Source organism: Asterias rubens, chromosome 22 (assembly GCF_902459465.1).
Source record: "Asterias rubens chromosome 22, eAstRub1.3, whole genome shotgun sequence".
In the NCBI taxonomy this organism is placed as follows: Eukaryota; Metazoa; Echinodermata; class Asteroidea; order Forcipulatida; family Asteriidae; genus Asterias; species Asterias rubens.
In genome coordinates, this window is record NC_047083.1 from 2,858,073 (window position 1) to 3,002,251 (window position 144,179).

The window sequence follows — 144,179 nt, forward strand, 5'->3', positions numbered from 1 at the left end:
TAGTGTAGATTTGTCAAATAATAGTAAACACTTCCATCAATGTTATGAAGTCACAGAAATATTTGAAAAGAATAGATTTAAACCCTTTTTGTTTTTTAAGAATTACAAAATCCAGTTTCTTTACCTAAAAAAAAAAAAGCCTGGGGATATGATCGAGTCAAGATGACCATGCTGTTATCAACCCTTAGTTGAGCCATTAATTTACCAACAACCCCGGTAAATAATCATTCCATTTTGGAGTTGATTAAATTATGGTATACTTAAGTTATTAAAATCAGTGATTAAACTAAGACAGAAAATCAGTTCTGAGTGGGCGTCTCCATGTGAGCCTAGTTATTATATGATTTCCTTGTTCACCGATTGATGGATTCATGGTAATGTCCTGGGGCCAATTTCATAGAGCTGCTTAAGCAAAAAATTTGCTTAAGCACGAAAATAGCTCGCTTATTTTACACATGTTACTGGCCAAAATTTCATGCCATATACATTGCTTATGACTAGTATTTAGCTGTACTTAGCATAACAATTGAGTGGAGTCTTGGCCGATAATCTGATTTTACCAACCAATGAATTTTTTGCTTAAGCAAAATTTTGTGCTTAAGCAGCTCTGTGAAATTGGGCCCAGTTCTGCAACTACTATGGTTATTTGTTGTATAAACAGACAGTTGTATAACAAACAAAGAAACCATGTTTTTACTTACAGGGTTTTGATTTTGTAGATTAATTTTGTTTTGCAATTTGGCCATGACATGAATCCCTTCTCACTGTAAAAAAAAAGGTGTATGCTATTTTACCTGTAGAAGTTTCGGCTTTACTAGTCAGAAAGTATTTTTGAGAAAAGAAAAACAAAGGAAAAATTACAGAGCATTTTTTTGGGAGAGTCGCGTTAAATAATCTACGTTGAACTGCTAAATTAATTTTCGTCTCTTGAGATTAAAAACAGTCGTCCTGATTTTGTTTTACTAATTTCTCAAAATATTACAGCCCCCAAGCAAGTGATATTTTAAGGGAAGCTTTATAAAATCATTTTCTTTAAACCCTGTAAGTTTAATGTAAATCTGTGGACATTGTATGTTTTGCTACAAAAAGACCGTTAAAAAATATATATATATATAAACAACTTGAACTGCAGAACAAACAACTCTACTCTTGTGATTCGTGGTAATTGTTGTCTGAAAATAGCCGTTCCATAACCGAATCAGTAGTAACTCGAACACACCATTCTACGTAAGATGGCCTTCTGATTGTGCGGGTACCAGGTGGTCAACGACTGCTGCAGTAATCCAATTGATTGAAGCGTTACGTCGTGTGTGTTTGGTTACCAGTGCCCAATTTCATAGCGCTGCTTAAGCACAAAACAAGATAAGCACAACAAAAATGTGCTTACCAATAATTGAGCCCAGACCCTATACCCGAAGTAGCATTAACCTATGTAGCCCAGACACTAAACCTAAATGTAGCCTCCAAAAAACAAATGTAGCCCAAACCAGCATGTGCCCAATGAACTAAGTAATGTTCCAAATATGTACTGTCACCAAGTTTAGACCCTTTTCGAATCTACGGCTTCGGCCCCAGATTTGGCTCAGGTTAGCTTGGCCCCGCGGTTGTTTTGACAATATTGCGCGGGCTTTGCGTATACGTACTCAGGGCTTCAGACAAGAGAACGGAGCCCAAAGCCGAATCCAAAGCTGAAACCGTGGTTTCGAAAAGGGCAATTGTACTTCAGCATGAACCAAGTTCTGCAATTGTTTTTTTTTGTATAGCTCTTTATCAGAGTTTGTGAAGGAAATTTTCTCATTATCAGTATTAATTGTAGATTCCTCCTACTTAATGTTTTCAAAGCCTTAAAGGCAGTGGACACTATTGGTAATTACTCAAAATAATTATCATCATAAAACTTTTCTTGGTGACGAGTAATGGGGAGAGGTTAATGGTATAAAACATTGTGATAAACAGCTCCCTATGAAGTGCCATAGTTTTTGAGAAAGAAGTATTTTTCCATGAATTTGATTTCGAGACCTTAGATTTAGAATTTGAGGTCTCGAAATCAACCATCTAAACGCACGCAACTTTGTGTGACAAGGGTATTTTTTTCTTTTATTAATATCTCGCAACTTCGATGACCGATTGAGCTAAAATTCTCACAGGTTTGTAATTGTATGCACATGTTGAGATACACCAACTGTGAAGGCTAGTCTTTGACAATTACCAATAGTGTCCACTGTCTTTAAAGAAAAAGGTAAAACAGGAAAGTAGTGAGGCAAAATCACGGTGGAAATGAAAGAGAAAATCACGTCTGTATTTGAATCGACGGTTTCAATAATGCATTGATCAGTTTGTATCATATCCTTGAAGACCATTAACGCAGTGATTGAAACGTCGTGTTGTTATAGAAGTGGTTTGCTGTAGAAGACAAACAAAACTTTACTTTGGGTTTTATCTTAACCTCAGTCTAGGATAATTTCTCGCCCAATCTTTCTCGATGTCTTCAAGAAATTTATTCAAGAAAAAAAAACCCAACTGACTATTATTATGATACCACGGTTACCAGTCTCGGGTAATTTCTAGACCAATCTTTATTTGGCATTTAAATCAAGCATATACAGAGGAAATACATTTACTCTGGTTAAAAGCCAAATATATCTCCCCCCAAAGCTGATTAAAATGCATGTTATTTCCATCGGGGTCCTTAAAAAACACAAGACAAACAAATAAATACAACACTAACAAATTCATTCAAACTGACTTTTAAATTATACCACGGTGAATTGTAAGCTAGACACAACGGCAGCGTGGTTTGCCCGGGTTTGAGGGGGGCTTCGGCCCCCACGATCGGTATGCGGGCACATGGGACGTCGACTCCCGGAAACCAAACCAAGCGATTATCGCTGCCACTCTGGACCGGTCGATACCAGCGGATTGACCCACTAAACGGTGCTGGGTCGTCAGTGGGTCATAGTGGGTGATAAACCGAGTGAAACACGGCAGGTTGTGGATCGTCGACGATGGAATGATAGGTCTGCTATAAAAAAAAAAAAAAAAAAAAAAAAAAAAAAAGTTGGTACCTATAGTGACAAGGCAAAATGTAAATATGAAAGTGCCCACAAAAGAAAAAAAAACTTCTGCAGATGGAAATGTATATTTTAAACAAAATATTTATAGAATGAATGAACAGGAAAACAAAACAAAACAAAACATGTAAAACAAAATAAATTATCAATTTTCAAAGAATTTATTGTCTAAAAGTACAGCCAATATTGAGCCCAAAACAAACGTAGATATTGTACTACCAACTCTTAGATAAACCTTGAACACAAAAATGTCCCTAATAAATTTCGTCGAAATGGGCAGTTTGGAAATTAGAATATCGACGGCTCAAATCCTTCAGCAACCGCCGTATAAATTCACCCGTCCCCTCTCACTCCAAACCCTAAGCTCATGTTATTCCGAATAAAAAAAGCCAACAAGACAGTGTTTATTTTGCGAACCCTCCACACAGGTTCCGCTGTTATAGATCAATAGACCACTTTACCTAACACCTCGTCAACCAACCATAAGCCCGAGTGGTTGAACCTCAAAGATGATGCCTCCGAGAGCAGCAATAAAAAAAACTTCCGCATTTAGACGTCTTCGGTAGATTTGGGAGACATTTTGTTATAAACTTGTCCCTTAGCGAGGTGCAGAATTTACCTGTAATCGTATTTGGTTTCCGTTGAGTTGGGAATGCATCAAAACGAGCAGATCTAACATCCTTTACTAAGTACTTAAAGACATTACAAGAGTACAATGGCAGGTGTTTTCTTCTTCTTCGTCTTCTTCTTTTTTCCTTAAAGACACTGGACGCTATTGGTAATAATTATTGTCAAAGACCAGTCTGTCTCACTTGGTGTGTCTCAACATATGCATACAATTACAAACCTGTGAAAGTTTTAGCTCAATTAGTCGTCGAAGTTGCGAGATAATAATGCAAGAAAAAAAACCTTGTCACACGAAGTTGTGTGCTTTCAGATGCCAGATTTCAAGACCTCAAATTCTAAATCTGAGTTCACGAAATCAAATTCGTGGAAAATTACTTCTTTCTCGAAAACTACATTACTTCAGAGGGAGCTGTTCCTCACAATGTTTTTTACTATCAACCTCTCCCCGTTACTCGTTACCAAGTAAGATTTTATGCTTATAATTATTTTAAGTAATTACCAATAGTGTCCACTGCCTTTAAAGACATCACAATAGTACAATGGCAGGTGTTTTCTTCTGCTTCTTCTTCCTTTTTTTCCTTAAGGGAAAACGATTTGTGTAAGACAGTTTATTAACATAAACGGTATGCTGTTAGCTCTTGCCTTGCACTATAGGAGAACATGCGTTAGTAATTGTCGTCTAAAGCCATTATACACTTTCGTAAAACAAAATAAAAGTTCACAGATTTACAAATTACTACAGGGTTTACAGAAGGTAATGGTGAAAGACTTCTCTTGAAATATTATTCCATGAAATGCTTTACTTTTTGAGAAAACATTAAAACAATAATTATCAATTCTTGATATCGAGAATTACGGATTTATTTTAAACACATGTCGTGCCGACACGGCGAAACGTGCGGAAACAAGGGTGGGTTTTCCCGTTATTTTCTTCCGACTCCGATGACCGATTGAGCCTAAATTTTCACAGGTTTGTTATTTTATATATACGTTGTGATACACGAAGTGTGGGCCTTGGACAATACCGTTTACCGAAAGCGTCTAATGGCTTTAAAGGCACTGGACACAATTGGTAAGAATTATTGTCAAAGACACTTGCTGTATCCCAAAATATGCATAATAACAAACCTGTAAATATTTTGGCTTAATTGGTCATCGAAGTTGAAAGAGAATAATGAAAGAAAAATCACCCTTGTTGCAATTGAGCTCAAATTCTTACAGGTTTGTTATTTTATGCAAGTGTTGAGATACACCAAGTGAGAAGACTGGTCTTTGAAAATTACGAGTGTCCAGTGTCTTTAATACACGAAATAAGAAATATGTTAACAATAATTGTGCTAAAAAAAAAAAAAATAGTGAATAACAATGCACAATTTTTTGAAAGTTAAAAACACCGTATCCTTTTGCGTTGCTACAAACAAATTTGGCTGTTGCATTGTTCTAAAGGTTTTCACATTATACAGTTCTCACAGATAAATTAACTTCAGAGGGAAATATTTTGCATACGAAATTTGTTCTATGTATAGCCTTAATCAGAAGGCTTTAAGACTAAAAGCAGACAGATTTTAAAAACCCTACCACTCCTTTATAGCCTTCAGAATGCAACAAAACACAGCTCGATACTCGGAAAATTACGAACACCTTTGTCACTATTTTCTTTCTCAAAAAGAAATTATCATAACTTTTATATATTTCCATGTCATACCACTTGCAAGATTTTAAAATAAGACTTGACGAATGGCTTGGCCTTTACAAGCTTTTTAGCCAACCCCTTTTTTCTTAAGTGATATATTGAGGGGGCGTATGGTCTTACAAGATCCAATCTCACACCATCTTTTCTGGATGGAGTGAGTCCATAAGACGCATTTTACTCGCTCGGTCAAAATTTCATTTCATTCTCTGTCTGGTAAAATGTCATACCTTTTTTAAGTTGGCCCAGTGAGATGCAGTGCTAATGGGTGTTACACCTCTTAAAGGCAGTGGACACTATTGGTAATTACTCAAAGTAATTATTAGCATAAAACCTTTCTTGGTGATGAGCAATGGGGAGAGGTTGATAGTATAAAACATTGTGAGAAACGGCTCCCTCTGAAGTGAAGTAGTTTTCGAGAAAGAAGTAATTTTCCACGAATTTGATTTCGAGACCTCAGATTTAGAACTTGAGGTCTCGAAATCAAGCATCTGAAAGCAGACAACATCGTGTGACAAGGGTGTTTTTTCTTTCATTATTATCTCGCAACTTCGATGACCGATTGAGATGAAATTTTCACAGGTTTGTTATTTTATGAATATGTTAAGATACAGCAAGTGAGAAGACTGGTCTTTGACAATTACCAATAATGTCCACTGTCTTTAAAGGCTCTTGATTCATTCGAAGAAGAAAAGTAGAAAAAATATGTGAAAGAATACATAATTTTCTCCCGAAACATGGACAATAAAGGTGTTATCTGTTATTTTGTGCAATATGTAGAGATACACCAAGTGAAAGACTGGTCTCACTTGGTAACAAGTAATGGGGAGAGGTTGATAGTATAAAACATTGTGAGGAACAACTCCCTCTAAAGTGACGTAGTTTTGAGAAAGAAGTAATTTTCCATGGAATCTGATTTCGAGACCTCAAGTTTAGAACTTGAGGTCTCGAAATCAAGCATCTGAAAGCACACAACATTGTGTGACAAGGGCGTTTTTTTCTTTCATAGTTGTCTCGCAACTCCGGCGACCAATCAAGCTCAAATTTTAACAGGTTTGTTATTCTATGCAAATGTTGAGATACACCAATTGAGAAGACTGGATTTTGACAATTACCAACAGTGTCCAGTGTCTTTACAGTCACAATAGTATGCTGTAGGTTTCAATGTAGGTGATCGAAAAGTGAATAAGTAACTCTTAGTTTACTGACTATGACGAGAGAACAGTGAATGATGCCGTACTGAAGCGCCTTTGAATCAAAATAATAACTTTCAAAATACACAGACACTCAATCAGCTTTTACATCAACATAGCCCCTACATGAAACAAACAGATTGGATTAGAAACCAAGCTATGTATGCCTATCTTTTATCAGCAACTGAAATATCTCAGTGGCAAAATAATCATTTTGTTTTTATCAAAAATATATTTCTTTGTAAGTAGGCTTTTTATCACATTTTAAGTTAAGAAATCGTCTATATTATCGTATATTTATTGTAGTTTTTCCCTGACACTTTCGGCAATTTTGTGGTAAATTTAAATGTCGTGTTACTCTATTTCGTGCAAAATTGAAAGCCCCTTCAAGAAATATATCCTTAAATGTCACTTATATGTGTGAGCAAATATTATTTTTGCGTCTTCGGCGATCGAATAACATAACTCAATTCAACAATCTATTTGAAAAGCATCCATACTTGTAGTAGAAATCCCTAGTACGCCGACTTTGCTGAAACTGAATGCCGATTTTGCTAGCCGAGACTATTAAAGGCATTATACACTATTGGTAGTTATTCAAACTAATTGTTAGCATGACAAAAACTTGGTAACGAGCAATGGAGAGCTGTTGATTAATAACAAATAAACATTGTGAGAAACTGCTCTCTCTCTATGAAGTAACGTAGTTTTTGTGGAAGAGGTTATTTCTCACTCAAATTTGATTATTTTCTTGCAACTTTGAAGAGCAAAATAAAAGCAAAATAAAAGTGTACATAGGCTAAACAAATGCAACCATGATAAACAAAAACAATGGTAATATTGGTTTGTTTCGATTGCTTTATCCGAGCAAACAATAGATTTATAAAGTCACTTTGATCTCTTTTTAATACACGCCCAGTTTATAACAACACGTAAACAAAGCCGACCACTTGAGTGGGAGGCTAGCCAAGTGGAGTTTCGCTATTATCATTTCGCAATGTAAATATTTTCCAATGAAAATATAGCATATCGTTTTCAATATGTATAGTTTGGGTCTTGAAATAATACAAATTTTGTTAGCAACGGAACAATGCATACATACCACGCAACGCTGTGACGTTAAATTACTCCGAACGTATGTAAGGCACGTTGGTGCTTCAAAGCACGGCCAATCTAGTTTTTTTTTACCCGACTCGTTTCTAAATTTACCATCAGTGAAGGTCGGAAAAAGTACAAAACTGTCCTTAATCGGTGAAGCTGTTTAACTGAAGTAAGCATGGCTTAGCAACAACCTCTATAAAGAGCTTAATTGTAAAGAATGTTGTTTTCCCTGCCAGTAAAAACAAAACAGTCTGTGGGGAGGCGAGTCTGCATTATGCTAGAATTCTATTTAAACTTCTCGTACGTTATTCAAAAACAGACATAACAATACGGGGGAAATTACCAATGGCATTATTTTTCAAGTCATACAAAAATATCACAAAATTGTGAGGAAAGTTTCCTTTTTGTTGTTGGAATCGTTCGAGTGTTTTAGTCATAAAACTGTATATGTATACAATACACGTATCAATGAACATGTCATTTCTGACTGAATTCTTTTTATTTGTAGTTTTTTTGTCATATCGCATTTTACTTTTCTTAAACCGCTCGGTGAGATAGGAATAAATGGTAGGTGCTTAAGAGAGAAAAAAAAAGTATGAACTTCTTAACAAGAAAGCTTTCAGACTAAAATTTAAAAACAACATTGTTCTTATCTCACTAATCCTGTATAAACTTGATCATTAATCGTCACGAAAGAAAAGAAAAAAGAAGTTACCTTTGGTGTTGATTTCTTTCTTTTCTCAAATGATGATAAGAAAAGATTTCAAAATGTCCTTGCTTATTCCTATTATTAATCAGTTTTCGCAAACACAAAGCAACGAGCCGCAATCAATAATAACAATAAGTTAAGTTTCTTTGGGTGTTGGTTTCTTTCCATTTTAAATGTGTTTATAAAAGACTTCACATGTTCTTGTTTATTTTTGTATCATATCAACTACCCAATATTATATCAAGTTATCATTATATATCAATTTCCTAGAACCCACAAAGCAACAAGTGTTCCTCTAGCTTATCGTCGCCACAGTCTGTCAGTCAAAAGAGCTATTCGCCTCAAGAAACATCAACAACATAGTACCGGGAATTATTTTTTTACAAAACACAAAAACGAAATGGCGCGAACATGTCAGATTCTATCACGAAAGTGGAAATAATGACATCGTGAATAACAGCCAGCCTCCGGTATACATCCATTAACCCAACAACCCATTGTGGATTCTTGCTTTGAGGTTAAACCACTTTAGTCAAAGCGCTTCCCTCTTGTATGCCTGCGGTGGTAGTCTCTAAATTGAAGATGACAACCTTAAAGACACTGGACGCTTTCGGTAATAATTGTCAAAGACCAGCCGTAGATTTCACAAAGAGTTAGGACTCGTCTTATCTCGAGTTAGGACGAGTAACTCTTCATAACTTAGAACTAATCTTAAGTTATGCATGCTACAGTGCAGGGTTGGGACTCGTCCTAAGTCCTAAGATTAGTCTTAAGTTAAGGAAGAGTTTTGTGAAATCGACGGCAGTATTCTCACTTGGTGTATCTCAACAAGATGCACAAAATGACAAACCTGTGAAAATTTGAGTTCAATCGGTCGTCGAGGATGCGAGATAATAATGAAAGAAAAAAACACCCATGTAACACGAAGTTGTGTGCTTTCAGATGCTTGATTTCGGGACCTCAAAATCTAATTCCGAGGTCTCGAACTCAAATGCCTGGAAAATTACTTCTTTCTCCAAAACTACGTTTACTTCACAGGGAGCCGTTTCTCACAATGTTTTACACTATCAACAGCTCTCTATTACTTGTAACCTAACCAAGTTTGTATGCTAACAATTATTTTAAGTAATTACCAATAGTGTTCAGTGTCTTTAAGCTCAGAAGAAAAGAGAAACAATTGCCTCAGATGGTGCTCAATTCTACCTTGGAATAATTCTTATCTCCTCTTGCCCGACTGTCGAGATTACGATTGCAATGGAAATCCTCCCCGGACATGTATTTCCGAAGTGTAGATTTATCTAATAATGATAGCAAAACAATATATTTCTTTCCAGAAGGATTTCTTTCTTTCAACGATTAATAACAGTGATTTATTTTCTTTGCCCTTATCAAGCTGGAATGAATTTAGTCTTAAAAAAGACTGGACTGGACACTGTTGGTAATTACTCAAAATAATTGTTAGCATAAAAACTTACTTGGTAACGAGTAACGGAGAGCTGTTGATAGTATGACACATTGTGAGAAACGGCTCCCTCTGAAGTAGCATATTTTTTTGAGAAAGAGGTAATTTCTCACTCAAATAATGAAATACTTCAGCTGAAGCCTTTTATTATGAATCTAAAAGCATACAAAGAAATGCAACAAGGGTGTTTTTTTTTTCATTATTCCCTTGCATTTTCGATGACCATTGAGCCCAAATTGTCACATGTTTGTTATTTTATGCATGTGTTGGGATACACCAAGTGAGAATACAGGTTCTTTTTGACAAAATACCAAAGGTGTCCAGTGCCTTTAAAGAACACTCGATTGCACTGAGCCTTCAACATGAAATGAAAACATCAAGAGTGCCCCATGCTCGTCCATCGCAGAGTAGGGGAAATAAATATGTAAAAAGCTAATATGTACACTGCACTATTGACTTAGCACTATAGACTGCAAGTGCCAAACACTTCACAATGCATTTTAATAGCTGGTTGTTGTAAATTGTGTAAAGTATAATATCCTTTGAGGGGTTGTAGGCGTGATTGGCTCTCGTCATGGGGGGGGGGGGGAGGAGTTGGATTCAGTTTTTGATCTCTTGCTTTATTTTTTACAAAGGATTCTAAAACAATACCAATTGAAGAACCTGAATAGTACGCTTGTGGTGTTTTTGTTTTGTACAGGGTTTGGGAAAGTACCGATCTACAGAACGGTGCTTTGCACCTTTAAGGGACAAACACAAACCTGTTACAGTATGGTAAAGGCGCAGGATACTGTTTGTTATTACTCACATTAATTGTTAGCATACAAACTTACTTGGTATTGCTCGTTAAACGAGCAATGGGCAGCTGTTTGTAGTGTAGACCATTTTGAAAAACGGCTCCCTGAAGTGACGTAGTTTTTTGAAAAAGAAATAAAAGTCTTCAGAAGTATTTTATTATGCTTCTGAAATCCCACGAAGGTTTCTTTCTTTCAACTTTTTATTGCAAATTTGATGACCAATTGAACCCAAATGTTCACAGATTAGGTGTTTTTTTGTGCATATGATGGGATACACCAAGTGAGAATACTGGTCTTTGACAGAATTACCAAACTTGTCCAGTGCCGTTAATAAAAAACAAAAAACAAAACACACACAATATTTTTATAGACGACACAAGATGAAAAAAAATGACATAACAAAAAATGAAAACATTCCAAGCGGATTCGATTTAAACTGACATTAACAAATGGTATTCGGGCTTAAGAAGTGTGGCATTTCACAATGTCAACAGATCTCAAGTTAATGAGTCACGCCGAGTTTACAGATTTTCAAAGAAAATGATGAATCACGTCAGAATTTTTACTTCAAGTGTAGATTTTGGAAGACGGTATTTGCTTTTTTTTCTGAAAGCTGAAGACGGAATGGTAGTAGTTTTTTTTTAAAGTATGATTTTAAGGCGAATGGAATTTTATTTCAACATAACTTCCCAATGCACTTTAACATCATAAGTAACATCATATATATTTTGTTCATGTCAGTATAAATCATAAAGGGGATTTTTTAAAATTTCTATGTTTTACAAAAAATCCCAACACTAAGTTTTGCAAATTAACCAAACCACAAAGAAATAATTGTTTATCTCATATTGGAAATAAGCAACGTATGCCTTTTTGTCCCTCATTGCTGACTCCAAATCTGCTGATTACAGACGCATGTCCATTTTGAAGGCAGTGAACACTATTGGTAATTACTCACAATAATTATTAGCACAAAACCTTACTTGATATTGAGTAATGGGGAGAGGTTGATAGTATAAAACATTGCGAGAAACAGCTTCCTCTGGAGTGACGTAGTTTTCGTTAAAGAAGTAATTTTCCACGAGAACTGAATTTGACCATGGAGCCAAGTCTAAATATCCATGAAAAGCGACATCGTGTTGACTGTATAAGACAAGGGGTTTAACATCGCTTGTCAGTGTCCTTATATTCACCCAATGTCATCTGAAATGCTTGAAATAACAATGCATGGCTTGTTAAAACAATGGATTGGTTTGAATTGTTGTTATTTTGTGTAATGTCTAATAGAAATAACCCTTTTGCGGTGGTCTTGGATATTAAATGAAGTCTAAGAAAGGTTAATATTTAAAGGATGTTTATGGCAGAGCAGTAGTTCCTGTTTTGTTTAGTTAACCATTTTACATAAATCAACAAGGCTATGGAAATGTTTGCATAATCTGATTTGGATGTCTTCAAATGCTTTTTCTCGACTTTGAGAGATTAATCCGACTTAAAAGGTAGTTTGGGTTACATAAGAGGCAAATTGCTCTACACCATGGTACCATGGCAATCCAACAAACAACAGTGACTTGGGTTTCTTTAAAGACACTGGACACCTTTAGTAATTGTCAAAGACCGGTCTTTCCACTTGCTCTAATCTCAACATAATATGCACAAAATAACAAACCCGTGAACGTTAATTGAACTCAATTGGTCGTCGACGTTGCGAGATAATAATTGAAGAAAAACACCCTTGTCACACGAAGTTGTATGCTTTCACATGCTTGATTTCGAGACCCCAAAATCTACTTCTGAGGTCTCGAAATCATTTTCAAATATTTTAGTGAGAAATCACTTCTTTCTTGAAAACAACGTTACTTCAGAGGGAGTCGTTTCTCACAATGTTTTGGACTATCAACAGCTCTCCGTTGCTCGTTACCAAGTACGTTTTTATGCTAACAATTATTTTGAGTAATTCCTTTAATTGCTATTTTCTTTAAAAAATCTTTCATATTTATTGTGTTAAGTGTGCTTTCAGAATGAAACTAGTCAAAGTATTTACCGTATTTACGCGACTCACTTTTTACGCGATTGTAATTTTTCCATAAAAACATTTACAACAATGAAGCTGAAACTTCTAAATGTAAATTATATTACAAACATATTCAATAACAGTGTGTTGGGATTCATGTCATTGCAAAAAAAAAAAAACCACAAGATATCAAAACCCTATACAAATAACAACCCTCCACCCACAACCGCAAGGTGTTAGTGCAACTAAACGATACTTTAAAACGTCATTCAGTCTTTAAAACTGTAAACCACATATTTTATCAAAGATCATTTCCGTTTAGCTTCCACGGCTGATAGTTCCATCCTAAATGTCGATTTCTGACTTAATAATCTTAGAATAAGACAGACGAGTCTTGGTCAGCTGACGAAAGCTTGACTCAGTTTATTACCCAACTTAGGAAAACGGCGCCAGTATGTTGGCTTGTGATTGATCAATGAGGGAATCAACTCAATTTCGAGAACGGAGCTAGCATGCCGTCATCACTCACTGAGTCAACCCCCTTCTTCATCTGCCTTTTTTGTGCGCGGTAGTCTAACTGATAGTTAAAGGTACTGCCGTCGATTTCACCAAACTCTTCCAAACTTACGATTAACCTTAGAGCTTTTAGGAAGAGTTAAAGGCAGTGGACACTATTAGTAATTATTCAAAATAATTATTGGCATAAAACCTTACTTGGTAACGAGTAATGGGGAGAGGTTGATGGTATAAAACATTGTGAGAAACGGCTCCCTCTGAAGGGCCATAGTTTTCGAGAAAGAAGTAATTTTCCATGAAGTTGATTTCGAGACCTCAGATTTAGAACTTGAGGTCTCGAAATCAACCATCTAAACGCACAGAACTTCGTGTGACAAGGGTGTTTTTCTCTTTCATTATTATCTCGCAAGTTCGATGACCGATTGAGCTCAAATTTTCACAGGTTTGTTATTTTATGCGTATGTTGAGATACACCAACTGTGAAGGTTATTCTTTGACAATTGCCAATAGTGTCCACTGCCTTTAACTTTCGTAACCATAGACGTTATACCATGCATTGAACCCATCATAAGTTTTAGGACGAGTTACTCGTCCTAACTCCAGTTGTCGAAGACTAGGGCCCAATTTCATAGAGCTGCTTAAGCAGAAAACAAAAAACAAAACCTCTACTTAGTAGTAATCTCTCAACGAATCATCTTCAAGCTGATGCTCATTGTCCACAAAGCTCTAAATGGCAAGGCTCCCCACTATATTTCTGAACTACTTCAAGGTTACACTCCATCAAGGAATCTTCGATCAAGTTCCATGCTTCTCCTCATTGAACCCAAGTCTCGACACTCATGGGGTGACAGGTCTTTTTCTTCAGCCGCGCCACGCATCTGGACCTCTCTACCACTTAATCTTCGATCTTGTGTTTGTACCGCAAAATTCAAGTCTCTTCTCAAAACTTATCTTATGTCACAGGTTTTCAATGACTAATTTTGTTGTGTCTGTTTTTCTTTGTGTTGTGTTTTGTTTTTGTTTTGTTTTTGGTTTTACTGCGCCTTGAACACCCAGCAGGGTGGATATGTGCGCATTACAAGTCTTATTATTATTATTATTATTAGTATGAGCAGGATACCAATCACAAGTTGTGCATGCACGCGACTTGGTATCTTGGCTGGTAACCTTGTTCTGCTTAACAGCACCATTTTGTTGTGCTTAGCTTGTTTTTGTGCTTAAGCAACTTTTTCATTCGTATGCTCACATGGTGTATACCAACATAATCACACAATAACAACCCTGTAAAAAGTTGGGCTCAATTGGTCATCGACTTTGCAAGAGAATAAAAGAAGAAAAAAACATCCTGGTAATACATTACTTTGTGTGCTTTCTGATGCATAATGAAAAGGTTCAGCTAATGTATTTGTTATGAATTTGAGTTATAAATTACCTCTTTCTCAAAAATTATATGTTACTTCAGAGGGAGCTGTTTCTCTCAATGTTTTATCAATTTTTATGTCAACAATTATTTTGAGGAATTACCAATAGTGTTCATTACCTTTAAAGAACGAGGGACGGATCACCAATTCTAAAATCTTTCTTTATTGATACGAGTAGTTTGCCCTGTGCAAAGTTTTACCGTTGAATGATGTTGGGGTGCTTTACAGAGACAAATTCTGTTTTATAGGCAAGTTGATAGATCGAATTAGAAAAATAAAAAATAAATGCATATACATTAAAGGATGGGGAGTGTACATGCAATACGGTTACTTAACATAAGTTATGAAATATCAGTCAAATACGATTGGAAACTGAACTTTACTTTAAAAGCAGTTTTTTACACTGCGTGTTTAAAGCTGGAATTGTATTCATTTTAAATTATTTAAACATGATACTAAAAACAGAAAAATAAGAGAATTACGAAGAAACATTTACTTAAAAATACACAAACGTTCAGAGCAAAAAGATTGTACAGTAAAAATAAATAAAAAAGGATTCAGGTTGCTATTTCTGGTAGCAATAAAATTATTACTAAAAGGTGCCGAGTTGATGAAGCACAAACACTCTAAAGTACTTCAACTCTTTATTGAAGTACGCAAGTGTGTCATAAGCGACCAACTTCGACGAAAAAAGCAAAACCCTAAACCCTGTTTGACAACAAGTTCAATGTCTATTTTTACAGACCTCTATAAATAAACACCTGTCACTCGGAAACTGGTTAAAAATTTGATTTTTAACTCGAACTCTGGATGTTTTTATTGAAAAAGGTTACTAAAATGTTGAAAAAGCACAAGATACTCAAAACTCTTTCAACTTATTGTTGAAGTACATTATGGTGTTATAAGTGACACACTTCAACGAAGACAGCAATACCTGAAATAAGTTCTATGGCTTTTTCTACAGACCTCTGCAGATTATTAAACAACCGTCACTCGAAAACTGGTTAAAAACATGAAATTTAACTCGAATTCCGGTCATTATTTATGAAAAAAAGATTACTAAAACGTTGAAAAAGCACAAAATACTCCAAAGTACTTCAACTTCTTGTTGAAGTACGTAAGGGTTCCATAAGCGACCCACTTCAACGAAATACGGCAATAACCTGAATATCTATTTCTACACAGACCTCTGAAGGATCATAAACACTCATCACTCAAAAAAAAAAAGACAAAGGAAAACAATAAGATACAGCTTAAATACTTGTAATAGGCCGACAGTGAACCAAAATATGAGCCGTCCGCTCCTGTCATATCCGGCCATTCACAAACAACAAAACAACAACTTCTCAGAATATTTCCCAAGAATATTTCCCCCGTCACGGCTGATGTCAATATCAAATCAAGGTGACATCAATTTAAACATTTCCGAACACGTCTCCCCTCGCCCACCGAATTTGTTAAAACCCAACTCGCTCAATCCCATCGTTGAGGGCGTGGACTTGATCCCCACCGCGCAGCCTCACTGCGCATGTTTTAGTTTTAAGTACCGCCCACTCAGAAAACGCATGCCTGTATATAGCCCTCACCTACCTTTATCTGTATTCCGCTTTTCAAACAGAACCCTGAGTACGATCATTGACGAAATGGAGTGGTTTACGAAGTGTTGTCTGCTGGTGATTTTGGCCGTGTGCTTCGGCAGTAGTTTCGTGCTTGGAGACGGTAGGAACCTACAAGGGTACAACGGTAAGACAAAAACACTCCTCGGTCTTTTTTTTTAATAATTATTTGTTTGTGATTATCAGTGAAAAAAAAAAGGATGGTTTGCGGTAAAACCATGTAATGATAATCTATGAATGAGTTGGGGTGGTTCTGAAAAGAACCGTTGGTTTTTAACTCGACGTTTCGATCAGTATGGTCTGATTGTCTTTCTGGAGAAAGATTACCATCGAGTACTGGTTGGTTGTTTTATGGTTTATGTCTTCCGTTTTTAACTTCGGTCAGTAAGTAATTATTTTGTTGTTGGCGCTTTATGGTTAAAGATGGAGCCTATAAAACTCATCTAAATCGAAAGACTTCAAGAAAGTAAAATCACTGAATATTATTTGGTCGTATAATAATTACAATTATTAGGTGTTCGATTTTAACTTCTGTCTAAGTAAGTCAAAACTACTGCTGGTAATTTCTCACTTAAATAAAAAAGAAAAAAGTATAGCAAGAAGTCTTTTATTCCTATCTGAAAGCGCACAAATTCGTCCAATAATGGTGTTTTTTTTTCTCTGATCATTTTCTCGCAACCTCGATGACCAGTTTAGCTGAAATTTTAACAAGGATACACCAAGTGAGACGACTGGTATTTGACAATTACCAAAGGTGTACCTTCCCTTTAAAAGCAATGTCCCCGATTACAAGGTTCCTTGTGAAGCATTAAATACACAAATTGGGAAAAATACACGCGGTAAATTGCAACTACAATATGGAAACGTTTAACTCGCTTGATGTACTGTTTAAAAGAGAATAACGATAAAACTAAGCTTACGAAGAACATATTGAAGACTGACAAACACGCGAGGTACGTGATATTTGTTTCCAATACAAACACATTTGAAAGGTGTCGCACTTTGCTGTAATTATTTTGTTAAGGATAAGTATATTTATTTATGTATTTTTTTTATTCTAAAGACTCAAATTTTATTATTGTGAATGACTTAATTTTCTTGGTTGATGATTATGCAGTCGATCAAGCCCCGGGTTATTGAGATGAAACTGAAACTTGAACTGAAAAGAAATCGGGAACTTTGTTCGGGCCGCTTGATAATTATCCTTTTTTTTTTCGTATTCGCTCTTCGCTCGACAATGGCAAGAAACATTATAATAGTAAATAAGACGCAGCTTTAATGGGAACAACAAAATCAATACAGTTTGCACCCCCCCCCCCCCCACAAAGAAAATTTATTGTGCAAACTTTTGATATCTTATAGTTTGTTTTACTTTTTACTTAACGACTTGTTTCTACTACTCAACAAAGCGCCCTCTTCCGTTAAGCACAAGCAAATTATTGGTTCTCCCATTCAAATATTGAACATTGTCTGCATAGGTCACAACCTGGATTCTACCTGTTTTCTGAACGATCCAGCGGCGTTTTATAATTCCACATTACTAGCGCAACCATGCTACTGTCTGCCCTTTAAAAAAAATTAAAATGAAAAAAATATTTCATGATATTTTGGAACGGGCATGCATCCGTCCCTAATGCACCGAAATGTAACTTTATTATCAAATTAAAAAATTGAAAAATCTGTCCTGAGACACGTTATACTAGAATCGCAGGTGCAATTTCAGCGATTACCCTTTTTAGGTTAAATGGCCGGATCGAAGATTTATTTCTCCCCGAAAATAATGGTCAGAAAAATACAAAAATTACGGTACACTAACTCGCGTTGTACGACTGTGCAAGCAAGAGATTTGTGCCGGGGGCGCTCCGACCTATTTACACACGGGCACTACTTGTTTTTAACTCATGACAATTCTGAAATTGTAGATATAATTGGACTGGAGATGGGCGTCGCACATTCAGATTGATTTTGACGTGACTCAAAGTCTTATAAATAAGGTCAAGGGTGAGATCAAATGAAATAACACAAAATTATTTTCACACTGTTTGCAATGCAACTGAAATATTAAACAATAGGCAGTTTTTTTGGGGGAACCGCTCGATTTTTTTAATCGTCTATTGTAGATGGAAATAATAAAACCAACACAACAAATTGTACACAATTTCATTTCATAATGTTGTCGCGTTTTTAAATGCAGTGACACTATTGGTAATTACTTAAAATAATTGTTAGCAAACCATAAAAACCTTACTTGGTAATGAGTAATGGGGAGAGGTTGATAGTATAAAACATTGTGAGAAACGGCTCCCTCTGAAGTGGAGTAGTTTTCGAGAAATAAGTAATTTTCCACGAATTTGATTTCGAAACCTCAAGTTTAGAATCTTAGGTCTCGAAATCAAGCATCTGAAAGCACACAACTTCGTGTGACAAGGGTGTTTTTTCTTTCATTATTATCTCGCAACTTCGGTGACCAATTGAGCTCAAATTTTCACAGGTTTGTTATTTTATGCATATGTTGAAATACACTAACTGTGAAGACTTGTCTTTGACAATTACCAATAGTGTCCAGTGTCTTTAAGGAATTACCGAAAATCCGGAGCGAATATTTCCACAAAATTAGGAAGAATAGGAGTAATATAAATATACGAAGTGGAATATTTCTCCAGAGTTGTTTAAAGCCATTCTTTCGGAACAGAAACATCACAGATTTACAAATAACTTACAGGGTTTTACAGAAGGTTATGGTAAAAGACTTCTCTTGAAAAAAAAATATTCCATGAAATGCTTTACTTTTTGAGAAAACATTAAAACAATTATCAATTCTCGATAGCGAGAGCGAGAATTACGGATTTGTTTAAAGCACATGTCATGACACGGCGAAACGTGCGGACACAAGGGTGGATTTCCCCGTTATTTTCTCCCGACTCCGATGACCGATTGAGCCTAAATTTCCACAGGTTTGTTATTTTATATATAAGTTGTGATACACGAAGTGTGGGCCTGTGGACAATACTGTTTACCGAAATGTTCAATGGCTTTAATCTATCAAAACGCTCTTGTAGTCGTTGACGTTGATACCAATAATGTTCACCAAGTACAAAGATTAAAACCAAGTCACTAACAAAGCATTTCTTTTTAAACTGCGTAGGAAGGCAACAAAAAAACAATTCGTAGTTTACAAATGGAATAGTATATACGTCACTACACTATTAATGATGACGTCACTACAATATTAATGATGACGGTACTTTGTACACTCAGAACAATGGGCCTCATGTTGAGACAACAGTGTGACGCCATCAATGTATTAGGTCACCAGAGTGACGTCACCAATGGTCTTTTTTTATAGAGACTGCGAAGAATACTTTAGATGCTTTGTACATTAGTTATTTAGTACGGCTTAATTTGGTTGCAACAATCGAAATAAGAGCGAAGACAAAATCATAAAATAATATAGTTTTGATTTTTGAAGGTTATGTTGGGTTGAAACTACAAAAGGTGTTCTGATTTACTTTCTGAAAAAAAAAAAAATAAAAAAAATATTCCTAAACAAACACCAAAGAAACAATCAGGCAGTGACTTTATTATTTATTACCAGCTAAAAAATGACGTGATGATGAGTACTGGTCAAACACGTTCCCCGATTTCCTGATTAGATGTCAACCCATACTTTAGCATCAACTACTTTACAACCCACATTAACGCTCTGGCCCATTTACTGTTTTGTGTCTCAAGCTACAATGAAGTGTTAACACAAAGTGTGCTTCGGCTTTCCCCTGAAGATCACCAACTGGTTCTAATAGAAACGTCAGGTAGTAACACCTCCTGCCCGTATTTTCGCAGGTCCGCTCACATAATCAACCCCAACGCACATAACCAACATGATAATTCATTCGGTAACCCCCCCCCCCCCGCCTGATTGCGTACCATAAACACGTTCGGCTTTCTCATGAAGATCACTAGCGCTTCTAATGGAAACGTCAAGTTGTAGACCACCTGCCTGTTTTTTTCTCAGGTCTACTGACACAATCAACCCAACCTTAACAACACATGATTATTCCTTCGGGTAACCTCCCCTGCTTGCGGACCAAAAATACATTAAGCTTTCTCCCGAAGATCACTACTGCTTCTGATCGAAACGTCAAGTAGTTTACACCACCCGCCTGTATTTTCACAGGTCTGCTCACGAAATCAACTCCAACGCATTACACATGATTTGTTATTCGGTACACCCCTGATTGCGGACCATACACACATTCGGCTTCCTCCTGAAGACCACTACTGCTTCTGATCGAAACGTCAAGTAGTTACACCACCTGCCTGTATTTTCACAGGTCTACTAACATAATCAACCCAACGCATTACACATGATTTTTCATTCGGTGTCCCCCCTGATTGCGGACCATACAAACATTCCGCTTTCTCCTGAAGTTCACTCCCGCTTCTAATCGAAACGTCGGGTAGTTTACACCACCCGCCTGTATTTTCACAGGTCTACTCACATAATCAACCCAAACGCACAACTCCTTCGGTAACCTCCTCTCTGATTGCAGAGCCACCATACAAATTCTAATTAAATTAAGAGCCCCGAATAATATTATCCACGGCAAATTTCATGCACTGAACTGTTAATTTTGCGCTTCGTTTAAGTTGATTAAAGATTTTTGAGTTGTCACTATTTGAGCCGGGTCGATGCAAGCATTCACTATGTGGATAGGCAGGAAATTAGCGCTGCCAGACGCCACGTGTATTCCAAACACCTTCAAATTTCGTATCCTTTATCATACGATATTTGATGGTGGTTCCGTCTTTAAAGTGACAATACACAGCTACTTTTTCATTATTTTTAGTTTCTTTTAAAGATTCGTTTTAACTATAGCGTATCCACCTGATTTAAAGGCAGTGGACACTATTGGTAATTGTCAAAGACTAGCCTTCACAGTTGGTGTATAAAACATGTGCATAAAATAAAAAAACTTTGAAAATTTGAGCTCAATCGGTCACCGAACTTGCGAGATAATAATGAAAGAAAAAAAACACCCGTGTCACACGAAGTTGTGTGCGTTTAGATGGTTGATTTCGAGACCTCAAGTTCTAAATCTGAGGTCTCGAAATCAAATTCATGGAAAGTTACTTCTTTCTCGAAAACTATGGCACTTCGGAGGGAGCCGTTTCGCACAATGTTTTATACCATCAACCTCTCCCCATTACTCGTCACCAAGAAAGGTTTTATGCTAATAAATATTTTGAGTAACTACCAATAGTGTCCACTGCCTTTAAAAACACTTGACACAGTTGGTAATTGCCAAAGACATGTATTCTCACTTGTTGTATCTCAACATGCATATACAATGACACAGTATGTTGACATCTTGACTCAATCGGTTATCCTTGCGGATAAACAAGGGACTGATAAAATTCAAAGTGTGCTTAAATCATTCTGCCAATACTGAACTCTTTGTAAACTTTCTTGATACACTAAGATAATGGTCTACCTCGTTGTTAAAAGAACTGTATTGTAAGATAAAAATAAATAAAACGAAAGGCCAAACGCGACACAGTGCATTAGAACAAATCCTATCCGGAAATCGGTGATCACTGTATACTTTTCAATCGATTCTGCCTTTGGCGCCGAGACCACATTAACTCGTACTGTACCCTATCGGCCCGACCGATCAAACGTGCCTTGTAAAGGAGACTATACTATATGATGGTTTTACGTTACATTGACCCAGGCCGGACACTTCACTACCAAGTTTAAAGGCACTGGACACTATTGGCAAATGCTTGGAATAATTGTTAGTATTATTTGTTTTGTGGTAACGAGCAACGGAGAGCTGTCGATAGCATTATACATTTTTTTTGAGAAACGGCTCACAAAGTTTGAAGGCATAGCTGTACACTACTGTCAATTACTTACAATTATTGTTAGCATAAAAACTTACTTGGTAACGAGCAACGGAGAGCTGTTGATAGTATAAAACACTGTGAGAAAAGGGGTAATTTCTCACTCAAATAATAAACGACTTCAGACATGATGCCTTTTCATTAAGCACACAAAGTTGTGCAAAAATGGTGTTTTTGTATTTTCGTTCACTATTCTTTTTGCGACTTCGAAGATCAACAACGAGCCACAAAAATCACATTTGTTAGTGCATAGATTCAAATGTTGAGATGCACCAAGTGAGAGGACCGGTCTTTGACAATTACTAAAAGGCGTCCCAGTGCCTTTAAGGGAAGGGATAACTTGATATCAGCGGTCATTCGTGTACGACATTATAATGTAGTCTTTGAAGTTAAATTTAAGCATTGGAAAAGTGGTGTTACTGTAAGCTTTGAATCAAGATTATGTACAACATTGGTAATAATGGCAAAACTGCTGTAGTGGTTTGCTTACTATCTTTGAATCAAGATAAGGTACAACATTTGTAATGTTGGCAACACTGCTGCTACTGGTATGCTTACTGTCTTTGAATCAAGATATGGTACAACATTTGTAATGTTGGCAACACTGCTGCTACTGGTATGCTTACTGTCTTTGAATCAAGATAAGGTACAACATTTGTAATGTTGGCAAAACTGCTGCTACTGGTATGCTTACTGTCTTTGAATCAATATAAGGTACAACATTGTTAATGTTGGCAAAACTGCTACTACTGGTATGCTTACTGTCTTTGAGTCAATATAAGGTACAACATTTGTAATGTTGGCAAAACCCCGGCTACTGGTATGCTTACTGTCTTTGAATCAAGATAAGGTACAACATTGGTAATGTTGGCAAAACTGCTGCTACTGGTATGCTTACTGTCTTTGAATCAATATAAGGTACAACATTGGTAATGTTGGCAAAATTGCTGCTACTGGTATGCTTACTGTCTTTGAGTCAAGATAAGGTACAACATTTGTAATGTTGGCAAAACTCCGGCTACTGGTATGCTTACTGTCTTTGAATCAAGACAAGGTACAACATTGGTAGTGTTGGCCAACTTGCTGCTACTGATTGCTTAATGTTTTTGAATCAAGATAAGGTATAACATTGCTATTGTTGGCAAAACTGCTGCTACTGGTATGCTTACTGTCTTTGAGTCAAGATAAGTTACAACATGGGTAATGTTGGCCAACTTCGGTATGCTTACTGTCTTTGAATCAAGACAAGGTACAGCATCGGTGATAATATGGGCAAAACTGCTGCTTCGAATCAAGACAATGTTGGCAAACATCTGCGTTGGTATGGTAACTGACTTTGAATAAAGGTACGGCACATGCATTGTGTGCAAAATGTTCATCCTTTGGTTCGGTTTCTTTCTCTTTGAGAACAAAGGAAAGTTTCCCCCAAAAAGAAATTTCGTGAAACTTTGCTGTTTGTGAATCGATGGGTGTTTTTTGTTGGTATCGACGGTGAACTTTGGTCGTACAAATACTGTATGAAATTCAAACATCTTGTGGTTGTTTCGATTTCTCAGGAATACAATCGACATTTAAAGTTCGTTTACCACAAACAAATAAAACGACATAGAACGGTGAGACCTAGATGACGTAAAGTCAACTTTGAATATTTGACCGTGGGAAATTTTTGAAAAGAAAAACCAAGTAACAAATCCAAAATAATGTATACATTATTGAAGCACAGTGGTTTATAAATTATTACATTAGCGTCTCTAATGTCATAAACAAAATGCACACAATTATTTGTTAAAAGGAGAAAAATTGACTATTAAAAATTGAAAACTGTTCTGAAGGATACTGTTTCGCACAGGGGGACAAAACAAGACACGCACATGAACTTGATCTATGAATAATGAATCATAATATAATAATTTAAAGATATTAGGTACCTTTAAAAGTGGAAGATAAACCCCTCATGGGAAACGATGATTTATGATACTTTAAGTTGTGGTTAAAAACAAATTGACTGCTTTGGTGAGTATTACGCCTAGTGTGACCACCGACACGCGATTCGTTTAGAGATTAGAGCGAGTTAGCGATACTCACTCGTGGGGCCCAGCGCTCGCTTTTCCCCCCACGGACCAAACCGACAACAGCCCATCCAATTACGGAGTTCAACCGATCGTTGCGTGCGCCAGACGTTTGTTAAGAAACCCAACCGAATTAGGACTTAATTCACCTGGGGACGAGACATCAAATGGCATTATACAATTGATGGGTTCTGTTATCTCTAGTCATTTCCTCTTCGCTCGATCCCTTGCACTGTACATTTGCATTATCATTATTGATTTTTTTTTTTTTGCGATGGCTGACAAATTGAGAGTGGGGTGGTGAAAATATGAATAATCTTTTTCGACGTAACTTTATTTATTTACTGAATGTCACGACAGTACTTATAATTTGCCCGACTGGGGAGCTATTAAATTTCCGATTCGATGATCGAGATAAAGTAACCGGTCTATGCACTTACCGAGGACTTAAGAAAGCAAATTGCGTTCTGCAAAATATTGTGATCGCATGATGATATTTTCAAACAATATAAGTTTTGTGAAACTTATCTTTGAATGTCAAACTGTTACGCCTTTGAACAGGTCAACAGTTTAGGCCCTACCTGTTGAGCCAGGAAGATGCAGTATAGCCATTCGAATCAACTTATTATCTGAAACTAGACTACCCTTAAAGTAGAAGGTACCACTTCGACTTGAAGCGGATTTACATGTCGATGTCCCACAGGGATCAATTCTTGGACCTCTGCTTTTAATCATTTGTATTGACATTCGAACACCCATTTCAGACAGGCAAGCCAGAGTTGCGCCGAACCAAATTTAGGAGTGACTCTAGGTCGACCCAAATGAGTTTCGGGTTCGGACAGGCGTAATATTCAAACATTACTATGGTTCAACCTCTTGCACCTTTTGAAATGAAACTTCACTAACTATTTGTAAATAGCATTTGAATAACGAGCCAAATTATACTTTGCCTTTACACCCCTGAGCTGAACAAGCTTAAAAAGTTCCAAAAACATCATTCCCCCACTCTATCTCTTCATTATCAATTTATGCAAAAGCTACTAACAAAATATTTTCCACTGGACACAATTTGGTATTGATTTTTGTTCTATCCAGTTCTGTTTACTTTTGTTTCGAGCATTTACCTCCCACGTTGTTTTTCCATTTAAACTTCCAGACAGCGCATTTTAAGTAAGCCGTACATTACATGGATTTGCAAAAAAACAGTTAATGTCTTGACGTCCCGAGTCTTTACATAAAATGTACTAGCATTAAAATTTAGAGAAATCCATTAAAAAAAAATAAAAAAATTGTCATTTAATGTCACTCTGTATCACACAAACACTTTCAAAATATCTTCAATTTTGTTAAGGACAAAACATCATCAAATTGTTTTTACGTCAATGCAAGTGAAAATGAACTGTAGGCCTTCTGTCATTCATTGTCTTGACATAGACAATGACAAAATACTGTCCTGTCATTGCTAATGACAAACATATCCTAGAATAATCCTCCGTGTCAACTGTTAATCACAAACAAAAATTAATATTCAAGTTACCGTAAATGTCATAGCTTGTGAAAAGCGAATTGTCGAAGTGTCCCCAAAATGTCTCTGTTAAAGAGAAAGACATCTTCATATTGTCCTTCAAGCCATCGTTAATGACAAACTAATCCTCGAACTCTCCCTGATGTCAATGTTCATCACAACAAAATTGTCTTTGATGTAATGTTTTTAAATGAGGAGTACTTTAAGAAAACAGTTCTGTTAAATCATGCGTCAGTTTTGAAAACTATGAGTCACGGACGCCAACCATCCATTGAATAAATAGTCACTGCTGATTGGTTAAATTAACCACACGTGACGAGAAAGCTTAAAGTAGGCGTAACCCCACGTGATCGGAGACCGTCCAATCAAAAGTCTGAATAGAATCAGGGTTTTCTTGAATGTTGGCTTGAATGTGCTAAAGGCATTGAAAACTATTGGTAATTGCTCGAATAGCATTACAACTTACTTGGTAACGAGCAATGGAGAGCTGTTCATAGTATAAAACATTGTGAGAAACGGCTCCCTCTATAATAACGTAGTTTATTTTTTGAAAGAAGTAATTTCTCACTGAAACAATAAAAGACTTCATCTGAAGCCCCTTTATTATGCATCTGAAAGCACACAAAGAGATGCAACAAACGTGTTTTTTCTTCCATTATTCTCTTGGAAATTCGATGACCAATTGAGCCCAAATTTTCACAGGTTTGTTTCTTAAATGCATTATGTCGGGATACACCAAGTGAGAAGACTGGTCCTTGTCGACCACCAAACTTGTTCACTGCCTTTAAAGGCAGTGGACACTATTGGTAATTACTCAAAATAATTACTAGCATAAAACCTTTCTTGGTGACGAGTAATGGGGAGAGGTTGATGGTATAAAACATTGTGAGAAACGGCTTCCTCTTAAGTGGAGTAGTTTTTAAGAAAGAAGTAATTTTCCACGAATTTGATTTCGAGACCTCAAGTTTAGAATTTGAGGTCTCGAAATCAAGCATCTGAAAGCACACAACTTCATGTGACAAAGGTTTTTTTTTCTTTCTTAGTTATCTCGCAACTCCGACAACCAATCGAGCTCAACTTTTCACATGTGTGTTATTTTATGCATATGTTGAGATCCAGCAAGTGAGTTGACTGGTCTTTGACAATTACCAATAGTGTCAACTTCCTTTAAGTAAAAGTAACATATAGCATAATATGTACTTTGACGATAACGTAGCGATTGTTACTAGACATTTACCTAATGTGTCTTTCTGTACACAAACACATTAAATTTTTTATTTGTTTTTGTTTTTTTAACTGGTGCCAAAGTTCTTCACGTTCCTTGTCTAGCTGAGCTTAGAATGCTATCCAACAGTCTCCATGTCTTTTCCCCCTTTCTAGTGAATTCTCTCAGACCGACTAGATGAATTTTTCATTCTTGCCTTAGCATGTCCAGAGTTTTTCCGGCGCATCTTGTGGGCTTGTCAACAAGTCATTCCGGCGAGGCACTTTACCGTGTTAAGTCCACACATCGCACGGGGCTCAGCGCATCGATTGACGGCGCAATGATCGCAGTATTTGACCATAGACAAACAAAACCAACAAGGGGTCATTATTGTGATTTACATGTCTTCTGGTGATTAGGTATTCTAGAGACGGCTGCGAAAGACTAATTCTAGGAGAAGGACAGTGCATTAAGTTCAATCTCTCACAGCGAACCAAAACGGATTAAGGGTCTCAGATTTGAAATGTGTGTTCTCTTCAAATCACTCACGTCACAACAACGTCAGAGTGCAGGGCCCAATTTCATAGAGCTGCTTAAGCAGTCTACTTTGCTTATAAGTGTTGTGCTTAGCAAAAGTTCACAGGAGGTGGCAACGAAGGACTACTGCTACCATTCTGACAGAGTACAGAGCTCACTCACACACACAACGAACCAAATTGGATCAAGGGTCTCAAATTTGAAATGTGTGTACTCGAACTGCTAACGTCACATTGTCAGACACGCCAGAGTCCGGGGCCAAATTATTTCATAGAGTTGCTTAAGCAAACTATGTTGCTTACACATTTTGTGCTTAGCAGATAACAGGTGGCGGCTGCGAAAGGCTAATGCTAGTACCATTTTATAGACAGTGCATAAATAGATTTTAAAAGGGGTCTTAGATTTTAAATGTCTGTACTCTTTAAATTACCCACGTCACATTACGTCAGAGTACAGTACCCAATTTCATAGAGCTGCTTAATCGGACTATTTTGCTTACAGATTTTGTGCTTAGCAGAAATTACCTGGGGTGGCTGCGAAGACTAATGCTACCATTCGGACAGTGCACACAGTTCAATCTCGAACAGCGAGCAAAAATGGATTAAGGGTCTTGGATTTGAAATAATGTGTACTTTTTAAAATACTAACATGTTATTAACGTCAGAGTCAAGGCTTGTTATTATCGGAAACGCACATACTTTAATCAAATGAAGCTTAGCATAGACTGGAAGAAGAGACTAAATTGCCACTATTTTTTACTCGCTCTCGCCACAGATTAGTTTTGCATCATTGCTTTCGTTAGGGGGTCCATACTCGACAAGCTTTGCTTTTTATGGGCCACCTCTAACTCCATCACCTTGTCATTTATGTTTTGCCTTTGCGATAACTTTCCGTATGGCGCCACCACTTTTTCACTTATTTTTAGAAAAAGGGATATCTCATTGAGGTAAATTAGATACTATATTATTTTTAATATCGAATGAAAAAGTGGTGGCGCCATACGGAAACTTTTCCTTGAATTGAATTGAGGATAAGAGCTGCTGTTATCTTACCTTTAGTTTGTGCTTCAAAGACGAAGCCAGACGTTGTGCTTAGACGCTCAGTCATAAGCCCAGGTTGGACTCCTCCTTTGCAGGCATCGCGACAGTGGCACTGACCATGACGTCCTACCAGGGCTAGCCCAGTCTTTAGTTCTTCGTTTGTAAACCAATTCCAATCACACCTTGAGAAACACTGTTCAAACCATCCATAGAAATACAGCCAATATCACAAAAATGTTACAGTTTTCCAGTCCAAGTTGGTCAAACAAGCGTAATCCTTAAGTCCGTATATACATCCAGCTAAAAATCCATGTAAAATAGCAGACTGTCATTTTGCAAATGGTGGACGACAACAGCGAACTGCCGTATGGCTGGGCTGCACGGTACTGCCCAGCCACCGGTCATGCCCGAATGCGTTATTACGTAACGTCCTGAACATAGTTGACAAAGGTCATTGGTTCGAATCCGACCCGAGTGATTTGCTTGTGATTTTTGTTCACATGGTTCGGGTAAGTACTGAGTATACAGTGATATTACACATCGGTGTAACCTTTATGGGGTAAAAAACGAATGAATATTCATTTATCCACGATGCAAATTTAACATCTATTTAACAGTTGACAATCACAGATTTGGTAAGAAAACAACTCGTCTAAGATCTCATTTTTACAAAAAAACTTTCACGGTTTAATGATGAGGCTAGTAGAAAACATCCCTTGAAATATTATTGTTGTCTGTAATGTCATATTTGATGAGAAATAATAAACCAATGTGAGTTTATTATGCAGTGAGCGTTTTATTCAATTCTCACCCTTTAGAGTTTGGCTCAAAAAAGAATCGGCTTTGAGATATTGATAGTTCTTGACGTTTCGATCAGTGTAGCGGGAGCGCTTCCAACATTTTTACCCCTGATCACTGGGCCAATTTATTGACTCCTTAAACCATCTCAGCTCACTAGAAAACCGAAAATAAATTACAAGAACCATCTCTGCCCTTCCATTAACCCATTTACCTGTGGACAAAGTGTCTTGGTCAAGTAATACACAAGCGTTACGCCCGGGACTCGAACCAGCACTCTGCTAAACAAAAACACCACAGTTTTGAGTTCGGTGATCTATCTGTTCGGCCACGACACCCCGGGCCTCACATAACCATCCTGAGGAAAATTTCACCAGTTTAGGATGTTTTTAAATGGCACTCGTTTGTGGAGTGTTTTTTTACACTGGTTGTATGACTTATGAATATCACTTTTAAAGGCAGTGGACACTATTGGTAATTACTCAAAATAGTTATTAGCATAAAACCTTCCTTGGTGACGAGTAATGGGGAGAGGTTGATGGTCTAAAACATTGTGACATTGTGAAAAACGGTTCCCTCTGAAGTGCCATAGTTTTCGAGAAAGAAGTAATTTTCCACGAATTTGATTTCAAGACCTCAAGTTTAGAACTTGAGGTCTCGAAATCAACCATCTAAACGCACACAACTTCGTGTGACAGTAATGTTTTTTCTTTCATTATTATCTCGCAAGTTTGATGACCGATTGAGCTCAAATTTTCACAGGTTTGTTATTTTATGCATATGTTGAGATACACCAACTGTGAAGGGTAGTGTTTGACAATTACCAATGGTGTCCACTGCCTTTAATGGCTTCAGGTATTTAAAGATACCATGATATTGTTTTTACACGCCCAATCATGTTATGAAGTGATGGAAATTGAACTACTAATGCACTTAAAAACCCAAGTAAAGTGTTGACATTGTCCATCTATTGCTCCCTTGTGGTGTTAATTACTTCACAAAATGATTTCTTAACCTGAAAATAATGAAATGAATATCACAAATTAAAAAAAAACATTATTCTTGAAAATAACAACACCCCTTTGGTGTATTGATGTAGCAGTTTTGGCCACATTTGACGTATGTACTTATAGTGTTTGGATAAGATTAAAGTTCCCGTGTGATGAGTCCAAACCTGGTTACTTAAATGCTGCGTTTTGCCCGGGGTGATTTCCAGTTTACCTATTCAATTTCAGTGTACCAACACATTCTCAAAACACTCCAAAAGCTTGGCTTCTTTCTCCCGATCCCCTTCATGAACCACCCTAGGTTTGTCTGTTATCCAAAGGAAACAAGATGGACAGTCATAACAATCACGGGGGAAAAACACGCTCAAGTTGTAGAGATGCCTCATACCTTTAAAAAAAACGCGTGCTGTTACGCGCGGGATAATGTTACCGATACCCGACACTGAACTTCTTGCACTGCCCCACCGTGGCGAACCCCTGTGTAGGGCTACCGGAGAAAAGTCAACATCTAACGGTACGTCAATGTTGGAGGATTGAGGTCGGGCTTGATTCTCGGGGTATGGGAGCTTGAGCTGGTTGTCTAGGATTGAGACAGATTTCTGCTTGACCTGGGAGCGTCAGGCTCCGTTAAAGTTCGATACTCGGGGATTTTGTTGATGAGGAGAGAGAAAACGTCTTGTTTGACGTCACGGCTTACCAGCAAGACATGAACTCGTCTTCAAAGGGGGATCCAGTGTAAACAAATTGTTTTCTCATTGTACACGCACATTAAGTATAGATGTACACTAATGCTTGGACTGCGAATCTCCGTGTAAAATGTGTGGGAAGATCCTGACGTAGGCTCAATGGGTGCGTTCGATTAGCTTCTGTGTCGACTCGGGTGAGCCCCCTGACGATCACACTCGCTCTCTCTTGGTGACGCCATGCACCCCGGGTCACCCCCAAGTGACCCACTCCACAAGCAGGGCACTGGAGTCTCACCTGGGTGGGCCCTTGGAATGACGTCAAAGCTATTCGAACGTACCGGGGCAGACCGGGGTCGACCGGGGTCGACCAAGGGAAGCTAATCGAACGCACTCATTGTACATGCCCATTTACATGTCTGATCAGTAGGCCTTTGTGTATATATGTACAAATGCTTTGACTGCGAATCTCCGCGTGAAATGAAAGCGAGGTAATAATAATAATAATAACAGTATTTATAAAGCGCCAAATTGCCAAAGGATACAAGGCGCTGAGAAGGAATGAAGAGGGAAAAAGACAGAACAAAGATAAAGATGACCAGCTACGAAGAGGCAAAAAGGTGGGTTTTGAGAGCACGTTTGAAGGCTGGGACACTGTTGGAGCTTCTGGTAAGGGTAGGTAGAGAATTCCATAGTCGGGGAGCAGCAATTGAAAATGCCCTATTACCTGCAAGTTTATGGGTTTTGTGAACTGAAAGGGATTTACCAGTAGTAGAGCGAAGAGAGTAAGAAGATGTCTGGAGTGAAAGGAGAGAGGAGAGATAATCCGGGGCACAGTAATTGAGGGATTTATATGTGTGGACCATTGTACGGAATTGAATGCGTTGGGCAACTGGAAGCCAGTGTAATTGCTTGAGAAGTGGAGATGAGTGAGTGAATTTGGGCAGCTGAAAGATAAGTCTGGCACAGCGGTTTTGGAGCCGTTGAAGGCGGGAAACATCTTTCTGTGAAACACCATTCAGGAGGCAGCAGCCATAGTCCAGCTTGGACAGAATTAAGGCACGGACAGCATTATGGCAGGCGCTGAAATCAAGAAACCTCCTGATCCGGCTTAGGTTGCGTATATGCCAGTTAAGAGAGCGACAGAGCTGAGTAATGTGAGCAGACATGGACATGTTGCGATCGAAAACAACACCCAAGGTTCTGACAGATGGAGAAGGATGAATTTGAGTGCCATTTAGATTAAAGGTGAGGTGATCCAGATTTTTGAGGTGAGTGGGAGAGGCTGCAATGAAGAATTCCGTCTTATCCGGGTTCATCTTGAGCTTATTGGTGACCAACCAGGATTGAAGTTCGTTGACACACCGAGACAAACGAAACAAAGCACAAGCAGCATCTCCAGGGCGGGAGGGGTTGAATGTTAAGAACAACTGTACATCATCAGCATACATGTGGTACTGGATTGAGTGACGTCGAATAAGTTGACCAATGGTGTGGGAGTAATAAGTGAACATCTGAGGTCCAATGACGGAGCCCTGAGGAACGCCATATTTTGAGCTTTGCTTCAGTAGAGAGGGCATCCTTAACACAAACCTGGCTAGATCTATCACTCAAGTATGTGTGGAACCACTGGTGAACAACTCCATCTAAACCAAAGTCACATGTGAGCCGCTGAAGGAGAATATTGTGGTCAACTGTATCGAAAGCGGCCGACAAGTCTACCATGATGAGAAAAACGGCCTGGTGTGAATCAATAGCTCTGAGAAAAGCATCTTGAACTGTAAGAAGTGCTGTTTCAGTGCTATGGCAAGGACGGTAGGCAGACTGTAAAGGCTCAGACAAGTCATTAGATTTGACAAAAGAAGCAACCTGTGAGGAGACTACCTTTTCAATGAGTTTACCAAGGAAGGGTAGATTGGAGACAGGTCGGTAACTCGTGAGTTGCTGAGTGTCAAGGGATGGCTTCTTAAAGGTCAATGGTGCAATTTGAAAGATCCCCACGTAGGCTCAATGTAGGCTTATGGCGTAATTCACGCGCCTCAAACTGTGACGTCAGATGTTCAGGCCTACCTTGAGTCGCACCTGCAGTACAGTACACTATACACACAGTGCACGGTGTATAATATTGATTGTGGGTTAGGCATACACAGACCTTTTCTTACCGAGGTTGGTGGTGGTGGTGGTGGAGGGGGGGGGGGGATGAGAAAACATAAAGATGGACTGCAAAATAATAAAATTCAACGTCGATACACGATAGTTTACGAGAGCGATATTAAAACAGCCGGGGTGAAGGTAACATTGTCGGGTGTTATAACACCGATTATTTTTTGTTCTAACAAAAAACAAATAACAACAGTCGTAACGAAATTGCGAATGGAGCCCAATCCAAATATTAAATACTTTTGTTACGCGCTCATATATGCCGTGAAATGACGAGGTACCTGCTAGTCTAGATAATGACAGCACTGGTTCATACTGCCTGCAATTTTTTGTTTCATTTCAGATACATTATTTTGATGTCAACATCAGACAATACAAAAATATGATGCGAAGCAGATTTTTACGTCACATGCCTGTTTTCAAGCGAATATTTAGCAGGATTTTGAACACAACCGAATTGTTTCGAATTATTCGTTGTGAATTTGCGTGGAATGAGGTGCATGTTCAAACTTGATCGTCCCCCATAATATGCCTAACATTAGTCTGCTGCCACCAACGGCAGATCGTCTTATAGTAGGCCCCCTATTTTCAAAGGTTTGAACTTTGTAGATGGCAATTAAGACAAACTAGCTGAACTTTTGACGATGTGTCTGGTCCTGAGATGAACCATCGGTGAAATTGTTAACGTTTCGACCAGTAAGCTCTGTTTGTCTTCACGAAATTGTTGATGCAAAGTGTTTGTTAATTATGTTTATTACTTGATTTGGGGTTGAACAAAACAAATGACTCCAAGAGTGGGACTCGAACCAACAACCTCCGGATTAACATGCCAAGTGAGCTATCCATCCCTATACATTGGCGGTCTCCCTATTTGTTAAAGGGTGCGTTCGTTTAGCTTCCCTGGGTCTACCCTGCGGTGCTCACTCGGGGGAGCCCCTGACAAGAGTTAAACGAACGACCCACTCACCGCTCTCGTAGTGACGTCGTTTACCTGGGGCCAGCCCCAAGTGACCCACTCCACGAGCAGGACACCTGGGGCTGACCCGGGTGAGCCCATGAAATGACGTCAAAAGCTATTCGAACGCACCGGGGCAGACCGGGAATGACCCAGGGAAGCTAAACGAACGCACCCAATATCTTTGTTCGCAGGTGTCAGTTGAAGCCATTTCAAATTTATCCAGCCATTTTACCTTGTGGTTTAAAATATGTGCTTATTTCCTCCATGTACTCACTTTTACAGGCGATCTTTACAATGGCGAATTCGAGAACGAAGAGGGTACGGAAGCTTTACGGAATATCATCGGTCAGATCATCGATGACGTCGACGCTAAAAATAACATCCGGACGGCCATCTTGGAGGACACCCTTGAGCATGCGCAGTACGAGCCAGACAAGAGGTCCGGCCGGTGCCGCTCGGGAACAAAGTGTATCATGAGAGGTCCGAACCCAAACACAGCCAGCCGGGTTCTACCATTCGGAAAGAGGGAGGACGACTCGCCCAACAAGCTAGCACGGAGGGGACGCGGACCACCCAAGAACTCCAGAGCTCGGGGCGGCAGGACCCTACTGCCTTTTGGGAAAAGACGCTAACTCAGTCGATTGTGAAGTATTTTATTTCCCATAATTATTTTGACATTATGTTTTTCCTTGAAAACAACAACCAAAAACTGTCCTTTTTAAAAATTAATCGCAAATATTGATTATGCCAATCATAAAAGTTGGTAAGCAGAAACAATTCTAACCATCAAGGAGCCAATTCAAAATAATGTTTTGACCAAAACCAACACAGATGCTTAGCAAAAACTGTAAGCACCAAGTATAAAACCTTACAGGGCTATGGAACTAGTACCTCCTAGCAGATATATTTACTTGTAAATAATATCCTTATTGGAAAACACCGCCCTCTCGTGTTTTGCATATAAATAGGAGGACAACTTTAAACTCAAGCTGTCAGTAGGTAGAAGACAAAAAATTGAAATAGTCAAAAACACATTTTGCCTAATGAGCTTCAGTTTTGGCAACAATTTTTAGATGGTTGTCTTTTAAATTAATATGCTAGAATCTGATAGTCGGTTATGATTTTGATTGGTAAGACTGCCTTTAAGTGTAAGATTCCCGTACTGCGCATGACTGAATGGTCTGATTTGTAATTTTTCTTATGATTATTGCAAGCTCTTGGCACATGCAGACAACAAAACACACACAAATTAAACTTGCATTTGAAAACCAGAGAGCCAAATGTTATAGAGCTGCTTAAACACAAAAACTAGCTTACAAGAAAAAAGTTACCAGTTAAGAATATCATTTCACATGTATGATTTGTGACTGGTATTCTGCCTAATGTTGATTAGCAAAAATTTATCCAATGCAATGAGGACGAAAGTTCCAAGAAAATACAAAAAAATGACTAATCCGGCAATTTAGGCAAATCCACTGCATCAATTCGAAAAAATAAAATAAAAATCGGGAAACAATCGTGAGTGTTTAGACAAACAAAAACACTTGTAATATTGGTTCGCCTTATCTTTTCTAGCAACCAACAGTAGACTTTAATGTTTAACATCGCATATATATACACATTAACATAAATTATTAAAATATTATTCATAATATTCAGTTTTATTTATCATTATAGGGAGATTGTATCAAACGCCACCGACATTATTGATGTAAATTTAATTAATGTATTTGTTTCGAAGAAGCACGGTGATAAACTCACATATTTGCCTGTTGTATTGAATTAAAAAGTAGAGAATAGAAATATTAAATTCGTGAACTGACATGGTTTGGGACTAGTGATGTTTTCTTACGCGATGTTACGCAAGAAAAAAATATTATTACGAGTAAAACAAATTTATGTAAATAGTAGAAATTATTTCAAGTTTAGATCTAACAGCTGACGCTAAAAACGGAACAAGACTTATAGATAAATTATATGCTATAATTTTTCGTTTGCGAATTTTTTGTTCAGTATGACTTCGGAAACCAATTTGAACAACGAACCTTAAGGAATATAATAAGCCGCTTTGCCCAATCATCTTAAGATACATTTAAAGAATTATATAGCGTGGAGCGATTGCGATGTGTTTTATATAATGGTACAAAACGTGTGACAATTATTGGGTGCGTTCGATTAGCTTCCCCGGGTCGACCCCGGTATGTGGTTTCTTTTTCCAGGACGAACGTGTGCAGATAATTTACCACATTCGTCCTGGACAAAAAAAAAACCGCCACATACCAGGGTCGACCCAGGGAAGCTAAACGAACGCACCCATTATATAAATAAACCTTGATATCCTAATATGGACGATACCACACGTCCTAGAGGGGTGTCGTACAACATGGATCAGTGATTTGGTCAGGAGGGGTAGGACAAAACTCTGCCACCATCCAACGTGTACAAAATACTAAGCCAACGGTAGATGATATTAAGGTTAAAATAACCTGTAGATCTTACACGTTGACAATAGACTAAGATTACCTCAAAAACGAGAAGCAAAAAACACCCCAAAACACCATGTTGGAAACTTGAGAAACCGGTCCTCTTAACATAGTGGAATAATCTTGGAGGAATGTGCCTATTAGGCTAACGCCGAATATCTTCTGAATCAGAATAAAATTCCTTTCACCAAACACAAGTCCTTATTATAGTTAATGTAGATGATTATTGTTGCCCCATCATTAAAAAAACCTGTGTCAGACGATACTTCACGTGAAAGCTTGTTTTTTTTTTATTGATAAATGGAATTACCAATGCCCCCACCCAATCCATGTTAACGCCCCCTTAAGCCAGTATGTTTTTACTCTAATATTTTACGTCTAGGCATAGCTGATTAGCAGGCTGTTTAGAAATACAAAGGGTTGTATTTATTTATGCTAGCTACAGAGTATTTTTTAAATCAGGGTTGAGACCCAGTTCAGGCTTCTTGGAATCACGGACGTAGTATAAGCGTTATACTGGTGCAGTATTTTGAAGTATGTGGCAGAGTCAATGGGCGTTTTCGAAAGCTCAAATCAGGCTTTGTCATAGTTAAGGCCGTGTATGGAAGTGACTTTGGCAACGGCCATAGTTAATAGCTACCATATAATTGTTGAAGTGGCTTAAAGCCTCAGTTGACACTGCAACCGGATCCGAAGTGGCAGCCGTGCTTTCGAAAACGCAGAAAACGCACCAACTACAAAAGAGAAGGGCGCCCTTCTGTTGACGTTGTACACTATGTAAGTTAGGCTCCCTGTAATATCATTATTATTTTCAAAAGGTTAGCCTGGGAAAATCCAGAATATCTGTCGAAACAGTGTGTGTTACTTGTGACGTGTTTTTAGTCTAGCATGCAACGCGACGTAATTATCTTAAGACAAAACAAAACTGAACCAATTGTAGTATTACGAAACAATAGTTTTGCTTCACACGAATTAAATTTATGTTTCTCTTAATAGACAACTTTGGTGTTCGTGAATCCAAACTCGTTGAAACTAAGTCTTGTTTCTTGTAATACCTTTACGACATCGAGCACGTAGTAATATTATGATCAACAATTTTTGTTTTCCTTTTGTTTCACAATGCTGCCTTTAATGATTGTTGGACAACAATTTATTGGTTCTTTTTTTTCTGCTGAGTACAACAATAAATCATCTTTAACGAACATTATGGTCATTGATGTTAATCATTTGTGTCAGTAGTAATACAACGGGTGATTGTGGTAATCAGTTGTCGTGACCTCACTTGACCTCAATAAAGGCACCGGTCATCTTTTGTTAATTGTCTCAGACCAGTTTTCTCACTTGGTGTATCCAAACAGTTGCATATACAAACAAAAATCAAACTCTTATGTGAACAAAACTATTTTCCCTAAAACTACATTACTTCAAAGGGAGTCATTTATGAACAACGTTTTATTATCATATCAATATCAACATCTCTAGTGCTGTATATTAACCAAGTTAGTGTTCACGGTCAATATGTTTGTAGGAGTATTTACTTCCGCTTTAATATTGACGGAGTTCTGGAAGTGTCATTTGACATAATAAACTCGAGATGGTGAAGTCATAATATGATGAGGACTTGGAAGTAGGATGTTTTCTTCCCCAAATTTGTTCATTCTTGTGGTGATGACATCTTGAAAAAAGAATATTATCTTATCTCAAGATGACTTATATCTTATTCTCGATATTTTCAAGATGTTACCCTTCTAATGGTGAATTATATCCGAAGTCATTATCCTATACGTCTTAGAATGTCGTCAAATTGAGACAGTTTATCGCATGGTGCTACTTCGATATTGTATGATGAGGAGCTTTACATTTCGGATGGCACTTCCAAAGCTCCGTACAAAGTACGTATATTGGCAATAAGACGAAACCGTACACTAAGCGAAGACCTGGCGAACTGATTCAAACAAACCAGCATCTATATCAATAAATCTGTATTGATACGAGATAAAAGTCCTACATTTGCTTTATCTTATTTCATTTAGAATTTATGGTCACAATACGTTCGGAAAAACATTGAACTTTGTTGTACTGTACAGTGGTGGTTTGAGTCTGATGTAGGCTATTCAAGTGCGGCACGAAGAGTTATTTACTTTCCAGTTATTGCATTTAAGAGTCATTCAATTATGCAGTCGTGGAATTTACACAACGATGTTTATGACATAAGACAAAATGATTCTATTTTTGTATGTACGGATGTTTGAGACCAGTTTAAAGACAGAATTGACCCGGATTTGGGGTCAGTTTGACTCGGAATCCGTGTCAATGTGACCCGGAGTTCGAGTCAGAATCCCCGCTTTTAACCAAATTTTCTAGTCACAATGACACGGATTCCGGGTCACATTGACACAAATTAACACTTATGGTTGCTTCACTCTGAAATCAATTAAGTAGTAGTTTCTGTTTAAAGACAGTGGACACTATTGGTAATTGTCAAAGACCAGTCTTCTCACTTGGTGTATCTCAACATATGCATAAAATAACAAACCTGTGAAAATTTGAGCTCAATCGGTCGTCGAATTTGTGAGATAATAATGAAAGAAAAAAACACCCTTGTCAAACGAAGTTGTGTGCTTTATGATGCTTGATTTCGGGACCTCCAATTCTAAACTTGAGGTCTAGAAATCAAATTCGTGGAAAATTACTTCTCTCTCGAAAACTACGTCACTTCAGATTGAGCCGTTTCTCACAACCTCTCCCCATTACTCATTACCAAGTGAGGTTTTATGCTGATAATTAAACAGCTCTATGAAATTGGGCCTATTTTTTCTGCTTGTTTTCATTCAATAATAACATTATACTCTAGCTTACATCTACTATACTGCACATACTTAGAACACTACTACTTAGAACTGTTTCTAGACTGATTAAAGCCATTATACTCTTTCGGAACAGAAACAAAAAAAGATCACAGATTTACAAATAACTTACAGGGTTTACAGAAGGTAATGGTAAAAGACTCTCTTGAAATATTATTCCATGAAATGCTTTACTTTTTGAGAAAACATTAAACAAATATCAATTCTCGACTACGAGAATTACGGATTTATAGTAAACACATGTCATGACACGGCAAAACGTGCAAAAAGCAAGAGTGGGTTTTCCCGTTATTTTCTCCCGACTCCGATGACCGATTGAGCCTAACTTTCCACAGGTTTGTTATTTTATATATAAGTTGTAATACACGAAGTGTGGGCCTTGGATAATACCGAAAGTGTCCAATGGCTTTAAGAATGATTTGTTAGAAATTATTTTTTAAATCTTGGAAATCTTTTCTTGTTGTGGCCCTATCCACGAAGAATGGACTTTTCGCTTCGTTTCCGGCATAAATAAATTATTACAAAGTTACAGATGTCTTGTTTATAAACGTCACCACCATTCCAAGTGGGATTTCTTAGGGCTATTTCCAAGGTTTATTTCTGACAAAAATTCAACAAGCTTTAACAACATCTTCAGCGAACGGAATGGGTGGATTTTTTTTACTTGTGAAGGACCCAACGTCGCTCAAGTCTGTGGATAGAGTTTCAATTTATGTCAAATCACGTATGTCTACTGATATAGATATGTCACATTGTAATGAAATAAGAGGAACATAGAAGAAGAAGTTGATAAAATAAATAAAGGAGCCTTTTTTTTAGCCAAGAATGATACCGAACACCAAGACGTGAATATTGTTACCTGTATTAAGACTACACCTGGACTATCCAGGAACCTCCTAAACCAATAAACGAGACATTTTAAGAGGAGGAAATCGAAACCGATTTTTTCTTTCTTGGAAAGACCGTGAGGGTAAACTGCATAGCGACACTCTGACGAGAACTTAAAACATTTTTCTATAAACTAGAAACTGAACAAGAATGTGATACTACAGTGCTTTCTGCGTTATTCAATTTCTGTGTTCGAAATTTGTTTTGGGCTAATTCAATCACACATGTTTCCGGATAAGAAAAACAAATCAAAGCTCGACAAGGTGTCGGGAAATAATATCATGTAACGTCAGTGGTTACCGTTAAAAGTGAACGTAGAAAGCTCCTGTGAACTGCCAACCAACAAAAAAAGACCTAATATATAAATACAGAAAAATAGTTGACCTTCGGACCAGCTTCGGAGGCTGCTCTGAGGGTTAATGGTCTGTCGACGTCTCGACCCTAGGAGAGAGTCTTTATAGCTAAACAAAACCGCGTGGTGAAACACCACGACGTTTCGATCAGTAACCCCTGACTGTCTCTAACAGAAAGCTGATGAATGTAGGGTGCATTCGAATGGCTTCCTTGTGTCGACCCGGTGGTGCTCGACTCGGGTAAAGCCCCTGACAAGAGCTAATCGAACGATCACTCACCCTCTCGTGGTGACGCCATGCACCTCGGGTCACCCCCATGTGACCCACTCCACAAGCAGGGCATATGGGGCTGACCCGGGTGAGCCCCTGGAATGACGTCAAAGCTGTTTGAACGTACCGGGGGGCAGACCCGGTTCGACCCAGGGCAGCTAAGCGAACGCATTCCTAAATGGACGACTTCGTGCAGAAAAGACAGACACTGACACCTACAACTGTATACCGATACAATAAATCGTTTGCATTTAATATCGACTCGTTTTATTTATTAATGTTGAAGAAATTTCCCCAAACTTAACGTGGACGTGATGTGCAATTGTATTAATAAAACACTGATATAATTGTGGCCTATTGATTATTATTATTATCTGACTAGTTTGCCCAACTGCTTCCCCAAAATGAAACATAGAAAACATGAAAGCATAAACCCAAGTTGATACTTTAGTAAATGAATCATAGTATACATTTGGTGTAATAATTATTTCAAAAAGTCCACTTTACAATAAATACAATTACATCTGTATAGTTTAGTGGTTACTCCCAAATTTTTGATTCTAACATTCTAAATGCTGATTTCTACTTTGGAAAGATCTGAAACTTAATTCACATTTATAAGGGTTAATTGTTTGATTAGAACGGTTTCGTATTTACGATAATCAATTGAAATCAATGGTATATCGATCATAATTCGTTAGTCGATTATCTTGACTGTGATCGATACAATGACAAACATTGTGTCTTTTGCTCAATTGGCTTGTTCTTATGTTAACATAAAGGTAGAAAACAAACTTGACAAAACAAAAATCGTGTAAAGTATTCTCTCCAACTCAATATTTTTTAACAAATCCTAAAAACTTCGTAAATTAATGTACACTTTTATTTTCAACTCCAAGTATCGTATCTTGCAAATCTGTTCAGGGGGATGATCTAACAAAAACAAAGGTTCATGTAACATGTCTATCGGTTACTTATGCGTTTGTTTGTTACAGGAAAACAGTCAACAAATAGGCCTCCAAAACAGTATACGGAGCTGAGTATTGGTCAGTTGCGACACGGAGGGACAAGTTTCCGTTGGCCACGTGGCTGCTGGACGCCATTAATTTCGGTTCAAAATGTCGCACAGCCCATTGTGCAGTCTCGTCTGGAACCCAGTATTCACATGCGTTTTCTAACTGCAAGTTGTCGATTGCCAAGTTGTCACTCTCTCAATACGCAGCTCTCCTTGCAGAGTGAGTCTAGCGCCCTCGTGAGTCTATACCCCCTTAATACATATAACTTGGTATTGTGTTAAGATCATTACAATGTTAGTTTATATACAATACTTTTAGGCAGAGAGTTGCACTAGTGGTGTAATGACTTAAAATCATCTACAAGTCAATTACAAGGAACTTCAATGAGCAAAAACAACACAACAAAAAACAGTAACCAACAACAATCAAAATGGCTTAAAATGTACCGACCATGCTTTTGCTGTCAATGTTGAAAGCAAGGCGTGTCAATGGGTAAACATAACAATGTTAAAACATTGTCGTAAACGACTAGTGAATCGAAAATATACGGCAAGTAATTATTGGCTTTAACTGTACTGCCTTTGCAAATAATATACAATATAATGTTTTTTTTCCGCTAGTTGTAAATCGTCTAAATTATTCTCCGATTTGTAGAGTTGTTGACTTAAAGCAAATATTTAGGCAGCGGGTTTTGTAAAGAAATTCTACCAAATGAAGGTATCTTTTTGTTGTCTAGTTTCTGAAACAAAACAAAACATGAAATGACATTAGAACAATGCGCATAATAAATTGACAGGTTGACGGTTAGTTTTTAATGTAAACATCTACATTTAAATAGGGTTAAAACAATCGAACGGTTCCAAAAACCAAAGGGTATACTTTGTATTAAAAAAACACAATTCAATCTAATGATTATTCATTACCTAAACTATTTGATGACGTCCAAAACCACAATTCAATCTAATGAAAATCCATAACCAAAAATATTTGATGGCGTCCAAAACAATGATCAATCTAATGAATATTCATTACCTAAACTATTTGATGACGTCCAAAACCACAATTCAATCTAATGAATATTCATTAACCTCAGAATATTTGATGACGTTCAGAACCACAACTCAATCTAATGAATGTTCATTACCTCAAAATATTATTTAATGATGTCAAAACCACAATTCAACCTACTGATCAGTCTAATGAATATTCGTTACCTCAAATATTGAATGACGTCCTCCAATCTTGCTTCCTCATCGGCTGCATCATCTCTCTTGAACTCGCCTTCTATTCCTGACTCGGGTACATCTTCCCAATCTCTCTTATGTCCAGCTAGATAAGAACAACGTTTTAATAAAATATTACAATCATGCATAATATGCAAATTTATGCAAATGTATGCAAAAAGGCTGATGGTCGCTTAAAGGAGCAATGTTTTGGAAACATTGTCCAAATACGTTTGAACCAGATGCTTGAATGATAGCAATAAGGCTTGCAATGCAAATAATTATGCAAATGTATTCGAATTGAATGATAATCGCTTAAAAGAGCAATGTTTTGGAACATTTGTACCGATATATTATGAATCAGATGCTTGAATACTTGTCTTATATTAATGCATTGAGTTGTGATAAAAACGTGTTAACCATTGGGCCTACCAAGTGTGCATTGGGCACCGTACCATGACATTTTAACGGTGTCTGTCATGTTTAAAGCCCGCCCTCTGTTGAGGTATACGAATGTAAGATTGTGGATTGTGTCTTCGCCAGGTCACCGGAGTGCCTCCTACAAGCCGAGATTGGCTGACGTACGCACATGCGCATTAGACCACCCCGACTTTATACCCCACCCCATCATGTTTACGAAAGATTCGATTCAAGATCTATTGTGTTATTCAACTGCAAAAATGTCAATTATTTGCTTTGCATTAAAATTAAGGCTCGTTCGCAACTTTCTTCGATAGCAACTTTGGTTCTAAAAGAGAGGCGCCTTTCTATCTCGAAACACAACTAATTGTGACGCAGTGATAAATGCCTACATCGTCTTATGTTCGTGGTACTTATTCGTCTTGTCTTAAGAAACCTAGCATGATTTGGGTATGCTTTGCTAAATGCTGGTTAGGAATTAACAGTTTGAATGGACATAGAACAGAACAACTTAAGTAATGAGACGTTGAAGAAAGATACAAAACGAGAAAACAAACTGTACAGGAGCAGAAAAGAGTTTTGGAAGCAGATAAAGGTCGATCCGAAATCAATGGCTTTGACTTTGATTATAAACAAAACTGTTATATAGTATATTACACAGGGTTTCCGTTGAAGCCACAAGCAGTAGCCGGAGTCACCGACTAAAGCTGTAGCCAAAGCCGTTTGACTTGGATGCGACTTGAGACATAGCCATTAACAGAAACAACACATAAAAACAGAGTGTGAAAAATCAGAGTACGAAACCTCAGAGTGTGAATTATTAAAGGAACACGTTGCCTTGGATCGGTCGAGTTGGTCTTTGAAAAGCGTCTGTAACCGTTTGTTATAAAATGCACGGTTAGAAAGATGTTTAAAAAGTAGAATACAATGATCCACACACATTTGCCTAGAAATTGCGTGGTTTTCCTTTTACTCAGTGCGAACTAACACGGTGGGCCATTTAATTTGACTCCCATAACGGTCGGCCATTTATGGGAGTCAACTTTTGACTCTCATAAATGATCGACCGTGTTTGTCGACGAGGTAAAAGGAAAACCACGCAATTTCGAGTGATGCTTGTGTGGATCATTATATTCTACTTTAAAAATCTTTCTAATCATATGCATTTTATAAAAAACGGTTACAAACGCTCTTCAAAGACCAACTTGACCGAGCCAAAGCAACGTGTTCCTTTAAAGTATGAACAGAAATACTTGAAGACACATCTGCGTAGGAAATCATGAGAAAATTAACTTCAAACACAATAGTTGAAATAATTATTAGAGAGTATAAAAAAAATTCTTTACAATCTAAAAAATGATATAATTCAAATTATACACAGGTATCTGAAATACAAAAGTAAAATAATATGTCAGAATGAATTTTAGAAAACACGGTGGAAATATTACAATAATGATTACTTATTACTTGTTAATATTTACATACTATTGTCAGAATCTGTCCCAAGAACACACATAGAAGATCAAAGGTAAAACAAAGAGATTAGAGAGTTAGTAATACACAAGAAATGAAATAATAAACCTACACACCAAAAAGTAACATATAAATTTAATAGATTCAGTTTTTCCCGAGATGCATGTTTTCGTTTCTGCAACGTGTTTGATTTAGTTCAAAATTCGTATTAAAAGGTAGAGACGTCGTTTTTGTATGTCAAAAACTTACCATAATTACCTTCTTTATATAAAGTAAACATTTCGGGAAAACAATCAGTCCGCAATTTCTGTTCGCAGTTTCTATCAAACCACGACCCTACCTTAAGGAATTGACCCTAAAGGCTTGTGAAACTTATACTACAACTAAAATGACTGCAAACTGATCAGAATGAAAATAAAATTTGCGATGTTATTTGGATCAACTCGTGACAAAAAATAAACCCATTTGAACGTTGTACAAGTAGGTTCCTTTGATAATGTATTTCAGCGTACTTCGAAAGAGACAAACTCGAATTGAACATAGATAGAATACAAAGAATAAGATGATAGAAAGTTTGAAAGTTACATAGACTAAATCTAGGGAAGAGAATAGTCTACAAAACACAGTTTTAAGAATAGGAAATACAATAATATTTAGAAAATAGTGTTGATCCAATGCACCAGTGTCAAACTATGATTTGATGACGTATGGTGAACTGGTTCAAAGAAAATAGAGAAGAGAGATACAAGTCATTGAAGAACATTTTTTTGGGGAAAGTATAAACTGAAATAAACTAATTATACTTTATAAATTATAGAAGTAAAACTCATCTGAGGGTAAAAGAAAATATCATAAATAAATCTGGATATTCGTTAACACAAATGGGTTTCACTACTCTTTAGAAGTTGGGAGGTCAAGAGGGTGGTTTGAGTTGGGTGATTTGCAATATAGTGCGCCACCAAGTGCTGACCCTTGGAAAGTTTCCCCCTAAAACGGGCATAAGGTACGGAGATCACATTTTTTTCGTTTTTTTTTCCAGAATATTTTTTGGTATAAAGGATAGGCCTAATTTTGTTTAGTGTTTTACTACTGTCCTGTGGATTGTGATGCTTATTACACGCAACACATAAACATTTCATTTTTAAGCACACAAATAAAAGTCAAGATTTCGCAGGAAAAGTGATCACCGTAAATTAAGAAACTTCTTGCTCGGACAAACGCTCGGTGGTGCTCTAAGTTGCGAATTCAACACAGTTAAGGCACAGTTGTTCATCTTGAAATGTTTGGACTTTGGAAATTTGAGGAAAGCAGACTAAGTGTATTTTACCGCTTTTAAAAAACACTGTACCGTGGTTCAGAGTTGAACCAGATGTTTCAGGAGGCTTGACCATTTTGAGGGCGAGTCTGACCCTGACAGGAATCTGTATCAGTTTAACCTATTTTGGGTCTTTTTTACACATATTCGGGGTCAAACTTACCCAGAGTGGAGTCAGGACATACTGATCCAGATCCGGGTCAATTCTAACCCAGATGTAGATCTGACCATGCGCACCTGTCAGGTAACAAATTATTTATCTGGTGCTGCCACCTAGTGTCACAACAATTCTCACTTTGAAGTGAATATTTTATCACAATTATTGTGGGTACAGCGTGTAAGCTTTCACACGGTACGAAGATTTGAGGTAAGTTGATGATCATTGTTTTAAACATCCCTCTCTCAGACAAACTCTGGGTGGCGCCCTTTTTTATCTAAGTGTTCAACTGTGCCTTTACAGTGCTGATCAGAACTAAATGTACACACTTTACCACCCACACTTACCACCTTTGTAGGGCATTCGTCTACTGCCCCATCTGCGGAATACCTGCCCCTCTTCCGTTAGATCATCTGTTTTTTTTTTTCATAATTGAATATTTTAGGGTTGGAGTTGGAAGCGGGGTAAACAAACAATCAGTCAAAACAGGCCAGCCATTACGTCATTAAAACATTATAAAGATTAAAGTATAGGCCTATAACCGACATTTCTAGACGCGAGGGTGCGCCATACAAAGTATCAGTGTCTGTAACTGGCTTTCATCAGTCCTAGTTCCTCATCCAAAGGCATTGTGATGATCCGACGTATGCAAATGCAAATGAACATCGAACATCCCCTCCTCTAACAACCGTGTATGCTGCCACCTAGCGTTTAGAAATGTTTACTCGAAAATATTGTAAGCCTACAAGGAGTAAAGGTTTATAAAGAGGACGACAAATTTCATATATCATAAAAAACATTGATTTCTTTCTCTGCAATCCTTACACTAGAAAATCAGACAACAACGATCAGTTGACAAACGAACAGAGGATAACACAAATTGAAAACCTTTTATCCAGAGAAATAATTATATAATTGTCTCGCCAAAAGGAAGGCGGAACCCAATTAAGTTAGAACCCAATGAAATTTGAACACAAGTTGGAACCCAAATAAGTTGGAACCCAAATCAGTTGGAACCCAATTGAGTTGGAACCCAATTGAGTTGGAACCCACCAAATTTGGAACCTTAATTTGGAACCTAGTGAAGTAAACCCATTGTAGTTGGGGCCTGAAATAAACCAGAACAATGAAGTTGGGGCCTGAAATAAACCAGAACCCATTGAAGTTGGAACAAAAGGAAGTCACCAAAGACGACTCTTTGAACCTTATAATTTGACTCGTACAATGTTCGTACATGTATTTCGTCTCCGTGAGATCGTATCCCGGTAACCTAACACCTTTGTTTACGTAAAGTCCACTTGACGGTTATTTGAATAAGTGGTGTGACACCACTAGAGCCCCGTGATTCCCCGTCAAAGATAATCTATAAATATTAATAGCATATTAAAGTAGCTGCCATTTTAATTACAGTGAATCAGCAGTGAAATATTTGAGTTAGCCACAAGCTATTATTGAGAACTTCCTAGAAAAAAATCCCCTATATTTAGTTACACTCAAGATTTGACGCGAACAGTTATATAGTAAACAGTTTATTTGCAATGTGCCAATACGCGACAGACTGTCTACCCGTACAACATGGTCACACTTCAAAACCTGATGGTGTGAAAATAGTGCATAGTGACCTACGAGGAAACAGAAAATAGCAATTGTTTTTACCGTATGCCCGTGGTGCGCGTCCATGGGGTCTGCTTGCCGTGCGAAGTCGTCCGCCCCACCGGGACGGTCTCTGGAAGTGCCCAAAGTCATCTGCAATTCGGGAAAGGAACAAAGTCTTGTCAGAAATCTCACCTGATCACCAGTCCTCCCGATCGCATAAAGAGTGTTTGTGGTATCTTTTTGCTTTACCTTTTTTTTTACGCTGGGGTCCCGCAGGGATGAGAGGGGAAAAACAGTGAGCAAAAAAAGAGTGGAAAAAAAAACCCCTTGGATATGTTACGGTTGATTAAATGTAAACAAGGAATTAAACAGTGTTAAAAATACGTAATTGTGAGAATTGTCGGGAGTGACACTTTAAATTTTAGCTGTGATAATGAGTTATTGGCCATGGGAGCAATCGCCCGCTTCGACCGAGCAGTCATCCCCACAAAGGTGTCAAGATAAAGAATGGTTTCTGACATTGGTCTAACGTCTTGACGGTAGACTTGCCCGCTATTATAGGGTAACACCACGTGTGTTTTCTGCAGAGAGACTGGGGGAAAAGTACTCGTTAAAAAGGTCTTCAGCAATAATCCATTAAGATTGGAAAAGTGTCTGGTAGAATGACGTGCATAAAACCTAACTTGGTAACGAGTAATGGGGAGCTGCTGATAGTAAAAAAAACATTGTGATATAAACGGCTCCCTCTGAAATGACATAGTTTACGAGAAAGAAGTAATTTTCCGCGAATTTGATTTCGATACTTCAGATTTAGAATTTGAGGTCTCATTATCAAGCATCTGAAAGCACACAACTTCGTGTGACAAGGGTGTTTTTTCTGTCATTATTATCTCGCCACTTCGACGACCGATAGAGCACATATTTTCACATGCTTGTTTGAAGACTGTGAGAAGACTGGTCTTTGACAATTACCAATAGTGTCCAGTGTCTTTAAATTCCTCAGATCGTTGAGACAGTAGCTATGCCGCATGATAAGGGGCAGTTGCTTTTGCGTTGTTACGGAAGAGACGGTGACACCTATAAACAATTCTGAATGGATGTGTATGGCACAATCATGGTACCCGGGTTTGCTCATCTGTAGGTTGCTATAGAAAAGTTTGCCCCGAACCATTTGACATAGCAACTGTGTCTGTATAGAGTCTGAGGAATTCAAGTGAAAGTACATTGTGACTAAGCAAGTCTTTGTACCCCACAGTAGTCAAACCTAAATCGCAACAATTGTGCCACATAAAATTTGAGCTTAAAAGAGTATCTTATTTTTATTCTTAATCATCTGTTCAGACGCTCAGAACGTGAATAACGCCGGAAACACAGTTCTTTTAATACCCGAAATACAATCTCCCTTCCGAACACACCCAATGGGTCCAGAATGTAGAATTTTGTAACGGGGCTGCCTTGAAGGTTGCAGGCACAATTTATGCCCAAAGTATGCCCAAAACTTGAGATTTTAAACAAAACTTACGGAATATTCTGTTGCCAGGTAACCACGCTGAGTTCGATCTGGATGGTTCCTGGTAGTAAAAAACATTGAAATAATTATTTAAGTGTTTTTTGTTGTTGTTGTTAAACGAAAAAAAGAAGTTAAGTAAATGATGACGTACATTTCTGTGAAGTTGTATTACTTCAATACCAATTTTGTGTGTGAAGTCACTTACCTCAACGGCTTCATCTGCGCATGACTGTGAAAATAAATCTAAAACGAGGACGAATACTAGTGCACATAGAACGCACGTCGCTTTCATGATCTGCAACATAAAAAGAAGCAAAACGAACTACAAGTTAAAAACAAGTTTTTATAATTAAGTCAGTCATGAGTGGAGTATTAATCATACTGTATTTATATAATTTGTGTCTTCTTTGCATTTTTTGTTTTACATTTAATTTTGTTGTCGTTATCTCCAGAGAGCTCGAGGTGCACTCCAATTTCCAAAATGTTTGCCTTTTTGATTTTTAACATTGGCTGAATAAATAAATTGTAATTCTAATTGTAGATTTTGATTGTAGATGTCGATTTTGCATAGTTTCGATTTACTGTTTCCGTTTTGATCCCGTCCCCTTCTGTATTTTTTAAGTTAAAAAGTCACATTAAGAATGCATCTTGTTTCTTGTGTACGGAATCTAACGAAACAATCGAGAGATGCTAACTGCAACTTAAAAGGCAGTGGACACTATTGGTAATTGTCAAAAGACTAGCCTTCACAGTTGGTGTATCTCAACATATGCATAAAATAACAAACCTGTGAAAATTTGAGCTCAATCGGTCATCAAACATGGGAGATAATAATGAAAGAAAAAACACCCTTGTCACACGGAGTTGTGCGCTTTCAGATGCTTGATTTCGTGACCTCAAAAAAATTCTAAATCTGAGGTCTCGAAATCAAATTCGTGGAAAATTACTTCTTTCTCGAAAACTACATCACTTCAGAGGGAACAGTTTCTCACAATGTTTTATACTATCAGCCTCTCCCCATTACTCGTCACCAAGTGAGGTTTTATGCTAATAATTATTTTGAGTGATTACCAAAAGTGTCCACTACCTTTAAAGGGTACCGTATTTACAAGACTGGATCTGACCTTCCCACATTACAAGATTCAGAATGTATTAAACGTCGGTTACACCACACAGTCTAAAGTTACAAAAGCTACTCTCTTTTTTGTTTAATTAGAAATCCTCGGCCGTCACTTGAAGTTTACACGAGTACAACCCGAAGGTTTATTCAAGGGAATTGCATTAACGCTTTTCCCCTCTCCGATCCAATGTTCTCCTTTAATTAGGTCAGTTCATTCGTCCACGGTGTTTTAAGTGTTAATGTCAGCTCGTTCAATTTCCATTGGCACACACAGGCGTCATCGCTCTGCAATGTTTCCTTCCGTCGTCCCTAACACCTTTTGTTTTCAGCGATATCTTTTCCCATCAATTGAGTAAATGATTAAAACCCGACTGATGTATTTGTTTAGGATATCGTAGTGTGTGGTTTCTGTGTTCAGATTAGACAGAGGTTTATGTTGGGTTTTGGAGGGGAGTGTAGTTCTCGATAAACTAGTTTGCCCTGTTTTGACTTTGGATTCTTTTACTTATTCTTTGACAGCGTATCTGATAGAAGTTTCACCAGCACCAGAATTGTGTTGCCAAAAGACCAAACCACAAAGTTATTGAGTACTCTAAAGTTACCTAGAATAGAAACTGATAACAAGTTGTAAAACCAATAGTTTGTGACAAGAAGCAAGAAGAGATGAGACAAATAACTATCAGCATAGAGTAACTTACTCTATGCTATTAGTCTATGATGAAAACATCATAACTTCTGGTTGTGAAGTCAATGACTCCCAGTAAAGCAAACATAATCAATGTACTAGCCAAGAACCCAAATGGAGAGAAGACAAGGAAGGCAGTTTCAGTTTTAGAAAATAAACCTACACTTTACGATTTTTAGATTATAAATTAAGTTTATTAATATTGATGTAAGAAAGAGCACATAGAAATGTACACACTTAGCTTAGACAAAACTAGGGGATAAACACAACTGACTATTTTTTTCTCATACATGTTTTTTTTTTTCAGGCGGGATTTGAACCGAGTCCCAGACACTCAACAAACTATAGGGATACGCGTTGATTTTGATTCTGGGTCCTTCGTAAGGGCCTGGCCCTTGGGTCAGAATAACACCCAATTTTTAATCTGTGATAAATTGAACCCCCTTTTTCCGGACTAACTGACCCTAAAAAGCGAGGGGCCCCAGACTTGACTCAAGTCCCAATCCCGCGAGAGTCCCTTTAATTTCAAGTCCCATCCCCTAACGTCAGAAAACTAAGCACAACCTAGTCTCATTCTCGGGGCCGCAATAGCTACGTTTTGAAGGCGGATATGCTTTATAGGGACATCTCGCACGAGAACGGGACTTGAATCAAGTCTACAACAATGTTGTCTGTGAGGACACTCAATGCTACACGGCTGCTCGTTGGTGAGATATGCTTAGGGACTTCTTGCAATTGAACGGGACTTGAATCAAGTCTGACACTTCTGCACCCAGAATCGACCTGAGAGTTGGTATTAAATGATGGCGCTGTCCCAACTCATTGACACACCAAGTCTGATGATTTGAGATACATAAAAGTGTAAAGATACGTTTACATGTTTTATGGGTAGGGATCTGTGAATGGATATTATGTTGGTATTTTTTGACATATTGGCAGGGGCACTTGACTCAGAGGACAATATGAACCAGTTGACATATTAATGAGTCAAAGATAAAGCATTTTTTTACGTCAATGTTCAAACTTACGCTAAAGGGGACAAGAAAATATTATGAAATATTTCGAAAAAAACCCAACATGTTTCGTACTGGAGTGGTTAAAGGTACCAGACCAAGCTCTCGTGTTTCTGATCAGCACTTGTGTCATTGAGCAAGATACTTTACCATAACTGCTTCGACCTTCGGATGGGACAATAGGAGCTTGTCAGAAGTCAATTTTTGCGAAATTATTTGTTGCGAATTTGTGACGTCAAAATTAAAATCGCATTCGCATTAGTAGGAAGTATAAATCGTAACCCATGTGTTTACAGGTTTCCCCAGGCTTGCAAACTACGGTGTTTATAAAGCCATTGGACACTTTCGGTAAACAGTATTGTCCAAAGGCCCACACTTCGTGTATCACAACTTATTTATAAAATAACAAACCTGTGAAAATTTAGGCTCAATCGGTCATCGGAGTCGGGAGAAAATAACGGGAAAACCCACCCTTATTTCCGCACGTATCGCCGTGTCATGACATGTGTTTAAAATACATCAGTAATTCTCGATAACGAGAATAGATAATTACTGTTTTAATGTTTTCTCAAAAAGTAAAGCATTTCATGGAATAATATTTCATGGAATTATATATATTTTTTTCTGTCCCGAAAGTGTATAATGGCATTAAAGGCAGTGGACACTATTGGTAATTACTCAAAATAATTATTAGCATCAAACCTCACTTGGTGACTAGTGATGGGGAGATGGTATAAAACATTGTGAGAAACGGCTCCCTCTAAGTGACATAGTTTTCGAGAAAGGAGTAATTTTCCACGAATTTCGAGACCTCAGATTTAGAATTTGAGGTCTCGAAATCAACCTTCTAAACGCACACAACTTCATGTGACAAGGGTGTTTTTTCTTTCATTAATATCTTGCAACTTCTACTATCGATTGGGTTAAAATTTTCACAGGTTTGTTATTTTATGCATATGTTGAGATAAACCAGGTGAGAAGACTTTAAAGTTCACTTATGAAGCATATTTGGTCCAACTACCAGAAATGTATAATGATATAAATAACCTATGAAAGAGGTCCGGTTGGGATCGAAAGCTTAGGCCATCTACATATAAATAACGGATATATAAGATCGGAAATGCCATACCAAGATATCATGCTGTCCCTTGCCTTTTACCAACAGATTCTTCGGGAAAAGCCCCACTTAAAATGTCACGTGTTCCGTTTCATTCTTCAAAGGTTTTTTTGGTTTGTTTCAGGAGTATAACAAGCGAACAGTGACGGGACGGGCCAAGATAATTTCCCAAGGGAGCTCCATGTCGTAACATCGTCACCTTTTGTAAATAAATTGAAATCAAATGACATACGTTTTAAATCTCACTGGCAGGTGAGACTGTGTGACGAGAGTTTGAGTGATATCTGTACTTCACCGCAGCGCGGCACACAATAACCTTTTCGTCTTGTGTGAGAATGTTGACCCGTATTCATCCTACGCGGATAGATTTTTGGTGAGAAACGTTACGTGTGTAATACAATAGGCAAAACCATCGTGTATATACCTGATTCCCATCTTCAAAGACCTGCTAAAGCACAACAAATAGCGAAGCCCAACAAAATCATGCGAACCAGAGTATGGTTTTCAACTAAACTACCCTGTCAAAAGGCCACAATGGCCTGAATCCTGCTTATTTCAGTCCCTCAAATGACGTAACCAGCATGAGTGATGACGTCACGGTCTCGTGACGTAATTTTTTTAAAGCACAGGAGAAGGTAATTCATTATTAATATTTATATTATTTTGATTTATCAACAGCATTTAGTAATTTTGTGCCTTTTTAGCGGTTACAACGCGCTTGAAATGGATAAACGAAAAGCACAAGAACACATCCCACCAAATTACCCCCCCCCCCCCCCCTCAACGAACAAAAAACAAAACCCCCAAAACAAACGAGTGAGGTTTCAGTATACTTTTGAGCTGGGAATTGGAAGTCACAGTGGCCAATAAATGAGGAACTTAGTTCCATAGTTAAGGAGCAGTACGGATTCTGTATTTTGCATTTTTGTTTGTTTGAAATTTGCCTTTGACGAATAATCTTCAAGTCAGTATAGTGTGAAGCTATGGATCGTGTGGATAATTAAGAAGAAGCAACATTAATAGTTTACTTGCGGGTACAACCATGTGTAAATCTCTTAGGGCGTGGGTTGGCTCTGAAAAGAGCCGGTTTGGTCTCGACGTTTCGAACTTAACAGTATACTCTGCTCGTCTTCAGGAAGAGTTCTTAAAGTCGAGGCAAACATTAATGCAGACTCTAACGCCATATGGTTCGACTTGCGCCGCCCTTAAATAATATAGGAAGGACATCTGAAATGTAAACCGTACCCACTAATGAGATTGGAATTACTTGGATTTGCTCGATCCCCTACACGTTGTATCATGATCTTCGGGGGTGGTGTAAGGTTCCGGGACGAGGTTCATTAGACCATCGAAAACATTTTATGGACAAATCTTCAAAAAGTGCGAGCCGATCAAGTGCATCGATTTACAAATCCCAGGACGCTAAGGTTATTTGATGGCAATTTCGTATACGTAATGGTCAAAAATTCATTAAAATGAAAAAATTTCTACAAATTTGAAAATCAATCAATCAAAATGTAACATAGCTTTCTTTCCATTGACAGCTGTGCCGGGGTATATCATAATTTGTTTTTAAGATTTCGTATGCGTAATGATAAAAAGAAGGGCCATTAAATGAACAGTTACATTTGGAAACAAAAATCAAAATAAAGGAAACGAATACGTTTCTTTTTAGGACCAGTCTTTTTTAAGAAACCCTATTTATATACCTGGAACACTAAAACAATGAAAAGCAGTTTTACAAAATCCATACAACAACAACCACAACAACCACCAACAGGTCCATGAGATGTGTAGTTTAAAGGCACTGGATACTATATTGGTAATTACTGAAAATAATTGTTAGCATAAAACTTACTTGGTTACAAGCAATGGGGAGCTGTTGATAGTATACAACATTGTGAGAAACGGCTTCCTCTGAGGTAACGTAGTTTTCTGGAAAGATGTAATTTTCCACGAATTTAATCTCGAGACCTCAGATTTAGAATCTGAGGTCCCGAAATCAAGCATCTGAAAGCACGCGATTTTGTGTAACAAGGGTGTTTTTTCTTTCATTATTATCTCGCAACTTCGACGACCAATTGAGCTCAAATGTTCACAGGTTTGTTGTCAAATTCAAATCAACGAATTGCTTCAATTCCTCGCTATGATTTATAGTGATACAAAACAATTAATGTCCCTTAATGCGCATTGATTTTTCCACTTTTAAGATGAGTGTCCGATTTGTGCATTTGTTCACTTTAAAAAATGTGTACATTATTCGACGTTTCGATTGCGGTGAGCAACGTCATTTGGCCCGCGGGGAGGTCAGTATGACACCGTCTTCATATCAGAAGATAGTTTTTTTAAAATAGATATTTGGTGAATAAATCAGGCGATTGCAAATTGCCGGCAAACAAATAAAAATAAAAATGCCCTTTTAAGAACAGCTTAGATATAATAGGATCCGTCTTCACTCGTCCTCCCGATGTCAATTGGTTGACTTCATGCAATGCAAATCTTTTGTCCGATGGTATCTGGTGACAGGGGATAATTTCTTTAAATCCCAACGGCTAGGAGGATGATGTGCTAAAAACAATAAGCCATTGCGTTTTTTCCCCCATGCGTGTGCAAGGCGATACTGTGTTAATAACCTCAAAGGAGCTGACTCGCAAACGAGCGTAATGAAGAATTCTAACACCACGATGAGGTCTACCCGCCGGCTTTACACGTGGAATCCGACCCCGGGGGATTGCTTGGTGTACGGCCGGACGTGCCCGGACTACACATCATAGTTTTTGTGGGAGCAACTTTGAATCACACTTTCCCGCGGTGTAACATATCGATATTAGGTATCTCCTGGGACCCCAAACTTGAATCCATTGAAACGGATTTCCCCCAAATGTCTAACCTCTCAGCGGTCGAGGTACGTCAACACTAACCCTAACCCAGCAGTTAACAAATGTAGTTAGCCCAGATTGTCGATTTTATTGATACCCCACACAAACAGCACAACTAGCACAACTAGCGCCAAAGACAAGAGGGAAAGAAAACAAGAATAACATGTTCTATTTTAGATGTGGGAGGAAAACCTCAAAATAATGGGAAAAACCAACGTAATCAGGAAGGGACTGAAAACCGAATCCACATCCAAGGCTTCAGTCTGAGGTGGGATTCGAACCGGGGTCCACAAAGGTTAACACCTGACTATGTAGTTGACTGCATCATAGCAATACACAAAGTAACAAGCAACGTAGAATTAAGAATTGCCGAAAAACCCTAACACTAACCCTAACCTAACGCAGTTAACAACTAAAGTTAGCCCAGATCACTGGAGAAAGGAATTTGTTATGATGATTAATTGCATTTTAAATAGCAATCTAAAAAAAAAGCACGCAACAAAACAAAGGATAGACAAAACTAACCCAGACACTAACCCTAACCCTAACTCAACAGTAAGCAAACATAGTTAGCCCAGATCAGTGGAGAAACGAGTTTGTTTTAGTAACTGGTTACACTTTAAATAGCAACTATAAATAGCAACAAAATAAGGAACAATGATATCAAATAAAGGACAGACAACACTAACCCTAACACTCTCCCTAACTCGGCAGTAAGCAAACATATAGTTAGCCAAGATCAGTGGAGAAACGAGTTTGTTTTTTGCATGGTTTTAGTAATTGATTACACTTTAAATAGGAACAATGATGTTAAATAAGGGATAGACAAAACTTAACCCAAACACTAACCCTAACTTAGCAGTTTAGCAAACACAGTTAGCCCAGATAAGGGGAGGAATGAGTTTATTTTAGTAATTGAATACACTTTAAATAGCAACACAATAAAGACATGGTATAAAACAAAGGAAATAACAAAGTAACTAACCTTAACACCAGCACTAACCAGTTAGCAAACAAAGCTAGCCCAGATCAGTGGAGAAACGAGTTTGTTTTAGTAATTGAATACACTTTAAAGCCATTGGACCCTTTCGGTAAACAGTATTGTCCAAGGCCCACACATCGTGTATCACAACTTATATATAAAATAACAAACCTGTGAAAATTTGGGCTTAATCGGTCATCGGAGTCGGGAGAAAATAACAGGAAAACCCACCCTTGTATCCGCACGTTTCGCCGTTTCATGACATGTGTTTAAAACAAATCTGTAATTCTCGTTAACGAGAATTGATATTGTTTTACTGTTTTCTCAAAGTAAAGCATTTCATGGAATAATATTTCAAGAGAAGTATTTCACCAGTACCTTCTGTAAACCCTGTAAGTTATTTGTAAATCTGTGAACTTTTTTTTTTTTCTGTACCGAAAGGGTCCAATGGCTTTAAATAGCAACAACAAAAAGGAACAATGATATAAAATAAAGGACAGACAAAACTAACCCTAACACTACCCCTAACCCAGGAGTTAGCAAACATAGTTAGCCCAGATCAGTGGAGACACGAGTTTGTCTTAGTAACTGATTACACTTTAAATAGCAACAAACAACAATGCTATTGAACTAAGGACAGACAAAACTAACCCTAACACTACCCCTAACTCAGCAGTAAGCAAACATAGTTAGCCCAGACAACGGGAGGGATGAATAACTGTATCCAATAATCAATTGAAAAATAATCGATTTGGTTTTCAATTACTAGAAGTGTTTTGAATCCCCTGTGGGACCCTCTACTCCACTAACAAACAATTTCATCGTGTTTGTTATACAGCCCTAAACGACATAATGTAAGAGGTAAACCTCATTGTGAACTTTGATTTTGTCTGAAGAAAGCTTGTCCCAAACCACCTTTTTTCCCCGATAAAAAATGTCCTTTAGCCTTTAGCGGAAAACTGTCAGTAGAAATTTGGATTGGTTTTAAGAATTGATTGCATTTGAAATATAAAAAAGTAAACAAGAGGTGAGACAAAAAAGGAGACGCAAGAGGAGTTAACTTTTTTTTTGCATAACTACTATTCTTGAAGGAATAATAAGAAAATAAAATTAAGGGTAGACAACAGAGGAGTTTTAATATTTTGCTTAATCCGACAGACTCATACTCATTTTGGTTTAGTTGATAGATTAACTATTTCCCCTCAATCATCTGTGCTTAATATTTCTGCTCATCTCATGTAATATTTTGTGTACGTTTTATCTTGAGAGTAGTATGAAATAAGTATTGACCTAAATTAAATTGAATTTGAATTGCATAAATACACGATTAAAGGAATAGTAATGACGAAAAAATCAAAATGGGAAAAGAAGAAGAGGAAGATATAAAAAAAAAACACTGAGGTGGTTCACTTGAAACTCTCTTTATTCTACATTAATCGAGTAAATCACGAATACACTTACCGTCGATCTATTGTCAGTCAACAAAATAAACTAGGGCGCGACATTTGCTCTAAACGATCCCTTTATTACATTTCTGAATAATTCGCGCGTTTGTGAGGTCTTCAAGAGATCCCAATCGTACCCCTGACAAGAACATGTTTTGTGGACACATAAAGAATTCAAAACTGCTAAGGAAAACCATCTTGCTAATTCCAGGTTGATGTGAAGTCATATGTCAAGTTAGCTTCACCCTTAAGAAGTAAGCACTTCCCCAGAGAAATCACCAACACTGGCCTACCTAAAGGCAACCAAACAACTGTGTTTTTACTTGTCACAGAAACATTTAAAGCACTTTCAGTTAAATATTAAAGAAAAAACACTTGACGGTTTACTGAAAATACCTGCCGGTAGGTCCTATAATTTCAAAAGCTATGTAAGATTTGACAATTGCCAAATTTCATTCCCTGTGACCCAAGAGACATGATATTTCTAGGTTGGAATGACAGATTTAAATCCCAATCATTCATTCACTTGCGACACAAGCAGGAGAATGAGAAAACGAGATTAGAAAAAGGAACTCATATTTAATTCACGAGCCCCCCTATCACCCCGGTGTCTATACTCAATTATATTAAGATTTGCTGTGGGTTTTCTTACACCTGAGGAAAAACAGAGAAAAAGGTGAAAAAAAAAAATCAAAATACGAACTACACATGCAGCTTAGCAATGTATTAGATACAAATTGCGACCTCCAGTTTTCCACAGAGGCGCAAACAGCCGTAATATGATAGGCTCTTGAAGATACATTCAACTCAGTCTCTTTTCAAAACGTGTTTCCTTCATACTAACGATGATTTGGATGCAGTAATATCATCTAAAAACAAAATACAATCAGCTAATTCGGTTCTGGCGTCCGTGAACGTCACGATGAACCGTAATGTGTGCGTTTTCATGACGACAGTATTTCGAAATGATGTTGAAATTATAGGCATATTGTTCATAAAATCAAATCAAATAAAATCATAAGCATGTGACGCAACTGATAACTTCAGTATAAATTAAACTTTGAAGTACTCAAGAAAAAACCCAAGAGTTATTACTCTTAAAACAACAACATGTTCTAGTTTTTCTTCTGTCAATAAACTTTCTTCCCGGATTAGAAAACTAGAGTTGATACTTTTCAAACAACAATTTTGTTATAGTTTTTCTTTTGGCAGTAAACTTCTTCCGTGATAAAAAAAAAAAATAAAAAATGAAGAAAAACTTCGAACTATTACTCTTAAAACAACAACTACTTTGGTTTTTCTTTGAGGAAAACACCAAAGCGTTTTAACACTGTCTTGTTTAGAATGCCAGTCTGCAGCATGACAAATGTTATATAAAAAATATGAAAATATAAAACATTCGTCAGCACAAAAGACGCCCACACTTCTTCAATTTTAAACAAAACCTCATATGCGGTAATCAAATTCCATCTTGGAAAAAGACACAGTAAATTGCTCTTGCTCGATCCTCAAGCAACATTGCACTTTTCCTTTTATGATGGGATTTCTTTGGAAGAAAACTCAAAATCCGATAATGATGATGATAAACAAACGAGGGAAAGTCATCGCTTAAGTCCAACCGTATAAGCCTGTCTTTTTTTCTTTATGGGAAGTGGACATAAATAAATCCATTGAGTGAGCTCATGAAACAAATTCAATCAAATAAAATTGTCTGAATCGACGTGAACTTCACGAAAGAAAAGCAAAACGGGGATTTTGTGAATGGTCGTTGCAAGCGATTGTCACAAATTTTTACAAAAGAGTTAAAAGGTGTCCAAATTAAGTTAAAACACTTTTATGATGCTTTGTCTCAAACACTGTTTCCACGCAGTAAGGTGTGCTGAAATTCACTTCGAAATTGTAAGATGACAGCATCGGACAATGGAAAACACTCTAATACCTTCGATAATAATGAATATTATTCTTTGTGTTTTTGTAATTTTGATATGTTTATCAAAATGACATTTTGAGTCAATAGGAATTTGACAATCTGCTACTGCCGAAGTATTATCATCTGAAAATGTCAGATGTGAAATTTAAACAAATTTCAGTGTATCTTGTGTGGTAAATATAAGCATACTGTGAAACCAAATGATTTGCACTATAGTACAAGGCAGTTTTGTGCTGTAAGGCAATTTCAATGGATTTTGTTTGTATGGCATATGGTGAGGTATTAGTGTGTATTAAGTTTGTGGTCACACCAAATCTGTGTAAATTCTTCTCTCAAAAGTTGTTGTATTAATGCATTACATGTGTTTTTACACCACAATTGCATATCTCCTTTTACCTTCTAAAACTAACCCCTCAAATTATTTATAAGAAAATTACCCCAACGGTTCTTTCGACACCCACCATCTGACTCTAAGTGTATTTTTAAGGAATGTTTTTTTTTGTTATTCTATTTTTTAAGACATGGGACCATAATGTAAAAACAGCCTTTGTGCTGATAATTGTATCATGTAAAAATATTTTGAAATAAATCACAAATAAACAAAATCCCAGCGAGATTATTTTCAAAGTGTTCTCGAAAACTATGTTGATCAAATATCTGAAATATTCAGGAAATAAAACAAGAATATGAGAATTAAAACCGGCGATTAGTTTCAGAACCAACTCAACTCATCTAGAGATTATCATTAAAATGGTGTTACCCCAAACCATATCGTATGCAAAGTTTCAAATCCTACTCAAGATTAAGATGGCAATTCTCCAGCGTGCTCGGCATGCATCTTCGCAATTTGATATATTAGAAGTGATACCTCCCAAAAGTCCCGGAGTAATTATTCAGGAATAATGAAGATCTGCAACAACTTCATAACATATTAGGAGAATATTATCGTCAATCAGAAAGTGTAGACCCGGAGGAATTGAAATCTCAGTTTTACTTTTTTCTATGACGAGGAGATACAAAACATGGATGTCAATTAAAGGCAGTGGACACTTTTGGTAATTACTCAAAATAATTATTAGCGTAAAATCTTTCTTGGTGACGAATAATGGGGAGAGGTTGATGGTATAAAACATTGTGAGAAATGGCTCCCTCTGAAGTGCCATAGTTTTTGAGAAAGAAGTAAACGTAAAAGTTCTAAACTTGAGGTCTCGAAATCAACCATCTAAACGCACACAACTTCTTGTGTCAAGGGTGTTATTTCTTTCCTTATTATCTCGCAAGTTCGATGACCGATTGAGCTCAAATTTTCACAGGTTTGTTATTTTATGCATATGTTAAGATACACCAACTGTAAAGGCTAGTCTTTGACAATTACCAATAGTGTCCCCTGCCTTTAACGATGATTACAAATCGGTTTCGGTAAAATGTCAGCATGACACGTGACGCTGGGGAATAAGTATACTATTTTGAATCTATAGGAGCATAAAGTCTTGAAGGCACTGGACACCTTTGGTTATTTTCAAAGACCGGTGTTCTCACTTGGTTTGTCCGGACATGCATAAAAGTAACGCAATGTTAAATACTATTCTACAGCCATTTACAAACAGGTTTAAGAAATGCCCAAGACGCTTCATGTATGTGACGTCATTCGTGGACGGGTGAGATATTTCTTGTTAAGCCACATCAAACATGAATGAAGTAACAGTGGCGTCAATTGTGAAACTGTGAATTTATGGACCTTAGTTTGTGATCAGCATTTACTGAATAAAAAAAGCATTGTTGAAGTGAAATAAATGTACGTACCAAATAAAGACAAAATATGGCATTGCAAGTGAGCTCTGGCCACTATAGTAACAAAAAACATAGCATAACAATTTACTTTTGATACAAGTAATGAGGAGCTGTCGATAGTACAAAACATTGTGAGAAACGGCTTTGTCTGAAGTCACGTAGCTTATAAGAAAGAGGTAATTTCTCACTTAAAATATCAAAAGACTACAGGCCCGAATCCCCTTAAGGCATCTGAAAACACACTGTGCAACAAGGGCCATTTGTTTTAATTAATCACTTGCAACTTCAATGACCAATTTAGTCAAACAAATTATTTACAGATTTGTTATTGATTCTAAAGTTTTGGTTATGACTTATCAATGTATCCATGGTATTGCCCCTGTTTATCTTCAAAGCTTAGTCCAGGAGTACAAAACAACCAGAAATGTGCGATGTTCAAATAAATCCCTTCTGACTCCCCAGTTATCAAACCCAAGTCATACGGTTCTCGCTCTTTCCAATATGCATCAGTTCAGTTATGGAACAGTCTTCCAGAGGTTGTTAAACAGGCTGAGACATCAGAACAACTCAAAACCCGGTTAAAAACATATCTGTACCCACCGACAACAATTGTTAATTTCCTTTTACAGCCCATAGGGATCTCACTGTGATATGCGCTATATAAGAATGGTTTTATTATTCTATTATGCATATTACGTTGGGATACACCTAGTAAGAGTTAATGTTCTAGGATAATTACCAAAGGTGTCCAGTGCATTCAGATTGACAGTTCATTTCACAGACAGGAATCTGAATTAGTTGTTATACAATCACAAGACGCCACACTCGTTCACATTCACACCCGCCCCCTACTCAGAGAAAGTGTGTCCCATTAATCAACTTAATTTGAATAATTCAGGCGGCACATTTGTCACAAATACTTCCAAATTACAATCTCAAATCCTTCCTTACAGTATGCATCAAAAACACGATCTAATTACATCCAAATGAAAGAGGAAGAAAAAAACAGCGAGAAGATTAGAAAAGGGATTTTTCATTTCTTTGATTACAAATCTCAAACTTGTATAAATCATTCTAAGGTACAAGTAGCGAACTAGAAAAAACCTCAACAGCCTTTCGGCAGACAAAAGGTTGTACATGTATATTTATGAAACCGGGGGTGTGTGTGTGTGTGTGTGGGGGGGGGGGTAATTATTGTAATAATTGCACTGTAGATCGAGTCAGACTGACACTGGATACGGAATTAAAGTTGTCGACAACTCGGCGCCCCATGCGTTGATTATTTTTTAGGATGTTAGGGCGTCGTCCATTATTTTGTGATTTACGATGTTGAATAAGTATGACTCTTAAGACGAGCTTAAAAAGGCTAGAATACAACGATTTAGAAACTGGTGATGCTAGCTTAACCTCCTTGAGTCAAGATAATGTACATACTGTTTGCAGAAACTACTGTTACTGGTATGTATAAGTCTTTGAATCAATGTGCAACAGTTGTACTATAGTCTTGGCAAAACTGTTGCTACTGGTCTATATGCCTACTGTCTTTGGATCAACTTACGGTATTAACATTGGTAATTTTAGCAAAACTGTTGCTACTGGTATGCTTACTGTCTTTGAATCAATATAAGGTACAACATTGGTAATGTTGGCAACACTGCTGCTACTGGTATGCTTACTGTCTTTGAATCAATATAAGGTACAACATTGGTAATGTTGGCAACACTGCTGCTACTGGTATGCTTACTGTCTTTGAATCAAGATAAGGTACAACATTTGTAATGTTGGCAACACTGCTGCTACTGGTATGCTTACTGTCTTTGAATCAAGATAAGGTACATCATTGGTAATGTTGGCAACACTGCTGCTACTGGTATGCTTACTGTCTTTGAATCAATATAAAGTACATCATTGGTCTTGTTGGCAAAACTGCTGCTACTGGTATGCTTACTGTCTTTGAATCAAGATAAGGTACAACATTGTTAATGTTGGCGAAACTGCTGCTACTGGTATGCTTACTGTCTTTGAGTCAATATAAGGTACAACATTGGTAATGGCGGCAAAACTGCTGCTACTGGTATGCTTACTGTCTTTGAATCAAGATAAGGTACAACATTGGTATTGTTGGCAAAACTGTTACTACTGGTATATGCTTACTGTCTTTGAATCAAGGTAATGACAACATTGGTTTTGTTAGCTAAAATGTTGATACTGGTATGCTAACTGTCTTTGAATCAAGATAAGGTACATCACTGGTATTGTAGGCAAAACTGCTGCTACAGTCTTTGAAACAAGATATTGCACCCCACTTAGGGGGAATGTGTGTCAGTTTAGGGTTACCCTTTCGCGATTAATTGTATTTTGAAGTCTGGACAATACGGGAATAACGATCTGATAATGATGAAAGATACGGCAGAACTTTATTAGGTGGCAAAACATTTAGTTTTATATTTACTCCTTTGTTTGAACAATTAATGAAGAAGCTCTTTCCTGAAGCTTTTTTTTTTTTGCACCAACTATTTTATTGCATGGACGTGATGAGATATATGGATTTGCCTCTGCAATAATGTGTTTTGCGGTAAATGCTGATCGTTGTTCGAGGCAATAGCTTTACGAAAGCCAAACGGCTCGATGGGCAATTTCTAAATCTTTAGTCTTCCATAAACGGTAGATTTGAGTTTTATCCGCACAGCCAAGTAAACATGAAAAATCGATATTAGTTTTGATATTTTGAACTTTCGTATTTCTGAGCGTTAAGGTAAGGGAACTCAAGGCCAGCCCCTTATTGGACATTAAATATTAACTTCATCTTTTTCTTCACTCCTTGATTCAATTTTTGTGCTGAGTTGGGTCTTGGTTAGGGTTTTGGTTTGATGTTAGATGTTGGGGAAGGTTTGATTAAGGTTGGCGAGTTTGGCTTTGGTACTAATAGAGTAACATGGTATGATATAGCTCCCTCTTTACGAAAAAAAAACAAAAAACGAACAAACAAACAAACAAACAAACAAACAAACAAACAAACAAACAAACAAACAAACAAACAAACAAACAAACAAACAAACAAACAAACAAACAAACAAACAAACAAACAAACAAACAAACAAACAAACAAACAAACAAACAAACAAACAAACAAACAAACAAACAAACAAACAAACAAACAAACAAACAAACAAACAAACAAACAAACAAACAAACAAACAAACAAACAAACAAACAAACAAACAAACAAACAAACAAACAAACGAACAAACAAACAAACAAGCACACAAACAAACAAACAAACAAACAAACAAACAAAACAAAAAAACAAAAAAACATCAGAACCACTGCGGTCAAACCTCATTTAAAGATAAATATTTCCATCTTTCCAAGTTTACACTTCAAGAAAAAGAAAGAAAAAAAACACCAACGAGTTCTCATGTTCAGTAATATCCCCATCAATAAGAGTCAAAAGGTCTTGGGTTACCTCCAAGGAAAGGCCTCGACAACCCCACTCCTTCCACTCCTCCTCTCTCAGGCCTCGGCACTACATCAGAAAGGTTATGGAATTATAATGGCCTAATCTGAAAGTCAGGGTATTAATTTTGATTAACCTTGATTTTTATTCAGTTCAGTTGAAGACGAAGAGGAAGCTTTGAGAGAATGCAAATTATTGTCTTGGATGTTTTTTTTATTTATAAGATGGATTGTAAATAACAATAGACGTCTTCGGGACTTAGAGGAGACAGCCCGGGGCAAAATGAGTTTATTTCCCCGCAGAATTGAGGATGAAACATTATAACTCTCGAGTTTTTGACTGTTTTTAAACATTGCATAAAACATGAATTTGTACCCACTGAAAAGTGTTGGGTTACAAACACACATATGAATGAACTATAGTATTAAAAGGCAATGGTAATTACTCAAAATAATTGCTAGCATAACAACTTTACTTGGTATAAAGGGCAATGGAGAGCTGTTGATAGTACGATGTGAAAACGGCTCCCTCTGAAGTAACGTAGTTTTTGATTACAGACTTCAGTTGAAGCCTTTTTTTAGGCATCTTTTTCTGGAAGCACACGAAACTAATGCCACGAGGGTGTTTTTGGTTTAATTATTCTCTAACAAATTCGATGACCAAAGGTTTATTTTATGCATACTTTATTTACAATTTTATTTATTTTAATTCTTCGGGCAAAAACAAAACAAAACAAAACAAAACAATATAACAAGCACAGGCCGTCCAGGGAAGGGCAAAAGTAAAAAAAAAAAACTTTCATCAAACAAGATGTGCCCTCCCACACCTAGCTCAAAAAAAGTACACATTCAAATACTATACATTAAACAAATTGGAGTGAAAATTTAAACAAAATATGGCATATTTGTTTTGGGATACACCAAGTGAGAATATTAAAGTTGTCCAGTGAAGGTACATAAGACATAGCCTCTCCCACCTGAATCCCCATCAATATCCCAGGATTAAAGACATTGGACACTATTGGTAATTGTCAAAGACCAGTCTTCTCACTTGGTGTATCTCAACATATGCATAAAATAACTACCCTGTGAAAATTTGAGCTCAATCGGTCTTCGAAGCTGCGAGATAATAATGACAGAAAAAACACCCTTGTCACACGAAGTTGTGTGATTTCAGATGCTTGATTTCGAGACCTCACATTCTAAATCTGAGGTCTCGAAATCAAATTCGTGGAAAATTACTTCTTTCTCGAAAACAACGTCAATCAGAGGAAGCTGTTACCCACAATTTTGTATACTACCATTACTCGTAACCAAGAAAGGTTTTATGATAATAATTATTTTGGGTAAATACCAAAGTGTCCATGCCTTTAGGTATACATGAGTTCCAAATGGCTCTAAAGGTCGGATATGGTTTACCTTTCTCTCGCCCAACAACTTTGCATCAAAATTGGGACCTGCAGACACATTTACAGCAAATCATTTTAGATTTATCCTAAGTTGACTAAACTGCCCACACATGATGTAGTAAGTTACACACTACTAAAGGTTTTTGGTCATTCGATTTGATGGGGAAACATAAATACATCAGGACGTTTGAAAGGGTGAAGGTTGAATATTTAAAAAATCCACGAGTTATTAAAAAACGTCAATCATTTCTATTTATTGAGGCAATAGCCGTGATAAGGTCGTTTGATTTCACGGAGTATAAAGCTATACACAAACATTGATATGAAAAATATTATTTCATGTTCTATAGTTACGTTTGTTTGATGAGATATTAACTAAGTTTTGAAGCTGTAAAGATTCAACGCGGTATAAAACAGTTACTGATGTTGTATAATTAAAAAAAAATATCTAACAAGAGTAACTATCATGCCATATCGTTTTTGTAATATTTGCATTTCTAAAAAATAAAAAATAAACTAATCTTAAACTTAATATTGTCTCAAGAATCGTTTTAATTGAACCGTCATCACACCCACCGTTTTAAACAAATATGAATATTTATTAGATCAAATTTTGAGATTATGTTTTTTACAAACATTATTCGATTCTTCATGGTGAAAAAAGCCTACTTGATAAAACATGATTCATGTTCGAACAACACTTCCATTATACTGAATATCATTTTATATCCCTAAAGGAAACCCACCTAATACTTGAGAATTTATGTAGACCCCTACCTATACACTAAGAATACGGTCCATTACCACCTACTTAAAAAAAATGCGTCTTTTGAGCCTCTTTTTAAACCAGAAACGAATGCTTTATTGATTCAACAAACTCGAAGTTTTTGTTTGTGGTGGGGGCTGGAACTGAGTAGGCGCCCGGGGCGCACGAAGCGAGTCCACGGCTTGTCTCAACCGTTGCCGTCGGGTGGACCACTTTACACTACACTCTTTTCGTGCCTAGCTCGTCCTTTTTCACTTCAGTTTTTATGTATGTAATGTGAGTCTCTATTTGATGGGGGACAGTTACAAAATAAGAAGAGCAGAGAAATGTAAGCTTGTACTTCTGGCGTTTGTTATACACAGAATCGCCAGCGGGAGGAGGGTGCCACAAGATGACAAAACACTTTAAGATCTTATTGCGAGGCGATGGGTTTGGTAATGGAATGTACACGCGCAGAGGGGTAGGGGAAACAAATCTTGCAAATGGACAAGACATTTTATCTTGTTGAGAAATAAAACCGTATAGAACAAATGTTTGACAAACCTATTAAAATGGGGGGCCACGTTCTTAACGATAACAACGTCTTACAATTACATGTTTTTGTCGAATCAGTGTTTGCACAACCAATTTCCATCTACCATTTGATCCAAACATGGGCATCATGTTCGCAAAGATTATATAAGCTGATATCTTATCGCTAGATGCAATAACACCATATTTATATTTAATCTCTCTCTTAAAATATTAGTAAGCTTGACAAAATCGTCCCACAAACAACTTCTATTATAGCGCTCATCAAATGCGCTTTACATGAGTGACACGGTTGGGTCCGTTTAAAACACAGATAGTCCCAACTTAGGACTAGTCCCAAGACCATTTAGGAGTTATTAAAAACTTAAGCTAAGCCCAAAGTTAGGACGAGTAACTCGTACTAACTTGAGAAAAGTCTTCTCTTTGTGAAATACATCCAAGGTCTACGGGCCACAAAACAGCCCTGTGCTGCCGTGGCGCCCCAGTCGTCTTTTCATAAACAATATTAACCTCTACCCTCCCAAGTGTCCATGTAATACCCCTGGGTGAAGAGCAGCAATTATACTAAAGACATCTTCCCACGGACCACAAAAGTGTCATGACCATACTCCAATGACTAAACCTCCAGAATAGTTGAAAAAAAAAAAAAAAAATGTAATTATTTGTTTTACAAGTTCCCAGTGACATTTGAACTCCTTTGTGCCCTCACTTAGGATCTGGTTTATTAGGATGTCCCTAATCCCCGTTCCTATCAAAACATTATTTCCAGAAATTAAACCGCGGTTAATTTACTTCTACTAATCAAACGATCCGCACCAAATAATGTTCACAACAATAACCGCACCTGCTAACATTTTAAACCTGACCTTGACAAGTAAGCATTATTAAATATCTGTTCTTTTTTACCCCTAAGACCAGCCGAATGGGCGCGGGAGTAATGACCAGCTTCATAGTTTGTTTAATAACTACAAAGTGTGTGGATCAAGTCCGCTTATTGTTAAAATTATAATACCATGAAATGCGCTGAACATTTGGTAATTACTCAAAATAGTTTGTTTTGAGACCTCAGAATTAGATTTTGAGGTCTCGAAATCAAGCATTTGAAAGCACACAACTTGTGCAACAAGGACGTTTCTTCTTCCACTATTCTCTCGCAACATCGACGACCAACCGAATTCAAATTTCACAGGCTTGTTATTTTATGTATATGTTGAGAAACCAAGTGAGATGACTGGTCTTTGACAAAGACCAATAGTGTCCAGTGCCTTTAGGCATCACTCTTTTATAATCTTTAGTGAATTCAGGGTGGGTAAACTCGGAGGTTGACAAAATAGTATCGGATGGTAGATTAGTCTGTTTTGACCCATTTAATGTGCACAAAGAAATATTGCCATGTGTGGCAAAACTTACCTTTGTATTAGCCTATTAGAAGTGAGCCAATGTGTAAATTGTCAGCTTCAATCTTTAGTCTGTAAGTCCACGGAACATCTATTTATCGGTTCAGACCATAAGAACAAGAATTGTGCCCCCCCCCCCCCCAAACACAGTTATTTACCCGTAATGCAGTCTGCAATGGTTCCACAGCTTAATCGCATCCGTTCGTTTTGTAATCCAGACGGAAGGGTCAACCTTTTTCAGGGTTAGGTAAACACAAAAGTGTGACTGTCGCGTGCCCTTTCTTTCAATTCCAAGCTGAATGAATTATCAGCTTCAATAGAAATGTAAAGGAAATTTAACATAACAAAGAAAGTACTTTCTACAAAGCCGCAACGCCCACAGTGCTCAGTCTGTACCAAGGGACGAAGGCCACGATGTCAGTGTCCTGCCAGTAAACTCAATACAGGACAATGGTGGTATTTTTATTTTTTATTTTTTTTTTGGGGGGGGGTTTAAAATTTGACATCGATTGAAACAGAACAAAAAGATTCGAAATATTTGTGTTCATCTATTAGTTAGAAAAAAAACAGATGAAGAGCATGCCATAATCGGAAGTGTTAAAATCTCAATAAAACAGTTATGGAAATTAAATTAATATAACAAATGAGATGAACAAACGAAGAGCGGTATACTTAGACAAATTTTACGAATTTACATTTTAATATCGCTTTTTTCTTCTAAAACAATTTCGATATTCTATTTTAAAGAATGTCTTCGTATAACTGTTGACATTGTTCATAGATCAATTGAAGTATATGGTACAAACTTCTTACAATATATTTTTTAGTCCGGTTTAAAAAATAAATTCAAATCATATTCTATAGTAGTAAGCAGTGCGGTGAAACTATAGTTTTTGTCGTTTTGTATATTGAGGAGTTTAAATAAAATTCCTCCTCAAGACAAAATAAATAAAAAATAAATAAAAATGCGTTGACGCAGTGACACAGAATAGCTACAGCAGGTCTATAAATTATTTCCCCCGTGTTTTCCGTTTTTTTTTATGGGAATCAATAGACTTTACTTTCGACAAAAATAATTTGATTTTCTAGTATACACTTTTAGAACACTCAAGAAAGGAATTACTTTTGAGCGCGAGAATTAACCTGGAAGGCATGGAGTCGCGAACAGGATAACAAAATTAGCTTTTTAGCTTTTTCAATTGTCAATAAAAGAAAATCTAAAATCAGCACGGACTTGTTCACCATTAACTGGGTTGGCATTGAGGCGCTGTGGGAAAACACTGCCAAGTTATGTTTTTCATAACTTTACAATTTATCGGCAAAAAGTATGTGAAAAGAGGGGAAAATGGTAACCAGTCAACACTCATAAAAAAAAAAAATTCACATGATTTTTGTACTTGCAAATTTCTTATTTACTCATAGTTCCTTCCTAAAAATATAGCAACAATGATGAGCGGAAATGTCTGGAAAGTAATCCAGAAAACAGAGGTAAAATTATAACAAATCAAAGTTATAAGAAATGAGATAAAAACATACGATGGTTGGTATTACTAACAATTTTTTGAAACAACCGAAATTATTTGTATCACTTCAAATTGTCTACGATCACTGTGAACCATATGGAGATAATTTATGAGTTTAGAACTAAAGAGTCGTTAATGCAATTTGCTCGACTTCCTACAATTGCTTTTGCAAATGTTTTACTTCCTGACATCTCATTGGAGTTTATTGCTCAATATTGGTCTCGAAATTTGTTTGGCAGCAAGATACATTAATTAAACGAAGAATTGTGAGTTATGAAATTGAAGCGAACATGTAACACCCTCTTTATCACTTCAGACATGAAATTTAAATACATGACCTTAAAGTTAAAAAAAAAAAAAAAATTATATTTAGCTACAACAAAAATAAAAAAGAAATGCAAATGTTCAGAAGAAGATCAAAGCATACTGATCGAACCGTCGAGTTGAAACCTACGATTCTTTACAGAACTAGACTACCCCATCTCGACATAAAATGTTGTCATTACATTGTGTTAACGCAAACCTTACTGTACCATAACAAAATCCATTACCTTTGATGAAGAATCTTCTTACGTCAGAACACAATCAAGACAAGCCTCAGGTCTTCTTCTTCGTCACACGAGATGGCTTCAAGTTTCAACGCAACTTTTCGTCCTCTTCCTTTAAACAAAACCGATTCCGTCGTCTTAAAATTATCACACTCTGAGGAAATTTGTCAAGGGGTAACAACTTTTATACCCGCTACGGCCGCCTACAATCCCTCGTAATTTCATACGTCCAAATTGCGATGTGCGTCAATTCATGAATAAAACATGAGCGCCGCGCGCGGTGGTAATGGCTTGTACTCGACCAATCGCAAAGTGTGCGCGTCAACTCATGAATAAAACATGAGCACTTTTTACGGGTAACAGACTGTGCTTGACCAATGCACGTCGAGGGTGAAATATTAGCCTATTGTGGGCGTGTGGAAACAACAATCACGATGGCAGATGGGTTTAAAATTACCACGTGCATGTGGGAAGCGACAACTTTCTCTCCTTGATCGTACGTGGACACATGTGCGCAGACCAATCGCATTCTGAAAGGCAATCCTGATGCTCTCTTTGACTGGTGGTTCGAGTCTATTTATTATACTGTATAATAAATTAACAAGACGAGACAGGTATAAGATTAAGCCTTGTAGGTACATGCACTGCGACCCACATTTCGTGATGTTTTTAGTTAGATGAACTTCATTGTATAAATCTGTAGACCAGATGAAAACACCGATTGAAACGTCAAAGATTGATCGTTGTGGGTACATGCCCTGCAACCCACATTTCAGAATGTATAGTCAGATAAACTACATTGTATAAATCTCAGAAATATATAGTCAGATAAACTCCATTGTATAAATCTGAAGACCTGATGAAAACACCGATCGAAACGTCGAGGATTGATCGTTGTGGGTACATGCACCGCGACCCATATTTCTCAGAATGTTTAGTTTAGGCAAAATACACTATTCAGGCTAAACCTGATGAAGACCAGATGAAAACGCTGTTATTATATTTCCGTAAAATGATTATGTTTTATTTTAAGAAGAGAAATATAAACTGAACATTATGGATTGATTTGACTTGATGTTTGATTAAAGGCAGTGGACACTAGTGGAAATTACTCAAAATAATTATCAGCATAAAACCTTCTTGATTACGAGTAATGGGGAGAGGTTGATAGTATAAAACATTGTGAGAAACGGCTCCCTCTGAAGTGATGTAGTTTTCGAGAAAGAAGTAATTATCCACGAATTTAATTTCGAGACCTCAGATTTAGAATTTGAGGTCTCGAAATCAACCATTTAAAAGCACACAACTCTGTGTGACAAGGGTGTTTTTTGTTTCATAGTTATCTCGCAACTCCGACGACCAATCAAGCTCAAATTTTCACGGGTTTGTTTATGCATGTTGAGATACACCAAGTGAGAAGCCTGGTCTTTGACAATTACCAATAGTGTCCAGAGTCTTTAAAGCTTCTACAATCCCGTACAGCCTCCAATATAGCTCTCAAGTCAGTCAAACTATAGTATTTTCCAAATGATACAATGAATCCACCGATGTTTCAGAGTACACGTAGTGCTTCCGAAATACAATGCGAGAAGTTCAGCTGCAATTTTTACATTATATCAAATTATCATATTTTCCCAATGATACAATAAATCCACCGATCCTTCAGAGTACACGTAGCGCTTCCGAAATACAATGCGCAAAGTCCAGCTGCAATTTTTACATTGTATCCAATGCACTTATTAAACGATTGTTAATGAAGGAATGTGCGGACGGCAGATTTTCTGATAATTTTAAAACAATTGCTTTTAGATGTTAAATTGATGGGTATATTATGTTTTGCAATAAGTTGATATGAATTTTATTTGTAGTTTAATGTTGTAAAATGGATTGATGTTTATCTTGGAAAGATAATGTGGATATACAACACCTGTATTTTGTTATCTTCGTCATTTATTTAGCTAATGTGATAGATTTGACTACAAAATGATTCAGTTTTTTATACATACATGTTAAAGGGAAGGTACACATTTGGTAATTACTCAAAACAAATATTAACTTAAAAACTTACTTGGTACCTAGCATTGGAGAGCTGATGATAGTATAAAACATTGTGAGAAACGACTCCCTCTGAAATAACGTAGTTTTTGAGAAAGAGGTGATTTCTCACTAAAATAATAAAAGACTTCTAGCTAGAAGTCTTTTATTCCTATCTGAAAGCACACAAATTCGTCTAACAAGGGTGTTTTTTCTTTCATCATTTTCTCCCAACTCGGATGACCAATTGAGTTCAATTTTTCACATGTTTGTTATTTTATCCATATGTTGAGATACATTAAGTGAGAACACTGGTCTTTGACAATCACCAATAGTGTACCGTCCCTTTAAACCCAGTGATGTACAATGTCTTGGGGTTATATTAACTTCAAAGGCATTATTCACTGCATATTGCACAAGGATAACATGTTGGTAATTTAAAGTCGATTAAAAAGTAGTGTCATAGGGGACAAACATCGCGGACAGACCAGACCACCCAGCGAAATGTAGAAGAAACAATTTTGTTATGGAGAACCTTTATTAAGCTTTCATCGAAGAAGATTTAACGCAACATTCGTCTGTTTCAATATCAAACTCGATTGTCAAGACACATGGGTTTACGACTCATAATATTTGCGTCAAAAGGAAAAGGTTGCACATCCATCTCACATACTTGTGCCGCCTTTTTAGTCTAACGACTGGTGAAACATTGACACATGCGATGTTTCATGTTAGCAATGAATAGAAATGAGAACCTTTATGCTGAGGCGTTGGGGAATTGCAAAAGACATAGCTTAACATTGCAGGAGGGCACATTGCAATCATAGAAATACTGAGCTACTATGTGCCGCCTTTTTAGTCTAACGACTGGTGAAACATTGACACATGCGATGTTTCATGTTAGCAATGAATAGAAATGAGAACCTTTATGCTGAGGCGTTGGGGCATTGCAAAAGACATAGCTTAGCATTGCAGGAGGGCACATTGCAATCATAGGAATACTGAGCTACATTTAAGCGCAGATTTTGTAAAGGAAACGTACAGCCAAGTTTTCGAGGAAATTCATATATTGTTCAATCCAAAAAGAACAACGACGATGACATCAACACTGTAGACGACAACGACAGCAAGAGCAACGACAACGACAACACCGACGACGACAACGACAACGACAACGACGACGACAACGACAACGACAACGGCATTGACAGCGGCAATGACAACGACAACACCGACGACGACAACACCAACGACAGTGACGACGACGACGTAAACGATGATAGCAAAATGACAACAACAATAACGACAACGACAAAAACAAAGACAACGGCAGCGGCAAAGACGACGGCGACAACGACAACAAAAACAAAGACAGCGAAAACGATGATGACGGTGCCGACACCAATTATGACGGCGACGACATCAATAACAACGACAACGACAACGACAACGACAATAACAACGGCAACAACGACGAAGACAAAAACATTGACAACGACGACGACGATGATAAAGATGACAAAAAGATGACAAAAATGACGACGAAAATGACGACGACGACAACGAAAACATCAGCAGCAACAGCCACATCAGTAGTAGCAGTGTCAACATCAATACAACATAAAAATCAACTGCAAATAGTGCAAACAATTCGAACAGCCGCACATCAGAAGCAACAAAAATTGCAATAAATTTATAGGATAAAAGCTAATTGACAAGTATGAATATTGGCCCAAAATAGAATACGATTTGTTGCGTTTCACCCGTCAATTTAAAGAAAACAATTTACTAGATCTGTAGGTTATCCCTTTTTCGTTTCAGCAGAAATTCATTCTCTCCTCCCCAAGGCGCCCCATCAACGAGCTGAAACTACGCCTTAAGTCCAAGTCATCATTTTCAAGTCAAGTCTAGGCCTATCTCTTAAGCCAAAGGAAGTCAATCTCAAATTGCTTTCTCGCGTGAGAATGCTTGCTACTCAGAAAATAAGGTGTCTTCAAGGGGTTATGGCAGTGTTGAGGCTTGGGAAAGTGACGCAAGATATCTCAGCTTACGCCTTCGGAGTTGAGTTTAAAACGTAATGATGGTGATGATAGTATAAATAAGTACATGGGAATTCAGAATTGCAACATGAATACGGGGAAATACAGCCCACGAAGTGAATACAAAGACATACGATTTGAAGTATTTAGCTGAGGTTGGCGGTAATGATATGTCGCCACTCAATCGCCACTCCCACTCTTTGGAACAATCTTCCCATTCACATCCGTGCCTCTAGACTCGTTTAAAACCGATCTAAAAACACACTTATTTAAATCCATCTAGTGCTATTCATTTTCTGCCATTTCATCCCACTTTTATTTGTAACTTTTTTTTGTTATCTTACACTTCCTGTTCAGCGCCTAGAAACCTTGTATTAAGCGCTATATAAATGCATGTTATTATTATTATTGAACATCGCTGAATCAGGGCATACTTGGAAACTATCAGCCAATGGTTCTTTTAAGAACCAACACCAAAACAAAGCAGATATTTGCAAATGGTTTTATACCACAAACTTCACCTTAAAACAACATAAATACTAATCCAATTAACGTAACAAAAAACATGAACGACAACAGCAAAAGCAGCAGCAATGGCACCAACCACGACAACCCCTTTTGAATATTGAAAAACAAATTCCAATATTGTTTCTTAAACCAAGTCATTTTGATCGATCTTAGCATTAGTAATAATGTTGAACAAAACAGCAATTCTCATAACAACAGCAACAACAACCTCGTCATCAAGAGAACAACAAAAACACTTTTTTTTTAAGATTGCAAAACAAAATAAACAAACGATTGCATTATTAAAAACAAAACAAAAGTAACTTTGAACAATCAAAACAGTAAAGAATGTTAAACTATTACCTAAAAACCCAACAAGACGTAGATACGCGATCAGCATAATTCCCCCCTCCTTCTTTCTATGGGTAGATCATCACTTGAGCAAATAAGTGTTTGGTCCATCGGGGAACATCAATTCCTCGTCCTAGGCAAATATCACACCCAAGCTCTACGAGCCGGGAGAGAGGCCAATCAAATGTCTTCCTGATCACAATTAAAGTTGTCCTATATCACCTTTGTTAATTAGCTGCAGTATTTGTTTGGCGATTTATCAAATCAAGAAGTGCTCGATAATAATGGTCCATGTGAAAGAGACAACCAGTTCTCTCCCTCTGGTTTTATATCTCGATAGAAAAATCAAGGAATGTAATGGGAGCATCTAAAGACTAAGTAATTGTATTTAATTATTAAGTCTTTAAAGATGTATCACCATTGTTAATTAGCTGCAATATTTGTTTGGCCAAAGAATGAGGGAAACAACGTTTTTTTTACCTTTTTGTTTTTATACCTCTAAACAAAAGCAAGGAATGTAGTGGGATCATCTACAGATTGAGTAGTTTGTATTTAATGGTTAATTTTAAGGTACATCACCTTCGTGGATTGTGTTTAAAACCTAGCTCATGTACATACCACGCACTGGTGGCTTTGGTGGGAATGTTCTAATTCCCCAACCCATGACGTCACAACAACTGAAGCGTTTGCAGATGTAATGACACACGCATGCGTTTTTCACACCCCTGGAAAAACAACAGCTAATTGCATTTCGCAATTGTTAACCCTCACCCATATCTGACCAGCCACCCCCCCCCCCCCGCCCCCGCCTAGGTAATGAAACAAGTTCATCTCTCAGACAAAAACGACGTAAAGAATTGGTAAAACGCCACGCCCCCCCCCCCCATTTTACTCTTTGGAAATAATGCGACATTTGGTCACAGCCATAGGTAATTCCAGGCTGGCACACCATTTTGATTTTCAATTTGATTTTCAAAAATAATAGTTTGACCGTGTTCGACGACATTTTCATTCCTACCCGGTTTGATAGCTTAAAGGATTCGGGTACTTTTTCAAAATGTCCACAGATTTACATTTAACTTACAGGGTTTGAAGATAATGACAGTGGAAAGCTTGTCAAACGCGATTTTAGTGTGGCCCGAGCCTAAAGTATTACCCTAGAACGTTGGTATCCAAATTTAGCCACGGGCATGTAGCCCCCCCCGTCTTGGCCTAAATGATAGCCCGTACATGGTATAACCATTGCGGAAGAAATTGTCTTTTTTATTTCTCCAAGAACCATGGCTTAAATGTAGCCCAAGAATTGTATGAGCCTACACTGCACAAACTGCGGGGTGTTAAATTGACGCCATTGGTAGTGGCTGCCCAGTCAAGCCCGGTCTATACTTCCTGCAAATTTGCGAAACGAGTTTTGACGTCACACACAGTTTGCAACGAACAATATTAACATCAGTTGACTTGTGCCCAACTCCAGGTAACCATTTGCTGCGAAAACAGCTCCGTGACGTCAAAGATGGCTTCGCATTCGTAGGAAGTATGAACCAGGACTAATTCATATCACCTTATAATATTGGTCTCATAATTAAAAAAAAACAAAAAAAAAAACGTCGAGACCCGCGTCCTTTGAACATTTAATATAAATTATATATAATATTATACGATAACATGCCTGACTACTATAGTCATTGGTTTTATTTTACGTGCCATACAAAGTATACACTTTTTAAAGTCATTGCCAAATTATTTGTTCAACACGTAATTAGCATTAATTTGTAAAACGTTGGGGTGAAAATACATCAACGTTATATGGACCGTGAATGGAATGGGATCTGACACGCCATAACGCGTCCGACTAGTAATCGAGTTTTGTTAAAGACACTGGACCCGTTTGGTAATACATTGTCAAATACCAGTATTCTCACTTGGTGTGTATCCCAACATATGCATGAAATAATTACACACCTGGGACAATTTTGGCTCAATTGGTCATCGAATTTGCATGAGAACAATGAAAAGTAAAAACACCCTTGTTAAATTTATTTTGTGTGCTTTCAGATGCATAATAAAATGGCTTCAGCTGAATATTTTATTATTTTAGTGAGAAATTACCACTTTCAAAAAAAAAAGAAAAATCACTTCAGAGGAAGCAGTTTCTCACAATGTTTTGTACCTTTACAACTCTCGGTTGCTCGTAACCAAGTAAGTTTCCATGCTTATAATTATTTTGAGTATATACCAAGAGTGTCCAGTGCCTTTAAAGCTTGATTTATTGATCATCATTGGAGTTAAAATTGAGTTAAAAAATATGGCAATAATTATGCATACAGAAAGTGTTAGAATCCTTTACATGCTAAGTGTGGGCGTCTGGCCTTAAAGCCATTGGACACTTTCTGAATAGAACAATAATTAAAAGTTCACAGATTTACAAATAATGTACAGGGTTTACAGAAGGTCATGGTGAAAGACTTCCCTTGAAATATTATTCCATGAAATGCTTTACTTTTTGAGAAAACATTAAAACAATAATATGATCAATTTTCGAAATCGAGAATATTGGATTTATTCTAAACACAATGTCATGACACGGCGAAACGTGCGGATACAAGGTTGGGTTTTCCCGTTATTTTCTCCCGACTCCGATGACCGATTGAGCCGAAATTTTCACAGGTTTGTTATTTAAGTTGTGATACATGTACACAAAGTGTGGGCCTTGGACAATACTGTTTACCGATGTTGTGCAATTGCTTCGGGGTGTTGGTTCCTTTTGATAGTTCAAGTTTTTGGCCATGACCTGAATCCTACTCGCTGTGGTTGAAGATGTATGCTATACAATTTACCGGGTAGTTTCAGCTCCATTAGTCGTCAAGTTTGGGAGAAAAAAAACGTGGCATGTTTTCCTCGACGACTAATGCAACTGACATTTCTGCAGGTATAACAGTTATGTTACATCTTTATTCACATTGAGTAGACATGGCACAAATGTCGATCTACAAAAGGTACCAAAACCCTTTCAAGATGTTCATACAACGTATAATCTCAAGACATTGTGTGGACGAACGTACACCCATCTAAGGTTTTCACAAAATTAGAAAGTCTAAATTGTGTTTATGAAATCATGTTTTTGTTAGTGGTTTTTAGACGCGATGAGGTTGATTGGAGGTATGGCAATGACAACAAGACATTATCTCGCCACAAAAACTGGATATGCACACAATTTGTATAAGTACATGCTTTGTTACATATAATGTTGGTTCCATTTTCCGCTTTGTTCATAACGGCTGGTTCAGATTGCTAAATCGTCCATAAGTATAACTATTTTCGACTGACATAATGTAAATGTTGATGCAATAGCACTACAAGACAAACTGCAAGGTCTTCTTCAGTGCGATGCACTCATTTTCCAAAAGACAGATCCTCTCGAGAAAATTAACGTGGTGTAAAATGCTATTATTTGATACTCTTTGTAGCCTGACTAAAGGAAGCACTCTAAGAAATATAAAATAACATCGTGGCATTTTACACAATTTTAACGTAGAGTTACAAACTTATAGTTCCCACATTCTATATAATTGCAAGAATGAGTGGATCACACAAATGAACCCGACCTTGGGGGCCACTCCTGCAAGCCAACATTAACACAAACTGTAAAAGAGCAGCTGTCGATTTCACCAAACTTTTCCTAACAATCTTCGGACCCCCTTAGGACTCGACTTATATATTTCTAAATGTCTCTTTATAATCGTTGTAACTTATTTTGAAACAAATCAAGTTCAGATCATGGACATGTTTATGTAAAAAAGTGCAGCATCACCTGTTAGTAGGCATTTATACTCCAGAATATGAAGGGGAAGAAATTGGTGTTGACCAAGCATAGGTCAACTTTTTGCATTTTCGAAAGGTCTCCTAATTATCTCTCTAACTTATTTTAAAAGGGATGAACTTTAGATCACGGACATGTTTTTTTTTCTTTTCTTCTTTCCCCCCTTCTTTTTCGCAGATGGAAGCATTTTCCCCCGAATAAGAAAAAGGAATCAATTGGACGTTAACTAAGCGATTACAATTCTGCCTTTTCATTCATCCGTATAATTGTTGTAACTTATTCTTTTTTTTTTTTTACAAATGAAGTTCAGATCATGTTTTATAGTTTACATATAAAACGTCAGGAACACGCCAGGAACACCTTTAAGAAGTAATTTTTTTTTCTCACCACGAATATGAAAGAGGAAGTAATTGGTGTTAACTTAGCGATTACAATTCCACCAATGCTTCTTTGGGTATAATTGTTGCTAAAACAAGGAGCTGAAAAGTGCACCGGCAATTCTATTGACCGGGATTTGCTTCAGTGGAAACGCCGACTCCGGCACCCCGGCTTATAAATCACCGCTTCTCCAGTCAACTCTCAGAGGGTTTGACTCCCACGGCAGGACCCAGCAAGCCTTGACACGGCATAAATTCCACGGAGTCTAAACCGGCTTCAAGTCTCCTATTACGGGGTGTGTATTGCCTTCTTAAACAGCAATTATACAGCCTGGCGTAGAGGGGATTCGAAGGGGATAAAACCCCCCACTTTCCAATGACCAAAATATCACCTTTGATAGCGTGGTAATTTCCCCACTGTTTAAAGAAACGAAATTTATAGATAGAAAAAAAAAAACCGAAGAAACCATCTCCGTATCCCAGGTGGGTTTTATGTTGACTTTTAAATTGAGCTGAGACATTTTTTGTTTTCTTTCTTTCTTTTTTTGACTGAGTGGGACAGAAGTAATCAGATGGACTGGGGTTTGATTACACGAACTCTGTAATCGAATGTAGGGGTTGATATTAATTATGTATGACCGTAAAGGTGTAAGTCGGTGTAAACAAAATCGCCGAGGCCAAGACGACCGGAACTGTCTGTATGACCTTCGGAATTTTGTTTGATCTGCATTAGAAATAAAAAATCATCCTAAAATGTATTGTCTATTCACTATGCTATAAACAGGACAAATGAGGAACCCCCTCTTTACTGCAAGCGAACTCAAAACAAAACGAAGAAGAACAAAGAACACGAACAACAAAATAACATTAGTAGACAAAAGTAGACATTAATTAGAAGAACAAAAGAAGAAGATTTTTTTTTCTGTCTTTTTTTTGGTTTATCTTCGATGACATTTTTATTTCAAACCGATCACCAATCTGGACTTAGTCGTTTTTTTTTTAGCGACGTCACAATTGGTTTTATACACGGAAATCAAAGCCAGAAAGTTATCGGTACCAATTAACCCTATTCCCTTTTGTTGAAGTTCTCGGTTTGATTAAGTAGACATTGCACATAAACACAACCCTGATGCTGGGGGGGTGGGGGGGGGGGGGGTTCTTGCTGTTGTTGGTACTGTAACCCTTTTCTGCTTAGCGGAAACTGGTCAAGGTTTTAAAAGATAGGGCCCAGACCAAAGTGTATAAACCCTCACCCTCAGCTTCATGCTTGTCTGTAATAATTACAAAATGTGTGGATCAATTCGATGATTTTGTTTTGAACTACCCTTAAATATCACTCTTTCCTATATTGTAGTGATTTCTTGGTGGGTAAATTCAGAAGTTGACAAACATTGTGTTGAATGGCAGTGCTGATTAGTCTATATGGACCCATTCAACAAAATCATACTGTGGGCACACAAACTTAAAGGCAGTGGACACTATTGGTAATTACTCACACTAATTATTAGCATTAAACCTTTTCTTGATTACGAGTAATGGGGAGAGCTTGGTAGTATACAGCACCGTGAGAAACTGCTCCCTCTGAAGTGACGTAGTCTTCGAGAAAGAAGCAATTTTCCACGAGACTTCAGATTTAGATGAGGTCTCGAACAACTTCGTGTGACAAGGGTGTCTTTTCTTTCTTTATTATATCGCAACTTCGACAACCAATTGAGCTCAAATTTTCACAGGTTTGTTATTTTATGCATATGTTGAGATACACCAAGTGAGAAGACTGGTCTTTGACAATTACCAATAGTGTCCACTGTCTTTAAATCATTTTTTTTAAATTCTTAAAACCAAGGTGTAAAATTTCAGAATGTTTCAATATTTAGTGTGTGCAAGTGTCTTCTATGGGAACATCTATTGATCTGTTTAGACCAATTTTTTTTTAACAAGAAATGTACCCCTCAAACACAGTTATTTACCCGTAAACCAATCAGCCATCGCGCCCAGTAGATCCCGCATGTAAATTTTTGCACGCGGATTTGACTAGGAAGGTTAAAAAAACGGCTCTGTTTCAAAGCTATAGTAAATGAGACAGTTCCTGACGCAGTGCAGTAAATCTCTGCTGCCAATTTGAATGGGGATTTTGGCGAGGGGGTTATTGAAATTGAACGCCTTGGGCGGGGGAGGGGGTTTAAATTGAGGGGGGGGGGAGTGAGTGCGAAACCCAAGTCCTGACCTGTTGACAGTGTGACATGACTGCATTAATAGTTGATGTAAGGACTGAAGGATAAAATAAATAGTTTATATATTTTTGTATATGTTTGTTTTAAGACCATGCAGTGAGAGCAGCTGTCATCACATACTTTGGATTGTCTTAAAGGCACTGTGGACACTATTGGTAATTACCCAAAATAATTGTCAGCATAAAAACTTACTTGGTAACGAGTAATTGAGAGCTGTTGACAGTATAACACATTGTGAGAACGGCTCCCTCGGAGGTATAACGTAGTTTTGAGAAAGAGGTAATACAATTTCTCACTCAAATGTTAAAGACTTCAGGCCTGAAACCCTTTCAATAGGCATCTGAAAGCAAAACAATTTGTAAAACAAGGGTGGTTTTTCTTTTATTATTCTCTTGCAACGTCGATGACAAATTTAATCAACAAATTCTCAGATTTGTTATTTAATGTGATTGTTGGGAGATTACTGGTCAACACAATAATTGACCAATACAATAAAACAAAAATGTGTACAGTACCTTTAACCACACCGTACACTCTGATATAATTGACATCCTAAGTTGGATCATTCCAAATGTCCTACAGGGGGTGTCAATCAGCAGGGGAAAGTGAATTGGGGCGGAGGGCCGACATTATAGCAACATGTAAACTACAGCTTGTCTTCCACCTTTACGTCCCACTTAACTTCATTCTCGACTAGACTAGATATTATTTCTGATTTTACCGGATCAGCTATCAAAATAGATATAGATCGGGATCTAAACAGTGAATGGGATTTGGATCGGGCTATTTTAAAGGCAGTGGACACTACTGGTAATTACTCAAAATAATTATAAGAATAAAACCTTACTTGGCAACAAGTAATAGGGAGAGGTTGATAGTGTAAAACATTGTGAGAAACGGCTCCCTCTGAAGTGCCATAGTTTTCGAGAAAGAAGTAATTTTCAACGAATTTGATTTCGATACCTCAGATTTAGAACTTGAGGTCTCGAAATCAACCATCTAAACGTTCGTGTGACAAGGGTGTTTTTTTCTTTCATTATTATCTCGCAAGTTCCATGACCGATTGAGCTTAAATTTTCACAGGTTTGTTATTTTATGCATATGTTGAGATACGCCAACTGTGAAGGCCAGTCTTTGACAATAACCAACAGTGTCCGGTGCCTTTAATGGAGCTTGAATCTCCAAGTATTATGAACAATAAAATTAGCTGTTGCAAGCAACTTCCCAACCAAAATAATCAAGAGTGTAACTGGCTTGCAAGGCCCAATTTCATAAAGCCTGTAAGCAAAACAATTTGCATAGCATGAAATTTCAGCCTTGATAAAAACATGGTTACCAACACAAATTTCCGTTTGTTGCACATTGCTTGTTACTGGTATTCAGCTGTTGCTTGCTTATGCTGAAAATCACATGGAAATTTGGTTGGTAATCCTGTTTTTATCAAGGAAGACATTTCACGCTAAGCAAATGTTTCTGCTTACAGGCTTTATGAAATTGGGCCCTGACGTTCCGACCCAAACAGAGACGTTCTCGGGAAAGACTCCGCTCTGGTCGAAACTCCATTTTACTAAATTTTGTTTTCCTTCTCACCCTAACACACTTAATTGCAAACCAGTAGACTGGTTTTATGTCTCCCGTTTGATGTGTAGCCCTCGAGTAGCTATACTTTTTGCTAAGAAAAATGTGGCCCAGTTCGGAGAGTGGCTTGTCTCCCCATTACTCCGGGCAAACCGTAGCTGTTTCATGGGTCTCGAAATGGTCTTACCTCCGGGCGATTCGGGCGTGAAGTGTTGCAATTTGATACCCTCGTTCCAACCATCACAGGCGTCTACTGGGGGCCGGTTTATCAGAAAATCCCCCATAGGCATTCATCAACCACCCCACCACCCCCAATTTACACAGCTTTTTAAATTAAACGGAGTTAATTACAAAGCATTTGAGGTTAAATGGCAGACGAAAATGTATGAAAACTGTCGACCACTATAAAGGTAAAAATGTCATGTACTTGACAATGTCAATTTGTGATTTCAGAAATGAAATGTAGGTTAGCGCTAGGGGCAAAACCAAAATGCATTGGTTTTGTAATAGATTCAAAGGTATTTTGTGAACAGTGTTAAATGGTCGTCCCATCAGACCGTGGTTTATGGACAATTCTTGTTATGAAAACAAAATGTGAGAAAATCTAAGATGAAAGGCACAGTTTGAGCCATATTGTTTTTACCTAGTAAGTCATGTTTATCAAAAATAACAAAAACGTGTGAAGTTGTTTTCGATCAACAAAGAGGGGGATACATATTACATTTACCCTGTATTTTGATTTATCGTATTGATATATGTGTCAATACTGTCACCATGACTCCGTGTCAAAGGTATTTTCCAAACCAAAAATGGTTGGCGACCGTTTTGAGGGCCTAATAATACAACTGAATTTACGAAATGTCACAAAATGATGGCGATCTCCAATTCAGTGACAATGTATGGCTGTTGACTTGTACCCCATAGGTTTGCACAATTTCATGTTTACAAATTTATCATACCCGCCATGTTTGTCATTATGAGAGGGAGGTGTAACGGGTTGGCGAATACTATTTGGGTGACAGAGGGAGCCATTACAAACGGTTGCGTAATAATAAGAAATGTGAGTGATGGTGAGACCTTAATCCCCTTCTAGAACTAACGCCAACTAGATTTTAAACAAGTTTGACCTGTTATAAGCACATCCACCCAACCTGCTTTTTCATCTATTTGGAAATCGGCTAAATTTGGCAACACTTTATAAATTGCGTTGATTGGCAATATAATTGACTGAACCCAGCTTAACAACTTGAGCGCCCTGAAGTCTACAATGCACAGAAGTATCAGTTTACGAAAATCTTAATGAATGCATTCCTTCCATTTCCATTTAATCCGCGTTGAAATTAACAAGATACTAATATTAACACCCTAGAGTTGACCACTGCAGGCAGAAAAATTGTATGTCATTCAGAGGATGGGTTTTTAGTTTACGAACACTAGTTCAGTCTGCTACTTTGTGTTTACTTCAAAATAATTTGAACTATTTAGTTTCATTTTGAACTAGATCCGTTGGTACGTGGAAGTACACGTTTTAGAAATCGTCTACTTATATAATGATCATAAAGTTGATCTTCATTTTTTTTTCTTTTTTTTAACTTTCAAATAATATGTTAAATTATATTATTGGTATTACAAAAAAAGCTTCTGTGGAGTCTTGAGGATAGGAGGTAGCACGTAGTCGAAAACCGGAAATGAGGAAAAAAAAAACCAATGGGACTGAAAACCACGAGGCACCGTTCGCGTTTGGTTTCGAACACCGGGGTCCACAATTAATTGTCAATTGAGGTTAACGAACAGCCTAACCCAAAACAACATAGTTTAACAAAAATGACCAAGAAAATCACCCCAAACTCGTATGCCATAATTATTATTTTTTTTCATAATTGACAATTTGGTATTCCAGCATACCATTTTTCTTTAATCCACAAAAAATTATCATTTGAACAAGTTACCATCGCAAATGAGCAATCCGAAATTGGCAATCGACTTGCCATTTACATGTAACACTAGCAGAACCGGGGACGGGCCAACGTAGCTTAACCGACTCTCAAGAAGGGCATATTTGCAGAAGGACAATATTTTTGCCCCCGGGTTACTAGCTGGGACTTGTTTCTTATGGTATATGACATGCTTTAATTATTTACATTCTTGATGACGCTGGGAATAACTGTTGATTACAAAAACAAGTCCAGAGCAAATAAGGGCATTGGTTGGGCGTTAAGGCCCCCTCTTAATGCTGCCATTCTGAAACCATTTTTTTTTATGCAAATAAGATGTCACATTAAGAAGGAATGCGTTTGCTGCTGTTTCCCACTTCATATAAAAATATCATAAAAAAATAACAATTTATGGTTAAACAAAAAAAGTCGGAGGAAATAAGGGCATGGGTTCGGCGTTAAAACTATTTTCAATTTGACTGTCATTTGGGCCAGGTTTCTAAAAATGATTTACTGAAACCTGTTTTCGCTTTTAACCGCTTTTTAGTTTTGTCGTTTATGCAATTAAAATGTCACATTAGAAAGGAATGCGTTTGTTGTGGTGTCCCACTTCATCAAAGAATAATAATTATTGGTAAAACAAAATTTACAAAAATCAGAGGAAATAAGGGCTTGATTTGGCGGTAAAACTGTTTTTTTTGTTTGTTTTTGTTTCATGTAGGCTGCCAATCTGGCTGGATGTAAAACAACTACTGGAAACTGCTCTCAATCGTTTTTTGTTTCTGTTTTAATGCGTGTGTTGTTGTGTCCCACTTCATCAACAAAATGATAATGTTAACATACACAACAAGTCAGAGCGAACAAGATCATAGGTTTGGCGTCAAAGCTATCAATTGTTAGGAAGGTTACCAATCTGGCTACGTTTTTTTTTTTAATAATTACTTGATCCTGTTTTTGCTTTCATCCGTTGTTGTTGTTGTTTGGTTTTGTTATACGCAATTAGAAAGTCACACGGTAGTAAAGCCTTGTGTCCCACTTCGTCAACTGTGCACACTTTGTATAGGATAAGTAGCCTTTGAATGCGTCATCACTACTGGACCAATCAGAGCGTTGTGTATCTATTGATTTTGCATGAGGTACAGCGTTACAATTCGAAATGTTTTGATCACAGCACCTTATCTTATCAGTTCAAAGAAATTTGGACTACATTTTTGTATACGGTAAATTAGCATTTGAATGCGTCATTACTACTGGACCAATCAGAGAGTTTGTTGCTAATGAATATGCACAAGAGTGACAATTCGAATGGTGTGACCACAGCACATTGTGTTATCAATATAATGCCATTCGAACTTAATTTAGTATACGGCTAATAAGCATTTGAATGCGCCATTACTACTCTACCAATCAGAGAGTTATGTAACTTATGAAATATAATATGCAGGAGTAAAAGGGTGACAATTCGAAAGTTGTGACCACAGCGCATTGTCTAATCAACAAAGAAATTTTGACTACATTTTTTGCATACGGTAAATAAGCATTTGAATACGTCATTACTACTGGACCAATCAGAGAGTCTGTAGCAAATGCATATGCATGCCGTGCAGAGTGCCATTCCAAAGTTGTGACCACAGCACATTGTGTTATCAATATAATGCCATTCGAACTTAATTTAGTATACGGCTAATAAGCATTTGAATGCGTCATTACTACTGGACCAATAGAGCGCTTGTAGCTAATGCATTGTGCATGAGGTACACATTGACAATTTGACTGTTGTGACCATATAACTTTTTTTTTTTTTTATCAACGTAAACAAATAAAACTACATTTTGTTAACACGGTTATAAGATAGGATAAGATAAGATAAGATAAGAACTTTATTATCCCACACTGGGGAAATTAAAACTGGCCATGATTCAAACAGTACAGACAAAAACACTTAAAATTATTTAACAACCAACAGATAGATAAAAATATTAATTAATAATTAAGAATATCAGCACTTGAATGCGTCATGAGTACTGGACCAATCAGATAGTTTGTAGCTAATGAATAAGCACGAGTGAAAATTCGAATACTGTGACCACATCACATTGTCTCTACAATCTGGATCCTTTGTTTAGTATCAAGATAAATTTGTATCCTATCAAAACGTCAGAAAGGAACACGCTAGTGATCTTTATATGCTAGCTTGACGTAATATGACGTCACACGGTTGTTCGATGTTTGATGATTCCCAAGGTATATCCATCACTTAATTACTAAGCAAATATTATAAGAAAAGGGTTTCGTAAAACATAGATTAATAATTATTGTTATGAGAAAGTGAAATTAGCAGTCGCAAAATGCTCACCAAACAAAAGGACCCACGATACAAAAACCTAAAAAGAAAAAAAAGGGGGGGGGGGGACACAAAGAAGACAAAGTTGATGGGCTGACGTTCCAACACTATATCCGGATCTTTCTTGAAGTATAAAATCATGTTTGTTGTTAGAAATTAGATTTATCTGTTGCACACTGTTTTCCAGGAAAGACGACATAATATGGTTGAAGTGTAAAAAGAACTAGTTAATGGACTGACGTTTCAACACTTAGCAGGGTCAGTGTTTTTACCGTATGCGAGCATTTGATTTACCATTTCCAATTCAACTCAACTAAATTTATTTAAGGCTAAGAATTATAGGATCTAATAAATATATTGTATTTTATTGTATTGTATTGTATTATATTGTATTGTATGGTATTGTCTTCCTGTAAGACTCTAAAAGCATGTTTCTTGTGATACTGCTTTCCAGCCAAGAGTACCATGGTATTAGTGCAGAATATCCTAGTTTGTCTGCCCGACGTTTCAACAGAGTCTTTTTCAAAGGCTAAACAAATGTTTGTTGTAACAAACATACAATTGTCTGTTGTAAACTGCTTTGCAGCCAATGGGATGTTTTGTGCTCAACGAATGTTTGCTTTTTGGGTATTGAAGAAACGTTTGGTACTTCGTAAAAGTGGTATCGACGTGCACAAAGCATACGACATGATTACGAAAGAAAAACTATAGAGATCTAAACACAAACCGTCGGTTGTTCAAACGATGACATCCGTATTAGCAGATTTTTAATTTCCAGTACCGTATACCGTTACCGTTACCCTATACCGTTACCGTGTTTCCAATACCGTTTTCGTATTTTACAGATTTTTATTTTTGTTGCTGAAAGTAAATATCAACAAATCTATACGCTAGTTTGACATATAACGCTGACGATGTAAGTGACAACACAAACATAGTTAGTGGCCTGACGTTTCAACACTAACAGAGTCTTTCTCGAAGGTTAAATACAATTTTGTTTTTAAAATTGTTATTTAGTAGTTGCGAAAAAGCACACTTCGAGTTACTAGCAATCACACACCTTGTAGCAAAATCACCAACCTTGTAGTCGGTGTAGCACAACACACTGAATAACAAGCCCTTGTTATGGTTCGAAGAGCCCAAATCTCAACGGAGTGTCAGACACTTTTGCAATATTAATTTGAATTTAATTGTCGTGGGACCTACATCTGTATGAATTACAGACTTTTATAAATAGTTTATGCTCTTGTTTTATTGAAATGTTTCTGTGTAATAATTGATACCATTTTATGAAATAGTGCGGTTGGACATATTTGTTTTTCCATGCGCTATTTACTTTTGAAAAGAGCAAGAGTGGAGTGTATAACTTATGCTATGTGTTGGACTTTTAATATTTTCTTGCTCAAACAACGTCTACTATAATAACCGAATTAAACACACAGACAAGCTACCAAAATCAACTGTCAAATACTTCTTTTTATTTGCTTGTTTGTTTGTTCGATTATTGGGATTTTTTTTGGTCGTCATTTTGTTGTTGCTGTTGTTGTTGATGTTGATTATGGTGGTGTTCGTGTTCGTGTTGTTGTTGTTGTTGTTGTTGCTGTCGTTGTCGTTGTCGTTTTCGTTGTCGTCGTAATTGTTGTTGCTGTTGTTGATGCTGTTGTTGTTATTGTTCTGTATGATGCTGCTGCTGCTGTTGTTGTTGTTGTTGTTGTTGTTGTTGTTGTTGTTGTTGTTGTTGTTGTTGTTGTTGTTGTTGTTGTTGTTGTTGTTGTTGTTGTTGTTGTTGTTGTTGTTGTTGTTGTTGTTGTTGTTGTTGTTGTTGTTGTTGTTGTTGTTGTTGTTGTTGTTGGTGGTGGTGGTGTTCGTGTTGTTGTTGCTGTTGATGTTGCTGTTGCTGATGTTCTTGTTACTGTTGTTGTTTTTGTTAGGTTATTGTTTGTTTATCTGTTTCTGCTGTTGCTGTTGTTAATAATTGATGTTTTGGATGATGCTGTTATTTTGTACTAATTATTGATGTATTTGAAGTATCTTTTTCTCATAGATTTGTTTCATTTTGCTAAATTCAGGGTGCTGGTTAACGAGCTTGCATTTGAAACATCGGGAGTTCTTTTCCAATGTTCTCTTTTGTCAGTCAGTAATTCCTATTTATAAATTTAGTCAAGGGGTCATGCAATATAAATACAATTGAGGAGCGCAAATGTACGAAGAGCGTGGAACCTTTCGTGGGCCTCAAAATGTAACCTTTTGAAAGGAAAGGAGTTGATTTAAGGCTAGCTCTCATGAAGGTGCTCTTTCTCCTGAGTAGAATACGAATCCGTAACTTGAGATGAGAGAGCACTAGGTTTGTTCTAGTTTGAATTAGATTACGCCTTATAGTACAGTACAATTACCTGGCAATCTTTGGGTGTATAAATACAAATTAACATTCATGTTTTCTAGAGAATTCTGTACACGGTTTGTTCAGGGTGAAAATAAGGTTTGTTCAGGGTATCTTACTCCTAGTGTTTTTCCTCTTTTTGCTCAAAGGAACTATTCACATGACTGGTATGGATTAACAAATGTAATTAAGGGAAGCTTACTGATTAAGAAGTTATTTTTTTCTGTGAAATGTTTCCCTCTAAAATGAAGTCTTAAAAGGCACTATTGCCCCTAAATAAGTCTATGTTATGTCATAATCTAATTATGAGGTCTCGAAGTTTGTAAAAAACAACTTCTTTCTCAAAAACTACGTTACTTCAGAGTGAGCCGTTTCTCACAATGTTTTATACTATCAACAGCTCCCCATTACTCGTTACCAAGTAATGTTTGATGCAAATAATTATTTTGAGTAATTACCAATAGTGCCCAGTGCCTTTAAGCAAGTGATTTCCCGGTTAGTATAACCAAAAAGATGGAATTTTGATCACCCCCACCACAAATACGCACACGCACACCACACCCCACGAGGGACTTAGGGATATCTTGATCACATATACATCCAAACAAGGCCAAACGTGGCATCAACTTCAAAATCGCTCATCGAATTCCAAATGTTCACTTGTTTATCTTCTCGTTCGTGTTTCGCCTGTTTTAGTCGAAATCTCAATCTTAACAAACTGGACGATGACACCCTAAAGAGGGCGCTAGATACGCTGCTTGCCTCTCGTACAAAACTTAATGCTCTGACGATTTTTAAGGCGGGGCCAGATGCGACGGCGCGAGCAGGCACCCATTAGAAACTGACGTAGACTGTGCGTGTATACAACGTATACAAAGACACGGCGCAGTCAGGATTCCAACCAACAATAAGGGGGTCATTCAAAAAATAGGCCGGACAATTAAAAACTTTCAGCAACGCTCTGGAATAACTCTGCAACAAAAAATGCTAGGGAGATGCAGTTTGTACCTTAGTCATCCTGGCATGTTCCTGCGTCCATTTTTTAAAGGTTTAGGGCGACTTGCACACTTCTTGATAGAAAAAAACTCAAGTAGGCGGGGTTGCTCAGAAACGATTTCAACAACCTCCACTATGGGAGTTTTGTGCACAGAGCTGTCGGAGAGAAAAACAAAATGTACAACGGGTAATTTCGATCCCAGTATCATGCTCAATCTTCAAAATTTTACCACCACAGGATTGCCATGTTCAAGGGCTTTTCTCTCGTACATAACTTAATGCTCTGACGATTTTTAAGGCGGGGCCAGATGCGACGGCGCGAGCAGGCACCCATTAGAAACTGACGTAGACTGTGCGTGTATACAACGTATACAAAGACACGGCGCAGTCAGGATTCCAACCAACAATAAGGGGGTCATTCAAAAAATAGGCCGGACAATTAAAAACTTTCAGCAACGCTCTGGAATAACTCTGCAACAAAAAATGCTAGGGAGATGCAGTTTGTACCTTAGTCATCCTGGCATGTTCCTGCGTCCATTTTTTAAAGGTTTAGGGCGACTTGCACACTTCTTGATAGAAAAAAACTCAAGTAGGCGGGGTTGCTCAGAAACGATTTCAACAACCTCCACTATGGGAGTTTTGTGCACAGAGCTGTCAGAGAGAAAAACAAAATGTACAACGGGTAATTTCGATCCCAGTATCATGCTCAATTTTCAAAATTTTACCACCACAGGATTGCCATGTTCAAGGGCTTTCCTCTCGTACAAAACTTAATGCTCTGACGATTTTTAAGGCGGGGCCAGATGCGACGGCGCGAGCAGGCACCCATTAGAAATTGACGTAGACTGTGCGTGTATACAACGTATACAAAGACACGGCGCAGTCAGGATTTCAACCAACAATAAGGGGGTCATTCAAAAAATAGGCCGGACAATTAAAAACTTTCAGCAACGCTCTGGAATAACTCTGCAACAAAAAATGCTAGGGAGATGCAGTTTGTACCTTAGTCATCCTGGCATGTTCCTGCGTCCATTTTTTAAAGGTTTAGGGCGACTTGCACACTTCTTGATAGAAAAAAGCTCAAGTAGGCGGGGTTGCTCAGAAACGATTTCAACAACCTCCACTATGGGAGTTGTGCACAGAGCTGTCGGAGAGAAAAACAAAATGTACAACGGGTAATTTCGATCCCAGTATCATGCTCAATTTTCACAATTTTACCACCACAGGATTGCCATGTTCAAGGGCTTTCCTCTCGTACAAAACTTAATGCTCTGACGAATTTTAAGGCGGGGCCAGATGCGACGGCGCGAGCAGGCACCCATTAGAAATTGACGTAGACTGTTCGTGTATACAACGTATACAAAGACACGGCGCAGTCAGGATTCCAACCAACAATAAGGGGGTCATTCAAAAAATAGGCCGGACAATTAAAAACTTTCAGCAACGCTCTGGAATAACTCTGCAACAAAAAATGCTAGGGAGATGCAGTTTGTACCTTAGTCATCCTGGCATGTTCCTGCGTCCATTTTTTAAAGGTTTAGGGCGACTTGCACACTTCTTGATAGAAAAAAGCTCAAGTAGGCGGGGTTGCTCAGAAACGATTTCAACAACCTCCACTATGGGAGTTTTGTGCACAGATCTGTCGGAGAGAAAAACAAAATGTACAACGGGTAATTTCGATCCCAGTATCATGCTCAATCTTCAAAATTTTACCACCACAGGATTGCCATGTTCAAGGGCTTTCCTCTCGTACAAAACTTAATGCTCTGACGATTTTTAAGGCGGGGCCAGATGCGAAAAATCCTTTTTCAAAACGTACAAACTCACGACTAGGACTTGAATGTATACTTGCACGTACGTGTGTTCGATGTTCGATCGAGGCAAAGTCTACCTCGATTGACGTCACAAAAGGGGTAGGCGGAGTCACCCCCACACAGCTTTATTAATTTTTTAAAACATTTAAATCGTTAAAAACAATTACTCAAAAAAAAAATTTATTGTTCAGAAACATAATAATCCTGTAATGTGAAAAAAATATATATATATATTTCCTGGTGACTTTAAATCTGTCTAATAATTTATAATCCTATAACTTGAATAATTTTACAAATTTAAATAAGAATACCAAAGGGGTTAATAAACCCAAAGCCCATACCAGGAGAATCCTTCAATTCGTTTCGCCCCGAGGGTAAACACCGTCCCCCACATTCTATGAAACGAAAAGACAACGCCAGAGAATTGAACACCGAACTTTACAAATCCCGTTCGCTGAGCTGAACTGTTATGAAAACACTAGAGAAAACAAGGTTCAATGAATTGAGAAATACACGAGTATATATGGTTATCAATCAAATCAACCTTTGTACTTGGGGTACAATCAATCGGTTGGGTGAACTGTTGGTCTTACCTGAACCACGCATAGCTTCACAGAGTGAAGAGACCCTTGAACTTCGGGGCACATAGTGTGGTTTTGGGAGCGGTTCGTTTCACTACTTCTTCGGAATCTCCTCTTCAAAGGGACCTTTACTACAGAACCTTGAATACTTGTTACTGATCATCGGGAAGTTTTATCAGGTAAGATCATGTAATATAAGATCATGTAATATGTTAGTGATATTATAAGGGCACTGGACACCTTTGGTAATTGTCAAAGACCCAGTATTCTCACATTATAGATGTGTCCTAAATTATGCATAAAATACAACATTTGTGAAAACTTGGACTGGTTGTCAAAGTTGATAGGTATAAGATAAGTTAAGATCATGTAAGATGTTTAGTAACTGGACACCTTTGGTAATTGTCAAAAACCAGCCGTCGATTTCACAAAACTCTTCCTAACTTAGGATTAATCTTACGACTTAGGACGATTCCCAACCCTGCACTGTAGCATGCAGACCTTAAGATTAATCCTAAGTTAGGACGTGTTACTCGTCCTACCTCGAGATAAGAAGAGTCCTAACTCTTTGTGAAATCGACGGCAGTATTCTCACATATTATAGGTGTGTCTTAAAATATGCATAAAATACAACATTTTGTGAAAACTTTGACTGGTTGTCAAAGTTGCTAGGTATAAGATAAGTTAACATCATGTAAGATGTTTAGTAATAAAGGCACTGGACACGTTTGGTTAATTTGTCAAAGACCAATATTCTCACACAGGTGTGTCCCAAATTATGCATAAATTACTACATTATTTTGTGAAAACATTGACTGGTTGTCAAAGTTGCTAGGTATAAGATAAGTTAACATCATGTAAGATGTTTAGTAATAAAGACACTGGACACCATTTTGTAATTGTCAAAGACCAGTATTCTCACATAGGTGTGTCCTAAAGTATGCATATATTACAAAATCTTTGAAAATGTTGATCCACTTGGTTATCGAAATTGCAAGAGAACAATAAAATAATAAAACAAACTGCTTGTTGCACCAATCATCATGCTTTAGATGTATAATAAAGGGCTCCAGCGTTTCATATTTGAGTGAAATTATCCCTTTCTCAAAAACTACGTTACTTCAAATGGAGCCGTTTCCAACAATGTGTTATACTATCAACATCCCTCCATTGCTCGTTGCAAAATAAGTTTTTATGCTAATATAATTATGTTGAGAATTACGTTATGTTGAGTGTCCAGTGCCTTTAAAAATATCTTTGGGCTGCAAAATGTCGACCCAATTTTCTTAGATTATTGACTTTTGATGTTTCATTTATTCATGCTTTCCAGTGGGTTCTGACCTCAGTCATTATGATCTGCCATTATATACTAACCAAATCTAAGCTGGCGTGAATTGGTATGGTTCCCTATTTGCGAAAGAGACCAGTACTTTACAGTTTTGCTAAAAAAAAACGCACAGGAATCACGACTTGGTGAATACATTTATAAAGGTTATATCAAAATGACTTTTATGTGCTAAGCAACTTTGCTCAGCAAAAAAAAGTGGGTTCTGCTTGTATCAACCAATAATATTATAGGACTAATACCGCTACAATTGCAACACACATTCAGCGTTGCAATGACCAGACTAGTGATGCATGGGAACGATGTTAAGTTTTAGATGTGGGAAGGAAAACCAACATTTGGAAAAACTCAAACAGTTCAGGGGGGGGGGGGTAATGAAAACCAAACCCACATGCAAGGCTCTGTACTAAGGGTGTGTTGACCTCAGGACTCCAAAGGGGTTGAAAGGCAGGGAAAAGAACCACAAACAAATGTCTTTTTGTGAAAAGTTTTGCTTCAAAGGGGTTGAAAGGCAGGGAAAAGAACCACAAACAAATGTCTTTTTGTGAAAAGTTTTGCTTCAGGCAAAACATTTCTAACGCTATTTATTACTCCCTTTTCTGACAGTGTAATTTAATCACAGTTTTCGATTGCCCCCGTAATAGTTGTGTGCCCCCACATTGAATTTGTCACCGTTTGTGCACGCATAGCTGGATTTTTAACCTGGGTGTTCCCATATGGTTAGAAGTTCCCATAAGGCGTTGAAAACATTTATTGTTGAAGACATTCTCACTTGGTGTGTCCCAACTCGTAAGCATAAAAACGAGTCTGTGATCACTTTGGCTCATTGGCTCAAAATAGTTATCGAAGTTGCAAGAAAATAGTTCACAGAAAACACCCTTTTGTTGCACATAGTTGTATGATTACATTTTGTTTCAAACGAGAAGTCTGTTAGAGATGGTCCTTAATACTAAAATAATATAACATTTATACTATAACTTTTAAAAGGCACTGGACACCATTGATAAATGCTCAAAATAAATGTAATCATAATAAACTAATTATTTGATAACGAGCATTAGGGAGCTGTTGATAGGATAATACATTGTGATAAATGGCTCCCTCTGAAGTAGCACATTTATTTACTTATTTTTGAGAAAGAGGTATTTTCTCGTCGACATATTACCAAACTTCAGCTGAAGCCCCAGCATCTGAAAGCACCATTTTGCAACAATAATGTTTTTTTCTTCTTATTATTCCCTTGCAACCTTGGTGACTAATTAAGTCAACATTCTCACAGGTTTGTTATTTAATACATAAGTTGGGATACACCAAGTGACAATACTGGTCTTTGACAAACGTGTCCACTGCTTTAAAAAAGAATCAAGTTTCAGAAAAAAGAGCAGTGCATACGAACGGAAACCGACGTTTTCTTCAACATAATACCAATGAACTTTCCCACCTGAGGTTATTGTAACGCTTAATCAAATAGTGAGTCCTTCAAGAATAGAATTCCAAACAATGGGGCTTTGTTTACTTTGGTCGCACCTTTGGGGACACCTTAAACCGGTCACTGAAGTCTCTTTAACCCTTATCGGCCTTGCCCAAACACCCCATCAAGGTGTTTTCTTTGAGCTTGGATTAGTTCGCCCCCTTTGATGACGTCAAACACATCGCTGGCCTTTTTGCGTCTCTTTGACGAAGGTCTCAAAAAAAAAAAAAAAAGGCCCCTCCTTCATAATTTAGAGATCGCATAATTTTTTTTTTTTTTACTTCTTCAAAAAGACTTGTACCTATAAAGTAGGTGGTGACTTTAAACTGAGGACTTGGTGGCCAATGTATAAAATCAATGCTTTGCGGCAACCTTTGTGGGGGAAAAAAAAAAAAAAAAAAAAAAACCTCATCTTCCTCTTTTAAGAGAAACCCGGACGATCAACTGGTAGTTTTTATAAACTTGGCCTAAAAGTTCAAGTGTTAAATCTACTGGAAAATGGACAGTTTCGGATTTCCGGAATTGTTGTTGTTTTTGTGTGTGTGCAAAAGTACCTTTGTATAAAAGTACAATACCTTACTGTTCTTAGATATAGGTTTTCTGGTCACTTGAACAGAAAACCCATTCATTTCAATACCTAGGTCATTCAATTTCGTTTTAAAATGAATGCTTCGTTGAATCAGCATTTAACGGTCAATATGTGTTATTCAATTTCACAAATTTAGCATTCACTGGTCAAATAATTGCATTCAATTTCACGAAGCCGCAATATCTATTAAATGTCGTGCATGCAAACAGTAAGAGCGATGGTCAACCACGAAGACGAAATTAAAACGCATTGATAGCTCGACCAAAAACCTAGTTTGTGAGTGGATTAAGGGGGAAATACCCGAGTTTGAATGCTTGTTAATAATTGTCAGATTTTTTTTGCTGAAGTTGGCCGAATTCTGCAACAGTTTTGTCATCGACAATTTTAACTCAACTTTTTTTTCTTTCCCTTTTACATAAATCAATTAACAACTTGATGCTTTGTGACTTTTCAACCGTGACACGGCAAAACTTGTTTTGCTGTCTGAAAAGTTTGGTGTGGGTTGTGTCAAAAAGGCAACGAATGAGTGAAATTAAATCTTGATATAATTATGTTACACCCATTTCAAAACATGTCGTACCAAATAGTGGCATTGAATCTGTAATTTTGACCGAGACTTTTGAACATTTTTTTTTTTCGATATTCAAACGAGGCCATGTTTAGAATTTCGCCTTGAAAGAGTATTTCCTTGTTATTAAAATAACAAGGTTAGCTTACAACAACACTGGACACATATATTACTTTTGTTTTTTCCCCATACGCCGATGTGTTTTAGCACTGCAGCATACTCAGTACTTTCCCGAGTACTGTGAAACAAATATCACAGGCACATTATTTGGGTGGGATTCGACCTTTGCAATTCTAGAGAAGTGTCATACCAACTAGACCAATGAGATAACCCGGTAGCTAGAGGAAGTTCGAAATCTATGAACACTGAAATTAGATCTCCTCTTAAAAGACGTAGTGTATTCGTAATGAAAATTAAAATGCCTCTCAACAAGTTTCACCTCGTACAGAGGGACTTTTCGTGGAACCCCTCTCTGTAGACTTTGTCCATGGTCTTTCCGTAAAGGACATACATATAAAAAGTCTTTCCACACATTTGCTCTTTGTGCAGAGGGACTGGAATTCAACAACCCAGTTTTAAAACGAAACCGCGCAAATAGGAATTTGAAAAAAACACGTCTTTTTGCATTCCACTTTAAATCAACACTTTAACGACCCTAAAACCACCTTTGTACAGTTTCGCAGAACTTATTTAACCATAGCAAATAAAAACAAATTTGTATTAAAATTTCAGGCGTTGGAATGTCATTATATTTAAATGTAGTGGTACTACATCATGGTAGTGATTTGAAAAGGGAGGCACGGATTTGCCGGAAAGGAAGTGTTTAGTCAACGGGCTATAAAACTATTACTTCTCGCTTTTACAGAGCAGTCATAAAGCATTAAAGACGGTGGACACTATTGGTAATTGTCAAAGACCAGGTCTTCTCACTTGGCGTATATCAACATATGCATAAAATAACAAACCTGTGAACATTTGAGCTCGGTTGGTCGTCGGAGTTGCGAGATAACTATAAAGAAAAAACACCCTTGTCACACGAAGTTGTGTGCTTTTAGATGCTTGATTTCGAGACCTCAAATTCTACACTTGAGGTATCAAAGTCAAATTCGTGGAAAATTACTTCTTTCTCGAAAACTATGTCACTTCAGAGGGAGCAGTTTCTCACAATGTTTTATACTACCAACCTCTCCCCATTACTTGTTTATGCTGATCATTATTTTGAGTAATTACCAACAGTGTCCACTGCCTTTAACGAGCTTTAGAACTATTATTTCTCGCTTTTGCAGAGCAGGCTAAAGCCCGGTTCATACTTCCTGCGAATGCGAATGCGAAGCGAATGTTGACGTCACAAATTCGCACCGAATAATTCGCAGCAGTTCAACTTTGTTCAACTCACTTGCGAATATCGCTGCGAAAGGAGGGTTATGACATCAAGTTCGCTTCGCATTCGCATTCGCAGGAAGTATGAACCGGGCTTAAAGCATTAAAACCAATGCGTCCTGCATACGACCATTCATAGTAAAAACAAAACCATGGAGGTTCCAATGTATAAGGAATTCTCAACAAAAGTGGATCGTGTGCTTTTCAATAGGCATAGCAATCGAGACAACCTACGCTTTGACAACTTCTATTATCCATGCATTAACCACGGTCACAACACAGCCACAACGGAAAACTAGTCAGCCATTACTTTATCAAAAAAAAGAAAGAAAATAAATAAATACATGATAATATATTTCTAACACCGAATTATGGGTTAATCAATCATTGAATTGACCATGGGAGTGACAAGTTACACGTGTTTTGTCTAGACGTTTGTGGGCAATTGACAGTACGTTTCGCCCCTAACCATTATTTTGTTGTTGTTGTGGATTTTCAACTCCGCAAAAGTGATGATGAATTTTGACAGTTTGGCATTTTTTGCATTCTCACGTTAAAAGCTTGCAACTATAGCTTCACACCAAAGTGTGGATATTCAAAGGTTTCATTCGATTAAAAAAAAAAAGTTCGAATAACAAATAGATTTAATCATCAATCTAAAAAAGAAAAAATGAATACGTCAATATCATCTATGTAAAACAAAAAAATGTGCGGCCTGACGTTTCGCCCCTTTTAGGCTAAAAGAACCGAGAGAAATACCTTAGTAGGGTCAAATTGTCAGGCCACCAATTTTGTTTTTGCCTTATATAGGTCCTTTTAGTTGGTTAGCATTTGCAACAACTATAGTTTATTAACCTGTACTTAAACTTGGGTATTGCGGAAGAGGGGCAATGGGGGGGGGGGGGGGGGGGCACACGTGGTCACGCATATCTAATTCTTTACGGAGGCAACGAAGGCGATTGCCTCCATGCTCCCTGGTCATTGCCTTGGTGCCCTTGATATGCTCTACGGTAAACATTTACAATTTTCTCAGAGGATAGGGTGCTTTTACTAAGGAGAACATGCTTTTGTGCCCTTGCAATTTCAAAAACGAAGCATACAGGGCTGGTCACAAAATATAAAGGGATTTTTACAGGATGTGTAGAATTGACAGCAGGGTGGCAGACAGTGTTCATGTTTGTGTAATCAACCAAATAAGGTAACAAGCCTCGCCTGTGAGAATTTTGGCTAATACCGTTGTGTGATTCACGAGAAGTAGTGAACAAAAACCAGGTGCATTTTTCAGCATGCGAACCCCTTGTCCTTAATTTGAGATTTTGTTTTAGGCTTACAATCTGATGTATGAGTCAGGAGAAAGGAAGGAAAAAAATCACTTGCATTTTCCAACATGTATAAGGACACAATAGATTATACAATCGAAATCAGAATTTTGTTGTACATATATTCAGTTTTGTCAAATATTATTTAATTTTAGAGATAAATATTTCATACAAAAGTTGGGTCTAGGATTCAATTTCGTTTTCATTAATCTTTTAGATTATAATTGAACAATATTATTTTGTTGTGCCCCCTCGTTAACAACAAAGCTGAACTTTTGTATTTATTTAACTCGTTTTCAACAAGTTCAGTCAAACTTTGCGTTTCCAAAACAAAACCTCACCCGAAACGTAAACTAAACAATCCATGCGAAAATGTTTTCTTAACAATCGACAAATTTGCCAAGGATTGTTTACAATAGATAAGTGCAAACAATGTCAGAAGTTGCATGACGTATAGGCCCGTACACAACCAGTATGTATACCATTGGCTGTTTTATAGGGCAATTCCAAAGAATGCTCATTGTACTACGAACTTTATCAACCCCTGTCACTGGGCCATCTATTTCATGTCATAAACTATCTCATCTACAAGAGCAATAGAGACCAAACCAGCCATTTTCGGAGCCAACACTCCCTCAAAAGAGAATTACAACATGGTTGTTTCCGCACGTTTACTACCATTTATAGTTTACTCTTATTATACGAGTATCATACGACGTGTGCTGCCAAATATTTAGCGCACTTTAACTTAAAGTTTTAACTTTAAGTTAAAGTTACACTAAATGAAATCAAACTAAATTAAAATTACAATAAATTAAAATTACATTAAATAAGATTTAATTAAATTTACATTACAATAGATACATAGTGCGCTCTTACTCACCAAACGATGGTTATACACATCGCTTAATATTTTGTATTTTTTAAAGTAATGTTTTCCTTTTTCCCTTTTTGTATTACACATGACCATAGCGTAGTATAGCGTTTTAAATTCCTGTATAAAGATCTTAAAGTAAAAAAAAACAAAAAAAAAAACTGTTGACTCTGCACCATAACTCTAGAGTATGATGCAATTGTGACTGGCTTTTTGATGTTTGTAGTGCTTTTGAAACTTGTGCGAGCAATGCAACTTCTTCTTTGTGGGAGTTTGTTTATGTCTGATGTCTTGGATTGACTGAAACAGGTGGCCTGTTAATTGCCTCGTGTGACATCAGTCAATTGATTGATTGACTGACTGGTTACCAGTGATTATTCTTTCCTATTATGTATAGGTACTTCAAGAATTTTTCAAAAATGCACCGCCTCATTCTCGGACTCGCCGTGCTGATCGGTTGTATCAGCCTCGTCCCCAAATCAGCAGAAGCTAATTGTCCTGCAGGGTAAGAGGATGATGTAGATCTAACATTTGTAGGGTGTAAACACGTTAGAGGCAGTGGACACTATTGGTAATTACTCAAAATAATTATCAGCATAAAACCTCACTTGGTAACTAGTAATGGGGAGGGGTTGATAGTATAAAACATTGTGAAAAAAGGCTCCCTCTGAAGTGACGTAGTTTTCGAGAAAGAAGTAATTTTCCACAAATTTGATTTCGAGAACTCAAGTTGGGAATTTGAGGTCTCGAAATCAAACATCTGAAAGCACACTGCTTCGTGTGACAAGGATGTTTTTTCTTTCAATCACAGGTTTGTTATTTTATGCATATGTTAAGATACACCAAGTGAGAAGACTTTGATTGAGTTTCAATTTCTGAAACGGAACATAGTTTTTTTTTTTTCACCATTATGCCGTACAAGTCGCTTACACGCATTTGAAGCTCATTTTTATCAATGAAAAAACTGGCTTGTCTTTAATCATCAAAGTGTGCACCTCATGACAATATTTCGATAAATGTCAGCATTTTGAATGAATTTTACTTTGTCAAACTGTACATAGTTTTTGATATTGTGTTATAATTATCAATTATTGATTGTTTTACTTCAGCTTGACAGAGTTCCAATGCCTTAAATTAGGACAGAGCGGAAGTCCGTTTAGCAGATCCCTCGACGAGTCAACAGAACTGTAAGCTTTTTCCCCCGGTAAAAGGTTTTCTCGGTCACACTCGGCAAATGAGCAGCTAATTTCATTTTCATGCGTTCTCAAGTTGTTACTGTTGTTTCAAATTCAGAATTCGGCCATTCAATTTTCGTTTTGAGTTGTCAATGAGTCAAATTCATTTAGCACTCTGTTCAATTTAGCGTATATTCGTCATTCTTTTTCGTGACAAACACGCCTCAAGAAGCGTCTGCGAATTTGAATGCTGCTTTTATTGTTAAATTGAATTGAATGAATATTTTTTTTTTAATCGAATGACGCAACAGACCATTTTGACTAATCAAAAACCACATCGAATGACCCTTTTCAGTAACATTCGATTTCGCGCGAAAAAGAATAGCTTGGTGGTTGAATTGGCTGCTCATTTGCCGAAATTGACCGAGAAAACCCGTAGTTGCTTAAAGTCTTAAAAAATTCACTTTTTTATTATATGAAAACAATGAGTGATGAGCCGTCTGTTACGTACACATTGTGACTGGGGGCAGGTGTCCTGCTCATTTCTGCTAAGCAAACAATGTTTGAACAACAGTTTCATAAGTCACACATAAAATTCATAGAGGGCAAACTTGGCATTCATTACAAAATTGCTCCTCGAACTCCTATCATTTCACCTGTTTGTTTTCCCTTTCTCGTTTCGTCTGTATTAGTCGAAATCTCAATCTTAACGAACTGAACGATGACACTCTCAAGAGAGCGCTAGATATGTTGCTTGCTGAGAAAGCGATGGAGGAATTCGAAGGCGAGGAGACGGAAACCACAGAGATGAGGAAACGTCTTGAAGAAGAAAAACAGCTAAGATCACAGTACGAGCGAGTCAGGGAACTTCTTAACAAACTTCTTCAAGAATAGACCATCAGCAACCCCCAAAATAAAACAACTATAACCCCAATACAAACTGAAACACACACATTATATTTGTCATACACGGGACCTACAGCTTAGTGTCCCAAGCGAAGGAAAACTTATTCATTGTAAAGTATTTTGCACAAAGATTAACATGCTACGTCCGGGGTTCGAAACCAAACTTTGCTGATCAGAATCACCATAGTCTGAGTCCGAGGCTTTTAACCTTTCGGCCACCACAGTGGTAGGCCAAAATTTCTCTCTATAATTTGTCTGCCTTTTCGATAATTACCGCTGACAAAAAACAAGAGAGGTGAAGCCAACAAATTACAAGAGCTAAGAAACTTCACACATTCTATATTTTGCATCTCGTGGAGACATTTTTTGTTCTTTTACTGTCCCTTTACTAACATACATATCTGCATAAATATACGTTGCCTTTTTCCCAAGGTTACAAAGCGCCTAGAGAAGATGCAACAAAGAATTCCAAACTCAAGATGTTCCAATGAAAAGTGAAATAAAACAGTCAGCTCCTGAAGGTAGTGATTTATAAAAAATACACTATTTTCGATGACTTGTTCGAAATTGTTTCGCTTTAAAGGCCGAGTCACACTGCAGCGATAAAGAAAACGATAACGACCACGACGCAAAGAGAACGCACTCTATTGGTTGGATTGCTCCACACATAATACGCCCCTCATTCAACCGGTCGAGGGTGTACATTGTTAACAATCTCGTTTTTTTCTCGTTTTTGAGACCTGTGTGACCGGGTCTTTATTCCACTTAATTAGTATAATAGTTTTAGGTAGCGCACTAATATTAAGGGCATTATATAGACTAGTTGTGTAAACCGTTCACTCTCAAACGTCGTGGAAGACACCAACATGTGATGTAACAAGCCTGCTTGTTGACATTTGTTTGCGAGAGGAAAGCGTTGGGTCGAAAATGCACACATAGTAAATGGAAAACTCTTACAATTGTTTATAATTATTATTCCATATTATTCCAGGTTTCTATGCTCGTACGTTGAATACATGTCTTTCAGTGTAGCCTATGTTTATCAGTATAGTAATCAATGTATTATAATTCAATTTTTTTTTATACAACGATCAATTACGCCACAAACGTCACATCACAACCGGTAGGCATACTTTTCAAAACCGCGCGAGACTTGCAAGAGTCTTGCGAGTGTTCAGGACCAGTTGGTCTCACTTACATTCGACTCATGGGGGCGCTATTTCGAGAGTATTACGCATGCTTTTGAACTCGTCGTCCATGCATTGGATGAAAACGAGGCTAACAAAACGAGAACAACGAAACCGAGGCTGTATACCTTAAACACGATTGAATGATCACTACAACAATTATTGACAAACGTACTTGCAAAATAATTGCAACAAGTATGAAATAAACTCACACACAATAATATTATTTTGAAACACACTGTTTATTTGTTTGTTTCGTGTTTACAAGCTTTGTGTTTACAAACAGCAGCCAACGGCCCCCGAAAATTGAATAACAAATAAATCAAATAAGTAAATAAATAAACCTGCATTTAAACTAGCATTTCTTTTTTCAGAAAAATATATCATAAGCGTGCTCCGGACAACTCTGAAACTAAAATAAGGCTAGAGGGCGCTGTTTGTTGATAAGTTTCTTCCACACTTTGCCATTCATTGCAATTGCTTCATCAAAGTTGTGTTGTTTAACCTTTAACTTTGCATATCTTCCAGAAAATTCCAACTAAATCTACCGGGTTCTTTTAGAAAAATAGCATTGATTTCCATACTTTTTTATGAATATATTGTTTTTGTTTTTAAATTGCATTAATAACATTGCTTTCAATAATAAATACCATTGCAAGAGGAAATAAGCCGCTAATATTTTGATTTTTAGAAGACGATCTGAGCATACTGATACAAAAATCAAGTTGAAACCAACGGTTCTTTTCAGAACCATCCAACTCATTAGGATATTATGATTACATGGCGCTAACGTAAAGCTTAATATATCGTATTTCCACCATGCAACGTTTCAAATCTTACTTAATAATAAAAAAAAAAGTGATGGCAAATTCACTTGCCACCCCCCCCAAATGGCAACATTTAATTTATGCATGAGGTTTTACCTTTGTTGACAAAAAGACCCAGTTGTTAAAGGCAGTGGACACTATTAAACATTGTGAGAAACGGCTCCCTCTGAAGTGACATAGTTTTCGAGAAAGTAGTGATTTTCCACGAATTTAGTTTCGAGACCTCAGATTTAGAATTTGAGGTCTCGAAATCAACCATATTCGTGTGACAAGGGCGTTTTTCTTTCATTATTATCTCGCAACTTCGACTAACGGATTGAGCTCAAACTTTTACAGGTTTGTTATTTTATGAATGTTGAGATACGGCAAGAGAGAAGACTGGTCTTTGACAATTACCAATAGTGTTAATTGTCTATAAAGGCAGTGGACACACAATGGTTATTAATTAAACAAAGTTGTTAGATTACGAACTTATCTTGGTAACGAGTATTGGAGAGCTGTTGATAGTAGAACACGTCGTGAGAAACGGCTCTCTCGGAAGGAAGTACATTTTGAGAAGGGGTTAATTTCTCACTCAAATAATAATAAAAGACTTCAGCTGACGCCTTTAATTATGCACCTAAAAGCACACAAATTAATGCAACAAATGCATGTTTTTCTCTTGCAAATTAGATATGACAAATTGAGCCAAAATTGTTGCAGGTTTGTTAATTGTATGTATATTTATGTTGGGATACACCAAGTATCTTTGATAATTACCAGAGGTGTCCAGTACCTTAAAGCAAAATATCCACTGTTGGCATTAACCAGGAGGGGGGATCTGTCTTAGTTCATCCGCCAACAGTCTTTCATCTTCAATTAATAGTCTTAGATCTTGTTCTTGTTGAAGTTCCCGGAGTAAATCTCTAAGAAGACGCAGTTTTTCAACGAGTTCATTTTCCTCGATTTCTCTGTCGGCCTCCGTCTTCAAAAATGCTCCATTGTCAGTTTCCTCACTGAAAAAAAATAAAAAATAAAATACGGAACTTAGTTATTATAATAACATTAACAAATATGTATATCTTATTTGGTTTGCGGTGACACCTTGTGTGTATACCTACTTGCCAGGTAGATTGTATTCCTTAGAGAGAAATGTATTGCGTTTTTATAACACCCCTTACAAATATTCTGCATTTTCATTGGTTTAGAGCGCGTCACTTGATATGTCTTAGTTTTACTATAAACGCGGCCGTGTGATAGTGCATCGTTTGCCGTGTGATAGTCCGACGACTATCACACGGCGTGCAGTACCAAGACGTCCGTTACGTGTACGAGGGTGATAAATTACTAGTATGTAACCATTTCAGATTACTTGACACTACATGCAGCACAGTAACAGTTTTCGTAATTTGCATTCGCGTTGTCCGTGGATTGTAGCATTCAGGTCTGTAACTTAATAGTACAGTATTTAGAAATGTTTTGGGTGTTATAAAACAAATATTGACTGCTTTTACTTGTGCTATGGTTAAAACTATGACTCCCTCGGTAATCCCCTGAGCGTTCTTTTTCCCCTCGGCTTCGCCTCGGGAACGTAGAACGCTCCGGGGATCATCTCGGGAGTCATAGTTTTAATTATATAACTGACATACAGATCCTTGTCATTTGAATGATGGAACTTACTTCACGTGACATTCACTATTAATCCCATCCGCACCGGTGATCAAAAAGACCTATTCGCCCATGGGGACAATCATTTCCCATTCAACAGTTAGGATCATCCTTGTTCCCAATGTTTTTGAGCAGTACAGCGCCACCGCGCCGCTGCTAAAACAAAGGAGCACCTGTGCAAAAGGTTGTGATCCGATGTGTGCATTGTTGCCGCTACGCGGATTTTTGGTTGTCAGTAATTTGTGTGATTTATATGTCAGTTATATAAAACAAATATTGAGTGGCTTTAATTCGTGGAATGGAAGGAATTTTACCTTGCGATAATATTCTTCAATATTTGTTTGCCATAGCACTCGAAGCAGTCAATATTTGTAAATATTGAACTATACCGGATATTATTTTGGAGATTTCTCAGTTCTGAAAAGAACTGCCCTACTTTAGAAATACTACTTGAAGCTTTAAGCTCAACACCAAACGAAACAAAACTCGTTAGCAGTCTAAGAACTCACTAAATTGCAAATCACTATACTCGATATATCTGTACCATTCAGTAAAGACTCACTAAGCTCATACTAAAAAATGTAAACCAAACATGGTCCCTAGAGGGCGCTTATCTACTCTACAATTCCATGTTATGACTTACTCCCTTTTGTCGTCCCCAAAGATCCTCTTGATAAAATTCACATTGCTGTTGCATCTTTGACCTTTACGAGATTTCCTGTTGAGAAATAATAAAAAAGAAACCATAAACAATATCACCATTGTAAAAAAAAAAAAAAAAAAAAAAAAAAACAATGGGTTTAGCTGCTTATTAAGAGCTCCGGGTGAAATTTTAGTGACATCTTAAAGACACTGGACACGTATGGTAATTGTCAAAGACCAGTCTTCTCACTTGGTGTATCTCAACATATGCATGAAATAACAAACCTGTGAAAATTTGAGCTCAGTCGGTCATCGAAGTTGCGAGATAATAATGAAATAAAAAACACCCTGGACACCCACGAAGTTGTGTGCTTCAGATGCTTGATTTCGAGACCTGAAGTTCTAAATCTGAGGTCTCGAAATCAAATTCGTGGACATTTACTTCTTTCTCGAAAAGTACTCCACTTCAGAGGGAGCCGTTTCTCACAATGTTTTTTGTACTATCAATCTCTCCCCATTACTCATTACCAAGTAATGTTTTATGCTAATAGTTATTTTGAGTAATTCTCAATAGTGTCAAATGTCTTTAATGAAGAAAGTAACTTCTAACAGGGGAAAGCAAGCATCTATATCTAGTGAACAGCCAAAAACAAGAGATCAACTAAAATAACTTACCCACAGTAGAGCCCCGAACGCCGAGCAAGGGTTGGCCTAGGTAAGTCTGACAGCACTAACACTATTAACAGCACTGATGTCACGAGTGCTGCGAACTTCATTATGACGACCTCAGTGTAACGATGATGAATAATTATAAATCTGGCGGGAAAGAGGATTACATATTATTAAAGAACAGATGGATACACTTATAAGCCATTATGGGGTATGGTGAACACAAAACTTTATGATACTATAAGGTTTGGGTAAACTTGACTGTGTACACCCAAAGCAAACAGTGCACTCCTATTAAATTATCCACCATATCAGATAAAGGCTAGTAGGGTCATTTGATAATCGCAACCAATTCATTTGATACTGTAGGTTTTCTCGGTCACTTTCGGCAAATGAGCAGCCAATTTTTAACCACCAAGCTATTCTATTTCGCGCGAAATCGAATGCTATTGAAAAGGGTAACTCGATTTCGTTTAACGATTAGTCAAATGTCATGTTGCGTCATTCGATTTAACAAAATAATCCATTCAATTTAACAACTCATCAAAGCAGCATTCAAAATTGCAGACGCTTCTTGAGGCGTGTGTGTCACGAAAAAGATCAATGACGGTACTCTAAATTGAACAGAGTGCTAAAGGAATTTGACTCAACTCAAAACGAAACTGAATGGCCGAATTCTGAATTTGAAACGCAGTTACAACTGGAGAGGCAAAACACCTTTAATTCGAACGCATGAAAATGAAATTGGCTGCTCATTATTGTCGAATTTGACCGAGAAAACCTATATTATAAATTGTACACGTTTTAGTATAGGGCTACTCTAAATACGTATAGGCCTATCATGCAAAGAAGGGATCGAACACATACTAAACACGTAACAAAATAATTAGGCAGTGCATGTTTTTGATGACTGTAGTTTTAACTGCAATCATCATTTAAATTAATGTAACTTGTACAAGTTTAGCATGCACACTAAGTATATAAATCATGCAAAGCTACAGCTTGACACATCATGATTAAACACATAGCAATAGTTAGTGGTTTAAGCAAGACAATAACATCATTTTGTGTAAGTCGATAAGCGAGAGCTTACAAGTGACAGGCACAAAGTATTTGTTGACCTACACTTCAAAATCCACATTTATTATAACTTGGAATATACCACAATATGAAAAACACATTCAAATATCGCCCCATGGTATGTTATTCAGACCTAGCACAGTCTGTCTCGAAGGCTAAATGACAACACTACAAGCATGAACAGGTATATGACTAAGCAGCGGAAGGGATAAAACGAATAGAGGGAGGGGGGGGGGTCATGTGGTAAACAAAGCATAGGGAGACAGAGGAAGTGGGGTGAAGGGAAGGGGCTGGTTTGACCACAACTTTAAGTTGGAAGCACAACGGACATTATCAAAGGTGGGAAGAAAAAAAAAGAATAATTAGTGATCGAGGCAGGCTATAAAAGGGGATAACTCTGGAGAAATGAGAAAGCAAAGACAATGGGGCATGGTGAAAAGTCTGGAACAAAATTGGCCCCCTGCCCCTATTTTAGACCCAGAATCTCTGAGATTTATTAGGTTTTAGAGTAATAATTGTTAATCACACAATCTCCCGTTAGTGACTGCTGTACTTTCGTCATAATAATAATTAGCTCAGGGAGGTTTTTAGATTATTAACTTAATTGAACAAATCTGGGAACATTTTGAAAAATCACACAGCTGTAGCATTTGACAAGCAATTAATTAGGATCCACAAATCATGCGAAGATTGGCAAGCTTATTTCATTGTCAGCAATTTGGGAAAGTCATTTAGTGCACACAGTAATACAAATTTGGTTGTAAGTCGACATGGACATAGTGAACAATGTGGTATCTAAACGAAGGCAAAACAAAAACGAAACCTAGACATAAACAAGCACATCAAATGTTCGGTTTATGGAATTGTTTCATACCAAGCTAAATAAGCTGTAAGTAAGCAAGCAGTAAAAAAAAAAAAAAAAAAAAAAAAATATGTATAACCTATCATCACACAAAATGAAAAGCAATACAACATAGATATGATGATTTTGTTTTCATTGCACATAATATGTTCACAATAAGTTTCCAAATGCAATTTTCACTTTAGCGCATTTTGATCATTTTCAGCTCCCTTGGGAGTATACATCATGGGTAACCGCAGCGCTTCAATGGCTTTTTCATACACAATACCAACCTCTACCCTCAAATATACCTTTGCATACCCATGCCTGATGAAAAACAAATTATAGTAAAGTGTCTTGCTCTACAGGGGCACAGGGTCCACTACCAGACCCCGAACCCACACTCCGATGACTAAAAACCACCAAAACCTGAATTCGGTAACTCTAAACCCCTCGGTCACGATACCAAATAAAGCACATAAAACCCATAAACAAATGAATGAAATAGTTTTTCTATCTGTTTTATAAGGTGTGTCCAGCAGAAATACCCCTGAGTGAAGAGCATGAATTATAGTAAAGTATCTTGCTGAAGGACACAATGTCACGACCGGGACCCGAACCCACACTCCGATATGACTTAACCACTAGAACATGAATTTGACAAATTATGAATGAATTATATAAAAAAATTAGTGAATGAAATGTTTTCCTACCTGTTTTAAAACGTATGTCCCACAGCAACAGAACCAAATCATGTAGTCTCGATTCAGCTTATATGTTCAACCTCCTCACACCAAACCAAAACGAACGCTTTTATACCCCCTTTACATAGAAATCACCGAGTTCACACACACCACATAAAGCACAAAAATTAATCAGTTTGTGTTGATCATGACACAACCTAACTCAAACTCCTAAAATGTGTGCACGGATGCATAATTGCTGTAAAGCTGCATAGACCGTCGTCAATCTCCCGACACCATTACGGTAAACCTTTGTGTCCCGCTGTCACCCGATAAATCATCAATATCATATTAGATTGTTTGCCGTAGCCAGATAACAAAGTCAATCCCGTGACCTCTGACCTATCTATTATGATTGCTAATAAAGTAAATCCAGTCCGGGCTTATGGTGGCGCTATGCAAACACTGGCTATTATAACTGAGGCACTCAAGTTCTAACATAAAAACCCAGACGTTTCGCTAATAATACAGCCTATAAAGCCCTAAGGTGAAATTGAATCTAGGCCCACATTTATTGACTAAACTCATTCAAGGCTGTTTGCTTTAGTAATTTTCTTTTGTCGGCGTACTTGTTGGCACATGGAGTTATTCGTATTGTACGTGATTCTAGACACAGTCCAAAGTGCTAATTGCGAACGCGGAGCAGACTATGCAAGTCTAACACGGACTAAAGTGTGAAAGAGTATTGTGCTCAAACTTATACACAAGGTTACGCAACAGGATCCTAAGAAACTTGAATACGCCGAAGTTCTGGTCTTTCTACAGAACAAACACGAACAATACATGTGACGTCACAAGGTATCCGAGATTCAAATACACTCTTAAAGCCATTATACACTTTCGGAACAGAAAAACAAAATTAAAGTTCACAGATTTACAAATAACTTACAGGGTTTAAAGAAGGTAACGGTAAAAGACTTCTCTTGAAATATTGTTCCATGAAACGCTTTTCTTTTTGAGAAAACATTGAAACAATTATCCATTCTCGACAGCGAGAATTACAGATTTGTAGTAAACACAATGTCATGACACGGCGAAACGTGCGGAAACAAGGGTGGGTTTTCCCGTTATTTTCTCCCGAGTCCGATGACCGATTGAGCCTAAATTTTCACACGTTTATTATAAGTTGTGATACACGAAGTGTGGGCCTTTGGACAATACTTTATCAAAAGTGTCCAATGGCTTTAAGGGGCGCTGGACACCTTGAGTAATAATATTGCCAAACACCTGCGGGCCAAATTGTTCCTCTGACTCTGCTTAGCGCTTACAACCACAGTTCGCCGCTTACCTGCAAGCGCCGAATTCCGTTCCTCATAGTATGGGAAATTAACACGGGCTTGAGGAGGGTCAAGAAGGGGGTTAAAAAGAGGACGCTATCAGAAAACAAGTTTTTACAAAGTTTGCCATAATATGGGGGACAACGACACTCCGCGGGGAGGGGGGGGGGGGGCAGAATCGCTTGCCACACAACGGCATACATAATACAGGGTGCGCTCATTTAGCGTCCCTGGGTCGACCCTGTAGGACGAACGTTGGTAATTATCTGCACACGTTCGTCCTGGGAAAAAAAAACTCCACACACCGGGGTCGACCCAGGGAAGGTAAACGAACGCACCCACAGATAGGCTGATAGGAATTCCGACTGATAGGAATTCCAAGTGCGCCCTCAATGTTGAAAGCTGGCTCTAACGACCAATCTGATCTGACGTCATGTCATGCACGAAATGAAACTATAGTCCGGTTAATTTGATATTAATTTATTTTCAATTTTAAAGTTTACTATAAAGTCACTGGACACGTTTATTTATATTGTCAAAGACCGTTATCCCCACTTCGTATGAGAAGATGCATACTAAAATGCTTCAGCCTGTAAGTCTTTAATTATTTGAGTGAGAATCTAAATCTTTCTCGGGTAGCTGTTTCCCACAATGTTTTATACAATCAACAGCTCTCCAATACTGGTAATAGCTCTCCAAGTTGTCATGATAACAATTAGTTTAGGTAATTACCAAGTGTCTTTAGTGCCTAAAGCTGGAACAACAATTTCATAAAAACAATGTGGATATAACGTTACCAGTTGGATGGTTGAGAACGTTGGTACAACTACCAAGTGCCCAAGATTCTTCTTCTGGCGAACGGCTTCAGTCGCATGATGTTCCTTTCGGTGTCGAGTCCCAAACCGGGACACGTCGACCAGGCGAGGTGAGCAGAGGTGACCGACTTCAACGGGCTTTAACCTCATTACGTAGAGGTGACAAAATCGGCATCTCTGGCCAGTTCGCATCTTCATCCATTGAGACAAAAACTACATAGTAATTGTCTTGGAGTCTTTATTAATATTGCAGTTTTACTCATTTACACCGATGTGTAATCCAACCCGAGTAATATGCCCGTGATTTTGTGAAGAGCACATTGTTTCAGAGAGAGTCCGGATCTTGAAACCAACAATTTCAAGACTAGTGCGCAAGTGACCGCGGGGTCAACATTTTCTGTATGGCATTGCGAAAAGTGTGATGGGATATTAAATACCGATGCGCACACACCTCCCGACATCTTGCCGTTGATCACTGCATTGAATTTGACCATCGGCCATGCATCAATGCTAGTCAAGAATGTAACAATAGTAAGTTGGAAAAGTTGTGTAACATTACCTAATAGGTTTTCTATCAACTTAACAATGAGCAAAGGAGTGCTGTGGTCGGACATTGGATGTTTGGAATGCTTAATACAACATGTGTGACTTTCTTTGTATCTTTTTGTAGTGGCAATTGGGTAAGACATTGTTCAGTATGAGTGGATTGAAAAAAACAACAACAACTCACCTTTGAAAACCTATTTAATACGTTGAATATTATGAACTTTAACAAAGAGCAAAGGTTGTGCAGAGTCGGACATTGAAATGCCCGATGGTTGAAGCATCGTTCGTGACTTTCCTTGAGTCTTTTTTTAAGTGGCACTACGGCAAATGGATGGGCTTCCTTGCATGGGCCTTCAATGGGTGCGTTCGTTTAGCTTCCCTGGGTCGACCCCGGTCTGCCCCGGTATGTTCGAATAGCCCTGCTTGTGGGGGTGGGTCACTTGGGGGTGACCTGGAGGTACACGCCGGGCGAGTGTGATCGTTCGATTAGCTCTTGTCAGGGGCTCACCCGAGTGAGCACCGCGGGGTCGACCCAAAGGAAGCTTATCGAACGCACCCTATAAAATGAAACTCACCTTTGAAAACATTTTTAGCTTTGGCAAGATCCCGGCTACACCTGTTTCGTGCTGGGCACACCCCGGTTAATAGCACATACTGTTTCAACGTATGATTTTGAAGTGGTGTTGGTGAGTTGTAGAAATGGAAACGAATAATTGGTAGTTTACAGCATTAATGGACACCTTTGATATTGCCGAAAACCAGTAGTCTCACTCGATGTGTCCCAACATAATTATGCATCAAATAACAAATCTTTGACAATTTCGTAATCGAAGTTGAAGGAGAATAGTGAAAGAAAAAAGAAAAAAAAAAAAACACCATTATTGCCCAACTTTGTTTGTGCAAAAGAGGTGTTCAGAAATGGCTTCAGTCCCAAAGTATTTTGTTATTTGAGAAAGAAATTACCTCTTTCTCAAAAAACTAACGTTACTTCAGATAGAGCCATTTCTTACAATGTATGTTACTGTCAATAGCTCTCCATTGCTCGTTACCAAGTAAGTTTTTATGCCAAAAAAACATTTTGAGTAATTACCGTGTCCATTGCCCTTTAATCAATACGCAATTTGGCTTGCAGTCGCAAAGATACAACATTAAAATACAAACACATTTTATTTTTTGCAATTTCTGATACTGCTATCTTTAATGATCCGTATGTACAACCCATTCTATTAGTTTTAGCGTTAACTGTATAATTATCCAAATCCAAATGATGAAAATAAGGTAACACAAATCCAAATTAAATCAAAAAAAAGGTTTATAAAGGTTTAGAGTCATGGTTTAAAGGGGAATGAACGTTGTTTGTAATGGATTAAAAAAAAAAAAAACATTGCGTCTAGGTTTAATTATAAACATACCATACGACTAATAATCATATTATCACTTGGCCCTGGGTGTTGTCAAGGGTGGGTAAAAGCAACCACAATTCTTTTGCTTGGTCTGATGCAATGTGATTTCTTTTTTTTGCATTGAGTTTGTTGCGGTTTTGGCAATAAACAAAACCACTGCAATAGCGCTAACTGCATAGTCTCGACTGTGACGAGACTTCAGGCACTTTCTCCTGCGAGTTGGGACTGGAATGAACTTTTATAAAATTTCAAGTTGAAAACTTGTGGTTTTGTTCCGTTTCTAGTTTAAAGCCACGTTCATCTTAAATTAAAACTGGCTCTGCAGCAATTGTTTAAAAATAATATATTACTTTGTTGGGACGCGGTGGAGGTATGTTTACCTTCCATCTTATAAAATAATAAATATCTTCTATTATAACCGAATAACGTAATTACAGTTCATGAAGTTGTAATGCTGTTTTCCCATAATTTTTATAACATCGTCAGCAACCATGATAGTATAACTACATGTTTTGTTTTTAAACAATAAGCTATTGTTTTACTTGAATACATTTTAAACACGCTTCCCATCACCAATGACGTATCATATCTAAATTATTCTAAAAATACAATTGAACTTATTTTTTTTCCCGGACAAGTATACTAAAATATCTCAACATACAAGAACCTCTTTTAATTACAAAGGTGTTTGTTGTTTTAAACAAACAATTATGTTTTTTTGTATATACTGGTCGGAATTTTATTCCGTTATAACTGTCATTTTAATAACGCTAGGTGGCAGCAGACTTGTTGGTCCATTAACTTGCATTGACCGCCATCTTTGAGCGAAAAGTGGCAACGTGTACCCATGCAACGACTCTCAACCAATGGTAGCTCTTAATATACCACGTGTGGAAACAACTTTAGGTTTGTGACGTCATACTAAAAGTCTGCTGCCACCTTGCGTTGAGAACACACTTAGTCTTTTTAGTCTACCATAAACTATTATTCTGATTGAGCATCAACTCGAAAAATTGAGAATTGCACCCCGTCCAACCTGGACTTATAGTTCAGTAATAGTTTTTTTCACACATCAACACAACCCATTAACCATAATTCTGTAATGACATGTACCAATAGCCTTTCTCAGCTAGCACATGATGAAGCAAAACTGAAAAAAAAAAAAATAAATAAAGCAGCGAAGTCGTAAGAAAGTAGATATCATGACCTCTCTATGCAGAGTTAAAGTTTGGCCACTAGTAGACTTGGTTACAAGTCTGTGATCGCGTCAAAAATAGGGCTCTCGTGTCGTGTGGATTAACCTCTGTCGCGCGAGTTGGGACGTTTAATAGTTAATAATGTTTAGAAAGTTTTGCATGACTGATGCTGATTATATACTTGAAATCAGACTTACAATCAAATCGTAGGGCGCTAGCGGCAAGTATAGTTAGCACCGTAACTTCAATATCTGTAATTATTTATTAGGCTAGTCTAATATTGGATGGTAAAAAGGAGATTGTTCTGTGCCCCACATGCGTACATTATTGGTTTACGTCAAAGATGGCGGCTTGATTAGGTCTGTGCATAAGAAGGACTGCAGGCATTTGTAAGCTCCAGAGCCATGTGGGTAATTAAGTTGTGAAACTCATTTTGTTCGTTCCCATACAAACAACTACTCATCTAGTCTTGGCCCAAGACTACAAACGTCAGTGCGAAGCAGTCAAGTTGGTTAAATCATACCGTACGAGGGCGCACTGTAGCAACTTGCAACTGAGCTTAGTACACTATCCACTAGCGGTCACTGACGTCTTGGGCCAAGACTACTACTCATCCTGGTCAGCACTCACACTCGGTCGATTCACGCTCTTCACACTCTGACAATTTTATGCCATCTTATTTTGAAACTAACCGCCAATAACAGTCACGTCACACTTGATTGCAATAGGAGACTTTGGAACGCCTGGTGGCAGCAGACTTACCAAGTAATGTCCATTGTCTGTTAGTTCTGAGCATGCCCACATTACCGAGAACAATATATTTTACCTGGTAGATCTGCTGCCACCAAGCGTCCCGAAAGTCACCAATTGAATCAAACCATGGGTTACGCCTGCTCTCATCCTCGTACACTCCTCAAAACAATATAATTATGTTCTACTTCTCGTTTCCTTTTCTCTCGCATCGTTTCCTGAACTCGTACCCATTATTTGTTTTTGGCCAAGTCATGTATAACGTATTTAATATACTTGATGTATTTTGTAACTTTTATTATTTTGTTGTCTTACATCGAATCCAACCCGATGATTGTTGCAAATAAATGATCCCTACCTTACCTGTAATACAATAATCATACTTAAGGAAGGAGGGGGTGGGGACTAATCATCCTACTCGCAGCTTAGAGCTGAACTGCGAAAAGCACAGGCATAAAAGGGCGCCTTTGGCTGCCAGCCACATCAACCCATTATGACCACGGAGCACAGCCAAAGATCGAAAGTGTTTGCTTTTGTTCAGTAAGCCAAGCCCTGATGGTGCAGACTTTGATAAATCAATTATATACAATTGATATTTTAGTTTCTTCCGATAGTTGTACATTAATACATCAACCGACCTTCAAACGTCGCCATATACAAACCCAAGTTCAACCAACCCAACTCAAGGTTGACCCAATTTTCTTTATACAGAAGTATTTTGTTTTACAAAAGGAAAATATATTTTTTGTTGACAATCCAGTTCTGTCAGGTGATTCATTTCAAAGTGTTCTTTAGTAAAAGGGAACTCCCATTTTTTAGCAATGCTACCTCAAATGCGTGGGCTTACGTGGGCCTAAACGAACACAATCACTTTCTATCATTTCTCCATAAAGGCCGAAATACTATGCAGACATGTTGTCAACAAGCGAATACTATATGGGGTGTTTTTGAAAGCATGTTGTACCTTTGGTTGGTTTTCAGACGCCATGTTAACCCGATTTCACAACTGGGTTCGAGAACGCCATGTTGGCACACAAAACTTCACTGGGAATGTTGTTATTGCTCACTACTTTCCCATTCTGTTCTAGAAGCTTATGGTTCATTTTCAGACGCCATGTTGGCCCATTTTCACTATTGCCTTCACAGACGCCATGTTGGCACACATAACATGAAGTCCTTAATAATTTGATATTAGCCAATTCATTTCCCATTCTGTGTTAGAATAATAGTCACAAAAGTTGTTAGGTACTAGTTACTTCTCATACCAGAATTCCATAATGCTGTTTAGCAGAATACACTGCTAAGCATGAACAGGTAACTAAGTGGAACATACTTCACACACTTAGCTTTCTCATGAAGACGAGCAGAGTATACTGTTCGAAACGTCGAGACCATATCGGCTCTTTTCAGATTCAACCCTCACACAAAGGAGGTTTGCACATTACAGCTGTACCCGCAAGTTTACTATCTATTATAGTTTATTTATACTTAGTTACCTGTTCATATGTGTTGTGTGTCATTTTAACCTTCGAGATTGACTCTGCTATCCAGGGTCGAAACGTCAGGCCATTAACTTTTCTGTTTTGTAAAATTAATCAGATAACAATGTTACTGGCTTTGTAGAGCACATTGCATTTGCTGGGTTATCTGTTTCATATATATAAAGGAAACAAAGTGATTAATTAATATGCGTGTGTCTAAAATAAATTGAGGCTCTGTGGGCACTTTCAAGAATGTCTGAACATTTTCCATTTTTCGGATTTCAGCAAAATAATACCCTTATCGCCCCATATTGATGAGGGATAACACAGGTCAAATGTCTTAATTTGTCATCGTTTGCCGATTATGATCATAGATTATTTAAAAAAATTATATAAATCCCACCTGCGACCCTATCACCAGCCAATAAAAAAACAAAAAAAAAAAACAACAGATGGCCCGTATTTATATTAAGATTGTTTTTAATGGTCACGTTGGTTGCAATTCTTCTCGGGAAAGCTTATTAAACAATTTAATTAGAGCGTCTTCAATGGATTCTCATCATCAATTATAACCCGTTAGTAGAAATTATTAAACATTATGCCATAAGTTTAACACTAGTTTGTATAATGATGACACGATACTGTGGTATTTGGTGGCCATTTTATTATTAATTTAAGAATACTCCTTTGGGTTTAATCAAAACATGGTTCAATGACTGTTAGCATTGGTTGAAATGTAATTACCCTTTTGGGGAAAGCAAATGTTTACTGATGTTCCGCAAGGTTTAGTCTTTGGGCCAAATGCCTCTGCCTTGCTACTGGTGTATACTAATTTATCTCCGAAACGAATTTCCATAAAACAAATCGTTGCGGCACCCGCTGCTAATTCGGGCAATATCGGTGGTCTAGTTGGTAAGACACTGCTCTAGAATTGCAAAGTTCGCGGGTTCGAATCCCTCCCGAGGGAGGATTTGTTTTAAAGAGCTCGGGAACGAACTGAGCATTTACTGCTTACATGTATGGGAAAACGAATGAATATTATTGTGCCCTTTTCTATCTATTGTAAACCTGTTTAGCGGCGTATAACCTCCAACGATGCATAAATTATTGACAGGGCAGTTATAACAGGAAAAAAAAAGTAACGTAAACAAAATAAAGAAAACAAAATGTTGTCTATTTCAGTTGAGACGGGATTGCTAGACTCATTTCAAGTCGCTATCCTCCAGTTCAAGCTCTTCAAGGATCTCAGTCAGGATCCTTAACTTCTCTTCCTCGTTTTCGAATTCGTTGCTTTTCTTCTGGTAGTTTGGCTCTGCAACGTCTAGGTCCCAGTCCCGCCTGTCGAGTGTGTCGGCTTCTTCAACTTGACTGTAAGTTCAATAATATTGAAACTTTGTTGATTATCACCTACAAGCAGTGGACACTATTGGTAACTACTCAAAACAATTATAAGCATTAACCTTACTTGGTAACGAGTAATGAGAAGAGGTTGATAGTATAAGACATTGTGAGAAACTGCTCCCTCTGAAGTAAAGCAGTTTTCGAGAAAGAAGTAATTTTCCACGAGTTTGACTACGATACCTCATATTTTGATATTGAGGTCTCGGAATCAAGCATGAAAGCACACAACTTCGTGTGACAAGGGTGTTTTTTCTTTTGCTATTATCTCGCAACTTCGATGACCAATTGAGCTCAATTTTCACAGGTTTGTTATATTATGCATGTTGAGATACACCAAGTGAGAAGACTGTTCTTGACAGTTAACATTAGTGTCCAATGTCTTTAAACAATATAGGCTATTTATTTATTAATTTATTTATTTGCGTAATTGTTGGGTGTCTGTATATTTGTTGGTTTCTTTGTTTTTAGAACCAATACATGTTTATGGTCTAACAAGAGGTTTACAGGGGTTTATGGATCAAGACATTTGCTAAGGTTGTTGCTTTTGAATTAAGACACAAAATCGCTAAAATTCTATTCATGAATGATTTGGGGTCGAACAAGGACAACATTTACAGGGTGCGTTCGTTTAGCTTCCCTGGGTCGACCCCGGTGTGTGGCGTTTTTTTTTTTTCCAGGACGACCGTGGGTAATTATCTGCACACATTGGTCCTGGAAAAAAAAAAAACGCCACACACCGGGGTCGACCCGGGGAAGCTAATTGAACGCACCCATAAATATAGAGTGGGGGGAGTGACGTACCCTCTTTTGTATTCGTCGAATATTCTTTTAAAAAACGATGTGTTATTCGTACACCCTGCACTGCTTCCCACCGTGCCGCCTCTGTGATAGAACAAAATCAGAAAATGGATTTGATTAAACGAAGATAATTGAAACGTTGTTCATAAATACCTAAGACAGTTTATCCATTCTGATTGGTCGAGAGGGCATCACGAGGTGTTGTTTGAACGGTCGCTACTCTTAATACTTATGCATTACGTCATCATAAGAAATCATTGAATAATTATTTAAACCACTAGTTGAAAACATTTTCACCACACATTGACTCCTTTAATAAAAACTAGAATGGTCTGGTACTTGAAAATTTGAAGTGTTTACTACCATCCATAATGAATAAAAGAAAGTCTTTACTAAAATGCTAACAGAACAAAGCAAATAGATTGATTCGTAAAATCTAGCGCAGGTTTTTAACAAGTTGAGGAAGAAACGGGCAATAGACCAGTTTGTTGCTCTACAATTCTGTTTTGATAGCAATTGTTTTACTACAATGAAAATTAAATGTGTAAATTTGGAGAAAAAATGGCACACGTTGCACTGTTATAGCCTAAATTAAACGTTTTGAGCGCTCCCCCAGAAATGTACGACCCTTTAAAGGCACTGGCCACTACCGGTAATGACTCACAATAATTGTTTGCATAATTTCTTTTAGTTTGTAACGAGTAATGGGGAGAGGTTGATAATATATAACATTGTTAGAAACTGCTCCCTCTGAAGTAATGATTTTCGAGAAAGAAGTAATTTTCCACGAATTTGATTTCGAGACCTCAGATTTAGAATTTGAGGTCTCGAAATCAAGCATCAGAAAGCACACAACTTCGTGTGACAAGGGTGTTTTTTCTTTCATTATTATCTCCCAACTTCGATGACCGATTGAACTCAATATTCCACAGGTTTGTTATTTTATGCATATGTTGAGATACAACAAGTGAAAAGACTGGTCTTTGACAATTACCAATAGTGTCCACTGCCTTTAAGATTATTCTGCCGTGAACCGAGAAAAAGTTCTGACGTCATTTACCTGCATTTTCCTTTGCGTTTTGATTCCAATGGATTACTGGCTACTGCAAGAACTAGCAATAGTAAAACTGTAAGCGTTAGAAACTTATCCATGCCTCTGTAAGATGTGTACGTGCCCTGTAAAAACAACAACAAAACAACAACAAATAATGAATAATTAAGTGGTGGTATTTATTAGTAGATCTTTCTGTAGAAACAAGATAAAGAACAATATAGTTTTGTCTAGATCATAGCAGTGAGTAAGTTTGCAAGTATCAATCTTAACTGCTAAGCAAAGTGTGACACCAGCTAAGCAAAGTTTGACGCCAGCTAAGCAAAGTGTGACACCAGCTAAGCAACGTGTGACGCCAGCTAAGCAAAGTGTGACGCCAGCTAAGCAAAGTGTGATGCCAGCTAAGCAAAGTGTGACGCCAGAACACATCATAGGGTAATTTGTTGTCTCCTGCCACCTAAATCAAACATCTTCGAATGTTTCGAAAGATTAAAGGGAAACTTTTGTCTGAATCATAGCAGTGACCAAGTTTAGGTGTACCGATATCAACTGCTTAAGCAAAGTGTGACGTCGGCAAGCCAAGTGTGACGTCACTATACAAATCACTTTGCTATATTGACAGCTCATAAGATGGATCTTGGCTCTTTAAGACATCGATGACAGTGCCCGCCCCCCCCCCCCCTTTGGTAGGAATTTATAAAGTCCCCCAACCCGGAGATTGTGGTGGCGCTCCTTCTTCTGATGGCGCCCTCTTTTGTATCATCCTCCTCCAGCCTTTAAGAATCCATGGCTTCGGCTTCAGGCTCCGTTCTTTCTTCCAAAGCACTGAGCACGTACGCAAGCTAGCCTGAGCGGAAGCCGTGGTTTCGAAAAGGGCATAATATGGGTGCGTTCGATAAGCTTCCATGGTTCGACCCCGCAGTGCTCACTCGGGTGAGCCCCCGACAAGAGCTAATAAAACGATCACACTCCCCTCTCGTGTTGACGGCATGTACCACTGGTCACCCCAAGTGACCCATTCCACAAGCAGGGCACTGGGGCCGACCCGGGTGGACCCCGTCAAAGCAGCTATTTGAACGCATCAGGGCAGACCGGGGTCGACCCAGGGAAGCTAAACGAACGCACCCATTGTTAATGTTCCAAATAGGTCTAAGAATCTCCGTCGGACAGATTTCCGTAGGACTACCCCTTTAAGCCCCTGAAGTGGGAAACGCGGCGAGGGTGCACCTTTAAGATCGGCAGCCTGAGTCAGCCAGATGACTGCAGGCTAAGATATCTTACCGACTTCGGAAGATACGCATCGCATGATCGAGCTCCTCTCTCTTTCTCTTTTTCTCTCACTACTTAAATCCCATTAGCCCTATTATGTCGCCCGAGATGCAACCAGGATGCAATCTCTTCCAGATTGTCCAAGTGTCTTTCCATCTTCTTAAAGGAGTGAACACTATTGTTAATTACTCCAAATAATTGTGAGCCAAAAACCTTACTTGGTAAATGAGCGATGGAGAGCTGTTGATATTATAAAACATTGTGAGAAACGGCTCCATCCGATCCGAGAACGTAGTTTATGAGAAAAGAGGTAATTTCTCACTAAAATATTTGAAGTTAATGAGAGACCTCAGCTGAGGTCTCGAAATCAAGAATACATTTTTCCATGATTCTCTCACAACTTCGACGCCTAACTGAGTCCAAATGTTCAGAGGCTAGTTATCTTATGCGTAAAGATACATCAAGAGAGAATACTGGTCTTTGACAACTACCAAAGTACCTTTAAAAAAAAGACTTGCCGTCAAGACGGCTTCCCCTAATGCATGTAATCGGTCTCTTTAAAGGCAGTCGTCTATGTGTGAATAACGACTTAGAATAAAGTTCATCAAACACGCAATTGAAAGCTTGTCACAATTTTTGGATCAAGTATTCACGCCTTGGACTTAATGTTTTCAACTCCAACTAAGTCTGATTGAAAACTGTTTTTACGTATGGAGGTTGCTCCTGTAATACACCTAAAAAATTGCAATACTATTGTCAACGGCTGACCATAATAGTATTGTCTTTGTTGACGTACCATGCATTTCCTAAACAGTAAGCAATTACAATGTGGATGTTTTGGACTCAACTATTCTATTCTTTAAAGGCAGGACACTCTATTGGTAATTACTCAAAATAATTATTAGCATAAAACCTTACTTGATAATGAATAATTGGGAGCTGTTGATATTATAAAACATTGTGAGAAACGGCTCCTTCTGAAGTAACGTAGTTTTCGAGGGTGAAGTAACTTTCCAATAATTTGATTTCGAGACCTAAGAATTTTGAGGTTTCAAAATCAAGCATCTGAAAGCAACAACTTCGTGTGACCATAGCGACAAGGGTGTTTTTTCCCGCAACTTCGACGACCGATTGAGCTCAAATTTGTACAGGTTTGTTATTTCATGCATATGTTTAGATACACCTTAGTGAGAAGACTGGTCTTTGACAATTACCATTAGTGTCCAGTGTCTTTAAAGATCCGATTCAAAACTTGCTCAGTACATAGTTATGCACATAATGCTAATTTACTTTGCAAGGTTTTCGCACTTCCTTATCTCATTATGCTTTACTTTTTTTCTTTACTTCTTCCTTTCTTCGCACAATCTTTGACATGCACTCTAAGACATTTGTCAGCATAAAGCAAACCCAACGACCTATGATCAGTAAGAATCAACTTAATCTGAAGTCAAGATGCCACCGTCAACAACAAATTTATATTCATCATTGAACAATAATTTGAAAAAAAATTAGATTAGCGATTAGTTCACGCCGTATTATATTGTCAAGCTTTAACTGACCATTGTGTACTTATTTATACACTGTTGTGACACGAGTTAGGAACCTAACCCTGACGTTTATATATCTAAATTACGTGATGTCCGCATACAATTACAAATAAATGAAATTATAACTACATTTTAGATGAGGAAAAAGATAAATAAATGTCGACAGGATGACGTCATAATCTTAGGTGACTGAACGCTGTTAGGTTTCGCGAGAGAGATGAAGAAAACGAGATAAGTAGAAATAAATAAACAAAACACAATACAAATGAAATAACAAATAAATGAAATAAAATAAAATAAAATAATCGACAAATGAAGTGAAAAGAAAATTAAATAACAAATAAATAACAAATGAATGAAATGAAATAAAATAACATAAAAAAAATAATACATAAAATACTACGATAAATAACGTGCTATTTTGTATTGTTATTGTTATTTTTATTTTTTTTTCGAATATCGATGTTGTATTCAGTCGAAGATTTTTGTAGTCGATCGAATACCAATATCGTGCACAATTAAATGTATCAGGAGTCAAACAAAACAAATTGTTTTTAATCGATCTGTCTAAAGCCGGTTCACACTTCATGCGAATTCAAATACGATGCGAAGAATTGTCGTCTAAAAAGTCGCAAGGGATAATTCAAACTTCGCAAAGGATAGTTCACATCAGTTGACCTGTGAACCGACCGAAGCGAAATAGCCCTGTGATGTCAAAACTCGTTTCGCATCACCACATGTATCCAAACATACAATTGGAACTCGTTGCAGATAAAACACCATTGCTGCACACATTTGTGTGCTTTCAGATGCCTAATGAAAAGGCTTAAGCCTGAAGTCTTTAAAATTATTTGAGTGAGAAATTATCTATATAGGATTTGAGGCATTGCATGGTGAGGTATCAATGTATATTTGGTTTGCGGTAAGTAGTAGTCCAGTCTAATTTCTATACCATCCGCCCTGGTAATAGTTAATAAGCAGGACAGTTCTTTTCAGAACTGAGAAGTCTCCCAAACCTCCGATTATCTACTCCACGGCAGTAGAATAAAGCAAGACAGTTCCCTAAGAACAGCTCTACCTGAGAAATTATCTCTTTCTCAAAAACTATACGAATACTTCAGAGGGAGCCAATTCTCATAACGTTGTATACTACCAACAAAATATTCTGAGTAATTACCAATAGTGTCCAGTGCCTTAACCTGTGAAAATTTGGACCCAGTTGGTCGTCTAAGTTGCGTGATAATAAAGAAAGAAAAGCACCCTTGTCACACGAAGGTGTGTGCTTTCAGATGCTTGATTTCGAGACCTCAAAATCTTTGAGGTCTCGAAATCAAACTCAAGTATTTGTTCAGTAGATAATTGCTTCTTTCTCAAAAACTACGTTACTTCAGAGGGAGTTGTTTCTCACAATACTTAATACTATCAACAGCTCCGTCGCTCATTACCAAGTAAGATTTGATTCTAACAAATATTGTGAATAATTACCATTAGTGTCCACACTGTAAAAATGGACTGCACATCATGCACTTGTGGGACAGCAGATATTTGTCCCAAAATCATGAACACTTGAGGCACTTATTTCATGCACCTCGTGTGTCAGTTGTGTTGACTAGCACATAATGACTAGCACATAATGACTAGCACATAATGACTAGCACTACTTTTGTCCCAGAATCATGACCACTTGAGGTGCTTCTAGTGCCTCATGTGGTACAGGTATTAATTTGGGCCCACCTCAGGCGATAATAAAATTTGGAACTAGCACCTGCTGACTAGCACCTGCTGACTAGCACCTGCTGACTAGCACCAGTTTTGTCCCCACATCATGAACACCTGAGGTGCTCCTTCGCTCATTATCAAGTAAGATTTGATTCTAACAAATATTGTGAATAATTACCATTAGTGTCCAGTGCCTTTAAACGTAGTGTCATTCATACCTAAAACAAATCCCGCTTTGATGTTGTGCTTTCAAACAATCCGGAACCGAATCGGAACCGAATCGGAACCGATCCTCCTTTAGGGGTCTTTGTGAAGTCAAAGCTCCGGAAATAATCCTATGTGCTCCGACAGCAGTGTTCTTAAAAGGGGGGTATTCGTTCGGCATGGTAGCTTTTCAAAGACGACCGGGGCCTGTCATGGTGTCACAACCGAGTTTCTCACCATAGACCAAGACCACTTGAAATGGCCGCCATCGTTCGATAGAAGTGCACTGACCCCTCTAGAAAAAGGGTTAGCATTGGCTGCGAAATGTTCATCAAAGTTGCAAGAAAAAGACGAACGGCAAAAACACCCTTCTGAAGGCACAAATCTGTGTGCCTTCAGACGCCAGTTAAAGTTTGTTATATAATATTTAATTTTTAATTTTTTTTTCTGATTCACTGGGCACTATTGACACTATTGTCAAAGACCAGTCTTCTCACTTGGTGTATCTCAACATATGCACAAAATAACAAACCTGTAGAAATTTGAGCTGAATTGGTCATCGAAGCTGCGAGATAACAATGAAAGAAAAACACTCTTGTCACAGGAAGTTGTGTGCTTTCAGATTGCTTGATTTCGAGACCTCAAATTCTAAACTTGAGGTCTCAAAATCAAATTCGTGGAAAATAACTTCTTTCTCGAAAACTACGTCACTTCAGGGGGAGCCGTTTCTCACAATGTTGTATACTATTAACCTCTCCCCATTATTCATTTTATGCTAATAATTATTTTGAGTAATTACCAATAGTGTCCACTGCCTTTAATGAGAAACTATACTCTCTCCCCCAAAACTACATTGCTCCAATGTTTTATACTTTCAACAACCCTTCGTTGCTGATGAATCCAAAAACGTGGATGGGATTGACGTTCTTGTGAAAATACAGTGACTATTTTATGATGTTTTTTTCTTTCTTTTCAGCAAGCACACTGCATTCAGCTGAAATATTCAGAAGTGACTTTTATAGTATCTTTATTTGTAACATTTGCCTAGCAAAACATTCGGCACAATCCATTTCGTGATCAAATTTTCTTTATCATTTTGGAAAGCCCTCATACATATTTATTACTTAGTCAGTTAACGAAACCAATGTAGCCTTTGGAAGTGTAATAGCTCAGAGAAGAAGCAAAGGGAAACAAGACTCGACTTTTCGATCCAGTCAAACCGGTATCTTTAGAGTGATGTGGTCCAGTAGTGAACCAAGGGCCTTTGCTCTAAGACATTCAAGTTTGAAGCCCCAGTCAAGCTTCACATAATATCTTTCAAAATTGAGTAACTCACATCTAGTCTTCTTTCGAGTCAAATGCCACTCTAGATCTGGGGAAACCTAAGTAATTCCGACGACCACACTTGCTCAGTGAAACGTCAACTATGACGTCACGTTTGCAATGCTTTCACGGGATTGATCATTGCCCCCCCCCCTTAACCAATTGTGTTAATACAATAGTTTGTGCGCAACCCCCTACGGTGGGCTATTAGAGCACTATGTAGTCAAACATACAAACCGGCGTTCGGCAAAAGGTTGTAGAATAATTAAGTTAGACCCAACACAAATTAGTATAGAAGGTTTGTCCTTAAAGGGAGTGGTGGCTGGATTTTGTTTCATTCATTAGGGGAATGCCTTCGATCATACACATGACAACTTGTGTGATTAAATAAATGTTGATTTGTTTATAGGTCACCATCAATTCTGATTGTTTTTAGTAAATGTACCAGGCGTTTTATTATTGCCGTAACGTCAATAAGATGTTGGTGTTTTTTTTCCGGTGACTCCGTCGTCATCTGTCGTTATTGAAATGAGCATTACTGGTTTTAACTGATTGCTTTGGAATTTGTTTTGCGGTCTTGTCGTGTGTTGGGCACTTTTGTTCGAATTGGTTGTGTGGTTGGGAATGAGGCCCCTTTGGCTGACGACTTGCTCTTGTCGATGTCTCGTCTCAGTTGGCAAACTTTAAACCTTCCATTTTGCCATGTGACAGGTCTGGTTGGGGGGGGGGGTAGATGATTTCATATCGTCAATGGTTATTTTACTTTATATATTTTTTTAAGTTTAGAATAAACAACAGAGAAGGTACCTAAACATCTCCATTTTTATCTTTAAACTGAAGCCAATTTGTAATTATCTCGACACATATGAATCCTCTAAAAGCCAATTTGTAAATATCTGAACATTTTGAAATGTTGTTCCTCTTTAATAGGATTTTCGAAGGGGCATTAATTGTATTTGTGTATATCCTGTCCTTGCTTTTAATTTACATGGAAATGAACACTCTATTCATCAGAATAACACCAGGAATACATCACAACGCTGAACAGACCTAATTATTTTGGATTGAATTTAATTTGCATAGCGTTTGATTATGGAAATGTCACTTATTTAATTTACACATATCGTAGAGTTGGATTAACATTTTGAGAATGAGGTGTAAAAAATGCGAACCCATTCCAGTGGCTCAATGAAGTTATCTAGACAGTCAGTTAATTTATTCATTTAAACAGTCGAGACTATATCCTTTAGAAAAAAATTATATAGCATTTCAGTCTGAGGAGCGGTGAGGCACAAATAAGCCATGAACTTTGTTTTGTAGGCCTATCATTGAGAGTTTACGTATACGTACAAGATAATGAGCTTTATAATATATACGTACACTTTAAAGACAGTGGACACTATTGGTAATTGTCAAAGACTAGTCTTCACAGTTGGTGTATCTAAACATTATTCATACAATAAAAAACCTGTGAAAATTTGAGCTCAATCGGTCGTCGAATTTGCGAGATAATAATGAAAGAAAACAAAAAAAACCTTGGTCAGGAAGTTGTGTGCTTTCTGATGCTTGATTTCGAGACCTCAAATTCTAAACTTGAGGTCTCGAAATCGAATTCCTGGAAAATTACTTCTTTCTCAAAAACTACGTCACTTCAGAGGGAGCTGTTTCTCACAATGTTGTATACCATCAACCTCTCCCCATTACTCGTAATCAAGTCAGGTTTTATGATGATAATTATTTTGAGTAATTACCAATAGTGTCCACTGCCTTTAAGAAGGGACTTTATAATGTGTGTGGCAGCAATCGTTTCTGCAGTAGGCCTGTTGACATATATGGCCTATTCATTACAATTTAGGAAAATAGAATTAGCTGTTGCACTATAAAGTGTCATACTATCGACCATTTGAAAGTAAGTTTTTGTGTCAACTATTATTTTGAGTAAATACCCATAATATTGTCCAGTGCATAAAAGGTCTTGTAGACTGGGAAAACATGTAACAAAGTTTGTTTTTATGATAGTCAACTTTGCTGGCACCAGAGCTCTCTTAAGTTTTCCTTATTTTCTTCTCTTTCCGGAGTTATAAAATATTCAGACAATAATTAATAATAAACCATTTTAGACATTAAGGAATTATTCGCTTCGGTTGAGCTTCCTCTTATAATTGATGTATAGATTGGACTTGAAAAAGACAACGGAGAGGTCTAGTTCAGTATCAATTATTTAAACAAGTGAAGGTCACACTTGTGGAGGTTATACACAATGTCATCTTGTAAGAAGGGGTAACAGGAACAAGGAACAAACACGTGGCAATGAATATTGTCCAAAGGGATGGGTGCCATTTCGTTTCCGTCTTCCAGGAAAGCACATACCAATAATTTTTAAAATTTTAACTTGAAGACGGAGAGAGAGAAAAGAATTAAAAGAATTATATCAGAAAGTGCTTATGAATTTTAGACTGGTTTGAATTGCATTTGTTTCAAACAGCTTTACTCAGTTGTCTTGTATTTCTCTCATCTTACTAATATTTATGTAATGTTTGTGTATTTCTCTCATCTTTAATAAGCAGAAAGCCCCCCCCCCCACAACACCTCCAATCAAAACAGAACAAACTCACTCATCTGCAAACGTCATGGATCATTTCACTGTACCTGTCTGAACCACGCCGACCCTTTTTTTAGTCCAGCAGAAGGAATGGAAATTACAGTTTGTCCTTCTTCTCAAATGAAGCGAGGGCTCAATTCAAAGTATTTTGTAGCCTTGAACTCTTCGGTTGAGTATGTCAAACTACCTGATTTATCTTCTTTTTATTTCTGTCTATGGTTGATTGGTTTTTGCTATCGAATGATATTGTTAAGGTGTGTTTCTGGATAAGGTTTCTCGGTTTTGTCCTATATTTTTGTTTTGTATGATCGTGGTTTGCTGTGAGTGCATATGTATGAAATAAAAAAGAAGTGCTTGCAAAAAATAAAAAAAATAAGTGTGTATACAGATTTGCCTCCCAAGGTTTTTTTTTTTTTCTTTTCTTTTTCCAGTTCTGCGAAACACTCAAATTTCAATAGAAAGAGTGCCCATGAAAGTGGAGAACAATTTACACATAAAGTAGAATTTGCAATGTTGCATAGAGGAAATACGAAGTAAGGTTTGCGGTATCACCATGTAATGATAATTTCTCTAAATGAGTTTGTGTTAGTACATAACACATTGTCAGAAACGGTTTCCTCTGAAGCAATGTGGTGTTTGAGAAAGAGGTAATTTCTCACTTAAATAATAAAATACTTCAGCTGCATCCTGTTATTATGTATATTATGACATTTCTTTGAATTTAAACCAGTGGGGATTGGAATGAATTAACTCTTCCCAAAATATCAATCGATGTACTATCTGAAAATCTGACAATAATGATGAATAAACATTAAGTTCGAATCACTTCATCATTTCATCATGACTAAATTTAATTTCATCATGACTAAATTTAAAATTAAATTAATTTATATTAGACAAAAAAACATTAGTGTAATTAAATCCAAAATTAATAATGTACCATCCACTCATGACATCTCTTTCGGTTAAAACCAGAGGATTTGAATGAATGGACCTCTTCCCAAAATATCAATCAATGTACCGTTATCCACCATTATGTTATGTAGCTGACAATAATTATGATTGAACATTAAGTATGAATTACAACATAATTTCATCAAAACTAAACACAATAGAATTAAATTAAGTTAAAGTTCACAAAATAACAATGGTGTAATTTTAACTCAACACTTAGCACTAATATAAGCTTCCATTCACGAAGAAAATGTATTATACATACATGTTCAATCAACTAATCAAAAATTTTTATTCACAAACCCCGCGTGCAAAATACTGTTGAAGACATGCACATTCAACTCTCCCCCACACAATAGTCCTACGTATTTTGTGATGACGTCACTGAGCGGTGGGTATTGATGTCGATTATTATCACCTGATGGTAAATACTAACATTTCTGTTAGCCTTAAGTGCTTGATTCAATTAGATAATCATTATATTACACAGTGGTATCGCTATGTGTAGTTTACTCACTATAGCTCTTATTAAACTATAACCTGAAGACATTGTACATGATTGGTGATAATGTCTAAGACCGGTATTCTCACTTGGTGTATCCCATCTAATGCTTTCAATAACAAATCTGTGAACAATTGGGCTCAATTGGTCATCAAAGTTGCCGGGAAATAATGAAGACGAAACAAACTTGCTGCACAACTTTGTGTGCTTTCAGATGCATAATAAAAGGCATCAGTTGAAGTATTTTATTTTTTGAGTGAGAGCTTATCCTCTTTCTGAAAAACTACGTTACTTCAGAGTTTCTCACAATGTTTTATACTATCAACAGCTCTGAATTGCTCGTTACCATGGAAGTTTTTATGATAACAAAATATTTTGAGTAATCACCAGTAGTGACCATGCCTTTAAGTGCTTGATTCTATGAGATTTTCTCACTATCCCACACATTGGTATCATGGATAGCTCTTACGGTGTTGTACTTCTATAACTTAAAGGCAGTGGACACTATCGGTAATTACTCAAAATAATTATTAGCATAAAACCTTACTTGGGAGAGGTTGATAGTATAAAACATTGTGGGAAACGGCTCCCTCTGAAGTAACGTAGTATTCTAGAAAGAAGTATTTTTCCACAAATTTGATTTCGAGACCTCACATTTAGAATTTGAGGTCTCGAAATCAAGCATCTGAAAGCACACAACTTCGTTTGACAAGAGTGTTTTTTTTTCTTTCATTATAATCTCGCAACTTCGATGACCAATTTAGTTCAAATTCTCACAGGTTTGTTATTTTATGCATAATTATGTTGGTATACACAAAGTGAGAATACCTGTCTTTAAAAATAACTAAAGGTGTCCAGTGCCTTTTATATTGTAATCAATCATTTGGTTATAGAGAAAGGGTGAACACGTGTTCATCCTTTGGTTTCCAGAAGATAATTTGGTTGTTTGTGTGTTTGTGCAGGTGTATTTTTTGTCGGGGAGTTTGTTTCTTTGTCTGTTGGGGTGTTCATCTGTGTGTGTGTGTATTTTGGGGGCGTCGATTTAAACCGATACTTTGGTTTTCAAGAGACCCTTCATCCAAACAGCCAGTTTTAATTTATTGTTTCAATGAAAACTAAAATAATTTATTGTTAATTTGTCAGCCTGTACTTTTTAGATTTTGTTTTGTAAATACAATAACACTCAAAAGCTCATTATTCCCCAACAGTTTGTACAAATCCAAATATCTAGGATAACTAGTATGGCAACATAAATATTATAATAATTGTAAGTTTAAAACCAACTCTGAAAGGGCCAATTTTTACCCCCAAATAACTCGGTGAGTCCACAGTACCCATGATGGGCGATCACAGCGCCAATGATCGGTGGGTGTGTTACCCTGGGCGGCCCCTGCCAACAAGGAGTTCATGTTTGGAAAAAAAAAAAAAAATAAAAAATAAAAATCTTCACCCGGAACCGGATTATCCAACAATAAAAAACTGTAAATATTTTCCACACAATACAAATACCATAAACTAAAGAGCTATATTCTCTACAACACGTGCATTATCACCAAGTACTTCCACCCTTTGTGACAGTGGTCATGCTATGAACCAATAACAACAAACAAAAATTTGTGCCAGTTGTGAGTCACCAAGGACGAACGGACAAACGAAAACTAAGAATGGTAGAAAGAAAAAGGAAAACAAATAGTTGTAGTGAAGGTCATTTATGAACCTACATTCAATCGGACCATTTGAATATCAAGAACAGAAAAATAAAATGATGATTGGCTAATTACATTAGTTAAAATCATTTAGTTTTCAAGAAACATGTCATAAAGGGATGGTACATCATTGGTTATCGGAAGAGCACATTCATTCAAATCCTCTAGTTTACAAGAAACATATCATAAAGGGATGGTACATCATTGGTTATCGGAAGAGCACATTCATTCCAATCCTCTAGTTTACAAGAAACATATCATAAAGGGATGGTACATCATTGATTATTGGAAGAGTACATTCATTCCAATCCTCTAGTTTACAAGAAACATATCATAAAGGGATGGTACATCATTGGTTATCGGAAGAGCACATTCATTCCAATCCTCTAGTTTACAAGAAACATATCATAAAGGGATGGTACATCATTGGTTTGTGGAAGAGTACATTCATTCCAATCCTCTAGTTTACAAGAAACATATCATAAAGGGATGGTTTATCATTGGTTATTGGAAGAGTACATTCATTTCAATCCTCTAGTTTACAAGAAACATATCATAAAGGGATGGTACATCATTGGTTATTGGAAGAGTACATTCATTTCAATCCTCTAGTTTACAAGAAACATATCATAAAGGGATGGTACATCATTGGTTATTGGAAGAGTACATTCATTCCAATCCTCTAGTTTTCAAGAAACATCATAAAGGGATGGTACATCATTGGTTATTGGAAGAGTACATTCATTCCAATCCTCTAGTTTACAAGAAACATATCATAAAGGGATGGTACATCATTGGTTATTGGAAGAGTACATTCATTCCAATCCTCTAGTTTTCAAGAAACATCATAAAGGGATGGTACATCATTGGTTATTGGAAGAGTACATTCATTCAAATCCTCTAGTTTCAAGAAACATATCATAAAGGGATGGTACATCATTGGTTATTGGAAGAGTACATTCATTCAAATCCTCCAGTTTGCAATGCACATGACATAATGTGATAGTACATCATCGGTTATTGGAAACATTAAAGGCAGTGGACACTATTGGTAATTACTCAAAATATTTGTTAACGTAAAACCTTTCTTGGTGACGAGTAATAGGGAGAGGTTGATGGTATAAAACATTGTGTGAAATGGCTCCCTCTGAAGTGCCATAGTAGTTTTCTACGGATTTGATTTCGAGACCTCAACTTTAGAACTTGAGGTCTCGAAATCAACTATCTAAACGCACAGAACTTTGTGTGAGAAGGGTATTTTTTATTTCATTATCATCTCGCAAGTTCGATGACCGATTGAGCCCCAATTTTCAGAAGTTTGTTATTTTATGCATATGTTGAGATACACCAACTGTGAAGGCTAGTCTTTGACAATTACCAATAGTGTCCACTGCCTTTAAGAAGAAATTGAGGGATGGTAAACCATTCACGACAGTCAAGCTTAACACACAAAACCACTTCCAAATCCCAAAATACATTTAAAAGGACTATACATAATATTGCTTTGTGTGAGAATGCTTTCTTTCTAATGCTTGGTTATACACACAAAAAAAACATCAAAAGGGGTTAATTTGTACCTAAAAGGACACTAGACAATCTGGAATCGTTTATCGAGCGCGAAAACATTTGGAGACCGTTAAAAGCCCAGACGTCCTCGAAATAATACTTCCATAGTTCAAAAAATGATTACATCTCATGTCCCGTAAGGAGGACCTGAAGAAATTAAATCAACATTCATATCTCACAATGACCCGAATTTTTTTTGTTATGACTAGTCTCTTGCAACAACAAAATATCAAAATATACTCATTTCATTTATTGAAGTCACCACTTAAAGACACTGGACACATTAATTTTGTAATAAAATTGCCAAAGACCAGGTTTCTCACTTTGTGGATCCCGAAATGTAGACTAAATTGGTAAACGAGGTTGCAAGAGAATAATGCAATAAACCTTTTTCTTTGTGTCAACACTTAAAGCAATCGCACAACATCGGTAAACAGTATTGTCCAAAGGCCCACACTTCGTGTATCACAAGTTGTATATAAAAACACAAACCTGTGAACATTTAGGCTCAATCGGTCATCGGAGTCGGGAAAGAATAACGGGAAAACCCACCCTTGTTTCCGCACGTTTCGCCGTGTCATGACATGTGTTTAAAATAAATCCGTTATTCTCGATATCGAGAATTGAATTTTTTTTTAATGTTCTCTCAAAAAGTAAAGTATTTCATGGAATAATATTTCAAGGGAAGTCTTTCACCATTACCTTTTGTAAACCATGTAAGTTGTTTGTAAATCTGTGAACTTATTAATTTTTGTTCTGTTCAGAAAGTGTGCAATGGCTTTAACTCTGTTTAGATAACTAAATTTGCATCTGTATGATTCAATGCCAAAAATGTACTGTAGTTACAACATCATTTTCTCATAACCTGCGCCAGGAGAGTCAAGTTGACAGATATGGCGCGTTACAAATGCCATTAATATAAATAATTGTAAGGCCAAATTAAAACACTCTCTCACATTTACTTTTCTTAAATCTACGCATTCTGCACCTTCCCTGTCATGGTAAATATTTCGGAGGGGTAATTGATAGACTTTCTTCTTTCCACCTCAGAAGATCGTGGGCGCCGACTTCAGTAGAATTTTAAAAAGCATATGATCGTTTCTATCAAGGATAATGTGACAGTATTTTGGTTACCGGCTTGTCAAAACACCGAACGCTAATGTCAAATGAGCTTCGAGACGTCTTAATCAATAGCACTTTGAAACTAGATTGACACTATAGGTGAGGAAAGCTTCTTCAATTTGTTACAGGCTGACCCGGTTCAGGTCTTTCTTTTCAGTCGTCTTAAAGGCACTGGACACTATTGGTAATTACTCAAAATAGTTGTTATTATACAAACTTACTTGGTAACGAGCAATGGAGAGCTGTTGACAGTATAACACATTGTAAGAAACGGCACCCTCTGAAGTAACTTAGTTTTTGAGAAAGAGGTAATTTCTCACTAATTCAGAATTCAATTCGAGACATCAGCTGAGGTATTGAATGGTACACTTTATAGTTCTCTTTTGCAATCGTTAGTTCTAAAACAAAGCATGTTTTCAAAGAACTCGGGAAAGTACTGAGTACACAGTGCTAAACTACACACATCGGTGTGCTATAATGGGTTAAACCAAAATGTTAATTCAGTCTTTATCCCCGATGCAAATGTCAAGTTATTCAAGCATATGATTCCAACTGCTTTTAGCTACCGGGCAATCTCGGTAGTCTAGTTGGTAAGACACTGCTCTAGAATTGCAAGGGAATTTCAAGGGTCGTGGGTTCGAATCCCAACCGAATAATATGCTTGCAATCTGTTTTTACAGGACTCGGGAAAGTAAGTTAGTATACATTGCTAACGCACACATCGGTGTATGGGTTATACAAAACAAATGTATTAATATCCCCGATGCAAAATTTAACATCTCTTTTATCGTTGCGGTACCCGATGCGAAAACATAGTCTCCAACTGCCTCTTGCTACCGGGCAACCTCGGTAGTCTAGTTGGCAAGACACTGCTCTAGAGTTACAAGGGTCGTAGGTTCGAATCCCACCCGAGTAATAAGCATGTGATCTGTTTTCACAGGACTCGGGTAAGTATACGGTGCTTGCACACATCGGTGTATGGGTAAAAAACAACAATTAATAAAGCATATTTTGTTTTGAATTGTTTAATTTTCGGGTTTTGGCAGTCTCGTGCAGGAAGCTGCGAAGGTTGTGCAAAGAGCTAAGGGTGAGTTTTGTCATGTTATTTGTTTGTTTTAATAAGAGGCCATGGGGTCTTAAAAAAATAAAACCGGAATTTGTGAAATATTTGAAATAATATTCGACGCGCTTGGTCGAAGGTGTTGTTTGTGTGTATAGGAGTTATCGCTTCTGCCTTTCGCCTATTTTATTTCAGTCAGCTTCGTCCATTCCTCTATGAACAGAAGTATTTAAGCCATTAATTTCGTTCGCTTCTTAAACAGTCAAAAACTACAAAAATAATTAACTCCACTGTTTTGGGTTAATGATTTGAACGTTCAAATTCGAACTGCCTCGCTAGCTACCGGGCAATCTCGGTGGCCAGAGTTTGTAAGACACTGCTCTAAAATTGCGAAGGTCCTGATTTCGAATCCAACCGAGTAATTATCAGGCTTGTGATTATTGTTTCATAAAGGTCTCAACTGGGAATGATTAAGAAAACAGTGCTAACACACATCCGTGTATGGGTAAGCACCGAAATAATCATGTTTATCCCTGATGCAAATTTCCATCTATTAAACCTGCAAGCATGCAGCCATACAATTCCGGGGAGTGTTTAGATCATAACTCTAAGTGACGAGAACTTGAAAATGAGCTTAAGAAAATATGACTGAACGAGCGAGAATTGAACTATTATGTCATGATCGCATTTCTGCACAGCTTCCACGATTTGTCATAACTCTCAAGCTTCAAGATTGTAAAATCAAATGTCTGGATATAGACTGATAGGTTAGGGAAGAGTGGGTCTATCGGGGGATATTGATTTCATCGAGTGTGGAATAGATATTGCAAATTTTATTAATAAGATTTTATCAATCAGTCAGAAATCCCGTCACTATTTACTGATGAACTCTAGTGACCAGGGCCCAATTTCATGACGCTGCTTACTGGTAAGCAAATTAATATTCGTGCTTATTGAGGCAGAAACAATCGCTGAGGTGTAAACGTTTTTTTCACAGGTAGCGAGAAAATTGGGCGGCCATTTTGTGCGTTCTGCCTGGATTTGTTTGATGACGTAATTCATTTCCGTGCAGAAAGGTTAGCATGCCTTTCAAATGTGCTTACGGTTAGCAGCGTTAAGCAGCTCTATTAAATTTAGCCATGGCGAGTCATAAAGTCGGGCTTGGGAGTGTTCTTTTATAAAACAGTGGGTGTCAGCTACCTAAATCAATTTCATTTGTCTATGAAGCTTGCTCCCTCCCACCCCCCCCCCCCACAAAAAAAAATAATGTTGATTGGGTGGAGACATTTTTAAAAGCTACAAGATAAATGTGTATTTCTTGTGAATTGTGATTGACGTCTTAGGAATCACATAATTACCTAAGTTAACAATGCGCAAGACTGTATTGTGTTCGTTTACGAAGCATACCTTTCAATCAACAACACAACAAAAATAAAAACAACAACAACGACATCAACAACAACATATTGTTTCTCGAGGCGAAACAGTTGTTGATTTGTAGTCTGGGTGTTGGAGTGTTTTGATGTTATTGATCTCTGCAGATCTCAAACAAGATTGTTATTGTTATTTTATAAATGAAAACAAAATATTCAATAAGTGTGAAAAGCATTTATTCCTTGTGACAGTCGGCAACAGCTACCGTGCAGACGAGTAGTGTGTTCTCGTTAAGTTCACAAGATACGCGGGGTGTTAAATTAAATCACTTCTCACCCAAAACTTTAACTTTCTTTTTAAATAAGGTATTAAATTTCCCCTCAAACAAAATATTTAAAAAAATAAAAATGATTGATAAACTCCGTAACAGATGTCATCAGTAACGGATAGCGCCATATACAATAATCATAGCTACACATCGCCAAACCGTCAAACTTATAAAACACTCCTTTCACACCGCAAGATGATCAACTCATTCTAAGAAAGTGTATTTATAGCAACAATCTGGACACGACGAAGCAAGATTTGACACGAAGAACTCTTGCCCAGTCGACCGACTTTTTGATGTATTGATTGCTTGAACACCTTAAAAGAAAACTCATGACAGATGCTATAGTGGGGGCAGTGCGATGATAGGAAATCAGGTTTTGGGGTCGAGGTGGACAGTTGAATGGTTGGCAGTTGCAATTTAAAAGGGTGAGGGCAAGTCCTTGATAACTTGTCATTCTTCTTATTTCTTCTTTTTGTGTTTTGTTCGCATTAGTCTTCTTCTGCTCGTGGGGCAAGGGGATGATATGAACTCAGGTTTTGGGGTCGAGGTGGACAGTTGAAACCATAATTGTGTGCAGTTGAGAAGTGGAGATGTTGCGTTCGCAATTTGAAAGGGTGAGGGCATTTTTCTTGATAACTTGTCATTCTTTTTATTTATTCTGGTCTTTCTTTTCGTTTCTGTTCTTCTTAGTTTTCTTCTTCTTTTGGGGGCAGTGCGATGACAGGAAATATGATATTGGGGTCGAGGTGGACAGTTGAATCCTGAATGGTGTATAGTTGCAGCGTGGGCAGTTGCAATTTGGAAGGGTGGGGGCTTCTTCTTTATTGATAAACACAAATTGTTGTTTGTTTACGTTGTATATTTTGTGAAGGGTGCATAACTGGTACCCCCCCCCCCCCCAATGATCGAGCTTTTTATTGACAAACGACGCTAAATGTTAAATATGTTGGACCCATTATATCAACCAGCCGAACATGTTTTTACTTCATATGATGCAGACTGCACTTTAGCACCGTATACAATATATACCTTCAGTACTATCTACGGTCTACAAATTAAAACCCCATGCTTTATTTGCCCGCCGAAAGTCTACCTTTGGGAAGAATAAGCATGAGTTGTGTTCTACAGCTTGAACACATTTTATTCAATGATTACTTCAACATGGTTTTCTCTTTGCACGTATCGGTCACTTCCCTTTCACGACCGGGGCGATGACTTTTGTTCAAGTGACATCTAGAAATAATTTATTCAAATCATCTAGTAATTGGAAGAGTACATTCAGTCTAATCCTTACTGGAAAAGACATTTAATTGAAGGACGGGTAGGTCATTCCGTTATCAAGAAACATAATCACAAACAGATTGTACATCAACGTTTTTTTTTTTTTTTAATAGTACATTGTCTTCACTTTTTGTTGTCCATAAACATTACAAAGAGACATTCGTCATGAGTTTTTGGAGGATTACGTAAATTACTAGAGTTAATCGTTTCTGTTCGTAGTTTAGGAATTCATTTATTTGTCAATTGTCAGATGGATTACAAAGTAATGGGACGTCTATGTCACTAATAGGAAATATCAAATCACCTTTAGCAAGATAAATCCCAAGTGTCTAGCGGTGGCCAAACCCTTTGTTTTTTAAGCTGTCAATAATACATTTGTTTAAATTCATGGAAATTTCGCTTTGTTTGGTAATTTGATTTCATCCTTGCCCATCTCTATCGATTCACTTTAAAAAGGTCGACCTTTTTTGAGATATTCACAAACTCGATCATAACACTTATTGTTTGAAGCTTGGCATGGTGTGGATTCGTATAATGAAGAAACTACAAATAAACTTGCGGGATTAACCAATATATGTGATTATCTCTTTTGTTCGAGTGTTGGCTCTGAGACGAGCCGGTGTGTTCACGACGTTTCGAACAGTACACTCTGCTCATCTTCAGGACAATACTAAAGCTTTGCATAGTGTGGAAAATAACAAGTAACTATGTAACATTTTGAGTACAGCCATGTCCGAGTCTGTTAAGTGTGAGTGTTGGCTCAGATAAGAGACGTGTTAGCGAGTATACGCCTCTCTTAATATGCATGAGGGACGTCACAATGCTACTCCGAAACGAGGCGATGGGCGCAGCCACTGCAAGTGATGGGGAACGTGCGCCCATAGCCCTCATTTTGGGTAAGAATTATGACGTCATGCAAAAAAATATTAAGAGAGGCGTATACCCTACTCGTCTTCAAGACGAACATAACAATAAGGCACTGGTGATGAACGCAATCAGTAAGCCTTCATCGGGAAAACATACTTCAATGATTTTAAATTTGTTGTTCGCCTATATCACGGGGTGGATTTCACAAAGAGTTAGGACCAGTCTTATCTCGAGTTAGGACCATATACTCGTCCTAACTTAGGACTATCCATGCAATTTGTATATCTCCTAGGACTAGTCCTAAGTTAGGACTAGTCCTAACTCTTTGTGAAACCGACCCCTGTACCTTTAAAGCCATTGGACCCTTTCGGTTCAGAAAAAAAAAAAAAAAAATCACAGATTTACAAACAACTTACACGGTTTACAGAAGGCAATGGTGAAAGACTTCTCTTGAAATATTATTCCATGAAATGCTTTACTTTTTGAGAAAACAGCAAAACAATACAAATTCTCGTTAACGTTAACGAGAATTACGGATTTATTTTAAACACATGTCATGACACGGCGAAACGCGCGGAAACAAGGGTGGGTTTTTCCGTTGTTTTCTCCCGACTCCGATGACCGATTGAGCCTAAATTTTCACAGGTTTGTTATTTGATAAAGAAGTTGTGGTACACAAAGTGCGGGCCTTGGACAACACTGTTTACCGAAAGGGTCCAATGGCTTTAACCAATAATGCAGTATGCATTTAGGCACTGGACACTACTGTAGTTACCCCCAAAAAGTATTAACGTGATTGTTTACTTGGTATAACGAGCAACGAAGAGCCGTTACTACTATACTATACTATACAACAAAGGCATTTATAAAGCGCTCTTACAAAAAATGTATCACAGTGCTTTACACAGAAAGAAAAAAAAAATGTATAAAACAATGTGAGCAACGGCTCCCTCTAAAGTAACGTAGTTTTTGAGAAAGAGGCAATTCCTCACTCAATACAGCTACGACCGTTGCTAAAGGTTGTTACCAATTAATGACGTCATTTACTGTAACGCATGATGACGCAGCAGCGATCCAGCCGCATAATTCTACATTTTCCTTTTGGTTGGCACTGATAATACGAATAATCAATTTAATCCCAGATTCTAACACATTTTTTTCCCGACTTTCTGATTTGATTTCCCCACCATTACACAATATGCGTTACTGTTTCATTATCCTGTTTTAATCGGCACAGATTTTCATTGTGACTTTTTGTGAAAGTGTCGTGGCCGAGCGGTTTTTATAAGAGCACCGAATTCAAACTCTGGTGTTTCTGATCAGCAGAGTGTGGGTTCGAATCCCCAGCCGTGACACTTGTGTCCTTATGCAACACACTTAACCATTGCTTCGTTCTTCGGATGGGACGTAAAGCCGTTGGTCCCATGTGTTGTGTAACGCATGTTAAAGAACCCAGTGCACTTTTCGAAAAGAGAAGGGGGGTTCGCCCCGGTGTTCCTGGCTGTGGCTGCTGTATGCGCCGT

General features: G+C 37.4%; 3 protein-coding genes and 1 long non-coding RNA gene across 7 annotated transcripts in view; 1 reads left to right on the forward strand and 3 right to left on the reverse strand.

The window, feature by feature from the left end:
- The first annotated feature begins 16,184 nt into the window (after nucleotides 1-16,184).
- On the forward strand, nucleotides 16,185-36,149 carry LOC117305096. The gene is made up of 2 exons (XM_033789837.1): nucleotides 16,185-16,341; nucleotides 34,382-36,149. The coding sequence occupies exons 1-2, from the start codon at nucleotides 16,242-16,244 to the stop codon at nucleotides 34,729-34,731; spliced, it is 450 nt and encodes a 149-aa protein (XP_033645728.1). The 5' UTR covers nucleotides 16,185-16,241; the 3' UTR covers nucleotides 34,732-36,149.
- A 5,033-nt stretch (nucleotides 36,150-41,182) lies between these two features.
- On the reverse strand, nucleotides 41,183-72,437 carry LOC117305111. 4 transcript variants are annotated; one of them, XM_033789859.1, is made up of 8 exons: nucleotides 72,266-72,436; nucleotides 49,876-49,965; nucleotides 49,683-49,731; nucleotides 48,221-48,310; nucleotides 46,912-46,977; nucleotides 45,105-45,116; nucleotides 43,191-43,305; nucleotides 41,183-42,715 (listed from the first exon to the last, which is right to left on the reverse strand). In XM_033789859.1, the coding sequence occupies exons 2-8, from the start codon at nucleotides 49,960-49,962 to the stop codon at nucleotides 42,709-42,711; spliced, it is 426 nt and encodes a 141-aa protein (XP_033645750.1). In that variant the 5' UTR covers nucleotides 49,963-49,965; nucleotides 72,266-72,436; the 3' UTR covers nucleotides 41,183-42,708. The 4 variants fall into 4 exon arrangements, with proteins under 4 accessions (XP_033645750.1, XP_033645752.1, XP_033645753.1 ...); XM_033789861.1 differs by lacking the exon at nucleotides 45,105-45,116; XM_033789860.1 differs by lacking the exon at nucleotides 41,183-42,715 and having other exon boundaries at nucleotides 43,187-43,305; nucleotides 72,266-72,437.
- A 34,807-nt stretch (nucleotides 72,438-107,244) lies between these two features.
- On the reverse strand, nucleotides 107,245-112,775 carry LOC117304979. Its single transcript, XM_033789642.1, has 4 exons — nucleotides 112,482-112,775; nucleotides 109,854-109,994; nucleotides 109,180-109,254; nucleotides 107,245-107,884 (listed from the first exon to the last, which is right to left on the reverse strand). The coding sequence occupies exons 2-4, from the start codon at nucleotides 109,952-109,954 to the stop codon at nucleotides 107,692-107,694; spliced, it is 369 nt and encodes a 122-aa protein (XP_033645533.1). The 5' UTR covers nucleotides 109,955-109,994; nucleotides 112,482-112,775; the 3' UTR covers nucleotides 107,245-107,691.
- A 3,543-nt stretch (nucleotides 112,776-116,318) lies between these two features.
- LOC117304980 overlaps nucleotides 116,319-144,179 on the reverse strand; it is a 35,318-nt gene continuing 7,457 nt past the window's right edge. Inside the window, exons 2-4 of the long non-coding RNA XR_004520637.1 lie at nucleotides 123,239-123,354; nucleotides 122,182-122,262; nucleotides 116,319-121,347 (exon numbers count right to left, since the gene is read on the reverse strand). This is a non-coding gene — a long non-coding RNA (uncharacterized LOC117304980). The remainder of the gene's footprint in view (nucleotides 121,348-122,181; nucleotides 122,263-123,238; nucleotides 123,355-144,179) is intronic.

Excerpts from the sequence above, each read along its gene's own strand:
- LOC117305096 (XM_033789837.1), top strand. The coding sequence starts at position 16,242 with ATGGAGTGGTTTACGAAGTGTTGTCTGCTGGTGATTTTGGCCGTGTGC. Across the intron at positions 16,342-34,381 it reads GAACCTACAAGGGTACAACG|GCGATCTTTACAATGGCGAA; the intron begins GTAAGACAAAAA and ends TCACTTTTACAG.
- LOC117305111 (XM_033789859.1), bottom strand. The coding sequence starts at position 49,962 with ATGAAAGCGACGTGCGTTCTATGTGCACTAGTATTCGTCCTCGTTTTA. Across the intron at positions 49,732-49,875 it reads GCGCAGATGAAGCCGTTGAG|GAACCATCCAGATCGAACTC; the intron begins GTAAGTGACTTC and ends TTTTACTACCAG. Across the intron at positions 46,978-48,220 it reads ACGCGCACCACGGGCATACG|ATGATCTAACGGAAGAGGGG; the intron begins GTAAAAACAATT and ends AAAAAAAAACAG.
- LOC117304979 (XM_033789642.1), bottom strand. The coding sequence starts at position 109,954 with ATGAAGTTCGCAGCACTCGTGACATCAGTGCTGTTAATAGTGTTAGTG. Across the intron at positions 109,255-109,853 it reads CGTTCGGGGCTCTACTGTGG|GAAATCTCGTAAAGGTCAAA; the intron begins GTAAGTTATTTT and ends ATTTCTCAACAG. Across the intron at positions 107,885-109,179 it reads TTTGGGGACGACAAAAGGGA|TGAGGAAACTGACAATGGAG; the intron begins GTAAGTCATAAC and ends ATTTTTTTTCAG.